Source organism: Onychostruthus taczanowskii, unplaced genomic scaffold (assembly GCF_017590055.1).
Source record: "Onychostruthus taczanowskii isolate IOZ18803 unplaced genomic scaffold, ASM1759005v1 scaffold4, whole genome shotgun sequence".
Taxonomy (NCBI): domain Eukaryota; kingdom Metazoa; phylum Chordata; class Aves; order Passeriformes; family Passeridae; genus Onychostruthus; species Onychostruthus taczanowskii.
The window spans coordinates 22145221-22289399 of NW_024501459.1; the positions used below are offsets into that span (position 1 = coordinate 22145221).

The 144179-nt window shown below is 41.2% G+C and overlaps 3 protein-coding genes across 4 annotated transcripts in view; all 3 read right to left on the reverse strand.

Moving 5' to 3' along the window:
• Nucleotides 1–3167, reverse strand: part of RRM2B (ribonucleotide reductase regulatory TP53 inducible subunit M2B) — a 20356-nt gene extending 17189 nt beyond the window's left edge. The window contains exon 1 of one of the 2 annotated variants that reach the window (XM_041413062.1): nt 3115–3167. In XM_041413062.1, coding sequence (XP_041268996.1) covers nt 3115–3117 — 3 coding nt within the window. In that variant the 5' untranslated portion in view covers nt 3118–3167. Of the gene's footprint in view, nt 1–2908; nt 3043–3114 lie in introns of those variants that run through there. The other variant, XM_041413061.1, reaches the window with a different exon arrangement.
• A 4879-nt stretch (nt 3168–8046) lies between these two features.
• UBR5 (ubiquitin protein ligase E3 component n-recognin 5) lies at nt 8047–95486 on the reverse strand. The gene is made up of 60 exons (XM_041412549.1): nt 94573–95486; nt 77600–77644; nt 77033–77114; nt 76782–76858; nt 75873–75992; nt 72480–72669; nt 70628–70787; nt 63936–64085; nt 61763–61956; nt 57327–57443; nt 57137–57247; nt 56266–56420; nt 53989–54106; nt 52994–53178; nt 52113–52222; nt 50395–50507; nt 43667–43810; nt 43458–43569; nt 43097–43251; nt 42053–42250; nt 40710–40920; nt 40031–40075; nt 36847–36973; nt 35777–35928; nt 35289–35384; nt 34752–34875; nt 34326–34423; nt 33384–33532; nt 32855–32946; nt 31789–31935; nt 31573–31691; nt 31354–31480; nt 31125–31254; nt 30740–30900; nt 29995–30234; nt 29718–29841; nt 29015–29126; nt 27126–27257; nt 26229–26486; nt 25616–25884; nt 23355–23566; nt 22769–22999; nt 20903–20976; nt 20170–20342; nt 19957–20070; nt 19188–19408; nt 18429–18549; nt 18212–18319; nt 17711–17954; nt 17018–17129; nt 16348–16492; nt 15919–16049; nt 14981–15041; nt 14474–14649; nt 14019–14103; nt 12995–13150; nt 12501–12614; nt 10960–11104; nt 10295–10380; nt 8047–9210 (listed from the first exon to the last, which is right to left on the reverse strand). Exons 1-60 carry the CDS (start codon nt 95484–95486, stop codon nt 8998–9000), a joined length of 9285 nt encoding a protein of 3094 aa, XP_041268483.1. The 3' UTR covers nt 8047–8997.
• A 47652-nt stretch (nt 95487–143138) lies between these two features.
• KLF10 (Kruppel like factor 10) overlaps nt 143139–144179 on the reverse strand; it is a 5245-nt gene continuing 4204 nt past the window's right edge. Inside the window, exon 4 of the mRNA XM_041412899.1 lies at nt 143139–144179. This exon is cut by the window's right edge and continues 431 nt beyond it. The gene's annotated coding sequence lies outside the window, so the exon portion shown is untranslated.

Consider the following 144179-nt stretch of genomic DNA (forward strand, 5'->3'; position numbering starts at 1 on the left):
CTACCCCTTTATTCTATTTTTAAATATTACTCAATTACATGATACAGATTTCCCAGCATCATCTTGCAGAGTCTGGTGACGGCCATGAGAATTGAAGACCTTGTTTACTTCCCAGGACATAGATAGTTACAATAACTCAGTGGAATTGGGAAAATTTGGGGTTGGCAGGTTCAGCACCTTGTCACAGCACACACCTGCTCAGGGGCTGGTATCCAGCCAACTCCATCTGGTTTTGCATCAGCTGACATCCTTGAAAATGGAAATACTGCAAAAGTCTTTCCTAATGGAAATACCTGCAGAAGTCCACAGCCACTGCTGGCTCAGGGACAGCCTGCTGTCCTCCAGGACCCCCAGATCCTTCTCCACAGAGCTGCTTTCCAGCAGGTCACCCCCATCCTGTACTGGTTCCCAGGGTTATTCCTCCTCAGACCTGCATTCGTCTTTGCTGAATTTCAGACTATTCCTCTCCCCATCTCTCCAGCCTGCCCAGGTCCTTCTGAAGGGCTGCACAGCTCTCTGGGGTATCGGCTGCTCCTCCCAGCTTTGTGCCATCAGTGAACTTGCTGAGGAGGCCTCTGCCCCTTCATCCGAATCACTGATGGATAAGTCAAAGAACAGTGGGCCCAGCATTGAACCCTGGGGGACACAACCAGTGACAGCCCTGAAACTAGACCCGTGCTCAATCCACCTCACCACCCTGAGCTTGCCTATGAGGGTACCATGGGAGACATTGGCAAAAGCCTGGCTAAAGCCCATGTAGACAAAATCCACCGCTCTCCCTTGTCTATTCAGCCAATTGTCCCCTCACAGAAGGTAATCAGATTGGTCAAGCACAAGTCCCCTTTGGTGAATCCATGGTGACTACTCCTGATGACTGTCTTGTCTTCCACGTGCTTAGAGATGGACTGCAGGACGAGCCATCCCATCATCTTTCCAGGGATTCAGGTGAGGCTGGCTGGCTTGCAATTTTAAAAACTGTACCAGTATTTTATTAAATAGATGGTTTTGGTTGTTTGGGTTTTTTTAATTTTAAAAAAGGAAAGGTCAGTCACAGAGGCTACACCATACTATACCTCCTGCTCAACCCACATCCCACCTCCCTTATCACCTTCAGAGTGCAGAGGAGTTTCACAGGCAAGCTCCTGTTGGCAGGCAGACAGTGGCTACAAGATAATCCCATCTTCTCTAACTCAGTTTCAAGTGTGTGGCACATTCTGATCACTGCTGAGGCTTCTGAGCAGTCACCACCTTGTGCTGAAGGAGCATAATGCATTCCCTGCCTTGCCTTCCTGGATCCAGGGGCACTGGCAGGAGGGTGAGGGGCAGGAGAAGACAGAAGTCACTATGTCAACTTCCTTCAATCTGCACCCCAGATCTTTTTCTTAATGCTATGATAGTGCATAAAACAATCAACACTCACCATAATGACAAAGGGCACCCAGTTTATAATGTGTACATGCTTCGTTCTGTTCAGACAATATGATCCAAACACACAAAAGAGCTGAAGCTGGTGGGCACAGGCCAACCCTTGCACCAGCAGGGTCAACCAGATGAGGCTTCAGTATCTCCAAGGATGTAGACTATACAACCTCTGTGAGAAATCTGTGCCAGCATCTGACCACTTTCAGAAAAAACAAGTGTTTTCTCACACATAAATGCAACCTCTTGTACTTCAGTGTGTGACCAATGCCCCTTGTCCCACCATGGGGCACCACTGAAAAGAGCCTGGCTCTGTCTCCTTTATTCCCTCCACTAGGTATTTTCACCCACTCACAAAATCCCCTGGAGTCTTCTCCAGGCTGAACAGTCTCAGCACTCACAGCCTTTCTTTGTATAACAGATGCTGAAGTCTCTTAATCATCAGCCCTTTGCTGGACACACTCCAGTACATCACATCCCAGTTATTCTGCAACTGTGAGAGACAAGCTCTTCTAGTGATGACAATAAACCAAATGGACAACAAAAACTGCTTAGGGGTACTGAAATGCCTTCCATTAATTTCAAATTCAGCAAACTAGGAAATAATTAACATATGTATACACATACAACCACCACCTCACAGCTACAGCTGCTGGGGTACATGTGCAAGCATCACAGTTACATCAGCTGTAGCCAGGCAAAAAGCTAAAGGTGCTGGCAGAGCCAGCACTGTGATGTGGAACACACTCAGTGGTATGGGACCACGAACCTTCACACACCCTAGTTAAGAGGCTGCATGTGCATCTCACGAGCTCCCAAAGCACCCAGGCCAGCCCTGGGCAGCGCAGGCCATGCCAGCAGTGAGACTGGGAAAACCGACACCATTCCTGTAGAGACTGAGGAGCACAACACCTGCTGGTTCCACGTGCTTGAGGGGATCACAGGACTACCACACACTTCACTACAGGTACAGCACGTCACTGTTCAGGGGGACACAGTAAGGGGTTTCTTACACTTGTATTTAACATGGCACACCTAGTTTTGGATTCTTGGGTTTCCCTGCCATGATGATCCTTTCTCCTCGAACACCTCAGCCTGGCTTAGCATGGTTATACTGGGGGTACTGCAGAACGTAGCTCAGACACCTCCCAGGGGCAGACCTTCCTGGTCCACAGGCCCTGGGAAGCCGGGCACATCCCCAAACCGCACACCTGCCTCCATGGCGGCTCGGGGCAGAAAGGACGAGCTCTTCCTTCCCGGCCCCGGCAGGCGCAGCACTGCCCGGACCCGGACCCGGCCAAGCAGCCCGCGGCCTCCGGTCGAAGGCCCGCATCTGCCGCAGGTGCTGCCCGCGCTGACCGGGCCCGCGGTGCCCGAGCGCTCCGGCCCCGCCGAGCCCGGCCGGGACAAGGGCGCGGGGGGACCGGCCCATGCCCTTTCCAGGGCTGTCCGAAGCAGCGGGTCCCTGCCCGGCCCGGCCCGGCCTTACCCGCTCCGGGCCCGCCGCCTCCTGCGGCGCCGCCGGGCCCCGGCACTCGCCCATGGCTGGCGGGACTGCTCCGTGAGGGGCGGCGGCGGAGGAAGGGGGAATGGCCATGGCCAAGGCCGCTCCTCCCCCGGGGAGGACTCAGCAATTGCATAACAAACGCAGTCGCAGGCTGGGAGGCGCTCGCAAGGGCCCGTCAGTGGCAGTACCATTGATAGTTTCTCTCCCTTCTTGCAAGCAGAGAGAGCTTCAAAAGATTCGGGTGTCCGCTTTCTAGAAAGGTACCTTTCGGTACTGCTTTAAGAATTCGTGTGCCCTTAAGAATTTTGGGTATTTTCTTTTAAAGGCACCTCCCCTCTCTCCATTCCCAAGCACGGGAAGGGGGAGTCAGGCCAGCTGGGCTCCTCTGGGCTGCAGCTGTGTCCTGCGGCTTCTTTGTGCCTTGGGAGAGACGCCCGGGCCTCACCAGGGCAGGGGAGAAGAAAAGTTCCGTGGTGAGATCTGTGACTAAGCAGAAGAACAGCTCTGGTTTTCTTACATTTCTGAGCACGTGTCTGAGCAGCAAGTGAATTACAAGCACAGCAGGAACACACAAAAAGTAAAGGAGAAAAGGTGGATTCACATTATCTGCTGTTACCTGAGTACTGTTATTTCTGAGACATCCTTGAAGTTTTATTTCCCAGAGATACCTACACAAGCTGTTTATCTTTACATCCAACAACAGCTGCACTCATATCAGTATATGGACTACCAGGGATTCCAGGTTTTTGTCCAGAGCAATCAGAGGAACACTGACTGATGCAGAGCAAACCCGATTGACCCATTTATAGACCAATTCTGTTGGTGTGTGCAATACAGAGTTTGCTGGTGGTTTAAGGGGGAGATGCATGAGTTTGTGGAACCCAAACCAACAAGCAGCAGAGTATTCATATTAAATGACATTGACTGGTCTACCAGTTGCCTTAGCCCCCAAATCTCATTGTCCTGGCTACTGTTTCAGAGTTTCCTAAATAAGGAAATGCCCTATCCTGACAGGGATTAAGAGCTACCATAAATTAATATAATTAGCAATAGAGAATTGTTCAAGTATTTGGAGATAACTTCCTAAACACCTGCCCTTATGTTTACTTACGTGGTGCCTAAAGATGCACAAAAAAAGAAAAATCCTGGAAAGGATTAACCAAACAGCATGTGGCTGTTCTTGCACCTCCACAAAAATCTGCCAACTTCTGTTAGCTTTGTTTTATAAAAATTAAATCAGGTACACAGCACTGAAATACAGTCAAGCACATACAAATGAAATACAGCATTATATATACAATTTTGCAAGATTTCAGATTACTCAGCTGTACCTACAATGTCCTGTTTAGAACAAGCTCCCTGGTGGTGGAAGCTGTATTCCTCCCTTAAGTTCCTCACTGCTGTGGCAAATGTAATCATCACTGTTTTAACTGTCCTACCTCTTTCTTCCCTCCTCCAAAAGGTGTTACTTTTTGGGGGAATACTCAGCTGCCTTTTACAATGGGTTATAAGTCTAATTTTATATATGAAAATGCCATTTCAGGTAAATGGAAGAATTTTCATTGATAAAGTGAAATCTGCTTTTCAACTTAGCACCGTTCCCCTCTCAGAAAACCAATTGGTGAATTATTTCAGTATGTCTAAAGCATTAAATTTCTTTAAGTCTCCTTGCAGTCTCCATGCAGAGGAACCTCACCATAGGTTGTGGCAACAATCTCTTTTCCAACATGACTGCAATATTCAAGCACACTCATTTGGTTAGCTGCCTCTACCACTGGACAAAGGGACACTGAAGAGTTTCACCAATATGGAAAAGCCCTGAAACACCTGGGAGCAACCAACTGCCTCTTGTTATGCTAAACAGTCTACTAATATAATAATAGTTTGTGGTGATAATAGACTAAAAATACCTTTATGTTAAGCCATTGACAAAGGGGGGAAATAATCTCTCACAGGATCGTGTTTTAAGCATGACATGAAGTTACCCTCTTAGACAACTCCACAAAAAATCCATAAATAATTTATAAAAAGTTAAAAGCCCTCCACGCTTCTCGGTCCAGCAAATCTGAAATAACTGCAAATGAAAGCCACAAAAGCAATTTCCATCTAGCAAAGGATCCATCAGAACTCCTGATAAATGCCAGAAGTCCTGCTGGGCAATGACTGCACTGTGATGGAGGCCACACTGCAGCTGCGAAGCCTGTTCATGTCCTCCCCACGGAGATCATGTGGAAACTTCCAGCACTGTGACTTCCAGGCAGTCACTGAAGCTTTCACACAACCCGTTCACCTACGCTTTTTAATGTGTGGACAAACCTTCCACCTCAGAATAAGATAATGCCACACGCGCTGAAATCCAGCTAATCTGGACATACAGAATTTTCTATTTGATTTTAGCAGACCTGTTACTAAATAGGCAAACCAAAGAGTTCAGAAAAAAGGTCAAATCCTATGAAGTTTGAAAGAGGAAGGGAATCAGAGCTACTAAACAAGGTATCCACAGTTTGCCTTACAGAGGAAGCCAGAAAAATCCAAGTGAAGCGAAGAGCACGGACAGAGAAGCAGCTCAGAATGGCATTTAGAGATGCACACAGCGACATGATCCACAGGCTGTGGGACCCTATAAAGAGGGAGTCAGGGCACAGCAGTTAGCATAGAAAGGAGCAGGTTAGCACAAGCTTAGTGAGCAATCTTTCATGTGGTGTTAAGGGTGACCAGGAGCTGTGCTGAATTCTGGCTCTCTCTGAGAAACAACCACACAGGAGGTGGTTGGTGGTGTCTGGGGAACTTCTCCCACCTGCACACCAACTACCATGAGGTGCAGCCCTGCTCACTACTCACTTCCCTTCACGTGCATGGAAATAAACTTCTGAAAAACAGCAGGTCTGTATGGCTTGCACAACTGCATACAAAGATAAACCTTGTTTAAGAGTTGAGGAAAATTTCCTTTCCTCTGCCTCCCTGAATGCTGCTGTGCAAGGGTATTGGCTTGGATTCACAAGATTGCCAGTTTACAGCTTTATCACTGCTTGTTATCTGGGGACCAAATTACTAACTTGCAGGAAAGAAAAACCACTTCCAAACCACACAGGTGGGAAAGACCACTTGATGGCAATTTTTCATTCCTGGAAAATTATCAAAGCTGGAGCAAATGATTTACCTTTTGCTGGATACAGCTAGCTAAGTAAAAGAAACCAAAGCCAAGAATTAGTCACAGAAATTAGCACTAAAGTACCAAGTTTTCCCTAGATTCAGATTAGGACCTACTCTAGTAGTTGGTTATAACATTTTATTAGTAGCTACCTTTATCTCCTCTTTCAGCAATGGTGAACAGCTAAGGATTTAGACTTAAAAAAGTTTAAACATTACAGAATTTAACTAGTTTCTCTACCACATTTTAAGTGAACTAACAGAAGGGCTTAAGTCAAAGGGAGAGGAGGTGTATGATTTTAATAAACATTTTTCTTATTAAAATCTTGATATAGTTTAAATATACCATACAGAGGAAAAAAAGCTATTTATAAAGCTACATACATATTTCAAATCATTGACGACAGCATATATCATTCTAAATTCCCTCTCTGCTTACCAGAATGCCTTGTGTGTGTATATATGGTGAGCTACTGTGCTATCTGCATAACTTTTGTCTAGCTATACATTACAGGACTTAAAAAATGCTTAATCTATATACAGAAATATATATACATATAACATATATTTATATGTTATACATACACATACACTTATATACATATACACACAATACATATATATATACACAGTACTTTACATGTATATATGGCCTTTCATCCAAGGGCCTTGGATAATTCTCAGTACATCAAGCCTCACAAAGCTTTGTGAGGAGGGAGCTTTATTTTACAGACTGGAGTTTTGATGCCTATTCTAAACAATTTCTTTTGTTGCTTTCTGCTAACTTTGCACATTTCAGTTAGAGGCAGTTTTGGTAGTGGAAATAATCACAGCAGTTTGATAGCCAGGCATAAGGTAGATGTTGCTTTGTACCTTTGTAACTTATCCTCCTTAGTATTAGAGAACAGCCATACCAGCATAAATTTTCTCTATACTAAAATGACTCTACCTAGATTTGTGAGGCTGTACTGTTTTTCTTTTTAGCATAGTAAAATCGTTTTGAACTGAAGATAGACTGGAGGTCACAACAGGAAATCTAGCTCCAATTCTCATACATTGAAACTACCCTTTTCTAGGATGATCGATTTAAAGGAAGTATTAGTACCTGCAGAAATAATTCTACATCTATTTATTTATCTGCAGTTTAACTACACAAGCCTGAAACAATCCACCTTATTTAGAAAAAAAAGGATTTTCAGCATCAATTTGGCAACTGGTGATCAGAATTTGTGGTATCAACTGTACTCCATACCTTTAGCAACTAAATAAGTGAAGAGGCTTTTTTGAAAATCAGATGTAGGTAACTTCTGGTCATCCTACAACTAGCTGACAGAAAGGAAAACCCAGAGGAGCTCTGGCAAAGGTGAGTTCTACTAGGATTTGGATGGAACATTACGTCAGCTCTTGCCAACAAAAGGGAGGAAAAAAAATCATTAACATGGACTAATGGGGTTGGAGAAGCAAGAAAGAAGAACATCACCACCACAACATTACTTATTCCTCAATATTTCAGTCTGCTAAGCTTTCGTAAATTTATTTTGACACTGAAAAAGTAGCTCCTTTCTTCATCAACCAATTTCTAACTCAAAAATCTCTCAAGCCTTAGGGAAAAGAAATCCTAGATTATGGTCAAAGACTGCCCTCCCCAAAAGTAACCAAGCACTTCAAAAGTGAACATACAGTAGAACTCACTACAATGAAGTTTGAGAATTTTATTCTAACCTAATTGCCTTGAGATTTTTCAGAACAAGCCACTTTTCCTTCAAACCAATTCTGTTAAAAGGAGGGGTTGCCTGGCCCATTTCTTTCAGGATTCTCTGCTAACTGTAAAATGTGGGCTAAATGTCTTCTGCATGTCAATTTTTCAGCTACAAAATTCAGATTTTTAATGACCAACTATGTTTAGTGTGTGCTGTTAGCTAAAGTATAAATGGCTTAATAAATAAAAACTATTGTTTCCTCAGTATGACTTGGTATTTTGTCTGTAATTTCTTTATTAAAAAACTGTAACAAGATACTTAAAAAAAGGCTAGATACAAAAGAAGTTAAGCAGCTCACGAACATTAAAGTTTTCCAAAAAATGTATCTTCAATAGTCATGATCTTATAAACATTTTACAGTTACCAGAAAGTGCCCAGGCTGAGTTTACATAGTTAGATAATGTAGTAGTACAAGTGTTGGTTAGAACTGGTAGTGGAACAATCTCCTGACTGTCTGTTCACTGTAACAAGGATACAAAAATGTTGATTGTGAACTATGAAATACTGTGCATTGGCCTCATCAAATATGTACAGGGAAAAAAACCCACTAAAGGTACAGATTACATGCAAAATATTAGTAATGGTATCTGATGTGCCAGATTTCAATGCAATAGAACAAAAATTGCAATGGAAGTGGTTTTCATAAGTGAACAATCCCACCTCTGGGATCTGAGCTGTCAGGAACTTTTTACAAGTTCAATATACATGATACACAACTGCAGCCAACCACAAATTAAACACCATAAAAAAAAGTTAAAAACACAGAACATACTTAATTTTTTATTTTGAAATTCCCTACTCCCTCTATACAAGAACCTTTGCTGAAACACTTTCCACAAAGGCAGCAGTGAATTTTCAGAACATTTTACATATTTTCCCTCAGCAAAAAGATAAATCACAGTGTAAATTATATTGTTCTGCTGTCATCTTTGGCTGGGGTTAGGCAAAGGAGTTATTGACTAGCAAACTGTTGCAATCACAAATTGCTAGTGCTCCTTAGGCCTTTATGTTACAAATTTAGTACAGGAATGTTTGCATTTAAATCTTTGAAGTACCACCAGGGGTATGACAGCATTAACTTTCATAAACTTTTATAGACAAATGGAAAAATCTACAAAACTTAGCTAGTAATATTACACAGCAATACACACTTTTTATACTCTACACAAAACCAAAATTCTTGGTCTTAATGGCGAGTAACAATTTTTGTTTCAAAATCTGCTTAGAGGAATAGAGTGGGACATAAAGGCGAGAAATGCAAGTGTTTGCTGTTGGAAGATGTTGGTCATCTGGTGGCCTTATTGTGATGGATGGCATAGGCTGGAACCCCTCCTCACTGGCAGGCAATGATGGACTTGAGGTCCAAAAGTAAACCTGAAAAAAGAAGACAGCGTTTAAAATTAAGATTCATACTGCCTACAAATGGTGTAGGGATAGGTTAAAAAAGAACTACACAGTCACAGCAGGATTAATCATACTATGTTCTCCTAAATATGCCAAACTAAACTCCACAGTCATTCTACTTTCTTCTGTAGTAGCTTCCTTCACCTCCCTTCATCAACTGCTCGTTCATAAAACTGATAAAAGCAGCACTCAAAATTATCCTGTATCAACAAATCCTCAGCAAACAGCATGTCCAAAAATCCATCTGGGAAGGTGGTGACTGCCATCAATACAAACTGAATCAGGAATGTCTCACAAACCAGACAGAGACTACAGGATTTAGTACTGGTACAGCCAAAAGGGAGCAACAGAGAGTACTTGGTTTATTATCTCAAGTGTGAAATACTGAGTCACCACCAAAGTGTAAGCATAGACGCCCCTTGAAAAATGCGCTCTAGGGTTTGCACTTTTCAGAGTACTCTTTGTTTCCTTTCAGTAGACTGTGAAGGAGAGATAGTACCTTAAAGAGTAAGAAGTTAAAAACAAACTGTTTTAAGAGGTGTACAATTAATAAAATTTACAGGCAAGTTTTTAAAAATTAAATCCCCTGAACAGTATCTTATTATTTCATGATTCTCATTCCTAAAGGGCTTTGAGAAGGACATGGTATCACTACTGACATCTTACAGAGAGGACACGCATATTACCCTCAGGATAAACAGAAGTCAGGTGAGTAGATGATGCATGAAAAGAACTTGACCTCAAAACCCTACCAGCCCACAACACAACTGAATAACCACAGTTACTCATCTTCAGAGCAACTGTGCTGGGTGAAACTGTGCTTCTGTAAGAGACCTCTGAAGAGGGAGAAGAACAGACCATGCTTACTTTCAATTACAAGAAGGTCTGGGATTCACACCTGTTGTTTCCAGAACCAAGTCTTACACAATCCTACTACCCTGCTTTGCTACCTTAACTCTTCACAGTGTCTCTGCAGGTAGACACAGTTAAGAACAGTATTGACACCACTTATTCCAATTCTTCTGCATGTTTCCAGTGGGAATGGACAACTTACCAGATCTTGTCTTTCTGTCATACTCATCTTCTCAACTATGGACCAAAACCAACGCTTGAATTGCAAAAGCTTATCAGCATTTTCTCCTGTGTGAAACAACAAGTACACAGTTCAGCTGCTACACTGGACAATAACACTAAGAGACCTGTTTTACGTGTGCTGCAAGTTGGATCTCGGCTACAATCGCATTCATAAAGTCCCGATACTGGAGACTAGTAATTTCAAAATTAACAGCTTTGAATGCAAGGCCAACATTGACATAACTCAGTACCACTCCCACTCTGCCCTCCTTACCAAAAAGCCCAACTGCAACTAAGCACAGTTTAAAAATTAGGTAGGAAGTATTAAACTTGCATCTATCACATTTATAGTTTTAGAGAATTTTCACAAGGAAGATATACTACCAGTCATACAATCCGTGCATTTAACGTCTAGTGACAGTGAAGTTGGACAACATGCTTTCTCCACCCTCACTTAACTGAAGGAAAGTATTTTCTAAGGAATGTAAAAAAATATCCCAAGTAATAACTTTATTACAGGTTTCACTGGCTTATTAACTAATGTCAGACTTAATAGTTCAAGTTTAATGCTAGTAACTACTCCACACAGAAAAAATAGTGTTAAGTTATAGGTGCAACCCTGTTTATGAATAAGTTATTTTGTACCTGATTCATCATTGAAAGAGGTAAAGCTGATTAGCATTTGCACATTTACTTCACCACAGCCATTTACCAGGAGTCTGAAATCTTCTGCTGTCAAATCTTCTAATGAATTCTTTGGAAGTACATCCAGGAGCCCCTTCCTCATTGCCTTAAGTGAAAACCACAAAATGCAGATTGTAACCCTGTAACTTTTAAGATTGACTTTAAACACATTACTCAAGAGTTTCATGTGAAATTCCCATTAACTCAAGATTCATTATTCTCTGAGCTGTTCTTTTAAAGCTTTATCATCTGAAATGCAAATGTTCTGAAACAAAGAACTGCACCAATTTTTAAACCCTACCTACTACAGCAAAAGAAAGCAGTACTGGTTTGAGCTAGTATCTCACCAGGAGCAGAAGAAAATGTTCATGTATTTTGCTAAGCTGCGCTGAATTTGATGAGAATTAAAAAAAAAATGCATCTTGCATATTCCTTATACTTTGCTTCCTCAGAACCATCTCAACTCTGCTTCAAAAATATTACACACACAGACACACACACACATATTCTATATAAGTAATATCTAGAAAAGACAGGAAATTCCATATTCAAAATGGAATACTATGAATTAATTTGCTTTAGAAAATTTCAAAATGAATACGAGTATAAGGATTTTCAACTTTTAAAATAAACAAAAGTTAAACTAGTAATATATGCAGACATGGAGATCAAGTATCTTAATTCCAGGAACATGTTCTTTCTGTGAGAATTTGGACCTCAGCTGCACAGAGGTAATCTGGCCTGCTACCCTACCTCAGATGTGAAGCAGGAAACCACAATGAGCACAAGCAACAAAGTTTAGATGTAGCATCATATGACAGACTGGCCTTCATTAACTGTCTACAAAAATATATTATTCTGTAAGTGTTATTTGACGAGGGCTTAAAAAAAGCACAAAACTTTTGATATGGTTTTCAAGTCAATTTTTACGTTTCTTGCCAGGCTAGTATAAGTGATTTTACAAATGATTTTTCCTTAGAACAAGGATGCAAACAAATCAAAGGTAATAAATTATTACGAACAAAGTAGCTGCCAAAAAGAAAGCCAAAATTCCAAGAGGATTTGTGCCATTTGAGCTCAAGAAATAAACATATATATTTAACCAATGAAACCCACAATAAAATAAATTATACTTCATTCTATAAAATAAATTACTCACTCAGTCTTCACAGTACTGCATAAACAGCTATACAATTACAAAAAGAAATCAAATACTTTTAATCAGGCTGTCAAGACTTTAAAGGAACCTGATTTAACAACACCACAATGAGGAGAATAATTAACTGATGGAAATAGTACAGATTTTTTTTTTACTCACTCAGTCTTCACAGTACTGCATAAACAGCTATACAATTACAAAAAGAAATCAAATACTTTTAATCAGGCTGTCAAGACTTTAAAGGAACCTGATTAACAACATCACAATGAGGAGAATACTTAACTGATGGAAATATTACAGATTTTTTTTTCTTCTTCTTAAAAAAACTCCTCTAAAGACTTACATGTAGAGGCTGCTCTGCTACTACCAACATTCGGTGTTCTGCATATTTCCGGACATACTCATATACATTCTGAGGAGTGACTGGTATATTTACACCATTGGAAATAAGTTCAACCTATGGCAAAGAAATAAGGAACATTTAAAAAGGGGGAAAAGTAAAGGGATATAAAGGAAATGAGATTATTACAACCACCACAGTATGCTGCAGAGAGATTTATTGCTCAATATACCTCCAAACCCAAGTAAAATTCACTACTTCAGGTTAGTTTTAAAGATTCCCTAGGATTGCCTACAGTTACCAGGGTCTATGGTAGGCTCTATATGGTTTTCAAAGAAAAAAACCCAGGCTTCACTATCTAAGAACACTGCACTGAATCCAAGAAGAGTACACTGTTTTATCTGCCATGTGAGAAGAGCCTGGATTATGTGCACACGACACCCTGCATAAACTGTGAAACTCCGAAACTACAGAGCCACAAGTTTAGCTGTGCTTACCTGCCCTCCACCCTCCTCCTTACACAGGTCTATTGCAAAGGCTAAATCCATTGCTGCAAACACTGCATCAGCATCTGTACTCTGGGATGCGAGGATAAGCTGCCGAAGGCTTTCATACATAACCGGATCGAAAAAAGCGAAGTCGTGCCAGTTCACCTATAAAAAAGGATAGAAGTTTGAAACATAACAGGTGTTTAAGAACGTATTCAAAATGATGTGATCTGTGCCAGATCTATGCACTAGCAACAAAGGATACAAACACACAGAAACAAACATAGTTGAACTCCTACTTTCAGTCTGCTTTAGAAGGTACACTGGAATACTGGCAGGAATACATATTCAACAAGGAAAACCTTAAGAGAATAATTAGAAGGCAATCACTTTTGGAAGACACCAGGGGGTATTTAAAGGCCATTTCTCCCATTAACTCTTTTTCATTAAAGATTATACTATGCTGGGTAACTGATTATAGGATCAAAACTGAATTTAAGGAAAGGCCAGCAACAGCAAGTCTTGGTTTAAGTTTGCTGGATCAGACAGAACTTACAATGCCACTGACTAATACCTCAAAACTGCCATACATTGTTAGCTTTTACTGGGCCAGGGTAGCAGTTTTGGTCTCAGACAAAATTTCAATTACAAATTAATTCCATGAGCTCTCTCAAATATCCAGAAAAATGCTTTTCTGTAAGCTTCTGCTTAGTATTATCTAACACTCTCCTTTCTGAGTCTCAGGAAGAAAAAAAGCAGACAGTATGTCGTTTCTGAAGAGAGTTGAAAGGTAACCTATTACAAATCATTACATCTTAGTCAAATACCCGACTTCTAGTATATCTACTCTGTTCAAAATCTAGGAAATGAAAATATTAAATTCTCAAATGGAAGTTCTCAAATTAAAGATCTCCATGCAGTTCTGAGTATCAACTCGGCTAGTTAATACATATATGGTATGGAGAAAAAGCCCAGTTCTAGAGATGAGGTTTTAAGTAATTAGAGGAAATTAAAATTTTTATGTTCAACTTACCTTTCTGCCAAGTAGAACTTTGATTACGTGTCTATTTAATGTGATGGGACATAGTTCATTCTGCAACAAGCACAATCCTAGGATTCTGAAAAAAATGTTTGGAATTGGTTTTGGTACAGCAGAAATTACACTAGAGCTCTTTCAGCAAACTCACATTTATGAGTTCCAATATTCCAAGAATTAAGCTGGAGCCAGATTTCCAAATGGATTGGTCACAAATGAAAATCAAGGGCTTACATAATTGAAAAAAAGAAGGATAAAAAATTAAAATCTAACAGGAAAAGAAACCTCAAGTTGACATTTGCAAATTCCCCCCCTATTTAGGCTCAGTGTGAGAAATAGACACCATATAAAAAAAAAAAGTTTTTTCCAGCTTGGATCATTGATACTCTCCCTGGTGTTGTGTATGATTGTCTTTTACATTTTTTCAGACTAAAAAGTTAATGGTAGAATACCTGCCAATGTTTCGGAAACAATTCAGCCTTGCTTCTGTGTTTTTACCAGGTCTTGGTGTATAAAATCCTCGTTTTCCAGGTTGGTAGAAAAGTGGTGCATTATCATCCCCATCATCTGTATCATCTAATTCCATATCTACTACACTGCGGCTGGATCCATGTCGCTTTCTATTTTCCTGGTTTGAAAGTCAAAACAGCAATTAACACACTTAATTCTAGTTACTGACACACATCAAGCTATTTGCCACAGGACCCAAAGATTCAGGTTCCATTGGTTAAGAATTCCTTTGATATTTCCTAATGATGACATTTTATACTTTTGACTAATTGTTAATCCTTTCAAAACAAAATTATTAAACAGAACTTTGTCTTGCATGATAAAGCTTCCAATTGCTTCCAGTTTTAAAATCAACTAAAACTTAATAAATAAATAAACTTAATTTAAATAAAATTATTTAATTTAAATAAAACTTCATCTTATATAGATTTTGTGCAACAGGTCATTACCTGTACTTTATCTGAAGAGTCTAGCAATCCAAGATCCAATATACTGTCAGCACCGTTCTCCCTTGAGAAGGGAATAAAAAGACAGATTTGATTTCACCATCACAGAATCAAAGAATAGTAGAATGGTTTGGGTTAGAAAGGGACCTTGAAGATCATCTAGTTCCAGCCCCCTTGCTGTGGGCAGGGATACTTTCCTCTAGAGCAAGTTGCTCAGAGCCCCAGCCTGGCCTTGAACCCCTCCAGGGATCTACAGCTTCTCTGGGTAACCCACTGCAGTGCTTTACTATCCTCACAGTAAAGAATTTATTCTTGTTATCTAATCGAAACCTTCTCTCTTTCAGTTTGAAGCCATTCCCCTTGAATTGTCACTACGTGCTCTTGTATAAAGTCCCTCTCCATCTTTTTGTTGTTTCTCTTCAGGGACTGGAAGGTCACAATTAGGTCACCCATAAGCTTTCTCTTTTCCATACTGAACAACCCCAGTTCTCTCAGCCTTTCTTCTTAAGACAGGTACTCCATTCTTCTGATCATCTTGGTGATCTCCTCAGCACTTGCTGCAACAGGTCCATGTCCTTCCTGTGCTGGGGACCCCTGAGCTGGATGCAGCAGTGCAGGTGGGGTCTCACAGAGGAGCAGAATCCTCTCCCTCAGCCTGCTGCCCACGCTGTTTTTGATGCCACCCAGAACACATCTGGCGCATTGCATGGCCAGCTCATGCCAAGTTTCTCATCCACCAGCACCCATCAAGTCCTTCTCACAGGGCTGCTCTCAATAAGGAACTGTCATATTCTGAAACCACTCAGAATAGATTAAACCAAAGCCAAAAAGTCACTTGTCCAAAGAAAAATATCTAGACTATCAAGAAATAAGCTGCATGTATTGGAGTTAGATGGTAAACAGTACAAGTGCTTTGGCCACAAAATCAGTTCTCACTTTACCTGCCATGTGCAATAATGAGTTCCATTGCTTCATCAACTCTTGCTCTAAGGGAATCTTCACTAGCTAGTAACAGAAGCAGCTGAGCAGGAGACAATTCCAACAACATTCCTGTGATTTTACTTGCAAATGCCTGGGGATAAAGGAGTGATAGGTCTTACTATTCTCTTCCAGTTCTGTCATTTTCAAATACAATCTTAAGAATGTTTTGGTATTTTAAATAGAGAATGCATTACAAGGTACCTCCAAAGCCAAAAAAAATTAGAGAAACAAACTCTTAACAAAATTAAAAATAAAAAAAAAAAAAAATCAGTCTTACAAGTTCGAATACTACCAATTATGTTTCAATTATTTCAATTATGGATAAGGAATTAATTTTTTACATTACAAGATGACAAGAACAATCATTAGGTATATTAGGGAAGTCTTACTGGTTGCATTGCTTGCACTCGAGGGTAGAGCCGTTCTCCAAGGGCTTGTCTGTGTGCTGGGAGAGGGTCAGGGTCATCACTAGGATTTCCTTCTGATGCTGGTCTAAAAGGTCGTGTGTCAATGGACAGTTGTCTTCTGAAATCCCTTAAGACAATCAGAGCAGTTTGTACTCATTTCAGAGGAAAAATTCAAAAATCCTCTGGGAACAATATTATTTGCACACAGATTGATATTAGCATTAGCTTTACTGCTGGAATAGTAGTGTTGCTCATAGCTGCTTGGAGAGAATGAATCAGAAAGAGAGAATCAAAATAAACCAGAGATTTTAGTATTACTTGTGTTTTGGATACAGCAATCAGACATGCCACCAATGGCATTGTTGTTTCTAAACTACCTCACAATTTTATTCTAATACACAAGTTTTTGTTATTGTTTTAGCAGAAGAAACTGATGGCCCGTGGGGGAGACATAACCTATTAATGATAAAATAAGAATAATAGTTCTTTGAAGAATTAAAACTAGAGACCGAATTTCAAGAAATTACCCTGCAAATCACTCCTGAAAGAAACTTCTTTAACTGGAGGAAGTAAAAGTATCTTTCCTGACAGTATCCAAGGCAATTACTCTATTTGACAAAATATCTTCATCAAGATAAAGATTATCACTTACCTATCCCTATCTCTCCGAGAACCAGTTCGCAAGCCACTACTTCTCCGCATTTCTCTCTCTCGCTCCCTTTCCCGATCTCTCTCTCCCCTATTTCGCAATCTCTGCATCAGACCTGAAGGGCAAAAAACCTCATAAACTTAAACATCTTTATATTTCTCTCTCCTACCTAAGTTTCGGTGTAAGAAAGACTAAGGTTTGGAAGAGTTTGACAGACATCAATGAGAAAGAACCATTTCACTTGAAGCAGTGATTGGTTCAGCCAAACTTAAGAAACAACCTGAAGCGTTTGTATCACCTTAAAAATGATAAAATACTTTAACAGTTTATAGATATTTCAAAAACACTAAAATGTGTTTGTGGCAAGTCACATGGAACAGCCGTAATGAAACACATAAACACTTAGTAGCTAAAATCTTGACAATTATTACCTTCTGGAGAGAAGGACACTCAAAAAATCTGAGCACATCTAAAGCAGACTCATATTACAAGAAAAACAAGAACTTCCTGTTTCTGAGAGCATGGGGGGGGAGAAAGCCATTTCCTTGCTCCAGAGAACTAATGCATAATTTTTATGGATTCTGGGCTGAGCTAACAAGAGATGTCTCTGGCACAAGGCCAAGTGTTTCTATGTAAATAAAGCACCCAAGGTTTTTATTAATATTTTCTGTAGATTAACTGCTGTGCATCACTTACTTGTATGGGTACCCTTGTTGGCATTCTGAATGCAATCTAGATTTGGCAGTTTCTCATTTGACAGAAAAGCCTGTGCAATAGCAGTATAAAAGCTTCGTGCTACACCGCTGCCTTCTCCAGGCTCATCCTTAAAAGTAACTTTCACTCTGTGTACAGCCATTGGAGTGGTAGCACACCTGCGACCAAAATGATTGTTCAGCTGCCTCATGGTCTGCTGAATTAGAAGGTCTCTGTCTCGATCAACCTAGCGGAAAAAAAAAAAAAATTCTTTCTTTACCAACTGTCATTTTAAGAGACTTTCAGCTTCACAACAGATTTCTGGACACTGCTGCACAGATTCAAAAAATAACATCAGACTGGGAAAAACTACAGAGTAATTGCAATATAACTCACAAAGTATGATTTAAGACGCCTGCTTGCAGACTCTGAAACACAAATTTTCCTATGAATTTACTGTAATAATTCAACTTTTAATGAAAAATTATATGAAGGTAAACTAACATTTTTTACCTCCAATGTTAAATCCCTTGATTGCTGGTTTCTAAGTTTTTCCATCTCCCTGCGGAATTTTGACTCCTTTACTTCAAAGCCACCTAATTCAGTCAAGATCTAAAAATTAAAAAAAAAAAAACCAAACACAAACGCCAAAATCAGAATAATTAGGGAGAGTCACAATTTAGCTGTAAGAAGAAATGTCCTTACACTGGGAAATACATACCGATCCAGGCTCTGCTCCAACATCTTCCATGAATACTCTACCAAACAACTCCAAAGAAAGGCGCCAACGTCCCAGCAACATGTCATGAGAAATAACCATACCCATGAAGCTACACTGAGGCCTGACAGAGAGAAGAAAAAATGACAGATACGTGGAATCAAGTTAAATTTCAGACACATTTTGTGTACTTCAGCTCTTCCTTACCCTCTGCATTCAACTAAGTTTTTTATTCCTGATAAACAACAACACAGTACACTAAGTCTGTGTGCAAAAGCACATGAATCTGCTTAGTTTCAGCAGAAACACAACTCTTGCTTCCAAAGGGTAATTACTCCAAAAGCATGTAGCTTTTGGTGCTATGTGGAATTCACTGTTACTGGTCTCTCATCAACCAAGACCTTAATTTCTTTAAAAATAGCTGTAATTTGAAGGAGGGCAGGTCAACCTGTAACTGTGTTAAGTGTGGGCAGCACCACCAGACACAGACGGCAAGCTGTCAATTCCAACTGCTCAGCCTGGCTACCCAGGACATCACAGTAGGTCTGCAGCAGGAAGTCAGGAAATAAAGGAATTTGTCTACATTTTGCACAGACCTCTCTGAAGACTTTTCAACTATTCAGTTTAGAAGCTACTAATCACAAACTACAAATCCAAACTAAATTAGGCTACCCATTTTAATTTCAAAAAGACTTTCCAGAGTCCCAAACAGCCATTTATCAGAGCAGTAATATTTCAAAATGTAATTTTTAACTCAGGTACCTGAAAGATGTGAGGGGTGGCCCTTCACTTTCTGTCAATCCTATCTCTGCCAACAAGCTGCTTTTCAGTTGTGCTGCAAGATCGTGAGCTGAAGGCCCTGGTTTTGAACTCTCAGATTCTTCTGTAGGCACATTTTGTTCTTCCCCTTCCTTCTTCTGCCGATTTTGCATGCTCATAACATTTTTTAAGTTGGCTGCATAAGACATTTTAGTTGGAAGAACCTAAAGGAAAAGTAAAATTTAGCTGCACTTTCAAAGCAGACTAGAAGGCTTTTTCAGCACATATATTCATGGGTGTGTATTTTAAATCACACAAAAATGAACACTGTAACTGACCTGTTAAAACACAGTGACGCCAATCATTTCAATAAATACAGGAAAAAAAATTTCCCCATGTATGTTTGCATTTCATATGCTTGCCAATTAATGTTCAGTCTGAAGGCAAGTCAAATCTACTGGAAGGACTATAGGAAGATTTAAATCTTTTTATCAAAAATAATTATATAATTAGGATTCTAAAATTAACTCAGAATTGTACTGCTGCATTTAAAAATATTACCTGAAAGCTGCTGTAAGTCAATAATCATCAAGTTTCTATATTAAGCATACTTTTCATACAGACTTCAAGTTTTCAGGGGCACTGGGCTTTTAAATTATCATTCCAAAAGCTACATCAAATTCTCTCTGAAAACATTAAGGTGTCTTCTTAAGGAATGAAGGTTCTAGTTTAAATTATCATATTGTTTAAAATAATAAAGCTTTACATTTACCTCAAGGCAGTTTCTATCCACTGTAACTTCCACTAAGCACTTGCCACTGTTGGCAGAAGATGAGTACAGACCCTGACTGGGTCGGCCGAACAGATCCTCTTTGCGAGCGTTTGGCTGAAAAGCAACAGAAGTGCTCTGGGTCAGTAATACACTTCGGTGAGGAATGAAAAAGCAAACTGCAGTTTTCTTCCAAAACACCATCTCTAATGTCACCTGTAATAGATGTGGCTGGTCTGCCAAGGGGATGGCCTCTGCCAGAGGAACCTCAAAAGGATTGGGTGGAATGCAGCCGAGGAATGTCATAGAGTCTGACCGTCTGAAAAATGGATGGTTTTGGCCAGTCTCTGCTGGGAGGGTGTCATCATCTTTGTCATTCAGTGTAGCACCTGAATATCAGAGATTTCAAATCAGTTTTCACAGTTATAAAAGGACATAACATGCGAAAAATTAATATCTTTCCCTATTAGCTACCTGACTAGAGGAGAATCTCTGCAAATTTAGTACTTCCACAGGATGCTTCTGCAAATGCTGTATCTTTATTAATTTGCTTAGTTACAGTTTTTGTTCTTTTTACTATACCTAGCTTTACTGAACAGGCACTCCTACACTGTATGTAGGAGTATATATTCTACTGTTTTCAGAACAGTTTCATCAGATCAAAAGATCAATTTAACTATGACTCAAATTTTTATGTAGAATGGTAGGTAAGGGCAGAAATGCTGCAGTTTATTGAAAAAGGAGATGAAAAGATGGCCCTGAAATTTGAGGCAATGAAACAGGCAATGGCAGAAGAAACTTGGTAAAGTAACAATGCTAAAAAAATCATACTAAACCCAACTTACATATACAAGAAGCAAAATTTATTCAAAATCTCAGCTAGCTAAAAGGAAAAAACACTAAGAAAGTCTGGCATTTTGGTATGCTATGTCAATTCTTGTATACTAACTTTGATTGGTATCATCATCATTTTCATGTTCAGAATCTTCGTTGTCAAGACCCAGTTCCAAAAGCTCACGAGTTCTTAATAAAAAACACCCAAAACAACAAGAAAACAAAAGAAAATAAAAAAGAGTCAATCATCTTGAAGAAATTATTAGGCAAAACATCTATATCTGTAGCATAATTAGGAAGTGTACTTCAGATTTATACATAACAAAAACAAAACTAAAAATGAAGCACCATAGAGAACTTCTCATTACATCCTCACTGCATCACTCACACAGTTACCCTTAGAGCCATCTGGCCACCTACCAACTTTGATCTTAAAAGTTACAGCTTTGGGCAGTGACACTTGGTTTTAAACACTATATCAATATAAAATCCTAGGAACTCTGCATTAGTGGAAGAAATATGCAAGTGAATACTATTTCGAAATTTAAAAATAATCTCACCTATGCCATTCCAGAAGGTAAGTCAGCAAGCTGCACATTAAAAACTTGATTTCACTATATTATACTACTGTTCTGTCAAGAAGTTGGATTAGTATTAATTTCTGGAATTTATGCACTGTGAAATATGTTCTGAAACTAAATGAAGACTGATAAAATTCATTTTACTCACACTACTAATATGTCTTCTAATGGAAGCAACTGTTTGAACCACTCACTTTTAATTGAAAAGGTCTAGGCCTTCACAGTTTTAAAAACATTTCATGCAAATTTCCCAATTCTTTAATGAAGTTATTTGACAGATTTCAGTATGTTTCAGAATTTTTCAAAAATTCTGAAAAAATTTCAGATTTTTTTTTTTTTTGAAAAGCAGCTTCTAAAAGTATGTTATTGCCTGGAAAAGGGTTAAAGCTGTGGCTATAACTACTGTACTACAGCATTCTTACTTGTGAGGAAACTACTGTTGGTAATACTCCCCTTGGTACACCTTTGAGATCATAACAAACCTTACATTACCAAGATAAACAGAACACATTATTGCAACTGAAGTAGCAGTCCAACATATATCTAAAATATTAATATCTCATATTTTACAGTTACTAAATTTGTAGAGAAAATGCAAAGTTAAGCTTGACCTGCGGTATTGAAAATTAGGAGCAAAAAGGGGCAAAGATCTGTATTTAACTGTTGACTAGGACTGCTTGGGTACATTACCTAAAAACCTAGTAAGAAATGAGAACAGAGGGTGTAGACTACCAACAGGTGGACATTTCTATTAGCATTAACTGGCATTTGAAATGAAAAAAATATAAAAAGAAATCTTAAGACATCTTAAAATTAATAAATGCACCTTGTAAAATGCCATAGTTGAAACAGCAGTTTTCCAACTCAAGGACATTTTCAGCCATTGATTTCCCTACTGTGCTTTAAATATCAGGTGAGTCTCAAATGCATATAACCAAAGAGAAAACAAAACCACAAAGCCCATCATATCAGACAATGACATTTTCTCCAATGTCATCTTTAACATGTTTGACAGATATCTAAGTAAGTCAAATGCATGTCTCATGTAATTAACTGAGAAATTGTCCTGAGTATGTCTTCTAGAGGCACTGCTACAGAGTTAAAAATCCAACTCAAGTTTCAACAGTAAGAAAACATTTTACAGCATAAAAAGAAGTGAAGAGGGTACTGCAACAGGCTTATCAAACACAGGTACATTATAGACCATTACAGAAATTATTTTTACAATTTGCATGTTACTACATACATTTATAATATGTATGTTACTACACACACCCACACACAGACATACAGATTAATGCACATATTTATGTAACCTGCTGAGGAAAATACCTATGACTGAAACAAAAGGGCTTATGCCACTTTTACGTAGGTTTTGTTTTAGGAGTCAACCTCAGTACCTTTTCCTTTCCAGCTGAGGAGTATCCAACGTTGTCTGCTGATTCATTGCCTTAATCCAATAAATAAGGGCTTGAAAAACATATGCTACATGCTTTAGTGAGCAGACATCTAGAACAGGAAGAACATCGGAGTGCTCATCGTTGTGAGAACGCATCAAGGACAGCGCGTAGTTCAGGAAATCACCGCGTGCTGACATCATTCCCTGACGGGCACTGAGCAAAGTAGCACGTCTAGTGAAGGACAAGGATAGAACACAGACACATCAGGCATCACGGGAGAACACGTTATTTATAACCCCTATATTTGCAATTTGGACGTAAAATCTCAATGAAAAATAGTGATAACAAGCTAAAAGCATAAAACAAGCAGGTCAGATGCAGTACATTGTAAACAGTTAATGCTCAAGATGAATCTAGCATGTCAGAATAAACCAAATAGCAGCAACAACACAGGAAAGACAACTTAAATCAAAACAGCAACTACATTCCAGTGCTGCAGAATTAGATTCCTAAGATGTCTGTGAATAAGATTTGACTACAAAACTGATAATTCATACTGCATGCAGTAATCAAACTATTTTCATACCTTCTTCCCTCAAGCGTTCTCAAGCTGGCTTCCTCACGGGCTGTCATCCTTTCCCTTCTAGCCGAGTTCTGAGAAGCATGGAGAGGATGATTTGGATGCCCAGGATCGCCAGCAGATGATAATGCCGAACCATAACGCAGCTGAGCTTCAGTGGAGTCCATGATACTGACCATCCAATTCCAAGTAGGAATAAGCTTTTCTTCCACATAATTCTACAGAAAATGAGATTTAATTGGTTTTGCAAACAATAGAACTAGATAATGAGAATGAAATCTTCCTGATTACCTACAAAGAGGCTGTAAAACCATGCTCAGGAATTATTGATGATCAGTTTCTGAAAGCTCTGTTGACAGTGCTGATTTACAGTGGTGGTATGCAGCTCTCATTGCTTAACACTTTGGTATCTATAAAGCATTCTCACCACCTCTCTCTCTTTCGGGCAGCTCTTCTACTCCTCTAACCATGACCACTCAGTATCTCCCAGGTGCACACAATTTAACAATCTGAGCTGAATTCCTGACTTTCTATTAGCTTTAACAGCCCTCATCTTGCTGTGGAATTCATCAGCCAGATCTTTCACCATTCTTCACCCCTTGCAAATTACTCACTGAAGACAACAAAGTTAAGACCTGCACAGAGAACTATGTCTGCATGCAAGTCTCACCTCCTGGTCTTATCTTTGCTTCATCTGTTCCCACTACTGGCTCTGCAGCCTGCTTTTCTTACCATCTGCTAACTCCATTGACCTGTTGGATTTTTTTGATCCAACATTAGTCTGCTTTCTTCATTCCTCTGCATTCTGGCCTTCAAGAATATCCCTCACACTTCTAATGCACTAAACTAACAAAAAGCTGTCTCAACCCCATTTGTGTGTCCAAACGAAACCTCCGCTGTTCAGGTTTCCTGTGCTAATATAAACCTCTTGCTGCCTCAGCTGGACAGATCTCCTGTTCACTTTTCCCATTAAGAATCTCTTGAACAGAAAATTATTTTAGCCTCCTCCATAATAAAACTACACTCTCTCATTTCTTTTCCTGTTTGTTTACCCCAGTGTTTGTCTCAGAATATCTTTCCAGCCTTCCTCTCACAAATCAGAAGTCCTTTCCTTCCATCACACTGTGAAAACAGAGCCATACAAATACCATGTGGCTCAATTACAAAGAAATATATTGTCAGCTGGTTTCCACATCCCTACTAACAGAAAAGAGCATCCCTTGATTTCCTGCCCCCACACAGCAGCTGTGTTGTTCACAGCTGACTTCTGCACTAAATTCAGTACATACAATTTCACCCTACACACTATGCCCAGGTACAAGTTGATACATACTTTCTAAACACTCTGGAGTTCCTCCAGTCTTGTCAGTCTCTGAAACAAATGTCTATATATGAAGGGGAAGACTGCTGTCTGACATGCATTTTCTCTATAGATGCATTTTACATAAATTTTCAAAAACAGACAGTCAAGAGCACTGTATAAAAAGTATGTGCAAAACATGGAAAGGATGACCATGTCCCTGAAGGAAGGGACAGTGAACAGGACATTCACCTGTACAAATATTTTATCCTTATTTAATTATTTGGCCCTTACTAACTTTCTTCTTATACAGACTCCACAGTTCATGTCAAATAGAATATGGCAACAGATGTCTAGCAGAATTCCCTAGTCAATTCTGACTTAACTATTAATTATGTACCAGTCAGACACTGTTTAAACAAAATCAACGTAAGATCCTTTTTTCGAAAGAATATATGTATATGAAATACTACCAATTTCATTAAATAAGTGACCACAGTTACTTTAGCCCACACTGTCTCTTAACATAAGAAGAGGCTGAGGATGCTGGGACTACTGGGAATACAGACTGAAGAAACAAACTCAGGAGAATCTTACCAGTGTGTACAAACACCTGACAAAAAGGCATGAAGTACACAAAGCCAGACTCTTCTTAGTGATACCCAGTGAATGGACAAGTGGGCAACAATTGAAATACTTGGTACATCTCTTTAAACTCAAGAAAAATCCTCTTTCACTGTGAAGTCTGTCAAACATGTAACAGAGCAGCTGTGGAATCTCCATCCTTGGAGATATTCAAAACCTAATCAGACAGTCCTGAGCAGCCTGGTCCTTTTGACCCTCAAAGAAATTTAGATTAGCCAATATGCCAGAGGTCACTTTCAATCTCAATAATTCTATAATTTTACCTTAAAAACCCAGTTGTATTGAAATTACGTTTTTTCTACAAAAATTTCCATGTTCTTACCTGCAAGTTAACTGCATCTTGGTAAGTCAGCTTCACTGCAGCTGGAATCTGGGAGTATACTAAGTGATTGTATTTGGGAATCAGACCCATCAGGTCAGATATCTGCCGTATCACAATACTGTATGCTCTTGCTAAGCTGCTTGCAGATGTTAAATAGCTGCTGGCATTGCTGGCTTCAAGTGCTGCAGCAGCTGCTGCTGCACTGGTACTGATGGTACCACTCCGACGAAGGTTTGAGGGATCAATATAAATCAAGCCCGCTGAACTTGCTAAATATAAAAGAAAAGATTACATTAATGAACTCATCGAGTCTTTGCTATGTCATTTGTGTATTGATTGATTTAATGAAGATTTGCAGAAATAAACTTGTAAATATTACTGAAATCACAACTGTAACTAACAAATAATTACTAACTACAGTAAGCATACTCAGATCTTAATTGCAACAGATATTTTCCTTTTTTTAAATTCAAAACTAGAACTGGAACAGTCAAGGTAGATCAGCAGTACTACAAAGAGGCAAGATTTCATCCTTCAGAGAATAAACAAAAGCAGAGGAAGGAACAAAGCCAGAGCTATCTGGCATTGATGCATGCAATTCACTCCGACTTGCCTGCGGGGGTTGACGTACTCGAGGGAGCTGTGCTGGTCGTCCTCTGGTTCTGGGTGTTGCGTACAGCCCACTGCATGGAACGGGGAGCCTGCGCAGCACCGTTGGCGTGGGAGCTGTTTGTGGTTCGCTCCAGGGGCTCGTCAAGCATGAAGGTCTCCTGCTCTATGTCATCACTCTGACTGCTGCTGCTATCAGAGTCACTGGAATCATTTGATTGAGAGTCATCTTCAGAAAAAAATGCTGGAACACTGCTAGCTCCTGTTGAGAAAAATAAGCAATAACTGACAGCTCCACACCTGTGCACATATACACATATCGTGTCAGCATAGGAGACAGACTTCTTCCATGAGAAACTACACTATACTAAAGAGGTTCAAATACCACTACTGAAAATGTTCAATAAATTATAACATACTGCTAATTCTCCACAGGTGTAACGGAAAAGCAGTCTGATTACTTACACTTCAAAATATAAATTAAGAAGCAATTTGATTTAAAAATACTTTACTGATTCTACCCCTAGGAAAAGAATTCTAAAAATTATGTTTCCAAATTGGACAGTAAGGCAGTTGCCCTCAAAAACCTGTACAATGAGTGCTCAGGTTTTGTGTATTGATTTAAACCATAAGCCATTGTTTTCAATTACTACACTTGAAAATAAGTGAGACTATTTCATTTCACTACACAAGAGCACATGGTAAATTTTAACACATGCAGCTGCTCCGTAAGAGCAAAAAATGTAGGTCATATCTTAATGCATTTCCTTGTTCAAAAAGTCTTCACAGTACCTTACTATTAGAGCAAAGGAAAACCAGGAAATCTAGGGAAGGAGGAGAGTACTTACTCCTAATATCTAAATTTAACTAGCCAGATTAGACCCATAAAGATGTGGTGTACCTGCTTCTGACCCAGCAGTAGCTGCAGTGACAACACTTCTGCGCCCGCTGGCATTGTCCTGGTTACTGTGGTTACTCTCACTGTCACTTTCTGTTTCAGCAGCAGCTAGCAAGTCCAACTCCATATCACTGCCTATAAAAACAATGGTACACAACATCTCATGTGTAGAAGACAAAATTATAATTACTGTGGTGACTCATATAAGACAGAAACAAACCCCAGACACTCTTACTATAGCAGAAGTTAATGGATGTTGGAACCCAGGACATCTTTCTGGATGCCCTGGATGGCTCAAAGCCCTGGCAGGGGCTCAGAGACCCTGATAGGAAGCCAAAGACACCTGGAAATTTGATCTCAACCCATGGAGCAAATTACCAACTTTGTATGAAGAATTACAGGTCACAAAAGTTTAAGCAGCATAGCAGTAGCAATCACAGGGTGAAGGGAAAAATTTTGGAGCACTGTACAGGGGGGTTTTGGACCTTGTACAGGGGGGTTCGGGATTCTGTACGTGGGGGTCAGGGGCTCCAAGATGGAGGGATTTGGGCGTGCCCTGTCCTTCTTCTTTCTCCTCCCTGGCATCCAGGTTCAGGATGATGTTGACATTCACAGATTGGTTTAGAGTAGAAAGTCACTGTCTAACACAGATGATAGGTATTGGAAAGTAACTGGAAACATAGTATGTGTAGTTTTTAGTATAAAAGATAGCACCAGCCCGAGAGGCGGGGGGAGGGCCCTTGGCTGTCCTGCTGAACAGACCTCGGTTGGGCAGAGAGAAAATGTTGTAGATAAGAATTAATAAAAAAGATTGAAGACCAAAACACCTGAGAGTCCAGGCTCGTCCTTCGAATTGCGGCCACCCAGAACAACTTTTCCCGTATCGGGGCAGAGACAAATAACAGCGAACCCCGATAAACGGATATGCAGGGGGGTCATAAAAGCAGTGCAGACACCCAACAATACCTGGAGCATGTTTTCTTATTTTCCAGCAATTAGCCACCTGCTCTCACTCTGCACTGTACATGTACATTCAACACACCATGAAAATAAAAGCTTTTAGGATTCAAAATAAGTCACTCCAGCCACAAGACTCCACAACTCTTCATACACATGTACTAGGACAATTTACTATATGCTGTTTCAACTAGTATTTAAGGAATACTTGAAAACTCAACTAGTATTTAAGGAATACTTGAAAACTTTAAAAAAAACTAATTAAATATACAGGTTCTATTCCAGTTTTAAGCTTTAAGAATGAAATGTTTAAGTATTCAGCAAATCAGTAAACAGATTTACTATCCTGTAAGTGGATTGACTGGAAACACAAAGCACAGTCAGAAAGAGAAGAAGATAACTTTTTTTAAAATCATAGTTTTGGGTCATCTAACCCCAAACTAAGTAACACAAGACAAGTCATATTAATTTCAACCATTTTCACACAGGATTGATTAATTATGTCTACAAAACATTGAATCATAATTTAGTACTTTGTGATTAGTTTGAGAATTAGCTTGCCAGGATTCAAACTGCTTTTGAGAACACATCTACCAACGTCGTGGTTTGCAACTGGCCCAACCATCAACAACATTTTACAGTAGCAAATACAAAAGGTAAAATACATTGTTAACCAAGAATATAATAACATCTGATACCTTTGGGAATTTAATATTTTCTCCTCAACCAGAAAAAGTTCATGTACTTGTCTACTACATGTTATTTCTAATTTTACACATCTCCTTCTGTAAGATGAGCAGTCTGGAACCCTTGGATTCTCTCTACTTATGCAAATCTCCCAAATCATTATCACTGGTGACTCCAAGTTGCTTTTCTTTTTGACACATAGTTACTGCACTCAAGCAGTAAATATGCAGGATGTACATTATACATACCATCCTCATCATGCTCATCGTGCTGTCCTTCTGCTTCAGCATTTTCTTCACCATGTTCTTCCTGTTCATCATGATGGTCTTCTTCACCCGCCACCCCTTCAACCACCTCAACCTGCAAAGAGATCACAGTATTATGCCAGACTATCTTCAATATCAGAGAATCTATGAGTTTTCCAAAGCAGAGTGCAAAGTCTGATTTAAAAAAACACATCTTAGAAAGATGACCTCAAAATGGAACTGATATGAACAAAAAATGAACTTACAGCCACAGTAGTTATACGTGGCTGTACAGTTTATAGTGTTGTGGGGAAAAAAATCACATATGCAAATAAAACACCTTTGGATGTTACATTTTAATGCTATAAGGATAAAACTGACTACAAAAACAACAATTAGCTTCTAAATACTGAAGAGGTATTATCTGCTATTATCTGCTGAAAAACCCTCTAGCTCTCTAACAGAAACTATGTAATAGCTGCCATGTGCTGAAAGACTTTAAAACTTTTTTAACAGGGAGAAATAAAATAGAAAACAACAATTACGAAGTTCTGTTAAAAATGCTTAGAGCACTCTAAGATTTCATGGAGTACTATTTAACATCTTTTTCAAAACAGATGCATGAATTTCAGATTCAGATGTCAAAGCATGGGCTAATTAGGAGTGCTATATTGAGAAGAAAAAAAAGTACAAAAAGAAAACTGACCTCTTCTACATCAGCTGAAACAATATCATCTTGTTCTTCATCCCTGCCACGAACTGGCTGTGACTGGCTGATTCGTCTTTGCTGAGGATTCCTTATTATGTAGGATGACTGAGATTGACTAGAACTTAAAAAGAAAAATATATAAAAATAAATCCTCAAAAAAAGTCGATTTGGACATCTGGATATCACTTAATGCAAAGCTAACAAAGACTCCAAAATAAAACCACCTTTAAGAAGTCTTTGAAAAGAACATATAGTAAGCTTTAACAAGCTTTACCTGCTAGACTGGTCAGATGATGGTCTGGGTGGCAGAGGCTCCACAGAAAACAGTTCTTCACTTCCCTGCATGGCATCTATACTAGTGCTAGCAAGGGTAAAGGGTGCTGTAGGACGTGCAATTCCCATCCTGACTGGAATAATTAGAGATTCTGCTACATTGCACAACTCTTCAACAGCATAGGGCAATAATGCCTGAAATACACGTTTACATTTTCCAATTGGCTGTGGAATAAAATTGCTGGGGGATAAAACACAGAAAGATAAATGTCAAAAACATTTTTTTCCCCCAAAAACTTCATGTCAATATTAATTGTCCTAATTTTTTCTTAGAAAATAGTTTTTAAGAGATACATGCATTTGCGTGTATAGAAAGAATATGCACCTATACAAGTCAGTGAAAAACATTTATCATTCAATAATTCAAGACTAAGGCTTGATATCTACATCTACTACTGACAATCAACCATACACTGTAATTTTAATATGTTTTAAAAAAACTATTTCCAAAAACCCTAACAATGTAAACAAAAAGTTTTGTGTGAACATGTAAGTTTAACAAGCATTGAATTAAGTTACATGACATACCAGCAGCTATTGTCCATCTTTCCAAGTCTGTCTACAGAATACAAAATAATTCAGATGTTTCTGCCTATTGTTGATTTTTATCAACTCATTATATAGGGAAAAAATAGTAAATAAAGGAAAAAAAAACACCACAATCAACACACATCTTCACCACTTACTTTTTCTTTTTGGAGGATGCCATCTCCACACTAAGAATGACAAAGACTCTTGCCACAGAACGCAGGAATCTCATTGTAACAGCAATAGCTTCTTCTCTGCGTCCTGGTGTATACTTGTTCTGCAATTCCTTCACCAGAGTACCCAGCAAAGTATCTAACAGCTGAAGAAAGAGGTCATTACCACTCATTAGCTGCGTGCAATTTTGAAGCATGAAACAAGAGAGATTAAGACTCAAAGGGAGGTCACAGTCATAACAGTACAAATTCACAAAACCAAGATTAACTTGAAGTTACTTTCAAATTAGTTTCCAAGCACATGGCCTGAGATACCGCATGATAACCTACTGTTCAGAAAACCTATGTAAAAATGGCTAAGAGTGCTTACCAAAATGTCTGCTGTACATTTGACAATAAGGCAGTGTGTGAAACAGTCCAAGCGAATAGTTCCACTTTGCTGATTCAGGTAAACTTGCTCTTCAGGCAGAAGATGACCTATTCTACTGCTTGCACTAAGACTTGGAAAAAACAAGAAGAGAAGAAATAAATTTATGTAAGTCTGCAGGTGTCAAGTATCAGATCAAACTTTACATCAGTAACTATGTGTGGATACACACGGGTCTTTATTTTCCTGGGAGCCAAACATGATCATGGACTTCAGTGCATTCCAGTCTTGTAAAACACGTTCCAGTGCTAGCTGGGCAAAACGAGGAGGTTCTAAATCATGATCAGGCATATCAGAATCTAGAAAGATAAAACAAAAAAAACCAAGAAAGCATAAAGAAGAGGTACCGAAATATGGAATTTGCCATTTATTTCACTGACACAGTTCTTACCTTCAGGATTTGCAGTTTTACGATTACGATCCTCCCTGATTCTAGGTGGTCTGTACTGGCAGTGTTCTACAGTTTGCCTAGCAACTGTCTGTACTAAAAACAACAGCAAATGTTCTCCCCTGTAATGAGAAAATTGTTAGTGGAAATACAATATACTACATATATCTAGAAAATAATTTTTAAAATTCTTCCCCAGTCAATGCAATATGAACTTGCCTGCTATTTGGCATGGTAACAAGATTTGTGGTGGTAAGCAGGCGGTAAAGGAGATCAAGGCGAGCAGACTTTTGTCCAGCAATTAGCGTTTTACACTTGCACTTTTCCCAGCAATCACAGTAGGCTGTTGGGGATGTTCGTTTGAGCCTACAAGAAATAGAAAAGGTGAACTGCAACACTGTTCAGTAACATACCAAATCTTTTCTACACAAGATGAAGGTCTTAGTGTACATGCTTATATTTCTTTCTGCAGTTTTTTGTTTCTGATAGTTGCAAAATGCCAAAACCTAGCTTAAAAAAGAGAAATACAGAATTTATATGTGGCAGCACTTGACATTTGTCATCCGTGTTTCCTACACTCATCTAAAGAGGGCAGCTTCGTTACAGAGCTTTTCACACTGTCTTACTAAAACTCATGCAAGGCCATTTATTCTTCCCTAAAACAGCCTCCATCCAAGAAAGTTAAGCTGAATATACTTATGACATGCAGTAAAATAACTGTTAAGGTGCAGAGAATATCTTTATAATTGTATTTGTTAGCTCATTATAGCTAGGATATTAATGCTGTAACTTTTACACCGTGTTACAGCAGCACAGAATACATGCAACTTCAAAGCTTTGGGCTAGGTTGATCTGAGATTTCTTGATTGATTGCTCACTTTTCCCTTTGTCACAGTTGATTTTTAAAAGACTAATATCCTACATTTCCTTCCAAAAATTCACAAGAATGATCTGTCATCAGGATTCATAAAACACTGAGGGGCACCCAAAAGGAAAACACAGCATTATTTAGATAAAATGTTCTCACAATATTATGCACTTTGAGAATTATTCTTTACTCTAAATACTAAAAAGTGGAAAGTACAAAACCACTTCAGGTTACTCCTTCAATTCTGACCTATTAAATAAATCTTATAGAGTAGACACAAAACTATTTCATTAATCTTCTGTTCTCTTCTGTAAGTTTGCAACACTTCAAACAACGAAAAAATTTATTAAGTATCAGTAAACAAAAGGAAACCATAAAATACTAATTTAATTTTAAGAAATGGAACACAATACTTACTTGCAGTCATGTCCTTTGTGACAGACCCTTGCACATTCTGTGCAACAACAAAGCGATTCCAACAGGCCACATGTTCGGCATTCAAATATATCCTAAAAAAAAAAGAGGGGAAAAAATATATTATGCATAGATTTTCCTTACAGTGCTTGCGATCTCACACTACTTCAGGTTACAGTGAAACTGCACTCGTTTAAATTGATGCCTAAACTTAGAAGTAGATCAGTTCTAGAAAGTGAAACTTAGTTGTTACGTTAGAATATTCAGTGATTTCAAAGAGCCATGTCCATCAAAATTTTTGTCCAAGTTGGCCAGAGGGGAAAAGCCACACCCAGTAACAACAATGTCGTGAGGAACACAGTCAGCTTTGAGACTACATAACAGTTTGGGGAGGCAGTACTTATATCAGACTTAAAAGTCACAGTAATTTAAACAATGTAATTAGTAATTTAAAAATCAGATTAGTAGACTAACACAACACATGGTTGAAACACATTCCTATTTGCTTCTAAAACAACAAAAAAATTCTTACTTGGTTAATATGTTCTGCACCAGTCCAGGTAAAACTGCATGTATCATTACAACACAAAACATACAAAGGAGAGTCATCTGGATTTGTACCAGAAGGACAAACCATTCCCATAAACACATCATCTTCTTTTTCACTGGAAGTTGCTTCAGCTAAAATAATAGAATAACAGTGTTAAAAACAACCCCCCCAAAAATACCCAGCAAAAGACTCCATTCTTGGCAGATGCTTGCCATTACAAAATCTCATACAGCATTAGAAGTTTGAATAAAACCTGTTACAGGTTTTTGAGAAAACTTTCTGCCTGTCACATTATTTCTTATAGAAGCCACTGCAAATTCCTGACTGAAAAACAAAACCATTATCTCTTCCCCAGTTTTAAATTCACTAATACTTTTATCAATTCAATGAATCACCATTTTGGAGGATTATGAACCATATTCTTAAAAGGAGTATTCCTGTCCCACACAAAGTCCTACAGAACTGTGGTATGACAAGCTCTAATGTGCTTAAGTTTTTCCCCAAATTCAATTTCATGTATTTCTCTCATAAAATTAAATACCAATATTACAAGAAAGTCACAAAATACTTGTTTGTATACAAGTCTTTTCAGGAATAGGATCTAGCTTGGCATATCACTGTATCATATCAGGTTTTTTCAATTTCAACAAAGAAGTTCCATGTGATACAACTGTGCTACCAAAAAACCAGTACCTTAATCCACTGGTTTATAAAACAGTGAAATGCCAAAAAGACTATAATGAACACAAAAAACAATAATATTCATAGAAATCTACTGCAATATACAAACTGCAAAAAAGAAAGATACTCCATAATAGCAACATTTCCGAAACATGCAGCAATCTACAGTGTTAGTAATGACTCTGCACACATGCCAAAGTTTAGAAGGAAGCCACACACTAACAATCACTAAAACTGTTGTACCTTTAGCAATTTTCTGTGCGGTTTCTAGAATTGTAATTGCAGCAGGATATGCCCGGCCACTAACTGCTGACATAAATGGTGTCATGCCTCTCGCATCCCTAGGCAAAAAAACCCCAACAGAAAAGTTAAAACTCTGAATTTTTTTCATTGTAACAGGAGACGTAGGATACAAATACATGAAAACTTAGCACCACTGAGCTTGTGCAAACAGAAAAACCACAGAGTGAATAAGCACTCTTGTTTATTTTACTTCTCTGAAACAGACATACATTTAAAGGATTGCAGGACACAACACAGTTGTATTCTAACATTTTCAATTTTAACTACCAGGCCTTTATGTAACCTTTTTTTAAAGGCTTCTATGTAATTGATTTAAGATAGGATTACATCACAAAAGATAGTGAGAACTCTCATGAAAATCCTTACTTAGCTGACAGCAGTTCTCGAAGATAAGGCTGTAGAACAACACTATCACACAGCAATTTCAGTATGAAATGAGCATTTGCCTTCCGATCCTTCGATTCCACTACAGAAGGTTCTGTAGAAGGACCTGCAGTAAGAAAAAAAATTGCAGAGAAACTGTTTTTCTTCAAAAAATTACTACCTGCTAAAATCAAGTAGTTCACTGTGGTGAATAACTGGTAACTTGACTATTCAGTGGTTTCAGCAATACTTCACCGAAGTACTGTAAATTTCAGTTCCAAATCATATTTGAAATACAGAGGGTAATCCCAATTTCATGCTTATTTCCATAGTTTTAATATTTGTCACTCTCCATGTATAGTTTTACATAAAACATAGTATGGTGCTTCATTTACTTTCTGCACACTGGAAAGATTCTGCTTCAATCCAATCTTCATCTGATAAGAGGTATTTTCATATGCAGAAAGTCTGTGCAAGCAAAGACAGCTTTTGAGATCATTTCCATTCTAAAGCATAATCAAATAAGCAGTATGTCCTCACCTGGTATTGTGGAGGTGCTGGGTCCTTGGCCGGTGCCAGTCGCTGCTGTGGTAAGAGATCCCACAGCGGGGGCCAGGATAAAATCAATGTCACCATCTTTCAGTAAACAGAACAGCAGGATGTATATCAATACATAAAAACATCCCTAACAACATGCTCTTGCTGCAATGTCTAACACACTGCAGGTTTTCTGTATTTAACTGGTAATCTTTCCACAAACGGCCACATTCCTAGGTCTGTAATGTAACTCAGCATTACAAAGCAGACTTCCCAGCAGTTTGACACCAGCATTAAAAAGACATACACTGGATTAAAAAACAGCTGTTAAGTCTTCAGTAAACTCTTAAAGTGATCTCAATGAACACTTGCTACCTCAATGGCATTGGACAGATTACAGTGTGAGACTAAAATAAGTTATTATTCACCTTAATAGCCATAGTTCATTACCTCTTCTTTTACAGTCTAATGTGATATATGAGCCGACTTACCTGGATCCATTGCAGGAGGATCTGGAACCCAGCTGGGAGGAGCTATTGGTGGAGAAACTGGGTCTTGGTGATCGCTTGATGAAGCACCAGCTTCATGTCTGCCCAATCCAGCAGCTCTCAAGGATCTTCTCATCATTTCCCTTAATCTCAAACTAAATACAAAACCAAGGCAGAAATACTATAATTTTCATTTATAATTAGAACACATTTAAAAAAAAAATCACACTGAAAAAGGAAACCAAACTCCTCTCATCACCATTTTATTTCAGCATAAATCAGAATGAGCCAAGAGATACGTTTCATTACATTTTGTTGCACCAGAATGTTTTAGCCCTGGAAGAGGAGTCACTCAGCAATGTTTCAAGTCTGATCTGAGCCCAGAAGACATCCCTAAGCACCACAGCACTGCCTCCTGCAGGCAGCAGCTGATGGGCATTCTTACTGCTATCTGACATTTCTTTTAGCCCAAGCTCACTGCCACGAGTGTTAAGCTTTTACAAGGATGTGCTCTTGTTGCTACTGCTTTTTAAAATCTAACTACAAAAAGAGGTTAATGAAAGGATAAAAAATGGGTCTTGATAGAATTTCTTTTTAATGACTGCTTAGAATAAAATGAATCAACTTCAATTCTTCCCCAGTGGTATTATGTTGGTCTCACTATTATCCATCTGCTTAAGTAACCAACTCCCTCAGAAATTCTCTTAAAACAAGCCTGGCCACCATCACAGTAGTTCTGTGATACTTAATACTTCTTGGGAAAGAACACCAGAGCTTGCCCTCAAATTCCCTTTCCCCACAAGGAGGAACATTTCCACTTCACAACTGACAGACAAAGCATGAACCCCAGAAAACAGGATTAGTTTAGAAATATCCCACCATTAGTTCTCACACAAAAAAAGGGTTCAAAAAAACTAGAGCTCTAGTTTGGTGCTTAAAGAAGTGAAATCCAATTTTAAGGTAGCAACAGAGACGAATTCTTAAACTACACCAAAGGAAAGAATTAATAACAAGATTGGTAGTTAATACAGAAATTAACATTCAGACAACAAGAAGAAAGCATGACAGTTTACCTCCTGCTGCTTGATGATCCTGCCCTATTTCCTGGACCATTACTCGACACAACAGAGATTGCATTTGCAATAGCTTCCACAGCTGAGAGCCTTTCAGCAAACGTGTTCCTTTCAGAGCGCTCTGCTTCTGAAAAATTAAGTAAAGTGTTAGTGCTAAAATTTTACTTGGGAAAATTATAAGAAAGGAGTATAAAATATGGAATGTTACTATATATATTTTTTTTAGGTTTAGAGAGACAGACTAGGTTCATATACAAACTTTTACTTTGGATGAGCTTAACAATGATTCTGAACAAGCTTTCAGGATCATCAACAGACAAGGTCCTATCATGTAACTGATTCCAAACACGTGCTGAGTTAAGGCTTCAAAAAAGCCTTGATAAAAATTATTTTAAAAGAAAACAAACAAAACACAAACAAAAAACAACTATAAAAAGTGCACAAAAACAAACAAACAAGCAAAACCACCAAAACAACCCACAGCAAAACACCAGACCAGGAGAACAAGAGAACAAACCACACTTCACAGTGAGCATCCATGAACAATGCAAATGTGTGGGCTTGCAATATACACACTCTAGGTATGAACCTGCTTAGGAGAACTATGTTTGCAGTATAAGAAGGCAGTACAACCAGTTTACATCAGAAAGAACTAGCATTTCTTCTAACATCTACAACCCTAAGCATCATAACACCTACAGGTTCTACTCATACTGAGGACTGAATTTTGTCTAGTGGGATACAGAATATTAAAGCGAGATACAGAACACAATTTTTTAAAAAAAAGGTTTTGGTACAAAGTAGACAGAAAAGGTGTATTTCTCAACAAAGAAAAGCATTTTCCTAAAGTGACTCTGATTGTTCTTTCAGGACATGGCCTCAAAGTTGCAAGGGCTAGTGCTCACTTTCGATTCAAAGGCTCTTCAAATGGAGAGTCACCATTCTCTGCACACTTATTTTCACCAGTGACAGTATTAAGGCCTCGACAGTTCCTTTTTTTTTAAACAGGAAAGTACTATTAATACCTTTCATGCAAAGAATGAAAAGAATAAGGTAATCTGACAGTGTGTGTCAGCTGTTACAATAAGGTTATTTAACATCACTACCCTAAGTAAAAGAGATCCTCAGTTTTGCTTTTTCACGAGCATATGTAGGCTTCTTAGACAAAGATCACCAACTACCCAAAGCAGACAACTATCAAACAGTTAGCAGTAAGAGAATACAACTCTTGTTCCCCTGGCTACAAGTTAATTCATAGCTGTAAGTGAATTTCCATGGTATTTGTGCTGTACTCCTTTCTCGGACCCACTAGCTCCCACAACTCACAACCCATCACTTCTGGACCTCTCACACAAGGGGCACAGCTCTTGAGAGTGATCCACTCTGCAGCAGAGGTTTCACTTCTTCTGGAGAAAGTGATCTGTAACTGAATTTTCACTGTTCCACTTACAAAGTTAGCTTTTTTTTTTTTTTTTTTGGAGAACCATCAATTGTAAATGCTTTGGCTCTAATGGGTGATTTGCTGTTCTATTGTCTAATGAAATCTGTCCCAGTTCTCCAGGCAAAACCCCTCAGTTTTTATGTGTTCAGTGACCTTAGCTGAAATTCAGCATCACAACTTTTTAATGATTTCACATGCTTTGGACATTTCTTTTAGACATGCTTTTCCCAAGATCCCTTCTACTGGCAAGACTGAGGAGATAACAATTCACAAAGGCAGAGCACTTTCCCCCAGATTTTCAGGTCTGGGGCCACTTTTCCTGCAATTCATTTATCATTTATCCAACACTGCAGGAGCTATAGCAAAACTAGGCAAAGGATGTGAGAAAGACGAGAAGAAAAAAGGAAAGCTTATCCCTGCCCTCAGTATTTCCTTTCTGGCACTTAAGAAGAAATCTGTATGAACAAGAGTGAAGAATCTCAAGCAGGTACTAGCTGGGAAGTGGCACTAAACTGTTGAGAAATTTTTAGGAAACATCATATCTGTATGTCTGGAATTGAAGCCTTTACTTCTAAATCAAACTTCTTTTACATTTTAAGAGATGACCATGTAACTCACAGACAGTAACATAAGTCACCACTGCCCTCCCGATTATAAACACAAAAAAAGCTTGTCCTAATATCCATCACTAGCAGTTACAGTGGAAGCTAAATGTGACCTGAATCTAAAGACATGAATCTCCTTCAAGAACAAGTTGTATGAGGGAAAAAGAGAGAGGCAGAGGAGTGTCACAAGCCTATCAGGTCCATGTTTTTCATTTTTCAGAAAGTTAGATTACACCCAAATGAAGTTACTGAAAAAAAATGTCAAGGTTGCAAAGACAAGCACTCAAATTAGGAAAAGTCACATTAAGTTTGCCTATGCATCCTTATTTCATTTTCCTTGCGTGCTTATAGTAACACAATCTTCAGTTACACAGTTGGGTTTTGTCTGTTTATTTTGGTTTGGGTTTTTTATCTCAGATTGCTTTGTCACCCCACCCAGCAACAATACCCCTGCCTCAATCAGTGCACAGGATGGACGACACACTAAAGATGAAGGGTTCTACAGAGAGCAGGCTGTCTATGCCTTGACGGCTGCAACATTAGGGAGGGGTGTAGTAAGGCAGCAACAGCTTGGGAAGGAGAGGTGGAAACATTGTGTTGTGCTTAATGCCACTGAACATCGCTTTGGAAAACCAAAACCTATTTCTGACACATCTATCAGCACACAGAACTTTGTGAAACAAGTTTTTACCGACGATCGTGATCCATTTTATTCATTTCTGGACACCTAAAAGGTGCCCAACTCACAGAAATAATTAACATTCACAGCACAACTAAAACTACGACTAATCCAGTTGTAGAATTCAGTGTTTTGAAGTAACACCTACTCAAAATCAGGCCCTAGGATTCTCCAACAGAATGCTCAAAATTAGTTCATAGCTTTGAATACAGAAAAACTTCAAGCTATAATAAAACTCCAAGCAAGAGATGAGAAAGCTGCACATTATCCCCATTTTATAAATAGGGATATGAGGAACAATTAAGGTCTATAAATGACTAAAATTCAATGACAGCACCATACAAAAATCCCACAAGGAAGTTCATTCGTTATTCAGTGCAGGGTTTGTATGGTGTGCAAGTGTAAGGAATGGGGCCACACACTGAATGATGAGGATAAAAAGAAATATTGAATAGCTACCCATTCGGTGAGCACCGTCCATCTTGTGCACTGAATGAGGTAGTCCTGTGGAAAAAATAGTATGATGGTGTAATTAAAGACCATTTCAAAATGCATACCCGTGTACAGCACATGGGTAAACTTAATTCTGCCATTCTTTAATTTTTGAGTGCTTGACTTAGCAACCTTGCCCTGTTAACATGCTTTTTACATAACAGCATTTAACAGACATTTTTAAATGGTGTCAGTAACTGGCATTAATAGGTCGTTCTTCCACATTTCTTAATACATATCAATGACAAGTAGCGTTCATAATTGAAGGTATTAAAATATTCTACAACACTTAAAAATTATTAAATGCCATTTCTCATAAATTTTACTAGTGATATAAAGGGGATACTAACGATCCAAAGGCAGAAGAATAGTTTTTCATCTAAAATTAACATGTGAATGTCAGAAGTTTCCATAATCAATTTAAACAGCTTAGTGCTCTTAAGTACTGAATTCTTTAAAAAGTTCTCATAAAACCTTAAGAGAGTAGTAAAAATGTTGGCTCAGCACCTTTGAAAGGTCAGGGCACATTTTAGGTGCTAAATTTTAATATACCTGTATACGAAGAATGCAACCTTTATTTAATATTTTCTTGAAAATGCATGAAAATATTATTTTGAAATTATTTTCATTATATTGTTGAGCTCACCCTCTTCCTCTTTTGTTTCCTTGTTGCTGGTTGGAAAGCATACAGACACACAAGCATGCAGAATATTACGGTTTCCATCACATCTATGGCCAAGGAACGTCTGCAGCATCTGTGGATTCTGATCCAAGACAACTGCTTGCTCAAGATTCATCAGATATTGTCTGCAAGCCTCGTAGTCACATCGAAGAATGTGCTGCATCAATGTTTGTTTCTGTACTCAAAAGAATAAAGTATTTTAGAAATGTGAAGCACAAAAGGTAGAGATATAAGCTCCATAAATGCTTCTAATTTTCTTCTAATTTTGAAATTAATAGGAAGGTCTTCAACACTGGCTGGAAGTTAGTGCAGGAGCTGTTCAGAATATTCATCATCTCAATTACAGCACTGTTAAAAACAGAGTTGTGTACATTCAGGCACAGACAAGCAAAAGGAACGGAGCAGCAGATGCCATCACGCTCACAAAAGCATTCCTTTGGCTTCACAGTTGGATTCTTAAGATAGATTACTTCCATTTCATAGCTCCATGTAACATGGGAAAAGTGATACAACTGAAAAAGCCTAAGGATGTACATGAATGAGTTCTAACCTAGTTCTTTTTAAACAAATTATTTATGTGCTGAGAAGTGAATGATTAGAAGCTGTTGAAGGTCTGGGAGGTTCACCCCATATACAACCAGTTTTTCCATAATGATGGAAAACTACTTCACTGTGAAATCAATCTCAGTCTAACAGGTACACAGTACCTCCGGGTGGCAGCAGAACACACAGCAGAGCTAACAAACTACTGACAAGATTTTACAAGTATGACATACAAACTCACAGCAGAACTACTCAGACAACATCACTGATGAGGACAGAACTCTACAGGTGATTCAAGTGAAAAAACCTTCACTTTCCTCTCCTACTTTCCTAGTATATGCTCCAAATAGGTAACTTTTTTAAAAATAGAAAAAAAATAAAGAAGTATTGCATTCTCAGGGATCCAACCAAAAGAAGTTGTTGGATCTCTGAGAAAAACTGCACCCATGAGACAAATGAAACTGCATGGTGTTAGCAGATATAAAAAGGTAACCATTTCAAAATCAATGCCTAAAAAAACTCTACTAATCAAAAGCCTGATACAGAAGTCACGCATCCCCACAAAAAAAGGGGTCCTTCACTTTACTTGGCAAATTCGTTGGTGTTTTTGTGTTTCTAAGAGAATCTTCAGTTGAAATTAGCTTCTTTCAAATAGTGAAAACAAATCAGTATCTAAACACGAAGCTGCTTTAAGCAGAACTTTATAATAGCAAGAGAAAAAAAAAAAAAACCCACATAATTCCGTAGCAGAGAAAATATTTTACCTCAACAGCCATAATGATAATAGCAGCTTTCTTTTTGATGGTCGAGTTAGCAGGAAGATTTGTTAAGGAATGAACACCCATTCCAAGACTACTAATAGGTGGAAGATCAAGCCAGTCAGGGTCTCGTATCCCACCCATACAATCTTTTGCCATTGGATAGATTGTACCATTTCCATCTCTAAGAATAATAGGTGATTCCTACATTTGGGAAAAAAAGTTTCATTATTTAGTCTCCATATTTTATAAATATTATCCTTCCCAAAAGGTCCAGTTCTTGACTAAAAACAATTCCAACAGTCTATCCAAGGTTCTCATTTATGTCACTGACTCCTATCATTAGAAGTGGTGCAACATAAGATAGGAAATTCCCTTTCGCAAATGCCTGAAATGTGTTTAACATAATAAATACTACTAGAAGAATCTTCCTTCTGATAAACATTTATTGATTAACATTACCAGTGAAACAAATAGTAACTATACTTTTAGCTTACTTAAATGCTTCAAGTAAAGTTAAATATATTGAAATGAAACATTCAAATTCAATTATTTTGCAAAAACTGTTTCTTTCAATTATCCTAAACAAAGTATACCACGTTTGTGGAAGAGTTGCACAAAACATCAATAATTTTTAGTGAATCTGTACTTTCAGTCAATTACAGAATAATTTTTTTTCTTTGCTAACATTTCCATTTATTCTCAAAAGTGGATTTATATCTGACCCAGCCCCAAAATATAGCTAGATCACATTCCAAAATGCAGCTAGATAACAAGTTGATACTAATCCAGAACCATTCTGTCATCTTTTTTCTTCCCTTTTGTACATTCAAGGTAGAGTTTAAATAAGATGTGCTTAGGTAAGCTGTTTGCTATTGCCCTTGTGCCATCAAAATATTAAAGGTAGCAGCAAGTTTTTCATAACCTGTTTGAAAAACTATTTCTTTGCCATATTTTGGGAAAGTCTTACAGAAAGCTGTACCATTTCATTCAAAGATGACAGAAGTGAAGTGCAGTGAGGTTAAATGACTGAGACACAAAACCACAAACCTGTCCAGCTGTAAAAATAGCAACACTTCTCTCATTCTGACCCAGGAATGCAATGCTGCTAGTAGGGAAATTATTTTCCTGTTCAGCCTTTCCTGTGGCAAGGTCAAATATGCAGTAGCGAACCCAGTTCCCAGTTTTCAGAACAGCATGCACTCCTTCAAAAACACATGAAGAAAAAAGTCAATGTTTTATGGATGGCATCCAGTAAAAAGAACTCCTAACTAAAGCACTTTCAAGAAAGTACTAATATCAATGGAACCACTTGTTTATGTTGCTTTGAAAGCAGGCATTTTTCACTTGGATGAGAGACAGGTAATAAAGGAACCAACAGATTTGGACTCACGGGGTAAGTCCTACTCACCTTTTGAATCTACATTTACTGCTAGGATCTCTGTTTTTTCAGGAATACACAGCTTTTTGGGTGTTCTTTGAAAACAGTCAGGAACTTTTGGAGTTCCACCAGTTTTTACGACCTGAAAACAGATGTAAAATTTTAAGCTGCAATTAAGCACACACAGCACTGACACTTCTAAATACTGGTTGTTTCCTCCATGTTTGACAAACACATACCTGCAGTTCATCTATTCTGAGCAGCCTACAGTCTTGGAGGAGAGAAGAAGGATCAGGATCGGAGTTAGAACTGCTCTGACAGTTTGCATTATTGGAGGTGCCTGGAAATTTCACAGCAACGTATGCACCATCCACTTTTAGCACCTACAGGAAGAACACATTAGAGTTTTACCAAAAAGCTGAACAGAATCTGATTTGCTTCAAAATAAACCACACCTTTTTCAGAGAGAGGAAAAAATTTACAATATCCAGTGATAAAATTGTATAGGTCTTGGTCATTAGTCTTGTCATTTTGCTAAAATTACTGAAATTTGAAAAACTTGGATTTCCTAATGACTTCATAAGCATCCTGACTCATATCAGAGCTCCCTCCATTTCAGCATCCTACATCCAAGAGAAGCCAACATCAACTGACTAGAGAAGCTCCTACTGGTACTCCCCAGGCCTCTTTCCAACTTCCACCTCCTGGAAACAGCAGGACAACTTGATGCTTAACAGCCTGGATAGACCTTTCTCTAATTAATTTGTGCAATTGCTTCTGGAAGAAACACTATTCTTGTGGCAATGAATTCGAAACAATAGCCAACAATTCAACAACAAAGTCTACACTGAGTCTCCTTCTTCAACTGCCCATTACATTTTATACTACAAGATAAAGGACAAAACCTTTTTTTGGCCCCTTCTGAAAATTTTTAGTGCTCTTTCCTCAACAGGACTGTACACAGTGGCAAAAAGACCCGTTAGTTTACTGGTCTAGCACCTCTTCTGCACACTCAATGATCAAGTTCTCCACTCAGTCCCTTAGGACTGAAGGATACAGACCAGTGTATCCAGATGTTCTTCGTGTGTGTGTCTGTCCTTCTCTGGCCTCCCAAGGAAACAGAAGCTGTTCAACTCTATACTGACACAGGCATTTCTAAGACTGCAAGCCTCTCTAAAGAGTTGCTGCCATGCATATCTAATCAAAACTGTCAAAACAGGCTTCCTTGATTCAGGAACTTCTTGTGCTATCACCAAACAGCGAGGCCCTTTGAATTTCCAGCTGAGACCATAGTTTTCTCAAAACAAAAACAAAGCTAAGGCAGAAGGGGGTGGGGAAAGAACAGACAAAGTTTTAATTATGAGCAGAAATAAGAACTTTGCATGCTCTCAGTCTTGATCAAAACTAGATATAAGCATCCATCAGTCTTTAATAAGCCCTAATTTCTCAACAGTTTCTACACAGAAAGTGCTTGACAAACAAAAGTCCAGATGTATCCAACTTATCTAAATGGTCTCCAACAATAAAAAACGTCTCAAATTTTCAAGATACTGTATGTAAGAAAAATCCATGTTTCCTCCCAAATTCTCTAGCTAAGTGCAGCCTATCAAGTGCATTAGAGAAAATGATATATTGACAACCTTAAAGCATTAGCAGATTTTTTTTGTAATGAAGATTACTGTGGACAGAGCTACAGCAATTGCTCCCTATGCTGAAACTTCACTCTAGAAGCAGAATTACAAGTTCTAGTAGTAGAGCATCACTGATAGCTGTAACAATACTACCCAAAAATTTCAAACTTCAGACCTAGTCAAAAGATTCACAAACATTAACCATCATCTGGACTATACAAAGACAGATTTCTATTGAGATTGGCAAGACAACTCTCTAGAAGAAAACTGTGGTTTAGTAAAAGAAGTTTATTCCACGTACATTTAGATGTTGCTAAGATCATCAGACTAATTTATAAGGTTGTAATCGAATGCCAGTGGTTCAATCAGAGTTTTTAGTCTGACATATAGAATATTTCTCCTTTTTTTAAATGACTAAATGTTGCTACAAGAACTTTATAAATTTGGGCTGCTGTCTGATGGAAGAACACATTAAGAAAAGGTACAATTCCCCAATCTTTAACATATCCTGTCTCCACAATTAAAAGGTTTTTACTGCATGCTTTCTGGCTGCTCTTAGTGTTACCAACTACAGAATTTCTCACTTATATCACTTTTGATGTGTTCAGAGAAATGGTGACAGTTTTGAAGTGCTGGAACTCTTACGGCATCCACATGACAAATATTTTTTCTTTCCCCTTCTCCAGGAAAATCACGTATCTTTAAAAACTGGAAAATATGCTTATTAAGATTTTGCTAAGAAGACAATCACCTCTTTAAACTTAAAATCAGTTATTTAGTTAAAATTACTACTACAGCTGTTGGTTGTTATACAGAATAAAAATAAAACCATCCCCTGACGTAGTGAGCAATGACCTTGAGTGAAGCATTTGACAGCAACTGGACATAGAGAGCTCCAAAGCAAAGATGTGGCATAATGAGCCAGCACCAAACAGGATAGATATGTAACATAAACACTCCTCTTTAATTGAACTTATCTAAGTCTGAGATAATTTAAAAACTCATTACAAAAATAAAATGCAAAACCCTAAAGAACTGAGATGCTTTAGCTTACACAAGTAATGTACTGCAGACACTGCTAACACAGAAGTTTCACCAGTTAGAACCAAGCATTTCACATCACTACATACGCAATATGTGCCTTGCTAGGACTTAATTAAGAGAAGGAATTGAATGAAAAAAGCAAGCAACAAAACGGAAAACTAAAGAATTTTTTTCTGAAAAGCAGAATACCTTTTTAGTGCATTTTCAGCTACAAGATAACAACACCTGGTCTTTTTAACAGAATAGAAAAAATTATTTGAGAAACTAAAAGATGAACACAGTTGTTAACTTTATCTTTACTATCAACCCACTTCCACAGTCCCTAACACCAGAATGCCACTGGAAATCATTGAATCTTTCCTTCTCCAAAATCACCACATTCTTCCTCAAAACACAGCAGCAGAAGACCAGGGAAAATAAAATTTTAACTTCCTATTCAATCTTTTTTTTTGAAATGGAAGAAATTTTAACACCACAGAAAGGACTTCTATCTCTGTGCCAAAGGTAGAAAGAAATATTTCTTCACCTTCAAAGAAATACTGACACAATTTTAAGAAATACTCTATTTTGAAAGACTACAAATAGATTCATAATAGGGAGTGGGTAACTCTTCTAGGGCAAGATCCAGTCTGAGCTCTTTCAATTTATTCTTCTCATTTGGAAGGCTTCAATCTCAGACAGGAATCAAAGGAAAAAAAACTAAATCAAGTGACTGACTGAAATAATGCAATAAAAAGTAAGAACAAACTACTCAATCCAAATCTATGTTTTACAAAATTCCTAGGAGCTGATAGGCTTTCTGGGTATAGGAACTGCAAAATTGGTAATACACAGGATTCTCACCTGGATGAGGATAACTTTGATGACCAGAAGCAGTTTGGGGAGGCCTTGGACACTGCCAATGGAAAGCCTCAGACCAAAACGAACCGCAGCTGCCAAAGAAGAAAAAAGCAGCTCCAACCCAGGTTCCCCATCCCTCTGTTCTAGCAGTGGTTTCAGACACCATTTAAGCCATTTCAGAAGAAAAGATCCAGAAGCTAATGTGGTGAAGTAGAATATCCCAAGTGCATGGGATCAACAGAAAAAAGCTTTTATCCCTCTGATACCAGTGAGCAGTAACAAAGGCTTATTTCAGCCCATATCTTTCCTCAACAACACTAAACACTCCATCAGACTTCTCACCAGTGCAGACAAGAGATGGGACAAGTGCCAGGCTATTTCATTCCATCAGTCTTTCATCAGGTAGATAATCCTGGAATGATTATCTCTTCCATCTAGTGATGAACTTGGAGGAATAAAGGCTTAATTTCATTCCAAGCCATGAAGGATTTAAATTGAAATGAGATTGGAAAGTAATAAATTCCAAGGAGCAAGCAGATGACTAACTACAAGAGAGTATCTAGCAGACATGCATTCTTAATCTCTTTCAACACCACCTCAGTGTAAAGACTTTGCACTCTCTGCTTTGGCACCATTTTGGCACCACATGAGATCCACACTTACAAAGCAGTGTGTAAAATGCAGATTGTGCAATCTACTGGTATCAGAATGATCACAAACACTCATCTTGGATCTCAGCACTCAGGGGAGAGCTGTTAAATTATCAACGAAGTGCCCAGAGAGACAGGGGCACTTTAGAAGCCAATACCTTCTACCTGCCCACTGTTCTACAGAACACAGCAGGGGTCACGGAAGGATTTTAAACAAACATTTTTTAGAGACATCATGAAGCTGCTGCATACATCCAAAAGCATGGGGACGTAAAACTTCTAGAAACAAAACCATTTCAGGAACACAGGCTGCACATCAGTAAATCTGAATTTCCTATCCCTTTCTTTCCTATCTCTAAATTCCACCTCCTGAAGACTAAGTGAAAATTTTTCTTTTTGTGTAAAACAAAGAATTATATAAAAAATTTTAAGACAGCAAGCATTTTGACAAAAGCTCATGGCTACCACACATTATTCATTTTATTTTGAAGAATATAAATGTTTAAACTTTCAGATGCTCTTGCAGGTAAAAGGACAAAAATAATTGCTTTATTCTACTTACTTCTTCAAATCTGAATCATTACATAAAGCAAGATTTTTGGCCTCAGAAATCAATTAGTTTAGTGTAATTGACTTCACACCGTGCTCAAAAAATATGCACTAAATTACCAGTGTGCATTTCTAAAAGATGTCCAAATATTCACATGCTCCATGACCACATATTTTACTGGATGAGACTTTGAGAGAAGCTAAATGTTGCTCCACTGACACCACGATTTGTAACATCAAGTTCTTAAAACTCAAAGTGGTTTCAAAGGCTTTCCAATTTTCTGAAACACCAAGGCTAACATGCTCCCAGGTTACATTGGAATAGTATATTCTCCTCCAAGATGCTCATGCCACTGAAGCCACCCATAACAATACATCAAAGGTGTGACTTTTCAGATTGTCAGTCAGTAAACAGAAGACCATGGAAGACCAGATTAATGTATATCTGGGTGGACTGCAAAAGGATAGAATTTCTTAACTCAAGAACAAATCCATCTAATCACATTTTTGCAGTCTGAACCTCCATATACACGCATCCAAAAATTACTTATGGATACAATAGTCACATTATTCAGAGTTCAATCCTCTTTGTGTAGAATTCAGCTCACAACAAGCTCAATTACAAACGTTACTGCTCCATAATGAACAATGTTACTCTGGAGTCTGTAGGAGACAACTGCCAAGGGTAACTCTTCTGCAGACTGAGGAACCTCTGGTTTTCCTTCACACAATCACACAACTGATCCAAATTACAAACAGAACATGTAACAAGGCTTAAACGTGCTTACTGCCTTGTAATAAACTGCATTTCTAACTTCAACCTGGACACCACTAGGAAAAAAATAGTTATGATTTTGTGTGCTGGATTCTGCCTGAGCTCTAAAGACAAAGTATTACAAAACTGCAGAAGGAAAAACATGAGTGGCAGTATACAACACTGGAAAAGGACAGTGTGCTTCATAAAGGAAAACAAGCATTTTTGCCATAAACAACTGATCTAGAATAGACTTAGCACCAGTAACTCTGTTCAGAAGACATGCCATATACTGATTTTAGCACTCCAGTGAAAATGTAAACATAAAAATTCAAGCTCTTTTATATTGATTATAGTAGTTCTTGATGCAATGCACAGGCATCTTTGCAACTGTATACAGAAATAGTGAATCAGTCTCTTTACTGAAAATCTTAGGATCTAAAACAAGGACAGATAAGGACAACAGGGACTTTCCCAGAGATGGTATCAGAAGAAAACAATGCTTTCAGCAACTTCAACTAGATCTCAAAATCTTATTTTGAGAAATGGAAGTGTTACAATGAGCTAAGTTGCTCCATATTCCCTTCTGCAGAAATGACCTAAACTTGATAATGAAAATTCATTGTGAGCCTGCTCCTTTCAAAGATACTGCTGAAGGCAAATCAAAGTAAATCCATTAGGGATGCAAGTAAAATAACTCTTACTAACTTCAGCTGCCTTCTGTTGGACAGTTATTGATCCTCTTCTGATAACATTATTTTAAATCTTCTATTTAATCAGGTAGAAAGCAAACCAATCTTTTCCTTTTGAGGAAAACCTTATCAGTTTTCTCATTGCTTGTATTTTTGAAAAGCATATCAGAGAACTGTCTAGAGGACCTAATCACTCCTAACATCACACAACAGTGCCAAAAGAGAAAAGGGAGTATTTTCCTCTATATGGCTCTTGAGTCAAAGTAAAGGTTTATTAGAGAAAAAATGAAAATATTACAAGAATTAAACAACGGGATTTTCTGGAGTAATAAATCAAATAACTTTTTAATCACATTAATGAAGCGTTTAATTTCTAACAAAAATATTTATGTTCTTTGCTTGCCAGACATGAGATTCACCCAAATATTCTACCTATGTGTATGTAAAAGTCAGTCATAACAGGTGGAACTCTTCACAATTTCACTGGACATGTGGGAGTTATTGCTCAAGACAACAAAATAGTATTTTGGATAAAACCACATCTGTTTTTTGTAATACTGTGGTTCAACTTAAAATACCAGAATTTTTAAAGATTTATCACGTTTTACTCACAATACACCCACTCTATTATTAGCATTATGTTATGGACAAATATAAACACAGCTAAAGTTGTACTCATCAGAAACATTCTCAAGCATCCCTGAAAGTATGATATTTTTTTAAACAGTTAGCTTATCTAAAAAAAAACCCCTTTTTTCTCCCCTCCCCAAAAACAGTGGGACAGTGTATTTTAGATTTTAGACAAACCTTGCCAACAGGAACATTCTTAACATCTTCCACAAACACAACTTCCCTCAGAGACCACTGTTCTTCATTCACTTTCTCCTCCTCTTTCGGGGCAGGAGTAGATCGTCGTCGCTCTGAGACAAAAAAGTTAGCACCAAAAAGAAAGACTTGACATACTTAATCAAAGCATCAAAATGCAATGTTTAGTAAACACTAAACCCTTCTCCCCAAAGATTATCAGCAGTCCAATGCAGAAATTAACAAGAGGTTAACAAGAATACAACTTTAACAGTCAGAGCTACCTAACAAGTATATCATGTAACCTTCATGTTTTTCTATGGATTTGGAAACTAATAAAGTCTATATGATAAGCAAAGCCATTTTAAAGATATTTAAGAAAAGTAATTAGAATATTTTTTTAAAAATTTTAAATAATACAGTAAGTAGAATACAAAAAATTAAAATACAAGGACCAACCCCTGTTTTGGCAGGGCTCACATACTTGTGCTGCAAGTGAAATGGCTGACACTGTGAGAACACTCAGTCACCCCTGCTACAGTGCTTTGTACCAACCTTACAAAAAGTCTGCTTGCCTACCACATATGGACTACTTGGTAAACCTCTAGAAGAATAGCAAATGAGGCAGAAAATAGCTATTTGGGCTAATAGCAATTGCAGTACAGTTAGATTTGCTGCAGACTTTATCTGAACAGCAATTGTAGTACACTCAGAATCAAATCTAAATACATAACATGGCTAAATTAACATTGACAAGAACCTTTACTCTTCCAAGCTGAGTATATAATGTAATTAACACTATCAACATATTTAAAGTAAGAAGCAGAGAACTTCTAAGCTAATTGCACAGTTAAGTCCAAACACCAGTTCAAAAGCCCAAGCAAAGTTGTAGTCAGTGGAAAATTACAGTTGAATTAATTGCAAAAGTAATCAATAGTAAAAGACTACTAGTAAAATTAGTAAGTAGTGCAGATCTGAGCAGACGAGATTCTCAGTCCCTGCACAAGGCCATTTGAGTCATTAGGTCAGTGCTGCTTAAAACTGCAGCTTGTGAGCAATTAGAAGAATAAGCTGCAGAGAGAAGATTTCTTCAAATGATGGCATTGTAATTACATTTTATAAATGTATGTGTTTAAATTGAGAGAAAAAAATGCTTAAGTAGTCCAGTTACACAATTTGGGTGTAGCCTTTCAGGTTTTTAAGCACAACTTTCACTATGAAACATTCCTGACTGCTTTCGTATGTTAGTAAAGAATGTCTCATTTTAGACATTTTCTGTAATAGATACAAACTACTGCTTTCTACACTGACTTTCAATTACAAGGCAAGCTGTTCAACAGCAGCTTAATCTTTAAAGAGGTTTTCCAAAACACGTTCAACTTCCTGGCTGCAAAGAAACTCATTATCACATTGCAACTAAAAATAAATTTCTCTTTATAATTTCCTCTTGATCACCTCCTGAAAGATACTTTTGATTCTGAGAACTGTTACACTTGCACAGATACACCTTACATCGAGGAGTCACTGCTTATACATTTATTTAACTCTGACAATTCACAGATTATTCAAAGTCTATTACAAAAGCCTTTACCTATGCTGCAGTATAGACTGAAAGACCAAAGGATTCTGCAATTAGTACAGAATCACCATAGAATTGCCTTTTATGGAAACTTCTTATCTACATAATTATTTACGTTTACTCTGAGCTGCACATTACTTACTATATGGCATTGATGCACTGCTTGCTATTGAAGATGCATCACTACAAGTGGAAGCTGGGGATGGTGGAGGACCCATCTCAGTTTTCACTGGTTCCTGTTTGCTTTCAGGTCTAGAATAAAAGTTAGTAATCAGAATGAAGACAGAAAAAAGTGAAGTCTTTTCTGTGACAATGGACAAAGCATCTGTGTATCCCAGCATTGTTTCTTTAACAACAGCTTAAAGGAGTAACTCCACACTTGCAAACAACCATCCTAACTGATTATAAATCTTGAAGCTGGGGATGGTACAATGCTGCTTAATCAGGGATTAGCTTTTTAACATTAACTGAGCACAGATACACTATTACAGAAAATAAACATGATGAGCTTTGTTTCCTTCATTTGAGGAAACAAAGAATTATTAGCTTTATATAGTAACCTGAAACTCTGGAGCTGCTAAACATTTTCAAGCTTTACTTGAAATTGTTACATCTGTTTTAAGAAACATTTAAATGGCAACTGTCAACCCAAAAGATTTTTCTTTCAAACTATGGAGGGGCTCAAAGAGATCTGTTTAATCTCATGAAGAGCCAGGAAACAGCTGGTTCCATTTTCTGCTATTAAAATATAAAATCTTGGAAACCTTATGAAACACTGTAGACAAGCCTTCATTTAATACTCCTCCTGCATTTCATATGTATATAGTGCTTTGACAGAAGTGAGACACCTTTCCTGCAGTGAGCATTTCTGCACATCTAGCTAAGCTTACAAGAAACCTAGTACCTCATAAAGATCACAAAATTTTCAAAATTACAAAAATCTGACATTCCTTTTCCATTATTAGTTCAGGAGAGTATCACATGAACAATCTGTGAGTACGTGCACGTGGTCTCCACACTTACTTTGCCTCAGTAGTTTTGCTGGCCTTCTCCATGTTTTTCAAGCTCTCAGGGGACCGAAGCTGAAATCGACAGCTGTCATTCATGTTCCAAACAGATTCCATTAGCACACCAACTTTAGGAATGCCAGCACTGATTGAAAAAGCAACTGCTCCAGCATGATAGAGGGGGTTATTTCTTAAACACACCTAGAAACAGAAAGATTTGTTTCTATGAGAAAAATTAATTCTACTGAGGGAAACCCTAAGTATGTTATTTTCTTGATGGCATATGCAGTAGTCAAAATAGAAAACTTATGCAATCAGGTGAAGAGGAAAGTCAGCATTACGTATGGAAAAAGAAGCTGTTGTGAAATTCATAGCTGAAACCAATAGCTTTAGCATTGAAACTGTTTAACATGTAATATTTAGATGCTCAACTACAAAAGGAACTACGAATCCAGTAACAGAGACTCACCACAGTGACAATTAGAATGGCTCTGCAATCAAAAGAAATGTGCTCCCTAGGAAAGGGCTGCTTTGTCTCATATTAGTTCTAGTACTTATAAAAAAATCCTCTGTATCATTTTTTAGCCTTTTTGGTAAAGACTTCAAACCAAAGGTCTATCACACTGCATAAATAAATTAAACCCAGATATTAACAATGCAGGCATTTAAATGCCTCATCATTTACAAAGCTATTTGTTCTACAGGGAATTGTATTTCTATACTTACTTCCTCTCAAAATACAGAATCAGTAGGTAAGTTAAAATAGAAGTACTTTGCATAAGAACAGCTTGTTCTTCTGTGCAGCAAGAGTCATACTTGTAGAACAGCAACAATACTAACAGGACACTGCCATATACAGCCATATCATTCAAACGTACTATTTCCCATTATTGCTATCACTTTTGGGCATAACTTTTTGTGCTAATTAATTTTGTTGTGTTTTTTTTAAGAGCACATTTTAAGCTCATCATATAGCATGGTAAAAATGCCACTGCTGACAGCTGTACTTGCCTGGGTTCCAACAGTTATGTTTGGCATAGAGGAGATACCGGCACTAGACTTCGGCTTTTTATTTTTTGCTCTGGCCTTTTCTAGCATTTTCTTCCTTTGGCTGAAAGGAACTACACCCCTGTGGAAAAATGCATGTTATTTTTAAAAGGCTGTGAAAGAAAAGCTTTGTTCTGAGCTTTGAACAGTTTATTCCTTCTGCTTAATGTAATAATGAACAAACATTCAAGTGTGTGTGCCACCTTCCCCAAAATTTCAAAGCACTGCAGAAATGTCATCTTTTTCCATATGTACCCAAACTTTCCAAATTCATGTCGACTACCCCAATTTATAAAGAGGAGGAAGAGGCAGAACACACGACTTAGTTCATTGCCAAATGGCTTTCCTTCCAGTCTGTCACAAGTGGAATACTTCAGTCACAGCTTTCAAGATGCAGCTTGCCTCTCTGAACTTATGGATATCTTTCCCACAAATAGTGATAATTTCCAGAATTTGCGTCCTCTGGGGAACATGATTTTTGTTTCCAAATTTTTAAAGCCTCGCTTTCTCTCTGGGTACATGGCTGAAGGAGTCTGGGGCTCTTACAACAACTTCCACTGCGAGAGGGGGAAAAAAAACAACTTCTTTTGTAATTGGATCCACTTGGTTTAGTTGAAAATCATGCCTGCATACACAGCTGAGCATGCTTATTATTTTGATACTCAATGTTTCAGTCAGTAGCTTATACAGTTAGAAGCTTTGATTCAAGAAGCTCTTTTATGTTAAGTAAAACATAAAAAGCATCAGTCCTGTGAAAAAATGGAAATTGGAATCCTGTCTCATGTACTACAGATCACTGTAAGTCGATATCAATAGTAACAGAAGCTTCTGTCTGTATCAATCTGGTAACATAAAATCACAACAGCTGACATTTAACCAGAAAAAGACACATTACATCATTAATTGCTTCCAAAGACTACATGTAAACACTAGTATTTCTGTATGTGTTATGCACAGATTATTCCAGTAAATACGGAAGGTTCTAATAGCCAAGTATCTCCAATGCTACAGCTCAGCAGTATCTATACAAAGCATAATTAAAGTGTGCCGTGTCAGCCATGACATAACGAAAGAGCCAAGAACCAGAAGTTTACAAGTCTAGCTACAAGTCTACTTAAATACTTTCCAGAGTTAACAGAATTTAATGAGAAAGCTGTTTCATACAATTAATTTTCAATGCTCTCATTTCCAGCTCATCATCGAGTATTGAGCTCATCCATGCCTCTAAGCCACTTGAACTTTAGGCATGATATATAATGCAATGACTCCTGACACACTGAAAAATAATGCATGCTGACAATGCATTAGTATTACTCAATTAATTCCCTTAAATTAGAAACTCATTTCAGAGCCCTTTGGAAGTATTATTTTTGAGGATTTGTTTTTTGCTGTTTTGTTTGGGGTTTTTAAATACTTTCCAGAGTTAACAGAATTTAATGAGAAAGCTGTTTCATACAATTAATTTTCAATGCTCTCATTTCCAGCTCATCATCGAGTATTGAGCTCATCCATGCCTCTAAGCCACTTGAACTTTAGGCATGATATATAATGCAATGACTCCTGACACACTGAAAAATAATGCATGCTGACAATGCATTAGTATTACTCAATTAATTCCCTTAAATTAGAAACTCATTTCAGAGCCCTTTGGAAGTATTATTTTTGAGGGTTTGTTTTTTGCTTTGTTTTGTTTGGGGTTTTTTTGGTATAAGCTTCTTAATCATGAAGCTATCAGTTAAAATATTTTAACTAATATTTCATATTTTATCTCTGAAAGGGTTATATTTTAACAACAAACTCCAGAGGGAGCATTTGATGTTATTTCCCCCCTTCTTTAAGATTTAGACCACAAACTAATAGACCAAATCTTCTAACAGAGCCAGACAGAGGAACATCGACCTCGTATGTGGGAAAGTTTGTTCCATATTTATAATCTGAAAGACCCAAAAGGCATAGAGAAGATTATTCTCATCCTGTGTAGTAGATACATCTGAATGCTAAAGCACTTACATCTCCTAAAATAACGATCTTATTCTGTTTAAGATGTTATAATTGGATCCAAACGCTTTAAGCATTAAAAAAGAGAATAAATATGTTTTATAAAGGGAGCCTAAGATCAAGTGCAGATTTACCAAACTCAGAACAGTGGTGGCTCAGCAGTTTTGCAATGCTTCTCAGAGCCAGAGACTGAAGACACCCAGAGCATCCACACTGTTGTACACAAACACAGTATTTACTCACCACCAATACAAGTTGTTCTCTAGTTGAGCACACGTGTAAAGAGCACAACAATGTAAAGAAACAATCCGTTCTCCCTGAAGCTCTGAGTATGTCTGTGCAGTGTGTTCTAATTTAGAGGCTACGGAGCTTAAAGTTTCATCTACCCATGTAGCAACCTAACAGAGAAGGAAAGAAAGGAACAGAGAAGGTAGAGGGGGGAAAAAAAAAAAGAAAAAGAGAAGTTGCACATCAGTTGCATCTTCAATGTAATATTTACTGGTTTTGGAATGGGGGGGGGAGAAATGTATCACAAAACAAAGAAACAATTATAACCTTCAGAAATTTATCCCCTACCACCTTTCTTTCCCCAAAAGAGAGCTTTCCAGAATTGTTTTCCCCCTCTATTTCTAGTCCTCAACCTTAACAAAAAAGGTTGAAAAAAAACAAAGAAGAAACCTGTCAAAGTATATGGATGTGTTAGTGTCTTTACCAAATCAATTTCAAGTTCACTCTAACTGGGCTGAAAAGCATATTTAGCTAACTTACTTTACATCACTGAAAGCTTCAATGTCCTTAGTTTTTCTACTAAATCTCTACAGAACATTAACAAGCTTCTCTATTCCCAAACCAGAGTCAGTTTCTACTGTAAAAGCAAAAACTCAAGTACTTCATATAATCAGGCAACCTTTTCACTGTTTCAACTCTAAATCTGATAGATTATCTTTTTTAAAAACTTTTTGCATTTCATGGGGAAGAAAGGAAAGGAATGAGCAAATGAATTGAGTACTTTCTGGTGTACATGAAGCTGAATAAACAACTTCTCCACGCTATACTGCAAGCACTTGAAAAAACCCAGCTTTGTCAAATTCAGCAACCAGCAAACATTTCATACCTTGTTATTTTCCGTGGCAACAGTTGCTCTAATACTATTTGCAGAAAGGAGCACAATCTTTTCATTGGTTAACCCCAAGAACATGGCTCGTGGATGATGTAGTGAAGGATTCTTTAGGAATAAAAAAGTATTTTAGATATTCAAAGCACATAAATAATTCCGATGGGGAATATTTAAAGCTATACAGTACCTGTGCATTTCTGTAAGGCTCTGATTCACTCCATTTCCACTGATAGAGTTCTCCTTTACTGCTAACAGCCACAAGCTCAGAATATAGAGCTCCAATAGAAATAAACTTTGTTCCATCCTACAAACACAGAAATACGAGGTCTAAGACAATTATATTACAAATACATCTATAAAAACATATAAATGCAAAAAAATGAACTTGGAATTTATTTCTTTTCAGAGCATCCATGATTGATGAACCTGAAAATAAAGGTTTATCCAAATTGCCTTAAGATCATCATGCCCCCTCACACAAAACATCATTGTTTCTGATGAAGTGTGGGAATAAAGAAAGATATTATTTCCAAGACTTTTAGCAATAGCATATACATGGCAATTAACCTGGACAGTTTATTAAGAGCTTACAATGTGCTTTAAGAATACAACATGGCTCATAAAATTAGAGATGAGAAGATCTTTTGACTTGTGACGTTGAAAAACAAAATTCTGCACGAAATTCCAGCTGTTTGAAATTAACAAAAAAGCAACATAATTCCACTATTCCATTACTAAGTATAGTCAGAAAGGTATCTTCCAAGCTACCCAAGAAATCAATTATCAAATTCACTGTTTTATCAGTTAAACGACTCTTATCTTTCACTTCTGAAAGTAAGTAACTGCAAACAACATCCAGTTTTTAAAACATCAGTATGCATCATTATAACCTGACATGCTGGGAAAGTTTCTAATTATTGGTTATTCCTCTTGCCCTTTTCTTTTTGAACATTTTATCAAAATTCATCTGGTATCTTTCTGCTACTTACACGGCATCAGGTCGTTCATTTGCTTCATCCTATACCTACAGGGACCTCAGAGGTCTGACTTCCTTCCTCTTAGACTGGGTTTTGTATCAATGCAACTATACAATGTTACAACCTCACTTTTGCAAACTCCTGTTCCTCCTTGCATTGAAACAGATCTCAAACTACAGAGAATTTGAGTGATTTCACAAAACATTAAATTCTGTTTACTGAGAAACATTTGTAATGTTTCACTCCTCCTCAGCAAGTGCAGCTATAGTACAAACATGTTCTTTCTGAAGTTCCTTACTACTAATAACTCAAATTTTTCCTCCACTTACAGCTTCACAAAAAGTGGGGGAAAAAAAAAACCAACTTGAACTAGTATAAAATCAAATGCTGTCTTCTACAGGTACAGATCTGACAGATCTGGTCTTCTCTGCAGTGGTTATCTCCCCAGACCAGTATCTTTAACTGACTCTCATTACAATACACCACGTTTAAGCACTTCAGCCATCTCAGGGGAAACGAACTCAGTGAGCCAATAAAAAAGTCCCACTATCTAGTACATTTACCTGTCCTCTAAATTAGGAGACTTTTCACCACAGAAGTTTGAAAGTGGAAACACTTTTAGTTTCCTAAGTTTGGATTTACACTATTTTTTTTACTGTTTTCATGCCCAGAAGTGCACGTTCCAAAAGGTGTGAATGTGTCCTTGAGTGACACAGGATTCACTCAATACAGCCCTTACCAAATGCTCACCAGTATTTTGGGAAAAAGAAAAGTCGCCGGAGAAAAGAACAGAAGCAATCACAAGCAATTATCTTTTATAACCTGATAAGAGTCTCTAGAATTCGTTAGATCATTAGAGAACTATTTTGTTCTGGAGGGCATCTACCAACATAGCAGAGAAGCAACACAACTGCTAACCCACATCATGATTATTAATACATGCCATGGCATAAACATGGCACATTCTGAGAAAGAACTGTCATCAGAACCTACTGTAGCCTAATGAGATGCATCTCTACTTCATCAGCATAGATGAATCTTCAGAAGTTAGCTGGCCTAATTCCTCAGAGTTAAGTAGGAAAAGCAATTAATTTTTGCTCCAAGACACTCATTTTGACTTCTCATCTTGCTAATGTATCTTTTAAAAACAAACAGCTTTGTACCAGAAGCTGAATATTAGAGACCTGCCAATCAAATTTTTTCTCTCCCTTCTATCAAAATATTAGCAGTTGTGACCTAAGTGCTTCAGGATCAATGCTGCATTCACCTCCAGAGAGCCATTCAACCAACTGCCCAAAGATGCAAAACAACACAACAGCTCTGTTTCTGTAACCTGAGACTCATGTTCAACAGCAAAATCTGATTGCAGACCAGAGAAGTTAACACACAGGAAGATGATGCAGACTACGGACAAAATCTTAATATCTCAAGCAGAACACACCTACTTGAAAAAACTAAAGGCTTGGTTTGCACCTACATTACAGTCAGGCAGGGAAAGATCAGCCACACTTGCCATTCCCACACTCCAATACACGTAGCTCTGATACACGTGGCACAAGATTGATACAGTGCAAGTGCAGACTGACAGCATTACAGTGCAACAAGATTTGAGTTATCAGAAGAATGTACTCATTGATCTGGATTCCTGAGCAGCTGATGATGTTTATTTGGTGGAGAAAACACAGCACCTGAGCAACATGTCTACACAGTGTCAGTCTCAGATTGCTGGTGAAACTGATGCACTTGGGAGCACTATCAGCTTTCTAAAAGTTTCACCTATGCCTGCCAGGTTGGTACTTCACCTCCCACAAAAAAAAGTTAACCACCCTCTTCACAGCCTTCTACAGAGTTCTGTCCCAAACACCAAAGGTAAAAATAATGAAAAACGATGGAAAAATATTTGCAAACATGACTGGTTCTTTTGTAGTGGTTTCTTGTGTGCTTTCACTTGCCCCCTACCTTACTGTCTTTCCAGTAACCTTTCAAGACCCCCTTCCTATTTTCCAAAATGGAAGAGACACATGAACTGACCTCTCTGCTAAACCATCTCCCCCAGGATTTTCCCCTTGAAGAATTTCTGTTGGAAAATACCACCAAAAAAAAAAATTCATGCTGGATTTACAGCAGGAAAAGACATAGAACCATTTCTTATAAATGTTCAGCTGAAGGAAATGACAGAAAGTTCAACTACTTTTGAATAAAAATGGAAGGCCTTTCCAGTAAGACACCTTCATTTAACTGGAAGCCCAGGAGCTGGAGTTTATATGAGTGCATATGCAAACAGGTACGTGGGAAGCAGTTCAGTGTATATAAACTGCACAGGCATACAGCTAGGTATCACAGCAAAACAAACAAAAAACACCACACTAGTAATAACGGCCATAGTAACGTTACCAAAACAAAGATGATGAGTCAGTATTCCAAATGTAAACTACACTTATTCATTGATGTTAAATTCCTGGAATGTCTCTCTACCAAGCTAGATTTCCTCATTCTAAGCTAGGGGAACAAAAGCTGCTAACTTTCATTTACAGAGAAGTTCAATGTTACTAGACGAAGAAAACCAAAACCAAGCAAAACCAACAACAAACCCAAAACAAACAAAGGGAAAACACTTGAGACATAAAATATCTGTTAGAGAGCAACTACTAGACAAACATTCTTTTTAGGTCTCTTAATTTCTCAGTCTGAATGCCCAGAAGAAGACACCCGGATCTAAAGTCATGCTGCTGTTAGCAGAAATAAGCCTCTATATTCACCTCTGTTTTCAAGCTTTCTATCTAGATTTAGTCTGAAATGAACAGAGACACAGAAAAAGAAAGTGTGACAGATCAAAAAAGCAACCTCACAGATCCCGTGGACAGACACAAATGGGAATACTACAGCAAGTCAGTAAAATTGGTCTACTAAACATAGATGATCACTTCCATTCTTAGGAAGCTTTTTGGTTTTTTGGTTGGTTTGGGTTTTATTTTATTTAGGTTTTTAAAAACTCATCTCCCCAAACATCTAGCTAGTTCACAAAGACAATGACCACAGATATTCAATTACCAACATATAGCTGGTGTTTCTACTACTTTTATCTCCTGTAGTTATTACTTCTTGCCTTGAAAATAGAATTAGGGTTATAAAGAAAAACAGCTAATCAACACAAAGGATTCTGAAGGAGCAACCAAGTTACTGATCAACTCAAAACACAACTGCAAATAAATGCAAATTTTTGCTATTGTAGTTCAAAAGCACAATCCACTCAAACTGAAAGTATCTCTAGAAATAATAATGCTTATCAAAAAATGTTTCCTTGATGCAGCATAATTTAAATTGTTTCATGAGTCTCCTACTGCCAATTAAATGCTTTGAGCACCCAAATAAATAAAGAAAAAGAAAACCCCAAGCTTTATGATCTACAGCATTATCTTGAAAATACACAGAGAAAATAAAAACAATAGTAACAGAAGTGTAGCTATAAGGGTGTCAATAATTATGTGCAATTTAACTAAGTGCATAATAAGGAATATGCTTTATTACATTGTCTCACAAAACTAAGACATCATAGTCAAAAAGGCAACTCACAGTATTTCTTCAGAAAAATAAATAAACAGATCAATTGCACAGCATGCAAATAATAGATTAAAAAATTTCATACCTTATCTGGCCACCACTGCAAGTCTTCTCCTAAAGAAACAGGGCTTTGAACAGGTGTATTCTTCTTGTCCAGGTTTGGTTCTCCTTCCTTACTTGTTGAGCCTCTTTCATTATCAAATGAGGCTCCATCAAGCCACCTTCGCTCACGCAAACGTAAAACGGACTCACGTTCACGCAACAGCTCAGAGTCTCTCTCTAAGGGAAGAAGGAGAACTGGTATGCAATTGGGTCACACCAGTGGGATAAAAGTAAGCCACTCTCTAGTAAAGACCCTTCAGGATGCAACTAACAGCAGTTTAATCTACTCACACAGATTAAAAATATAGTCCTGACATGCAACATTCAACATATTAACTCTTTCAAGAATATGTACTTCAGAATCGCTAAACATAAAATCAGCTAGAAATAAAGGGTTACAGTTTTGTTCACTATGAAAAAACGCTAGAGAAATTTCACTTACATCATAAGAGGCCAAATACATTTAACATTTCTATTTCAAGTTTTCTAGTACAATATGCAATTTTGTAGTTTTATCAATGTAGTTATAACAACAGAAGAATCTTAAGTCTATACAGTCTGTCAGATAGCTTTATGCAAACCAAAAAAGAGTATTTATTAGAGAGTTTCATAGCAACTTTCCCAGAAAAAAACAGTAATTTGAAAAGGTTAAAGAAAGAAAGCATTAAAAAAAGCTCTCATACATGTTTGATAATCCAGCTCCTTTCATTTAAAGCAATATTCTATAGGACTGGATTTAATAAATTAAAGTGTATCTGCTTGGAGTAGATTAAATGAAAACTTTTCAAGAGTCAGAGAAGTTTTTAAAAGGATCCTGACAGAAAAATGTTCCTTACCAAAATGCTTCCCTTCCAACTGGCCTATAAACTGTCTAAAGCCAGTACTCTGCAGTTTGCTCATGCAGAAAAAATTTTTAAATGAGATAATCAAACTAACTTTCCACAAGTCAACTACACATGGAGAACAAGCATTAAGAAATTCGTGATAACATCTTATATAGAACAACCTCTTATACAGAATAACTTCAGAAAAGGAAAAAAAGGAGGAATTTAGAAGGAGTTCTGTCAGATGCTGAATATTCACACATGCACATAAATGCATTTAACCTATGAAGTACCTCACGCTCACAAAAATTAACTGGAACTATAGATACGAGATGACTGCATTATTATCTCATAGTTTCAATGGATTACACCAAGTCTTGGGTCTTTTGCTGTATTAGACAAATGGGAAAGTTTTTACATAAGCCAAACACGACAGCCTGTCTTACAGATGTATTTCATGTAAGTACTGCACTTATTTTCTAGCAAACATCACACTGACCCCTGACTAATAATTTTGTAACAGGAACTTACATGTTCAGCAATTAATATATTAAAACATGTTCACGAAAGGCAACAAAACTGTGCTAAATAAACAGTCACACCAGAGGTTGGATTAACAGTTTGGAAATACTGTAGCTATTTGTGGCAACAGCTTCAAAAGGATAAGAAATTGCTGCATGGTCTGTTATAAATTTTTCAAGTGTATAATGCTTAAAAGAAAAAATGCCCTAACACTACTCAAGGAGCTTTTTTTATCACCTGCCAATAGTTCTCCTTATCCAATTATAAAAATGCTTCAAAAAAGTAAAATTTAGATTTCTTCTCCCTCCTTGTTATCTAAAGTTCCTCATTCCGTAAAGGTAACTTCTGTCATGGAACAACTAAGGAAATGTGAAGAAGAGTGTACACAGAGCAACCCAAAAGAAAGAAAGAAGAAGAAGAAAGAAAGTATTAAGAATGCTGCATGTCATCAATTATTATGAATTTTTGAGCCAAATTATATATTTGTATCACAATTTATATATTAGTAGGTACAAACACTACAGTTTAAAATAAACTTAACATGCAATAATTTTATAACACCTTGCAACACCAATGATCAACAATTATATTTTTAGTATATGACTATCGACGCTCTTGCAGAACTTACCTGCTAACAGTCAGAATTCATTAATAATTTTGATGAGCAGCAGTCTACTTGTCTACTCTGTATTTGACAACATATCACACTCTACTTTCACATTAAATCAGCATCTAAACCACCAGTGTGTACTATCTCTAGCTTTTCCCACAGCAAACTACTTATTACAAAGAAAAAAGGTGCAAAATTACCTCTGGATGAGCCTAGCCTGGAAAGTGATGAGCGCCGAAAGGATGGATAACCAAAGTAACTAATATCTTCTGAAAACATAGCATCAGCATCAATAATGACACTTGGGTGAGCAGAATGTATGTCAGCATCCAGAAGAGACATAAGATCCTCTATAAGAGGAGACAAGGATCTTAAGTGAATAATCAGCTACTTAAAACATCAGCTAGAGAGACCATCAACTAAACAAATATCGAAACAAAAAAAAATCCTATCTATTAATTGAATTTCTGCTCTTCAGATTCACCAGTGCAAACTCATGTGCCTCCTATGCAACCACATTTACAATCAAGCTTGGCAAACTAGTGAACAAAAGCAGCTTCCCTGCAAGAACTGCTCTGTCACTTACCTAACTACATTTCCCAAAAAAGGCCTTCCCAAAACATATTGTTCTGTATCCCAGAAATTCAAACTTGTGACTGTCACTTGAAATAACAAAGCACTAAAGATAGAGACATATACACACATGTGCACACACACTCATGCATGTGATGCAGAACTCCCAAGATGACCTAGAATGGAGGACAGAGCCGACGGAGAAAGGCGGCCTTCGCACAGCCACGTCTTTGATGCCAAAGACTGCACCATTTTCCATGCAATGTTTCTTTCAGAGAATGATGTACTCATTTAATTCACAAGCTAGTGACTTGCAGCTCTCAATACAAAGCTTTAAATGGTAGCTACACAAACAACAACAGTTATCTGGAAAAAGCACAGTGTTTTAATACCATGCAGATTAAAAAAAGACCCAACCAAACCTAAAGGCTGAACTTAAATACTGTGACTGCCCTAGCTTCTGTGTTAGAAAACTTGAGTTTCCCTGGAGTAATGACCATCATTAAAATGCAAAACAATCTCCTTCCAGTAACTAAATTACAGCTTCTATCCACACACAAAAGAGGCTACTGGAAATTCATGTGACTTATTGAAGGCCAGCAATATGGACTGTCAAGACAACTGAACCTGACCACCATCTTACCACAGGTCAGTCCTACTTCCCTCCTTTATCCCTGTGGTGGGCCCCTCCTTGGTACAAGGGGGGATTTCTAAATCTACAACTAGTGCATTCACCTGGCTTGAAACAGAAGCTCATTGGGTTTAGAAGTAAGGTGGTGATGGATCTTCAGAATGACTTAATGGAGTAATCACAACCCCAGATGTGGAGCTTCACCACATGCTGCAAAGCTGACCAGACCCCACTGCTTGCTGCTGAAGGAAATAGTTCTGCCCTTCCCAAACCTTCAAGCAAATCCGATATTAAAAAAAAAAAAAAAAAAAATTAGGCTCCCCAGATTAGGTTTCACTAGCCCATACAGGCCCAAAAATCTCACCCCCATGCAAGGGAATGGCAGGATAGTGCCTTCTGGCAGCAGGACAACCTCATCAGCTTAACCCACCCCTGAAGCTCATGTGAGGCTATACACAGACTCCCTTCAGGAAACCTGGAAGGAGCACAATTCCTGCACATCCAGTTCTCACCCTCTATCTCATAGGCAGAAAACAAAACAGTGGCTAGAAAACAAGCATTTTTGACAGCAGAATCTGATTATTATGAGTCTTTTTCTCAGTGTCTGGAATGAAACAGAGGGAGGAACCTGAAGTAGAGGGTATCAAAAAACTGAAAAGGAGACAGAAATCTGCGCTTAGAGCTGGTACTAATTCACTTAAGACTTTCACATGCCTGCAGATCAGAATATTCATCCTTGTATTTCTAAACTCATCTACAGGAAATGTAACACATACCACCGACTGTCCACAGAAAAACAGCACTGCAAACCAGTGAGCACAGTGGTTCAAGGCAAGACCTACAAAAATGTTTTTTGCATTCATTAAGTAATCCATTCAAGTGTAGGCTGTGCTTCTAAAAGCACACCATTTGGGACTCTATAGTTCACACAGTACACTTTAGGAAGTCATCCATGACAGACTGCTTGGAAATCTTAGAAAGAAAACTGACATTTGGCAAACAGGCTTTAGCTAAAACAATTCAGATCACTCAGAGTGTCCTTACCCTGCCTGCTACTGGCTTTTCACAATTATAAAGCTGCAGTACACCTCACCTTCAGTGCCAACTTGTAAGTAACAGTTTTCAGAGCTGGGAACACAGATGAGATTCTGTTGTATTTCCCAATATTGACATACTGCTCCCTCCTCCCACAACCATCTTTTCCCAGGTAAGCTCCAACCCCTCCATACTCTAGCAACTAGTTCTGATATCTTCTGGTCAGTGTCCAGGAAAAAAAAACATGCAAAGAACTTTGATCTCTTTCTAGGAACCAAACTGCCCAGTACAGAAAAGAACTTTCCACCCTCATTCAAAATGGACAACACTGGATTTTTTTAAGGTAAGCTACGTGAGAAATCCTCTTGACAGAAAACACACACTAACTTGTAACACACACACACACCTTCCACCAGGTCAGGCATCTTGAGTTTAGCTGTGTTTCCAAAAAAAAAAAAAAAAAAAAAAAAAAAAAAAAAAAAAAAAAAAAAAGGTAAAAATTCAAGTGTCAGACGTAAGAACCAAAACTATGTGGCTTTGGGCTAAATACGCATTAAGATGAGTAACGAAATGAAGCCTTTTCTTACCCTCTTATTTCAGCTTCAAATCAGATTTTAATTTTCTTCCAGTATTTCTGAAAGAGATCCCCCTTCTTCCATTTTCTATATCAGCAAAGAAAGGTGCTAAAACCAGTAGGGATAGGAGCCAAATCCACTCCCCTTCAAACATCACTGGAATTTTTTTAGCGCTGTGAAAACACAGATACTGCAAGGCTACATCCAGTTTAAGAATCCAGTTTTAAAAAAATGAAACAAAACAAAACCAAAAAAAAACATTCTCTATGTCTTTATTTTTCTGCTCTTCAGACAAATCCCATGGGATTATATCACTCATCTCTTATGCTGTGTTAGACCAGAATCAGACTGCTCCCTTCACATCTAGGTGTGATATTTCTGATGAGCCTATTTTTGTAAGAAAACATCTATGATTATCTACTAAATGCCAAAGAAAATCGGAAGGAAAAAGATATCTAGTTCAGAGGAAAAAAAAAAATACCCAAATCCCACCCCCTAAAAAAAAAAAAAAAAAAAAAAAAAACACCAAAACAAAAAAACCACCTAGTTTTCAGTATGCACATAAGCAGCAATTCGAATAGCATTATCACCTGATTCATTAACTGAAGGTGTTGCTTACATCAATTCTGATCTCAAGCAGAGTTCACTTTAAACCTTTTCCCTTAAGGGGGCAATCGTAAGTTCTCTCCCCTCTTCTCAGCTGCACTCTTTTATGAAATATTCAAGTATTCAACATGTTCAGTACCTCCTCCTCTTTCAAGTTTGGATTAAATTGGCAAAACTGTGACAGTGAAGGGAGAGAAACATTTGTTTTGGTTTCCTAGGAAACTAGACTAAAACAGAACTCCAGAATTCATTCTTGATAATTATTCAAAATATTACCCAACCTGAAGTTCACAAAAACAGAGAAAAAAACCCAACCCAACAACAAAGAAAACCAAACCACAACAACAAAACCACAAAAAAACCCCAACCCCATTATCTAATTGTTTTCCCCAAAGGCAAACCACTGAGCTGATCCTACACTATGCTGCAGCTCCCATTCCACTCCCTGGAAGCCAGCACAGCAAGCCCTGCTGCAATACCAGCCCATCTCTCTCCTCTGCAGAGCAGCCTGGATGTTGTCAAACCCACGTTTCACAAGTCCCACTAGCAAGAACCCACTGTACCATGCAGAAGTTACTGAGCAAATATGCACTCCTCTGAAATGCACAAACAACAAAACTTTTTAACATCTACAGCATCTCTATTCCAACTATTAACAGAACATAAAGCCCACAAAAACCCTCTAATACAGCCTGGTATGTGTCTCACAGAGGCTGTCAAGACTTTCCTATGTTAAATGAGCTGTTCTGTGTATTTTTACCTTGATTATTCTCCTTACGTATTTGTTATGAAACAAATGTACCCAGAGTCCTCTCTCCTTACTATCACAAAAGAAACAGGACTAGATTAGAAAAGCCAAAAATCAAAGTACACTGGGATCCAAAAATAAATATTTAAGAGACACTCGTTGATAGCAATCTGTATAGAAAAGTAACATTCTGCTCTTCACTTACAACATTCTGAGAATTCAGGAAGGATTGAAACATGTTTTTTGCTATCTCAGAAAGTCAGATGCATAACATTTACAATACTAATAATATCATCACAACTATGATCTATTAAGAAATTATGATCCATTAAACAATAATATATTAATTTCACAGTACCTGGAAAGTATCTCAGCTTATTAATGACTTTTTAAAATTATATGTAAAACGCTTTTAAAAATTTCTCTATCTTGGAAAGCTTAGAGAAGTAACCCCTAAATTTAAGGGTCACAAAGCATGAGACATGCAAAAGGCAGAAAGACAAAATTAACATATGCTTTTAATTGAAATGCAAGAGCCTCAGAAGTCCATAGGCAAATTCTGTCTTCTCGTTTGCTTTTTTTGTGCTTGAAATGAAAATCAAAAAACTTTAAAGCATAATTTGGCATAACTTTAAAAATTTCTTTATGTTAAAATTTATCTTAAAATTTTCTTTATCTTTCAAAACAATAAAAAGCCTAACAATTGAATGCATATAGCATTTATCAGTTATCCACGATTTTCTCAGATGATGCTATAGTTCCAAAGGGGCATCCAGACATGAGATGACAAGTAAAAGCAGAAAGACTGCAAAGTTTCTAGAGCAAAAATACTTTTAAAAAGAGCTATAGACAACTTTCTCTGACCATTTGGTTTTCCTGAAAACTAACTTGCATGGTCACGTGACACAAGCAAAGCTGCTAATTTTTACTATTCAATGTTTCAACAGTAGAGTTATGACAGCACTGCCTAGTGTTCAGCTAGATTTCTGATCAGTTTCAGATACCACACTAATTAATTTCTGTGCAACAAACTGATTTTCACCCATAAAACTTAGGACAGAAAAGGCATGCACATTCTACAAATCAGAAAATACATCTTTGAAGAGTGGTGTTACGACAGATCAAGTGTCATTTCAGTCATCATTTCCATATCTTTTCCCATAAAAAACTGGGAAAAAAGCCCAATTTCTCTGTGGGGTAAAGCAGGGGAAAAACCTAATTTTAAGACATTGCAGTCCCTTACAGGAAATTTACTCTGAACAGGGAAGAAGATTTAAAGATTAAGCCAAGGAAATTTTTTTTTTTCTGGACATCCAGTGAGGACAGTGAAACTCTGCATTCTACTTTAACCTATCTCAAATAGATGAGACTCACAGACTGTAGTGGAGGCACCTTCAAATAAATGTTACCAGTCACAGGTTGTCAGACAGTCCCTATTAACTGATCCTTAGGATCACAAGGGGTACTCAGAGAACAGCTGATGCTGTTGAAGGCTGGTTAGTATGGTTAAAAGCAATAATTTACAGTAAAAGTTCCTAACTATGATTTATCTTCTTAAGGTCAGTTCTGGAGGAATGCATTTGGGTATCCTTAAGACTAAGCAGTGCTTTGAACACTTGGAAACTTCAGAGAATCAACTTCCTCCAGTGCATCTGTCTAATCCTATTAAGCTGATCACTAAAAAATAAGACTGAGATTTAAGATTTTTTTCACCCCTTTCACCAAGAGTCTTGATTCTACAGCAAAATAAAGATGCTTGACAGATGCAACTAAAACTAAAAGAAGCAAAATGAAATGCAAAGTTTTTGTTGCAGAAATTAAAAAACCCGTGCTCTAATCACATGACAAGATAATGATGGACGAAGCCCATGAACCTTCCTGGTGAACCAGATGAGCAGAAAGAAAAAAACAAAATACAACCATTTATTAGAAAAAATATCAAAACATCATTTTGACACACAGAAGAAAAGCTACTGTGTAGTCAGAGTTCAGACATGTTCTTTTCGTGCAGTGCAACTAACACAACACTGGATTTGGCTATGTTTTCCAATCTGTTCACTCAGCAAGAAAAGATTGCCTAAATTATTTAGCCAATGCAAAAGAAGATTCGAAGTATTTTATAAAAAGCAATTTTATGGGACAGGCAGTATTTCAAAAACATCTGCATAGGATTTTGCTATTATAGCCAGAACAGCATTTATAAGGGCAACTTGAGATGAAGACTAAATTCTTGATCTAACTGTAACCACTGTAATGTGTTTTGCCCTCTATTAAGGCTTTTTGATTTTAAAAAAGCACGTAATTTTTGCTCTAAAAACTTATATGAATATTAAGAATATATGTTAGTAGTAAAAAACATGCAAGTCACTAGAAAGTTTTAGAATTAGCTTTTCTGAGCAAGCCACACAGCAGTCTCAGCATCTCACTGAGCAGCAAAATAGACAAAAGTAATGCTAGTGTTACAAAGCCTGAGATTCTGAAAAAAATCCCATAACTTTCATACCCCGCCCCCCACATATCAACAGTTATTCTTCAGTGACTATTCCAAATCCCTCAAGACATCCCAGTCCATCTTTTGTTTTATACATCTTTAGACTTTGTTCCTATAAGCAACAATTGTCTTTGCTGTGTACCTTGCACAGCACAGAGTTCACTGTCAGTACTTAAAGACAGAAAAATAAGAACATGTTGGCCATTTTTTATCAAAAGCTGCACGATACAAACCTCCAGGAAGATATGATTCACTTGCTGTGTCATCCCCATCATCTCCATCTTCATCATCACGACTCAACAAATTATTTACAGCAAGGTTTACATCAAGATTTGTTCGTTGGAGTTCTCGAATAATAATACTTCTGGACTTCCCTTGTAAAACAACTTGTGCCTATAAGAGCAGAGTGAATTGGTTACTGGTCATTCTCAGATCACCAACCACTATTCATAAGAAAATGCTAAATTCTAAAAAGTCTAATAAGAATCAAAAGTCAATAACAGCACATACAGACACAGGCTTCTATCAATTTTTCACAGTATCGTGTACTTGATATCCAGCCTCCTCTCAGTTCCAGTTAGGCCACTGAACTTCAACTTTGGCACTAAATTTCCCAACAGAATCTTAGAATCTACTTCTTGGAATGTTTAATGCTGCAGTTAAATGCTGCAGTAAGTAAAATCTGAATTGAGAGTTTCTGTATGTTTCTGTAATTGTGTTTAAACTTAGTATGTCAATCAACAGAGTTTGCAACCAATTGCTGTGCCAAAACTACACCTCAATCCCTTTTACACTGGTTTCTCTTTCCACTGCCCTTCAAACAAAGCCACTTTAATGACTCCATTTTCCTCACCGTTCTATTTCTAAAGGCTTATCATCAGCCGTTTCTGCAACACTGAAGTTTTTATTAATAAAGTGCAAATGCAGACAAAACCTCCCAAACATCAGATGCAATGAATTTACAAAAAAAGAGAGAAACTCTGATTTACTCCACTGAGCCTAGGACTCAGAGCACTTTGTTTTTCCAGACTAGCCTCTACCAAATGTCAGAGATTATGAGAGTTTTGAAAGATCAGAAATAAAAGAACTTGAGAAACAAGTACTGAGTATTTTCACAACAGAATAAAAATAAGACACCAAGTAAAGTGGTCTGTTGGCAAGCAAAACAAAAAAAAAAGGGACATTCTAATAGCACAAAAAGGTAAATTTTTTTGGCATGAACTTCTATGCCAGAAGTTTACAGATTTTTGAGATCTCCTAGAGTCTACAGACCATTTGCTAAGATCTTTCCTACTGCTCTGCTTTCAAGTTACCTCAAAAATGCTTTAGGCACCTTCTATTTTAAAAGTAAACTAAGTATGCTATTTAAAAAATAAAATTAAAAAAGAAGGAAAAATACCACAGCAAGGGAAGTAAAGCAGATTATCTTTCACCTAGCAACTAACTTCTGTATTATAAATGTCAACCAGCAACTAATCACATATTTTGAATGCATTCTTTTCTTCAAATAAAGAGGAAAATGTTTTAACAGACTTAACTGCCTCTTCAGAATTTAGTGCATTAAAAAGCAAAAGCATAGCAATATATACCCAACATTCATCAAAGTCACATTTATAAAAAATTAAGCAGAGGTGGCCATGAAGAAAAATTACCAGTATTTTAAAGAGAATAAATAAATTTTATGTCTTTCATTTACATCTGGAATGGACCATTCCTTCTATCAAACACGAAAAAAAAGTGTCAGTCTGCCCTTCTAAGTCACATTCCTTCAAGAAACTTAACATTTTATATTATTCTCAAATATCTGATTCTCTCACTAAATCTCCCCTCTGCAACCAAACATGGCCTTCCACATCTACATTAAACATATACCTTGTCTTGGGTGATGTTTGGAAATGAAAACCCAAAAGTCTATCTCTTCCACTATGTACTTAAGAATAAAACAAGTCAGCTAAGGAAAGTCAATTTCTTCCATTGCATGCCATTACTCCTCGGAGAACGGGCACTACTACAACACGTTCTGGTACACATGCTCTGAGAAGCTCTCCCAAGTTTTTGGCAGCAAGCAGTTTCTAGCTCACATACCTGTGAAATTAGTTCCTCTGGAATGACTGACGCTGGAATCACTGGTTGTGGCTGACTCCCCAGCAGTCCAGATCCTCTGTCACGTCCTGTGCGTATAACTCTGGTCTGCCTTCGAGAGTCTCGAGCTCCAGCAGATGATCTACCAGAAGATCCTCCTCCACTTCCACCAACCCCTGAACTCCAGCGACTTCTACAAGATTTAGAGTATTTGGTTTTTTAATACAGCAGCATACTTTGGGGACTACTTCAAACCTCTTTAGCTTTATTGTTAATAACTTATAAACAGCCTCTGAAAAATACTGCAGCTTGACTTCACAGACAAACACTACAAAAGTAACTCTCAAAACTAGAAAGAATAAGAACATTAGGAAACTGATAAAGTTCTGAAATATGCAGAAGAAATAAAAAAAACAGGACTCCAACTGGAACTTGCATTCGCCCCTACTCATATACCTGGGTGAATGTATACATACATGAACACATAAAAGGATCAATTCCCAGATTTTCTAAAAGCAGTAGCAGCAGCATAACATTTAACACTTATCTGTTAATTTCCTGCTATAAAAGCACACATGCACCAACTTCACTGTCAGTGACTCTGACAGAACATCACTATGCTTAGGTGGATCTTCTAAAGATTCTGCTACTTGATTTACATTAAGAAATTGGTTAAGATTACCCTAGAAAAATCAAGTCATCTTCTCTACAGCAAAAGAAATCTTACACTAGATAGTTCTCTGATCCTCAGGCATAGTTTCAAGAGATACTCTACTTTGTCTACTTGATTTACATTAAGAAATTGGTTAAGATTACCCTAGAAAAATCAAGTAATCTTCTCTATAGCAAAAGAAATCTTACACTAGGTAGTTCTCTGATCCTCAGGCATAGTTTTCAAGAGATACTCTACTTTGCATGTATTCCTATTGCAGAAATCAACAACTGTACACATTGCAAAAGCGTGCCTTAACTGACTGAATGGTTTCTTCACTTCTACAAATCAGCATCAAAATAAGGCAACAAAAAGACAGTGATTTGTAGAAACAGACATCTCACCATCATTACAACTATCCACTAATAATTATCACAGAACATTTGACACAGAACTGTGTCAAATGAATCTGCTCTGAATTTAAGACAAGATAATCTGCTGCCATGAAAGACAAGAGACTAGTTTGTTCTTCAAGGTTAACTGAGCTTTATCTTGCAATACACCTTAAAGGTTATTGGATATGGTATTACTGCTACTTAATCATCTCTATCAGCAGAACCTTCCTGCTATCAACCACTTGAAGTCTCAAACTCCTTTCAAGGAAAACATTTAAAATCATACATGAAAATAAAGATATGTTCTCTGAAACAGTACCTAATAAATTTACATTAAAAGTCTATCATATGTAGCTATTAAAAGCTAATTAAGTAAGAATACTTGTCTTGCATTGTATGCCTTCAGTTGATTACTAGCACCCTTTTTCAATTGGGTTTTCTTTTTCCTCCTGACAAGACCCTGCAATCACAGAGTAACTTGAGTGTCTGCTTAAGACAAGGCTCTGTCAGACACATCTACATTTTCAAAATTCTAGCCAGCAACCACAGACAATGACAAGACAAGACCAAAAGCAGTTCAATTATGTCTTTAGGAAAAGTCTTGTCTCATGAGTTAGAAAGAGAATTCTAAAAAATAAAAAGATACTACTGAAAACAGAAAAAAAGAAAGAAAAAATACCAAAGAATATGACATTTTAAATGAAATGAGCCACTTAAACTCTTCTAAAGGCGGGAAGGTGGCTGAGGGGAAAAAGAACAGGGCTGAGGGGAAGCCAAATTCTACCTACAGAGCAACTTTCAATTCAACACTCTGCAGGGAGGTGTGGGGTTAAAGAAAAAGTTCTGTATTAGATATTAATACTTACTACAGATCCATTTTCTACTTTAAGTTATAAACTATCAGTGGCATCATTTAGACATCTAACAGTTAGAACCATTTCTATTTGTGTAATAATTCAAATATTCCCTTTGTGTCCTACCCTAGTCCTGTTAAGGCAAATAAGGACACAGCCATTGCTGTTAAAGCCATCTAAACCTAAAATAAATATTAATATAGAACAGAAATCTTTTGTCTTATTTCTGTTCACCTACTAGTTTACCACATCTCTCCACTATGCAGCAGCATGCTGGCAATTTTCCAAATCCCATTACCTACTCTAATGGCTCCACATTTTGAATGGGTTTAGATTCAATTTATTAAGGTAATTACTCCCTCCATTTAAGACTAGTTACAGTGCCTACTGCTATTCTACTAGTTCAGTGACGTTCAACTACCTAGTTCTGAGACATTCAAGAGAAGACATTAGGAACACTTCAGGGTTAGTCTCTAAGATTCAAACAATTTTAACACATTATTATGCTTAGCTAAGAATAAGGAGGGGGGAAAAAAAGTGCTACATGTCCCACAATAAGTTCTTAAACATGACAATACTAGCTTGTCTTTGGCGTTTAACACATGGATTTTTAGGCTCAAATGCGTAATGACTTCAGAAAAAAATTGGGAAGGTTATGGGGATGGTTATTCTTCATGCACCTAAGGCCCAAATGAAATTAGTTTATTTGGTAATAAAAAAACCAACAAATTTTCTGGAAATTCATGGAAAATATGTAGCTCCCTTCTCCTAACAAATCATTCACATGCAGAAACCACAGTTCTCATTACTGTAGCCAGTAACATTAGGAAGCAGCATAGTTAGACATGTCTTACAAAAACATATAACAAGGAGCTCACTGTCATTACAGAATGTAAATTACCTTTCTATAAAAAGGGACACCATCAATTTTAAAGATAATGACAAGAAATCTGGATCTATACAGTACTTGCATACAGTACAATTTTAAAGGTTCTGAGAAACAACCTTTTCCAAATGTTCCTTTTTTATTCCTATGTATAGGACCCTGGCTATCAATACACCACTTATGACTTGGGGCAAGGAAGTGGAAGGCACAAAACAATGGAGCACATAATGAAGGTTCTTCCTGCATAAATATACTCATTTCACTGTATGCTCCTAGCCTATCATGGTTTAAATTGATAGTGTCCCTCTAAAAGACTGTTTTTCAAAAGTCAAGGAACTAAAAAAAAATTCAGAAGAAGACAACATAGCCTAAACCAAGTTACCTTCACACATATATGAAGAACTCTCTGTATCCTATGTGCTGAAGGGTCACTTAAATGTCTGTTATTTTAACCAAGTCAATCAAGTTGTTTTTTTGTTATACCCTACCTACACAACTGCTGTGATTATACGTTCCCTTAGACATACTGCATACAATTTATATATGTGTATACACATATACTCAAATATGGAACAAACAGATTGCAGCCTCAATCCTATCAAAACTTACCCAAGGGTGTTGCCTGCCAGTCTGCCCAGAGTTTCAGAACCAGACAGAAACCATGGGGAGTCACTAGTCCTGCCTGGCCTGGATGTCCTTCCTGCCCCTGAGCCACTGCTCAACTTTGAACTGAAAGTAAAAGATGGTAAATCAGTCACAAAACAATCCCAAATGGGTTAAGAACAAAACCTGGAATCCCAGGTTGAAATTCTCAGGGACTTAGTCTGGTAACATACCAGCTTAAGCAACACCCTTGGGGAATATTCCAAACTAATCTAACTGTATATCAAGAAGTACACTGGAAAAAGAAATTGGAAAGCATGCCTAACAGACCTTACGTACAACAGCAATCCATAACAGCACAGATGCAAATACATATTATGCTAATTAGTGATTGGAGTTAGCCACTGTGCTAAGTTTTCCATTAGTGTATATGTACCAATTGTAATCAGCAGGTGTTCTAGCTATAAACCTGAGCCTGAGTATGCTACTTCAATATTAAGTGGTTTAAATTCAAATGTGAACCATTAATTAGTCCTATTAAGGGGGACTTACCTGGACCAAGGACCACAGACCTAGAAAGTGAGCCTTGCCAGATGGAACCACTTTCAGAGTGGATTCTACATGAAGCTTAACAGTTTAATACAGCTTCTTTCTTAAGGATTATTTTTGGAGTAGTTTGTTTCTTCAAGTTAAAGAGAGCCTGTCTCACTTCTTTCAGAATCACATATACTATTTCTTCCTACACCAGTTTGTCAAGCTAGGCTGTTTGGCTGCATCACCATAACCATTGTGTCTCTACTTAAAGTATCCATTTCAAAATCTAGCTTGAAAACAAACAAATAAAAACACAACCAGACAAGCAGCCGAGCTGCTTATCAAGTTCAAAAAATATCTTAGAAGAAAAGCATTCCTTACCCATCACTATTCTCAGGTTTACCCAATTCCAATCTGTCTGGTTGAACTGAAAAACCAATCCTGCAGACTCTACCATCCTGTATTTAGAACAAGAAAAGCAAGTGTTCAAAACTGAAATGTAAGTCAAGTTTACAAAAAAAAAATAAAACACAAGTCTTCAGTTATTGAAGAGTACTAATCAATTTAATGTTAGAATAACTAAATTTAACTGTATGGTTCCAAATTTGTTATCTGAGATTTCAGGAAGTTACCTCCAGAAGAAATGCAGCATGATTTGGTCCCACCACACACTGTTTAATAGTGGCCTGTTCCAATACATTCAAAGGCGGGTGGCTGAAAATAAAAAGTGAGAATTTATAGTATTTTAGAACTTTTGATGTCTGGGAGAAAAAAAAAAACAGTCAAGCTGTACATGAAAGGAAAAATGTGCAGTGGTGGTTACCAATACGAAAAACTTCCAAAAATTACTAAACATGCATTCATTGAAGGATACAGCACATAAAATCCGGGGAAAAGATCTTAAAAGGTGACAGTTTTCACTTAATCTGATCAGCAATAAACAACAGGGTTTATACCTCATATTAAGAAGTCATTCTGTAATGAAGATTTTAATAATATAATTTATTATAACTGAGAACCCCTCATTTTCTTCCTGTGTTATCTTAACTGTGTTATCTGAAGCATGTCTGGACTTCAGTATCAGTAGCACTGAGGATTTCTAAGGGTCCATCATCAACTGTACAATCTTCTGCTTCTTGTTGCTGTTAGAAAAATTCTACTTTCCTAAATTATTTACAGCAGCATATGATATGCCTTACCTGTTTAAATTATATTTGTTCAGCTTCTCTGAAACTTCCCTTAACCTGAAACAGAAAGAAATAAAGCTGTTATTTGATTACACAGTCCACAGTCCATAACATCCACTCACATAGCATATTTATGATGTTATGGGAACAACTTACCACCACATTTATTGAAGTTTAATATAAATGCTACTTGGTGCTGGGAGTCTGTTTTACTTTGGAGTTTAACCCTTGCCACAACCAACGTTTGCTTGCATTTCTGTGTGTTTTGCAAGTCACTATCAAAAAACACTACTCTTGCCTTGTTACAACCATTTACAATTTCATGCATGAAATAAACATACAAAGCAATGACCATGAACTGTAGATATACTTGCATTTCCTTGTGTAAGCTTGAATACAGTATCCCAGAGGAGAAAGGATTATAATCTTCAAGGAAATCCAAGTATGTGGCATGTGATCGCCAAAAATATGACAGTAAATTCCCCAAAACAGAAAACACAAGGAAATAGATGGACAAAAGCCAACAGCAAAAGGGACAAAACCAATTTCTGACAAACAGAAGAAGCAATCCAGAGAAACATCACTTTTTATAGGGTCATGTAGAACATTATTTACCTTTAGTAAAGGTAATGTTTCCAAAAGCTCAAAATAACAGAGCAGAAGAAAAGGCCAATCCATATACCACTCCTGCTTATCCTGAGGATACTGCCTCCAAAAGTGGAAAGCAACAGAGTGATTTCTAAGGTAACTTCCAATCCACTGAGGAAAGTTCCTCTACGGGCAGCAAAGACACTGGAGTACTATCAGGTGAGCATGTCAATTAAAGCTTGGGTTCCTTTCTTCCCAAAGGAGACAAGCAATCTGAAAAAGCCCCCCAAAGAGCTTCCAATTATAGTCAGAGTACATGAATTTTATCAAGATATAAAACCAAGACTAATTGTGTGAAGATTGTGTAAGATCTTCTTAACTAAGATAAAAAATCTCAGCTTTGGTACCATGCTCATCCTAGCATAAATCAGGAACACGTTTCTAAACTTAAAGACATGGATTCAAGCACTGTTTTCCTCTGCTTGAATCCATGTCTTTAAATCCTTCATTTTTACTTGCTTCATTTCAGTTTCTACACACAGAATATGGACATCAGACTTCAGCTACTTGCAAACCCTGAGCACGAGAAAGAAAACAGACTAGAGGTTCAAACAGTGAAATCTTAACATTATCAATAGTGTTTAACTCTAAAGTACTTGTCCTAAGGGAAAAAATAATGAAAAAATCTCTAAATCTGTTTGAGAAACAAGGTATTTTATACTGACAAAAGTAACTTCCAAGACCAAGAAGAAAGGAGAAGTGAAAAGAAGACAGAAGGATGGAATTGAATGTGTTTAGAATTGCCTTTTGCTATCCCAGCCAAGCTGCCAATTTGTAAGTAGGCGATTTCACACTCCCAATTTCCAGCCACAACTACTTCACACGGGCCAAGAGTACATACGCAGATAAGGTTTCTGTGAAGACAACCCACAAAAGCAAGAGAAAACACAAACTTCCCATGCAATCTGTGCAAAAGGTACCCCACAAGAGTGAACTACTGTGGGAGACTATGGAATGAACCCCAAACTGAACAGCGTACACTCCACACCTCATCATATGGTTTTATACAGCAAGCAGGGATTGCTGCATAATATCTGACAAGCACATCCCTGAACTTCCATGTCTTGAGTTTATCACGTAACAATTTCCCACAGGAATCCTGAACAGTTTCCCATTAACATTTCTCTCCTGGCAAGCATGAATAATAATTACAGAATAGGAAAACCTACTTTTAAATTCATTGCACTGCCTTTAAGAAAAGCTGATGGCCAAGAAAGTAGCACTTCATTGGAGATGGTTACTAGACTAGTCTATGAGCAACATTTAAAGCTTCCTTATCTGAGCCTTGGTCACAAGACCAGACCACTACCAAAGAAATTGACATTAAAATTTGAAAAAAATCATCATACTCCTTTTATATCTGTAAAAAATGAAGTAATAGTAAAGGAATGTGCTCAGAAAGCTAAAACTTGCAGAGGCAATGAATCCATGAGTAACATCAATCTCAAGAGAGTAGGTCTATCTGCAAGAAGCACAGGCCAAAAGAGATCTAATACTGCTGAAAAGAAGCTGCTGTCAATCTTTGACAGGAGGGAACAGAGAAAGCTGTAAGCAACAATGCTGAAAGTACTAAACTCCTCTATAGAAAGAAAAATTAAAGTAAAAACTATCTCACGCCTCAGTCATCTCATATGCAACTGCTGTAACAGCAAAATTAACAAGTACTGCTCATAAGCTCCTGTAAATCCATGAGGACTTGAATCTGATGCAGAACACCAGTGGAGCTGCTCCCTGCTGGGCGGCTGGTTCCACCCTCACTCCTCCCCTTTCTTGCGCTGGCACCAGCATTCACATGAACACCAATCGTGGAACCAAACCAGCAGGAGAACAAGAACAAAGCAGAAAGATGTGTTTGTATATTTTGTATGGAGAGTCTCTCTGTGAAAATAAAAACTTGAAATAATTTCCTGCAGCAATCTAAGCCTTTCTACCTGCACAGTTGCAGGGTATTGTACCACTGACCCTGTGAAGGGAAAAGCTTATTTAAGATCAGGTTAATTTTAATTATACAGAGCAGTAATTTCAACTCATGGTGCTCTGGAGGAAAAGGTAAAGGTAGAGATGATTTAGTCAATTCTCACATCAAGGTCAACATTTTCAATAAGACTTTTCTGAGGTAAATTAAATCTCCAGTATAAATGCCTTGACAGACTACACTTCAAAAAGGTCTCATTAAAGGCAATTAAACTACTTCAAAGGACAAAATTAGAAGCAATAAGTATTTTCATCACAAACATTTTTGAAGAAATACACTAGCTTAGCAACACTCTTAGACAAAAAGTTTAGTGATGATAGCTCCTATCAAGACATACAGTCTTTAGATATTATCCAAAAACAGTTGTGAGGAAAATAAATTCAGTTTGTCCAAGCCAAGGGGGGATTTCTTTAATTTCAAGTTTTGAAGCTCCAATTTCTAGCCTCTAGAAACCGATCAGAATAGAAGAGATCTGTGCTCACACTAAGCAACTAAAAACGCTCTAGGTCAGGACTACCACAGCTCAGATTTCTGACACAACACTTTTACTCATCACAAGACATTACTTTTCTCAAAGTAGATTTCTATTTCCAGACAAGTTTATCTCAGGAACCATCCTTCCACCATATCTTGCTTTATAAAAGCAAATTAGGCTCAAAAATGCAAAAGAGTTACAGAGAAACTCAATTTCAAAATACCGAAGGTAAGAGTTGCAGAGGAAGAAAAGGTACTTTTTAAAAAAACCAACCAAATAAACAAAACATAAACCAACCAAACAAAAAACCACACAGGCATACAAAAAAAAAAAAAAAACCACACCCCAAAACCCTAAAACCCCCAAAACCAGCTTGGTATGATGAACATCTTCAAGTACGGAAATAAGAAATAAAGCTACTTCAGGCCTGCTGGACTTTTTCTAAGTGATCAATTCTCTTCAAAACAACTTAATGTGTCAATGAAGTCTATATGCCAACAAACATGAGCCTTCCACACCAGAGCAGACAGAAGTATCCAAGTACCACTACAATGCTTTTCCAAGGGAAGGCTAATAGTAATACTAATAAAAAAACCAAGCAGATAGCCAAGGGGACACACTCATACGACACAATCCATTTAAGCACTGGAGAACAGTATTACACACCTATCAACACTTAAAAGGTAAATACAGCCTTCATCCCAGACCCTCAGCTGAGATCCTGATGTGCTCTGAGCACAGCGAGCCAGACCCAAGGAAGCACCGCTGGGGCCAGGTTACAGGGCCTGGCCCAGCAGAGCTGCACAGCCTCCAGATCAAAGACCTCTCACCTGCCTGTCTTGGATCACATGGAAATGAGATCCTGCCTGTCACAAAAACAGTCTCAAAAATGCAGAAAATGGACACCAGGAAAGCTTAAGCAAATACATTCGTTCCCTAATCCCAGGATAACTCTGACACTAGATACTGTCATTGATGCAAAGTCACACCCAGCTATCTTCCGTGCCACAGTACAGCATACAAAAGGATCCTGACCCTGACTGCCATCTCAAACATTAGAGAGCAGCTTCCAAGGAGGCAGCCTTCCACAGCTACACCTTTCTACTATTGGAATAAATGAAGATTTAGAGTGTGCTTTAAGTCATTCTGGGTAGAAAGGGGGAAGAATCAAAAAAATCAAATGCTAAAGTATGACAAAAAAATAGGCAATAAGATTATCTGTAGAAAATAAAGTAATGCACGTAAGAAAAAAAAGAAATCCCAAGCACAAATACAAAATGACAGGCTCCAAGGTAACCCATACTGCTCATCAGGGTAGTAGGATAATGTGTCTAGACTGTAATACACAGATCACTGAAATGAACTAGATGACAAAGAAACCCACTGCTCTACTCACTTAGTACTCAGAGGAACAGTGTCCTCTCCATATTTCAAGAATTATAAATTATTTGGTTATTATATACTAAACCAACACCTACTGCTCAGGAAATCCCCAACCTGCAAATTCTTAGAAGTTGAAAAAGCATCACTGTATGTTTGCCCTATTCTAACACTGTTCTCCTGCTAATCTAGCACTGGTCTCTGTTAGCAGAAAATAGGAGGAAAATAAGATGGACTTCTTGTCTGACTTGAACAGCTGTTCTTGTATTTCATAGTATCAGCCAACACAGGTTTACAGAACATGGATCCCAAACTTTATTTCCTATTTTGCAGGATTGACAGTTTGGTTGATAAAGGTAGTTCTGATCACTTCATAGTTCTCTCAGGAACAATGGTAACACATTGTGCTGAACCCGTAATCTGCAGCAGAATGTTAATATGGCAAAGACCAAACAAATTAATGTCCTGAAAACAGCTGTCACAGAAAAGTCTTCAGGTAATACAATGATTGTAGAATGAAAATTCTCTAACAGTAGACCATTACTATTTAATAACAACACTGATATAGACAGTGACCTAAGTTGGGTATAAGCCCACAAAAATCTTAAAGCATGACAAGAAAAATTAGCAAAAATAGAACACGTGTTTTAGTTCCAGTTTTAAGAAAAGAAGGCAGATTTCTTATCACTGTAGAGAAGAACAAGGGAAGAGCAGTGTATATTGCCTAGCAAGGCTTACAGTGCTGTGTTCCACAAAATCCTCACAGAGAAGCTGTTGATGTTCAGGCTGGATGAGCAGACAGGTGAACCAAAAACTATCTGAACATCTAGGTCCAGAGGGTGGTGATTAGTGTCACAAGGTCTGGCTGGAGGCCAGTGACAAGCTGTGTGCCCCACGGTCAGTACTGGGTCCAGTCCTGCTCAACACCTTCATTAACAATCCAGATGATGGGGCAGTGGGTACCCTCAGCAAGTTTGCTGCTAACACCCAGCTGCAAGGACTGGTGGATATGCAGGACATCGCTGCCATCCAGAGCACAACAACCTCCTGACAACCAAGGCGAGGCAAGGCACAAATCCCTGCACCTCGGCAGGAACAACCACATGCCAGAGACTGTCCAGCTGGAGAACAGCAAGGCAGAAAAGGACTTTGAAGTCCTGGTGGCCACCAGGTTGAACAGGAGCCAACATGCCTTGCAGCAAAGAAGGAAAACAGCATTCTGGCTGCAATAGAGCAACTATTGCCAGCATGCTGAGGCAGATAATCCTTCTCTTTATTCAGCACTCATGAGGCCACATCTGGATTTCTGGGCTCCCCACTACAAGAGAGACGTGAGCATACTGGACAGAGTCTAACAAAGGGACACAAAAATTATTAAGGGACTAGAGCATCTCTCACAAGAGGAAAGGCTGAGAGAGTTGGGACTTCAGCATAGGGAAGAGAAAGCTCTGTAGGGGATCTTATCAACATATATGAACACCTAAAGCAAGGGTAGTAAAGACAACAGAGCCAGCTCTTTCCAGTGGTACCCAGTGACAGGACCAGAGGCAGCAGACACACACCAAAACACAGGAGGTTCTGTCTGAACAGCAGGAAACACTTTCATTGCTGTGAGGGTGATCAGTTACTCAGGGTGCTCAGGGAAGTTGTAGAGTCTCAACCTTGAGAGTTATTGAAAAGCCATCTAAACACAGTCCTGGGCAACCAGCTGTAGATGGCCTCGCCTGGGAATGGGACCAGATGATATCCAGAGGTCCCTTCAACCTCAGCCATTCTGCAATTGATATTGAGAACTTAATGCTTCCAAGATGTGATCTCCTTATATTTGACTTGAAGGCCCAGCAGGAAAAGAAGGGGATTTGCCATTGAAAAGCTAGGAGCTCATGTTTTGCTGTACAGAATCCCTCTATGGTCAGTGACACAGGAAAAAAGTTACACCAGTGAATCAGGAAAGTGTCAGAGAGTTACACATTCAGTAAAAAAATTCATGGGTACTTAAATATCCAGCTGGAAGTACTCTGCTTCTTTAGCAGAAACAGCAAGACCGGGGGCAGACACCTATAGAATTTGTGAAAGGCCTCTAACTAGCAATGAATTCTTAAACTGGGCAACTGGTTCCTCTAGTTCAGAATCTACTTACACCCTTTCTTCAGATTTAAGTGACACTGAAAACACCCCCCTCTGAATAAAAAACCATAACCCCACACCACAGTGCAGAGGATGGTCATAGCCTAGCTCAAGGGGAATACAAAGCCAATCATGCTTTTTGAATAAGCAAACACCCATAAGCTATGAAACAGCTATGAAACAGTCCCCTTTTCTGAAAAGAAAAAGCAAAAGAAGTTGTAGTTCACAATCTGAATACAAACAAGAAGAAATCACAAATGGTATGATCCTGACAGGACTGCCACAGAGGAGTTAACATCATGCCTACAAGTTATTTAGCACATTACCTTGAGGATTTGGTAGTGAAGTAGATCTATAGCTACAAGTTGCCTAAACACCTAGTGTTGTTTCTGGGGGTAAAAAAAGAAAATACACTACAGGAGAATGAGTCAGACTCAATCTGACGTCCTTCTATGGCAGTAGATTCCCAAAAGCATAGTTTGCGAATCCAGACAGAAATCTACTCTCTGGTACAGAATGCATCAAATCATCATTTTGTGGTCCCACATTCTGTTCAACTGCACAGTCCTTCCAGCTGTTTTGTTTAACATTTACCAGAAGGCCATGTCTTTAGCCAGAACACCACAGCTAAACAACTGGATCAACCAACTCAGTAGGGTGAGTTCTGAATCTTAAAACAATTAAGGCTGTAAGCTACTCAACTATCCATCATTTTAGGAAGTATATCCTCTTGTGATAATAAAACATGAATAATGGGAATTTAGAACCACATGGTTATAAATTCAAGGATACTTGAAAAATGCACACATGATAATAGCATGAGCAGTGTTATTACACTGAACAACAAAAATTGCTAGCTATCAAAACACAGCTAGGAAGCTGTATACTTGTTTAACTAGAATGAGTGAAAATTAAAAGATACCATTAAGGCAAAGAAAACTAAAAATCCCATTTTTACAGTCAGAACATTGCCATAGTGATTCCATTAAAAATGCTATCAAAATAAAAATCCAGTCACTGAAAATCACAGAACCTTTTTGTATCCCATTGTGGTAAGATTGTTAATGTTCCTTCAGGAGTTCATTACCAGCCACCAGGGAGGCTGTGAATTCACCAGCATACCAGCTTAAAGCCTGGAGAGCCAGATTCTGGACCCAGCTGAGGCTACTGCAGGAACCCAAATCATCTCTTCACCATTTTCCTTTGCTCTAAGCTTTTGGGAGCTGTGATCACTTTGTGCATAGTTGGAAAATGGCCTTTGATTACAGCATTCAAATGCTACAAAAATACTTTTTAAAGTAAGAACTGTCACATTGTTAAATTGTCTTGACTAGAGAAAAGCAACTGTATGTTTTGTACAAGTGATTTTATTAAAAACAAAGCACAAACAAGAACTGAATTCTAATTGCTTTGCTATAAAGTCCAACAACCTTATTCTCATTCTGAATTAGTTTTAGCAACAGGGAAAGATCACTTAGCATGTCCAGTCCTTTACTTGCCAATTCCTCCAATTCCAAGCTTTGAAGTATTCAACAAAAACTCTGACATCACAATGTTATCTGCATGTCACTTTTGCAAACTTGCTAAAAACTGCCTTTTAAATACCAGACCTCCTCCTCACACTGCTCTGTCTTCCACTAAAAACACATCTTCATAACCTTTCTCTCAGACACTGCATCTTTGATTTAGATAGGAATGGACCGAGGCCTGGAATAAAGAGCAGAGAGCAAGCACCACACCAGAAAAACAAGCAGCCAAATCGCTTTGTCTGATGCACAGTGCAGGCAAAATAAGAAACTCCAGCTTCTGATGTGCACAGCTCATCCCAATACTTTTTTGCACTGCTAAAACAAAACAATTCTATTTTCCATCTGCCTGCACCCCGGCCATGAAACTCCAGGGGCTTCCCTCAGTGTAACCAGCGTCCTGGTTCCCCTGGAAGAGCTCAGGAAGCAGCACACTGAGTACCTCCTAGGGCCATATTTTTTCTGGTAACAATCTTGCCAGATACAGATTGTGCACCACAAGAGAAAAAAACCAAACTTTGGCCATTCCAGCAAAAGAGCCCGTTAGTCCCCAGCCTTCCCATGAGGAACAGGGCACTCCTTGGCAGGTTACCTCCTGCCTACCCAATCTGCCCCACAACGACAAGATGTTATGATCCATCTCATTTGAAAGTTTAACTAAGTACCTTTAAATTACTGCTCTAGAGACAGACACATTTTGCCAAAGTCAGTGAATTGTGTATACAATGACTTAAAAAAATGGAAAATGAGAGAAGAAAAACTGCTGTTAATAACATACTGTGGTCAAAGCCGAAGAAAAGAGTTCCAACAACCTAAGAAAGATCTTTATTAAAGATCAGACAACAATAACTCACACTAAAAAAATATGAAATGGATTAAAAGCCATAAATTCTCTTCAGAAGAGCATATCTTGATATTTACTAGAGAGAAAAAATACAGCTCTGACCATTTTTAGGCTGGATAGAGAATAGCAAGAATTTAATACAATAAATGAAAGAATAAATACAGAGACACACTTAAGAAAATTAATTTTGCAAAATGAACAAGAAATTAAAATGGTACCACCCTTACTGAAGGAAGTGACAAACTCCAATGGCTTCAAGCAAAAGCAGAGTAAGGTGTACATTCAACTTTATTCCCACAGGCAAATACTTATTCTCCAGCTAAGTTTTTGGAAAAATGCTGTAACACAAACATCTGTTTATACAGACTCAATGTCAGATTCACGCTCACACGTACAGAGTGAAATTACAATTTTCAGTAAAATCCAGAGATCCCAATCAAGATTCATTTCACTGTATCAGAACTCCCTACCTATACAGAGAGATAATCCATGCCAAAGGTGAAAAAGGTGAGAGGTTGAGGAAACATAATGGATAAGAGACAATGAAGCACAATGAAAGATGGTACGCCAATATTTAAAATGCTGGTTTATGACAGGTTTGAATTAAAGTAATCAACTATTACAGCACATATAGAAAAAAGATAAAATTAGCATCCAGCTTAACTAGAGATGATGGCAAACATGCTGCAGAAAGTAACAACAGCAAGACCCAGGTACAGAGCAGTTTCTTTCTGGGCTATCTTCTAATGAATAGGCAAATTACAGCTGCATGGCTATTATCACCCTCAGCTATTCGAGATATTCTGAACTGACTCATCTGACAAACAAAAAACACACTCTCTCAAATGTGGATTTTTTTGGGGGCTTTTTTTGGCTGAACACAATTTCAGCAACCTTGGTACCTTTATCTGCTGCATTACACTACTGCTGCCACAAATTAAACTGGCAGACCTCATGGTTGGCAATAAAACAAGAATGATAACAAGAAATCCCAACACAGCTAATGTCCAAAATAGCACTCATCATGGAAATGTTTTCAACGTTTTTATTCTGCACTCTTTCATAAACACCATAATGTAAAAACTACTTCAGAAAGACAGACCAAAATATCTTTGGGTATCTTTTCTGATAAAACCAGTAACCAGTTTAATGATCAAAAGCTGTCCAAAACAACATTACAGAAAATACATGTTTCATCTCCACTGTAGATAAAAGCAATTTGAGAAATCACCTCAACTGGCTTGGGATTACAAAAACCAGCCAGTTAGACAAACTAAGATGCTACACCGAAAATCATTTTTAGAACTGCAACAAAATAATCAAGTTGGGATTTTAAATATTCACTGTATCAACATGGATTGCTGCTGTAAAACACACTCCACTTTAAAGTGCAGCAGCTAGGATTTGCTGAAAGACTGGGTGAAGCATATTTAGCATGAGAAATTCCCCTGACAAGTGCTGGGTGTAGCAGTGAGACTTGTGAGATGAAGACAAAATTTTCAAAGACAGCAAATTTAATGGTTACATCTCCATCTAAAACTGGCAGTTTTAGATGCAAATGCCTAAATGCAGACAACCAGTGTTCCCACATTAAACCTTTCTGTTTAGGTTTACAGTATGTTTCAACCGTTTAGAGCTGTCACACTTCACACCTTTGTATCAGTGAGTATGTGTTCTCTCCTATATAAAACAAAAAGATTCTTTAAATTGAAGCAAAATACTAATTTCCCTAGAGGGGAAGGGTAAGAGAAAAGAAAGCAATGTTGGTGACCTGCATTTTTTAAGCACAGAAAGACTTTCAGAAATAGAGCACACAGTTTATTGTCAAAATAGTTCTATGCCAGAAAGAGCAAATAAGATCTGAAGTTTGGATAATTATTCCTGTAATGGAATACCTAATGCTGTGTCATCCTCACTTAAACTGTCAAGCTTAAGGGTCTGGAAAAAATACACATGTGCACTGTGAAAATTAGATTTGTGCATTTATTTCAACATCTTTTTTCTCCAAATTGTTCCTCCCAATTTAAAATCCTCTAACTACTGCAACCAGGCCTTGTCTTCAGGTTTTCTCTGGGGCACACACAGATGCCAACTATTGCAGTCTCCTATGGGGAGTTGTTGCCAAGAGCCAAATCCTTAGTGGACTTCAATGAACTCAAGGTTAAAAAAAAGTCTGTACAACTGAAAAGCACAAGTAGTTTTTCTGTATATGTTTTTTTTTTCCTGCATAAATGGCTGTTGATGTGGAGAAAGACAAAACAGCAGCTTTGACACTAAGCATCTTGCAAAAGTAACTGCAAATTAGATTGCTGCTAGTGTAATCACTAAAACAAAATACCTTGAACCCCCTTCTCTTCTTCATATAAGATTCAAATACACAATACCACCTATTTAAGTCACAAATTATTAACTGTGCCAGGAATGTGAAAAGGCAGCTACAATACCTTGCAGTTTGCCAAGCTTAGGTACATCCTTGGTTGTTTTTCCTCAAGTGTCAAGTCATTTTTCATGTAAGTATAATTGTGTACTAAACAGATATCTACTTTAGATAGTTGAAGAACGAAAGTGTTACACCCTTCACATTTATTTTTTTGATTGAATCACAAATGTGACAAACATCCTACATGGCAATCAGAATATTTCATAAATACATACTATACCAAAAATTACCTCAAATGCATGTCATTGTTTATAGTTTTTAACTTTTACAAATATTTAGCACATAAATGTTGTTGACTTACTGTTCTTAGAATTGAAAATGTTGTTCTCTGACAGCTTTGACTTGCAGTGCCAGCCTTAAAATACAGCTACTAATATCTTAGTCAATTAGTCTTACTTTATTATTGGTCTAACAAATATGCTCAAACCTTACATACGATTTGAGAAGGAAAAAGAAAGCAACATTTGTGCCCCAATTACTATTTTTCCAAATTCCTTGTGACAGGTCACAACTACTCTCAGCCCAGATCACATTCACAGCGCAGTTTCACATTACAGTAGCCAAAATAAACTTGCTGCTTTCAAAATGGAAGGAACTCAACCCTGCTTCCTCTTTCCCGTTCTTCACTACCAACTCTCCCTCCTGCAGCACTTTGCAAAATATTCTGACGCGCACTCAACAAGGAGATAAACCAGCTCAACTTCTTAATGCACTGAATTATATTTACTTCACTTTACCAGGGCTATCTTTATATCATTTTAGCAACTGAAGTCAGTTTCCTATGGGATCAGAAACTTACAGTTAGTGCAACGTAAGAGGCGGGGAAAACAAACCTCCGCCTCCAGAACAGAGCAATTACTGTGACTTACAACATCTCAGGAAAGTTTCAGCAAGAACATTCACAGACAATTACATATGTACTCTCTAAAAAGCAGCATCTGGGGTGTAGCACGCAATTGCAATTAGAAGAGGACCCTGGCAAAGTCCAAAAAGGCCTAGACTGCTGGCCTATGTAAAAGTAACCTTCCACATTCAACCAGACATGAAATAACACTGTACATTCTGATGCTTAACCTCCCAAATTATTGTTCTTAAATAACAATACTAAGTAAGATCAAATCCTAATGCACTGCTGCACGTATGAATTTTGTAACAGTCTATGTTACCATAGTGGTGGTGCAAATCTTTCGAGGCAGCCAAACCATTTTATATTTTAAAAAGTGTTTCCATCTAAGAAAGAGTCTGATGATAATAATAATGTCATGACAGTCATACTGTTCCCTTCTTCTCTTCTGAAAGAGCACAATCTAAATTTAGATACGCTTTCAAGAAATTAATCCTAAAACCAAGTTCAACACTTTGCCTGTTACTAAAGTTTATCAAGCAGCTGTAACTCAGGGAATTCAAACAATACATCAGTTAAGGCTTCCCAGTAATTAAACCACCTATTCCTGTTTGAGGTGGGCTACGTGCACTTTTGCTAAGTAGATTATGAAGAGTTTAAAGCATACCAAAGCAAATCTCTTAAGATAAAAGAAGTACTGTATTATCTGCACAAAACTTGCAGATTCTCTATTTAAGAACACATCTGTCAATCCCTTCTTTTCCCCAACTTGGGGCAGCAATGCAGATCCCAGGTAAGTAACAGCAGAGAAGTTTGTGCTCAGGCTGCCTTCCTCTACACAAGAGGACAGTTACTCTCCCAGCACGCCTGGGGACGTAGCAGAGGGGGTTCAGGTCGTGCAATATCGCTTTAACATGAACACTTGCATTTTCAGGAGCTCTCCCTCCCTCCCTGTGCGTGGCTGCTGCACACGTGTGGGGCCAAGACACCAGCTCCACATCCCTGCTGGCTCCCTGCACAGCCACACCACACCCTACGCCAGCTCCTTCCAGCAACATCTGCTTGAGATTTTTAACAGATTTGCTCATCAGTAAATGCGAGGGGGGTGGCGCTTGCCAGAGCAGCAGCCACATATTCACAGATCACTTGCACGGTACTTTAAATTGATGTGCAGATTAAAAAGGTATGTTCTTGCTAGCTATTTTTTCCACATAAATTCAGAGCGTGCAAACAATGCAGGCAATGCAAAGTACACAACTTAAATTTTCAGTTCAGGCACGGCCTAAAGTAAGTAACATTCAAATAACAGAGACAGGCACTGAATGTATTATTAAGGGAAAACAAAGCCATGTAAAGAACGAGATCATCCTTTCTTCCCCCAAAGCTGACTCTACATACAGACTCGCTGAAGCTTCAAATTAACTTTTCTCAGGTGTGTTACTGGTTTCAAAGATGTCATTGCCAGAAAACTTACTACATGACACTTCTAAACCCTCATATTCAGAATACCCTCTATTTAACCAAATTCATTAGATCTCATCTTCAGGAGGAGAGAAAAGACCGCATTAACATTGTGTCAATAACCACTTCAAAAATTACATCTTACTCTACACTAGGACTTAAATGGTTTCGCTGACAAGAATTTTCTTAGTACAAGGTAAAAACAAAGTCAAAGCTTTGACATAAATCTCGTCTGTGAAGGTTAGTTCATGTATGGAAGGCCATTTCTGTAAGGCGAAAGACTCCCCTTCTCCTTCCCAGAGCAGCAAGTTAAACTGCTCCTGTGAGGTTTCATAACAGCCAAGAAAAGGCTATTTGTCATGGTTACACCCACTTCCTAGCCCAATATAAAATTAAGAAATATACTAAGAATTTACTAAGATTAACTTATCTATGAAACTGTGTCAAACTTCCTTCACAAAGCACAAAGTCTCCAACCCTGAAAGAGGTGGATAATTGACAAAATATACCTAACACCCACTGCAGCAGAAGCTGGACACCTCTTTTTCAAATACTAAAGCCATTAATTATTTACATCCCAAATATCCTACCGAGTTGTTTCTCAAACTGCAGGCCATACTGAATTTTTCTCCCATAAAACTCCTCATATTCAGTTTGCAGACAACAAATGGCTTGGGGAAAAAATTCCAAGTCACCGGTCTTCCTTAATAAACATACTAGAAAAACCTTAATTACCTCAGTTCATCCTAAACAAAAGCTTAACCTAGTATCCATTTCAAAAGATGAATCCTAATACAACTACAAAATTAAGTATGACCTTGTCCTCTGTGAACTCTTGTCAGGGTCACCAGCTCCCAGACATCTGAGTGAAGAAGTCAACACTGTTTCAGCTAATTCGAGAGAGGACTAATAATTACCATCAAGGTGCAATACTAACCTACATTTTCAAAAACACTAGCTAAGAAGTATTTTCAGATGATGAGTAGATGTGCTCAGGAGTCCTCCAATTATTTGTGGTTCTACAGCTACTTTCTCCTCTTTTCTTTGAGGTGTTTTGCCATTCTCACAGCTGCTGCATGAATAAGCGTGATAACAAATTACACAGAAAACCTAGTAAGAACTGTAGAACAAAATGACAGAAAATGCACCAAACCAAACTGGAAAAAACTACTTCCTCACATTTTTTTGACTACTCAAGAGCAGAGCAATACTTCAGGAGAAGGATGGTTCCCAAAAACCACTGCCTTTATATATCTACACAGGTTATTAAGCATAACGTATCAAACACTTGATTACAAAATTCAACAGTGTCCTGTATCCTGAACACACAGGGACTGCAGCAATAAATGCCTTGGGTTTTAAGTGATTACTCCTCAGAAGCAGAACACAAATCCATTACTGAAAGCATTCAATAGAGAAATACGATCGCAAAATCTGATTTTCAGAAACAACTATCATTCAGAATAGAGACAGAAAAAAAACCCTGACTGACCACTGGCTGCAGCACGGACTCAAAAAAGCCTATAAAATGAGAGAGAAAAGAAACATCACAGAGACACGAGATGTTCCAAGATCCTAACTTCCATGAGTATGTGTATGAGAATTTATTAAGCTATCTAGATCTTGATCAACATTGACAGAATAGTAATAAGCAGCACTGCTACTGATAAAACTGAACTGGCATTTCCAGCACATATGTGTGTGCCTCAACCCTATTTATGAATCATTCTGATTTCACTGCATTACAAGTTCTGATACACAGCTACTGCACTTTTAGTAAAATTACATTTATGAAGTCGAAATTTCTGACTTGCAGCTCAGATCAAGGAGTCACTTGATTTTTCAGAATAGTCACTACCTAACAGCACTGCTACAGCTTTCTCCATATATTAATTACCACCCATTTTGAAGCTTCCTGTATCAAAAAGTAGGTGTAAAAGCTGCTGCTGTGGTAAGAAGAAAAAAAAAATTTAAAAAAGAGAAAACATTATGAAGACTGAAAGGGACTTCTATTTTATATAAATATATCAACAGAAGATATAACATTAAAGAAAAAACATATGAGCTCTCTCACTTGGAGCAAAGAGTGATAATTACATGCTAAATGTTTTCTAAGGCCCTATCAACATAAAAAGAAAAAAAAAAGAAAACCCACTGGGGTCCTTTCAAGTTCAAAGGCCTAGATCTTACTCCAAACCAAAACAGTGCAAGCAATAAGTCCTAGTACAGCATCATCTCCCAGTTTGTCACTCTAAAGGAAGACGGTCTATGCCAAATTTGAATGCAGTACCTATGGAGAAAAGCAAATCAACTCTGTAGGAATGGCTAGGCCTCCAAGGAAGCAGGATTCCATAAAATGCATTATCAGGCTATGGGGAAAGAATACAGTTCACACTAACACACTTCAGGTTTTAGATCTGTTTTATCTATTTTTTTTCCCCTGTGTAAGCATATAGACTATGTAGTTAGGCAGAAATTCCGTCTTCAAAACTACCCATTTTCCACACTGTACACGCTCAAATCTCACCTGCTCTAAGAGGCATCTCAGCAAAGCCCAGTCTAGGAAAAGTGACATAACTACAAACAACTGTGAAGTGACCTGGACCCTGACCTACTGGTGGTATCAAAACCAGGAGAATATAACCAAGAGCTCATGCTTTTTAAGACTTAAAAATACTTAAATATTGTTCAGAATCATTAAATAACATTTATCTTTCGTGTAAAAACACTTTAGGTTTCTATCCAGTGATGGTTAAAGATCACGATTTATTCACACATAAATTTGTGAGAAATTAAAGATGAAGTTTTTAAGAATTCCTGTATAAAAGAGCAGACGCAAAATTTGCAAGCTATTACACATACCATTAGCAATTGCTATAGAAGAAATATTTAACAACCACACAGATCTGTCAAATAAACGTCAAGCAGTGAAGAAAATTTGGTTCGTGGATTCATTTTCTCTCAAAGCACTCCAGTTTCTCCCCAGCCTGCAATTTCTCTCCCCCAGTCCCACAGAAAGTTAGCTGCGCGGTTTCCAGGCTGGCAGCTGTCGTGCCCATCTCAGCCAAGCCGCACACCATCGGTGATTTGGAGACCGGGCCTCCTTTTGTATGGAGCACCGGCTGCGCGAGCGGGGAAGGCAGCGCACACCGGCGCTGCGTGTGACAGCGCTGCCGCCTTTATCCCCGCTCCCGTCATTCTCTCACACACCGCGATCCCCCAGGCGCATTGTCTGCCTCGCTCCATCCCTGATTAACATGGACACCTTCTCGTTCCTCCGCCAGGGATCCCCGGGAACCCGCTTCCTCGGCCAGGGAACCCCGGCAACCCCTTTCCTCGGCCGGACGCCGGGATTTCCCTGGCCGGCCGGAGCCCCCGCCGGGCCCGCGGCGAAAGTCGCGGCCCCGCAGCGCCGCGCGGGGCGAAGCCGGGGGCCGGGCACACAATGGGGGCGGCGGGGGAGGGGGCTCTCGGCCTCCGTCCCTCCCCCGGGGTGGTTCGGGGCCGCCCGGCGGAGTCTAGGGCTCTCGGCGGCCGCGGCGCTGCGGGCGCGGGGCGGGGCGGAACGGCCGCAACGGCGCCGCTCGGAGCTGGGCCCGCGCCGCGCTCACGCACGCACCGCCATCTTGGCTTCCAGCGGGCCCTTCTCCCTCCCCCCTCCCCCGCCCTCCGTGCGCCGCGACAGGGAAGGGGCGGGGCTCGGCCGGCGCGCGCGGCGGCGCGCGTGCAAGCCTCGTGCTGACTGGCGCGCGCGGCTCCCTCCCCTGCCACTAAGCGCGCCACCGATTGGCCCGGTGCGTCGCCCTCGCGGCGGGCCGCGATGACGTCATTGCGCAAGAGGGACGTAAAGCACCACGTGCCTGCCCCCGCTCTCTCTCCCCCCGCCCCGGAGCGGCTCCCGGCGGGCGGCGCGCGCGGCTCCCCTGAGGCGCGGGGCGGGAGCGGCGCCGCTTCCTCCGGGCCGGGGCGGCCGCGCCGAGGAGCGGGGGCGGGCGGGGCCCGGGGGGGCACAGGGGGTCCCCCCGATGCCCGCAGGTGTTTCAAGCCCGGTGCCCGTCGGCACCCGCGGCCGCTGCTGGCTCTGTGCTTTCCAGTTGCGTTTCGTGTTGCATTTCTAGTCAGTCTTCCCTGCAGCAGCCGTGGTTTTTCACCATTTTTCAGGGAGGTTCCCAGAGTCATTAGGGTTGGAAGGAACCTCTGGAGATCATGCAGTGCAGCCCCTCAGCCAAGGCAGGGCCATCCGGAGCAGGTGACACAGGAACGTGTCCAGGTGGGTTTGGAATGTCTCCAGAGAGGGGTTCACATCCCGGGCACCCGTTCCGGTTCTCTGCCGGTCTCTGCCTAAAGCAGCTCTGCCTCACGTTGAGGTGGAACTCGTATTTCACTTGTGTTTCTGGCCTTTAGTCCTCGTCCTATGGCTAGGCACCAGCAAAAGGAGTCTGGCACCATCCTCTCGACACATTCCTTTGAGATATTTATGGCTTTGGTGCGGTCCCTTTTCAGTCTTCCCTAGGCTAGCTTGGTGGTACATCAGAATAAAAGGCACCACGCTGTGAAAGTCCCGGTGCCTCTGGCCTTGCATGCCTTCCCTCTGGACAGGGTTCGGCTGAGCTGTTCCACACCTTGCCAATGCGGCTGTTTTAACAAATTAACATGTCAATGTACTGCATGTTGAGTAGCAAAGTCAATAAAACAGCCATTTGTTTCTATAGAAACTAAACACCTTAGCAAGGATCGTACCAAGCTTTGATTTTGGTGTTGTTTTTTTTTTCTGGAATTTACTGCTTTTGCAGCCTGCTCTTGCTTGTTTTCAGGAAATCAGAAATTTGGAAAACTGGCTCGGAATTTTTTAGCATGTGAGGAATGATGGTAATCACATGATAGGGGTGCCAAAAAAAAATTCTAGAACCTAGTTCAGAGAGTTAGAATTGATTTCTGAGTCTGTATAATCATAAACACTAAAAATCTCTGTTTGTTCCCCCACTTTCTGACCTTAAGGAACTTTGTAACTTCCCATCTTCCACTCCCCTTTCTTCCTAGGCTCTTTTCTTATTTCAGCTGAAAAGAGCTAATCCAAGCATAGGCTGATGCAGCTGCTTGCTGCCCAGAGATTTGGGGGGTTTGTGAAGGTTTGTTTCCCAACTATCCCAAATGTGAGGAAATGTCATAGAATAAATACTCAATTGATGCATTCCGGATTTCTTAGATGACGTTTCTTCATATGTTCTGTTCTCAAGTGGCAATGATACTCAAATGCCTTCAAGAATACAAATAAGTAATTTGGTTTATCCTGGGAGGGAAATGCTAACAGTTTTCTGGAAATCTACAAGGCATGGAATAGCACTCGTTCTGTGTGGTAGTGAGACAGTGCAGTAGCTGTGCTTTTAAAAACTTGTAGGTCCAAGTTTACCTTTTTGCATTTTTTTCCTGTTAGGACAGAGCATAGAGTTTATTTATTTTTTAGTTCTGTGTTTGACTGTACCTAAGTTTGTTAGGTTTTTTCCTGCCTTTTTTTTTTCCCCAAAATCAGTCTTTATGCTTTCCCTGAAAATATTTGTGGTGTTTATCACAGTGATTCTCGTGAGCTGTGCTGACCTCAGTTATTTTATCAGAATCACTTGTATGTTTTGATAAGCACCTGAAAACCCTTGCTTCTCAATTCGACTATTTTTTTCCTAGACAAAAAAAAATATTTCCCTTTGGCAGCCATTTCTTTTTTCCATTGAGCAGTAGGAGGATGGGTCACGTGGATTCCCGCAGAGCCCTTCTGAATGCTGTCAAGAATTTTTGGTAGGTTTTGGGAAGGTCTAGATAATTATATTTGGGTTTCTATTCAAGATTTAGCTCTCCAAAGCGTTTGCATTTCCAAACACAGTGACTTGTTCTTTGGAATTCTTCAAGGGGATGGGTATAAGGAAGAGATTTCCATTGCTCTCTCCCTTCAACCATTAACACACAGCCTTTAAAAGTTAATGGCTCGTGGAATCCTGCTAGATACAGGAAGGGAGCTGGGAAAGCCCCAAGGGGTGCACATCTGTTAGGCCTCAGCATTCTGCTGCTGGCCGTTTCCAAGCAATCCTTTTCTGACGCTTTATTTATATTGTGTCTCAACCTCAGTTTTAGCCATTGCTTGTGGCTTTGCCAATGCAAACACTCAGCATGACCAAAATTTAAAAAAAAAAAAATTAAAACGGATTCCACTGGAACTTGTATTCAGAGCCAGAATAAACTTGAGCAGTGCAAATGTCAGCTCTTGTTCACACGAAGACTTTACACCGCTGTCTAAAACGGCAGCCAAGCATAGGTGAGAGGACACACAGCCAAGGGCTCAACTGATGATGTTATTCTGACAGGAGTTTGGAATATGGAGGATGTTCCAGCTCAAGGATGTGAGGCTGCATCTTACTGGCTGACTTTTGCATTACTGGGAAGTGGCAAGCATTGAATGCCTGCTTTGGCCACTTGTTTTTGGAAGATAATTACAGGAGTTGTAGCTTGATGGCCCTTTGATTATCTGAATTTGACTTCAAATATAATTGCTTTCTGATTGCAGAACTACTCATTCTTACAACTTGTATTTTTTAAAACTTCAAAATAGATGATTTGTCCGAAGTTCTCTCGATTGCCCCAGTCTTGGATGTGAGCGTCCAGTACTGAAATGTTGTTTTAAATTCATGTTTGCCAAGTCATGAAAAAATCCTTAAGAACCAAACCAGATTTTTTTTCTTTACAAAATGTATCTTTAAGACAACACTGTATGTCTTGGCCTAAGAAATTTGGCTGCCTACATTGCACAGCTCCTCCATGTGTAGACAGTGCTATTTTCAGGTCTGCAGGTAAAGCAGCGCTTCCTTATGAAGGTGCAGCTATAAATACACCAACACCCAACCAGCAGAACAAGTTTCTTGCTGATCTATTTTCTGTGCAAGAGTTTTGTCAACTTGGAAATACCATACAGAACTCCTGTGGGATCACTGCTGTCATGTCTGAAATTCAGTTTTGATGAGAGTCAGTGTTTCTTGAAGTTTTCAGACTGGTAGAAGCACATAGTTTGGCAAGGATCTCTGGAGGTCATCTTATCCAGTCTCCTGCTCCACAAATGTTCAGTTCCAGGGGATCAGGAACTTTCACATCAGAAAAAGCTTCTGAATAATATGCACTGGGACAGATTTATTCCCCACTGCTTGCTACGCAGCAGCTGCAGGCCTGGCGGATTACACAGAAGTCTGTTCGTTCTCAGGGGAGGGGACCTGCTGAAGATGGGAGGGTTGGGGCACGAGGACTGCAACGGACTTTGCTCTGTAAACAGTGGGAGCAGATGCCAGCAGGTGTACTAGAGGCTGATGGCTGCACCTGATGGGATGTGCAGAAGTCAGGGAAGAGGCCCTGAGTAGAAGAAAAGGCTTCGGGCAGTGAAGGAGAGCTCCAGAGTGCACTTTCCGGGCTGTTAAATCCAGATATCAACAGAGATGGCATCAGGCTGGCACTGTAAGATTGTATTTTGCTCTGGAAGAAATGAGGCCAGCATTCCTAGAAGTGTCAGGCAAGAATGCTATGCAGAAAACTGCAGTTTCTAGATTGTTCCCAAGGCTGAAAAGAAGTTCCTATAATGAGCAGTAGAGTACATGGCAAGGTTTCCATCACCTTGTGTCACAGACTGAATCAAGGTAGCTCTTTCATAGCAAAGCTGATGAAAACTCATTTTCCATGGAACTTCTCTTACACTGGGATTTTCAATGTCTAATAGTGCACACAACATTTCTCTCTGTCCTGGGATTCTTCAGCAACTAAAAAAAGTTGAACTCAGCTTTGATCTTTATCTTTCCCCTAGCTGGAGGACTAGCTCTCCTGTTGCCTCTCCAATGCTTGGGTCAATTAAGCTAGCAGAGACCTCTGAGACCAGAAATTTGTGTCAAATTTTGGCTGAGACTCAGATATTCAGAAGTGAGTATGTGAGCTTTGACACACGGCCTGGACTGAAATACATTGTTTAAAATCAAGCAATTCTGGAGGTGCCTGATCTCCCTTCTCTTCCCTTGTCTGATCTGCTTTGCATTTCCTTTCCTCAGCTCTGCAGTGAAGGACTCCAGGGACAGAAATTAGGATTCTGCAAGAAATTTAGCCTCCAGGAAAGCTGGAGAGGGACTTTCTACAACCAAGGGCACATAGTAATGGCTTTACACTGGAAGAGGGCAGATTTAGATGAGAGATAAGGTAGAAATTATTCAGTGTGAAGGTGGTGATGCACTGGAGCAGGCTGCCTGGAGAAGCTGTGGATGTCTCATCCCTGGAAGCGTTCAAGGTTGGATGGGGCTTTGAGCAACCTGGTCTGGTGGAAGGTATCTCTGCTCATGGCAGGGAAGTTGGAACTGGATGTTCTTTAATGTCCCTTCCAACCCAAATAAGGAACATTGCTTCTCACCATGTTTGCAACCCCTTACTTGCATCTTTCTCTTCCAGCTCCTGCAGAGCTGGGCATCCCGGTGAGGATGTGTGCAGGAGCTGAGGGAGGAGAGGCTGTGGGCAGCCCCTTGTGTGACTGTCCCCGTAAGGTGGCATGGGCACAGCTGGCATGCACAGTGTACATGGTGGGTGTATCTCTGAGACTTCGTGTCACCTGGGCAGGTGTTCCTGCGCAGGCAGCTGTAAAACAGAGTTGTGTTCTTTTGTATCAGAGCAGCTTCCTTTAAGTTCCTGGTAAGGAAATAAAGAATCTGTTTGAACTTCGGCAACTTCAAGGTGGGCGTTTGTTCCTAGAGTGTTGTCTGTGTTCCCTAGGCAATTGCCTTCTCCTTATCTGTCTGCAGGCTGTCAAGGGAGTCCAGGTAATTAACTAGGACAAGAAAAGGGCTTTTTATTTTCCTATTAGTTTTATTTTATTGGGTTAGCTACTCTTGTCTTAACCATGTTTACCTTCAAAGAATGCAGTTTTGCAAAAAAAAAAAAATCACCATTATAAAATGTGTGAATGAAATGCATTCACAGCAATAGTTCTGTGTGGCCTTGATTCAGGTGCTGCCTTCTGAAATTACTGCAGAGTAAATTTGTTTCTAGCAGGGAAAGGAATGGAGACCTTCCAGGTCAAAAGCAAGTGAATTATTCCATGGACTCTAGTGGGGCCAGGATTTACCTTTCAGCATACGTACTTTCAGGCTGCTTTTTACCTGCTGTTCCTCTGTCATTAAATAGCCATTTTTCATGGATGGCTATTTATAATATAGGAAGAAATAGCAGATAGTTCTTGGGTTTTAATTCCCTTTGAAAAAAATAAAATGTAAACATTTCCAGAGAAGTTCAGTGCAGCACAAAGCAGCGGGTGCCAGTCCCCAGCCATCCCCCTACTGAGGGTGGTTTTGTTGGCCAGCTTTAGCTGTTCCTCATGGACTGAACATCCACAGCTTTCCCAGAGATAACAAGGCACTTTGGGAGCAGAGTTTCCCCTTTGGTTTTACCCCAAGGGAGGCCACGTTGTGTGCTCTCAGGCTGCTCCACAACATCAAACAGAAGAGGTGAGAGGAAGATGAGTTGTGAGCCCAAACTGCTGTTTTGAACAGTAGCACAGGCACACAGACAGAAAGCTGAAAATGCTTGTGAAACATCTCCGAAGCAGCCTCCGTTTACAGCTGGCACTTGAAGCAAACCAGAGGCTGTGTCATTTGAGAAGTGGCTTAAAAACAGCGGCTGTTCAGGAGAAATTTGGTCTGGCAAAAATGAGTGTACACAGAGGCTACAAATCCACCATCCCTTCTGAAATATTTCTTCCATATTTCAGCAGTTGGAGGTTCCCGTCAAGAGGTGCAGGCAAAGTGTCAAGCACAGCCCGTTCCCTTTAAACGATGGGTTTTGCTTCCAGGGATGACTGCACCTTCTGCTAAAAATCTTATGAGCTGTTTCTTCTTTGTTTCTCTCTTTCAATCACTAAGAACATTCACATAGAACAGGATGGTTGTTTTTTACTGTTCTTCCATGTCCCTATAGCATCATCCCTAGATGAGAACACAGTTGCAGTGGGTCTTGCAGCCAGTCACAGAAGTGATTAAATGTCAAAAAAAGTAGATGTTGAATTCATGTGAAGAGAGGCAGCTCCAACATTTGGTAGTCCCACAAAACAGGATTTTTATGGTGATGGTCCTTCAGTACTGAAAGGCAGAAAGAAAACTGCAATGGAGACAGTGGTCAATAGGAAATGCAGCACACAAAGACTGTGCTGGGAACTGCTTTGGCAGTTAACATTTAGCTTTATTGAAACCAATGGAGGAAAGAAAATATGAATAAATAGTGTGGAAGGTTTTTCTTCCATTGCAGTTAAGAGGAAAGGGACTGTCCTAGATTGCCAAGCAGATTGTATTCTCTTTGCCATCTGTATGGCAGTTGTCTTCTGTTAAGTGGGCAGTTTTCCTTATCTCTTCCATAACCACTCCTCCCTCCCGGGAGACATCTGCTGATAACAGGCTATGGAATGTCACTGCATGACTGACGAGAACTGCAGCATCCCATTGTGAGATGCTGCACCCAGAGGGAGGAGCCAAGCATTCCTACCAGGATATAATCGTGAGATTCTGGAACACCAGCACAGCTTCTCCACTGGATTTCCCAGAGGAACAGCTGCCTATTCTACTGGATCTTCAGAGGAAAATGACACCCTTTCTACAGGGTCCCTGCTCCAACAGAACCATCCCTGACCCTCCAGGAGGACTGCAGCCACAATTCCAATTGGACTGCTGCCAACACCCTGACCAACAGGGTGTCAGGTTGTATTCTGACTCTGTCAGTGTTGTTTTGGTTTACTGCATTGTTTATTTTCTGTTTTTATTTTCTTCCCTAATAAAGAACTGTTATTCCTGCTCCCATGTTTGCCTGAGAGCCCCCCTTAATTTCAAATTTATAACAATTCAGATGGAGGGTGTTTACATTTTTCCATTTCAGGGGAGGCTCCTGCCTTCCTTAGCAGACACCTGTCTTTCCAAACCAAGACAGGGACACAGTTAACTGATGGCTGAACGTTTTATTGTGAATAACAGCAATTGCAACAATGTTGCTTATGGCTGCCTATGTGTTGGCCATATTTCTATAGACAGGCAGGTAGCTGACACGAAACTGCAGGCCGATTTGCACATTCAGAATTACTTGCTACTAACTGAACATACAGGTAGTTTCACTTGCCTTCAGTTCACTGGGAACTGAGACTTTAATTATTGGGCCTTAAATGTTTAATACTGTATATATACTTTGTCTATTTTTTAACAAAAGTGTCAAGCAAAAGGTTTAGGTATTGCAGAATGGGAAAGGAGAAGAAATATGGCCCTAAGTCATCTCTGAAACATTTTCATGAAAATTGTGATGCCACTAGAATCTGAAGGAGGGCAGAAAAACTGAACTAAGTAAGGCAGGTATAAAACTTGTTAGCATTTGGCAGATCTGTTCGCTCATGAGTACATTCTTACACTTGGCCTTTCCCCCCGTACATTTTGTTCAACCTACCTAGACCCAGCTAAATTTGCCTGAAGTTTTCCTTGTCACCATGCCTTCCAGCTGGCAGGGGAACCCTTTGGCTGCTCCTCTGGGCAGAATGCCTGCTGGGCACACTGCTGATGTCCATTGGGAAATGTCTTCTTGTGTCACCTAGCTTTTGGGACAACAGAGGCAAGAGCACAAATACACTGGTTTGGGATGTCCCATTTAGAAATGCTGTTTATTTTTAGTGCACAAGTTACAGGCTTTTGCCTGAGGAATGTACAGAAGTTAATAGTATGTAAGGCACTAGGGCAGGAGTTCAAATAGGCTTCAGTCATAATGACAGGCAACTTATCCATTTGGCTTTCTATTTCCTAGGATTTATTCTGCTGTTCTGATAAGCTATGATTTAAAACACACTGAAGTGCCAGCACAGGTTAACAGCCCCTTTTCCTACACTGAAACACATCACTTAGAGTAGAAGGCACAGTGCTTTGTATCTGCCTCCCAGCATGAGGGAGAGAATAACTGAGAGGTATGGGGCTCTGCCCACAAAGACCACCTCACAGGCTGTCAGCTGAATTAGAGTGGGAATCAGATCCAGAAAACAGATACCTGAATTTAGGTGTCTAATCTCCCACACTAGGCAGTGGAGACTTAGTTATGGCAGTCGATGGAGCTGGGAGTGTGCTTCATCTGCGGAAATGTAGGTATCCATCCTCTGTTAAGCCGAATCCCTCCTGGCAGTGGGAGGTGGGACAGGAGCTCATCGTGTGTCGACACCTCTGAGTACACAGCTACAGCCTGGAAGCCCATCCCTGGTAAGGATGTGCTGATGACAGGAATTCAGTCTCCAGCTGCTGCATTGTTTCTGCAGGTTAATGAGAGGGGTGGGCTGGACCCCCCCCGGCAAAGGATGGAGCTGCGGAGCCCTCTGGAGAGCCAGAGAGTCTGAGCGTGTGTAGGCAAGCTTCATCCCCTCTGTGACCACATTAAACCTTATTTAGAAGTCAAAATGGCACTCAAGGCTGTGCAACAAAGAAACAACATCTCTCCGTTAAAATTATTTTTACAACCTCTATTGTTGAGTTCAGACAAATAGACTTAACCAAGCCTTCTTAGCATATGAAACATTAGTATTTGCCACTTATGTCTGAACCTATGTTTGAGATTTTATTTTCCAGACAAAAGAGTAATTTAAAATTATGCAAATGAGCTGCCAAAGCAAGGCATTATGCAGATTTGTGAGGCAGGCAGCAGAATGTTAACCCTTTGTGCTGCAGCTTGCTGTGGAGGGAGTGCTGCTGCAGCAGCTCTGCGTGAATTCCTTCCAGCCCTTGTGCTCTTTAATTACAACATTCCTGTGGCAGGGCCTGAGGTGTGAGGCTCCCCCCCTGCGCACCCCCACTGCCAAGTGGATTTAGGTGGATGGAAGAGCTGTGTTTGCTGCACTGTTCATCTCACAGTCCTGCCCAGCACAAGCTGTACACAAATCTGGTCTGGGCATCTCAGAAATGACAAGTGTTGTAACTGTCATCCGTGGTTTCATACGGGTTGTTTCCAGAATATTTGAAGTGACTGTCATGGGAGAAATATTAAATTGCTTTTCAAATGCCAGCACTGCAGTAACACTTTAAAAACAATTGACACTGTCAGCTATAAGTCCTCTAGCTTGCTGGCCTGGCTTGTATATACAAGATACACTAGCAGCCCTGACTTTCTGTAGAGGAAAGCTATTAAACAAACTCCATGTTGTGCTAATTTGTGGGTTCAATAGCTCATTATCCTACCCAGCTACAAAGGTGGTGGTAATAACTCTCAGTCAGAAATAGATGGATTTTGATAGAAATCCAAGGTCTGATCTGCTCCGCAAGTTTGCCCTGGTCTCTGCCAGGGCAAGCTGTTGTTGATGCCAACAGCTGACACAGCCACATTGGTGCAAGCACTAGTGCTGAGCAACAAATCCAATATTTTACAGCAGTAAAGTCTGGCAAATGGCAAGAGCAGGCAAATCCCCAACATGTATGAGGATGTAAGTGCAGCTGATCCCTAGTGGAGGTGCCTGATGATGGGTTAAAATAGTGGCAGCCAAGCCCAGGGAAAGAGGGAGGGAGTTCACATTAGGCAGTTTTGGAAGGCCTGGGTTTGTGCTTCAGTCATGCTCATGTGGATGCCACGCCCTGTGAATATTGGATTTGTTCAGCATCTGGCAGGGGTGGATCCTGGTGAGGGCAGGAAGGAGTCTGGCTTCAGTATGGGAGGACTTGAATCCACATTTCCTCCTGCACTCCAGTTTGCAGAATCATACAATAGAATCATACAATCATAGTTATTCATGGCTCTCTATGAGAGAGCTTACAGAGCAGTGCAGGTTTCAAGGAAAACACCAAGAATATGTATTTCTGTAGCGAATTACTTCAGGAACAAACAATGTCTCAGTGCTGCTCCAGGACACAGAAGTAATATGGGTTTCTCTCTTGCACCCTCTTACACCCAAATCATTTAAAGTTTTCTCCACTCACCAAATTACTCCCTCACTTTCTTTAAAAGGTGTCATTTCAAGCTGTCTGTCAGAAGCTGCCTGTCTCAACCAGCAATACTGAATAAACACTTCAATATGTTCAAACCTGGATGCTATTGGTGAATTTACAGGCTTAAAACCTATGGCCATTTTCAAACTGGATACACATGCATGCACACAAAGGTTATCTCAGTTTAGATGCTTTGGTTTTTTCTTGTTCTTAAGAGCATTTTTGGCTCAAAAATGTGATATCTCTCACATATTTGGAAAGAGTTATCCAAAGCACATGACCAACATCTGTTGGTTTTGATATGCCAGAGGAGCTATGTAAGAGATGCAGAGATCAGAGAATACATTGCTGCTGTGTATATTTGTTTTTAAATTTGGATTTTCTTTTCTGAATTTGGAGTTTTTCTACTGCTCAGCAATTTAAGCAATGGGCTGATCTGGTTAGTAAAAAAAAAAAAAAAAAAAAAAAAAAAGCAAGAAATCCACTTACATTGCTTCAGGTTTTGTTAGTTTTGGAGGAAAAGAATATAAGGATAGAAAGCTGAAAAGGATATAAATCAGACACTGCTGCTGTACTGCCAATGCCTGGCCAGCTTAAAAGAACTAAACTAGTTTAAATAGGCAGAAACACTGTTTTATGATGGCAAACAACATAACTGGAGCACCAAGACCATGGAAGGAAGTTGCTACAAAACCTCTGCTGTCCTCTGGAACAGCACCTATAAGACAGTTGTCACCACGTGCCAGCCTGGGCATTTCCTAAAACCAGGGGTGTAAAATTGTAGAAATCAATACCTTGATTTCTACAAATACAGCACCAAAAAATGCCTTACAGCTCATTTTAAGTCAGTGCAGCTTCAGGGGACTGTAAGCTGTTCCCAGAACCACCTCTGAAGACTCAACACTGAGGTCTTGTCCACAGTAACACTGAAGCCCTGACTTCTGTGTCTAGACAAGGTCTGCCCAGACTGCACTCACCTTAATTAGGTTCTTAGCAAAGATCTTTGCTTCTGTGAGCTCTAACCTTGCCCATGCTGAGATTTCAATAAGGTAAACTGTAAGCTAGACTAGCCCTCTGCAGGCACAGCCACGGAGTCTCTTTACTTTTGCACTGACCTGCACGGTGGCTTTGCCAGCAGAGATCTCCTGCAGGCATGCTGCCAGCTTAGGTGGATTCTCTGCTTGGGGATGCTTCAGAAAGTTGAGGGGCATCAATCAAAAATGTTACAACTGCAGGTCCACAGTGTCAGCATGCACGTGTCAAAATCCCAATTTCGGTACCAAGCAGTTGTAATTGTGATGAAATCTTAAGGATGGTATCTTAATCCTTTTAACACTTGATTTGTTTTGTATGGCTACTTCATAGTTTAACCAGTTAAGCCCATTTCTATGAGGAAACTGGTAGGTAAAAGATTGAGGAATCAACAGGGACCAGGTTTTTCTTTCATCATGAAGTCATCTGTCAGTGCAGCTCATGACTGGAATTAAGACAGGCAATGTCTATCAGGGGTTGCTAAGGGTTGCTTGTCTACACACTTCCTTGGTAGCATTTTGCAAAAATGAGTAATGTGAGGTAAAGTGATGGAGGAATGGCTGCTGTGAGCACAATGACCAGAGCTGTGAAATTCCTAGTCTGTGAAACTCCCTTTGTGTGGGAACTCCCCCGAAGGTGCATCACCAGCAAGCTCCTATTTGCCACCACCCATCCTTGTTATATACTTCATTCTGCACTCCTTGCCCACCTGGTGAAACGACCCATCATGCTACAAGCCATTAGCTCTCAAAAAGTGGACAAGGGGATTTCCTGCTCCTTCAAAGACAAGCAATAAATTAGGAGAAATAAGAAATACATGTTAAACCTGAGGACACTCCTTTAAAGAAAGATTCCTTTTATAACAACAGTGTTCATTCCACAACAAAGAAGGCACTCCAGAGAAGATGTGATGCTGATATGCAATACTGATACATGAAGTATGGGCTCTTACAGGATTTTCCATTCTGGTCTATCTAGTCTGTTGACACATAAAAAAGATCCAGATCTTCAGTTTAACTTTAAAAAACAAACCTCTTAGGAAATCCTTTTTTACACGGCATATAATTAATGTATGGAATCAACACAGGATATTCCTGACAGGTTTAGACTAGCTCTGCACTTGATGGTCTAACAGCCTTTTGAGCTGTGTCTCTGTGAGATGCTGTGGGAGGTAAGGCTCAAAACAGTGTGTAAGGCCAGGAACTCAGCTGTTAGTTTAAAGAAAAGCCTTTAGTTTCTGGAACAACAAAACTGCAAGAGCCATAGTAACATCTGGAGCTTTCTTTGTTCAAAGAAGGTTTTTTTCTGCATTTCAGAAAGGATTATATGCATGCACAGAAAGCAGTTCCAGTGGTGTTACTGGAGCAAGGTCACATCCAAAGACTCAGATTCCACACTTGATGACTCAGAAGATAGCACCCACATCACATGCTTTTACAGCAGTGACATCCACATCTGAGCGAGTTCTCTGCACCTTCCTTAGGGCAGGTAAGGATAAATGAGGACTCAACAGACTCAGCTGGATAGCTGCTGATGGGAATTGCCATATCCTAGCAGCACCCCTCTCCTTTGTCAGCTGCAGAGAAAATTTAAGAGGGAGGTGGATGTGTTCACTAGAGATTTGAAGAGGTTTGAAGAGGGTGAAACCCATCTAGGTGACTGCAGCTGGGGAGCGTTCTGCTTTCCCTGCTCTGAAGGCAGAGCCACCCCAGATGGTGTGCTGGGGGATACAGGTTCCACTTGGTGCTGGGTGACTGAAACAGGCCTCCCGTGTCCATCCTGCCCCTTTGGTAGGCACAGCTGCCCCGAAGCAAGGATGTGCTCCTCCCGTGAATCATCTCCTCAGCCATGCAAGTTAATGTGTCACTACATCTCTTGGTCTCTGTGCTCACTGCAGCCACGGGCCTAAGATTGGTGCAGAGCAGGCAGGACCTGGGCAGGTCTTGCTCAGATGCAGGACAGCTGAGTAGTGAGGAGAAACAGGAAAGGCAAGTTCAGAGGCTGGTGTGACACAGAGGAAGAAGGTGACGTAGTAACACAAGCGAGCAGACAGAGCCCCGTGCAGCCTAGTGCTGTCCCCTGGAGCCCTCCCATCAGGATGTACTATGGCAGCACCATCTCCAGCTGGAAATGAGAAGGGGTCTTCCCCAAAGTATCCAGCACAGGCAGAACTGTTAGAGACAGGATTCTGGAGCAAACCTAAGCCTCACTCATCCTTGTGCACAGGTAATTGCCTCTTCCAAAGCAGCAGCCCTCACAGACTGGGAGGTGCAAAACATCTGGGCCATCTCAGAGACCAGTGCTTCTGAAATCCGGTGTGATTGTTACGTTCATCAAAGCACAGGCTTAACTTTAAACTCCTCAGTCATACAAGTAGTTACTGCTGACCCTGTCTCACACCCTAACAGTGCTGCCAAAGGAGGAGGGAAAGAATTGAAATTTTATACCATGGCATATGGAGTGATTCAGAATTCTTCTAAAATGGAGATAGTGAGAATGTTTTTGTCAGGTCTTTGATCCCTTTCAAAAATAGAAACCCCTGGATGTGGTTAGAGAGGGCTCATGCTGTGAGCTGGAGTTTTTGTAATCACTGCTGACTGGAACTGCCTGTCAATCTGATTGGTGCATTTTTCCAGTCTGTTTTATAATACAATCAAATTGCTGTTCCCACATTGTAAGAGACACTTCACAAGTTTCTTGGGAGGGGACATCAAGCTCCAAGGCTAATTCATTTTTCCTCTCAAAAAAGAATTTTTCCATTTTTTCTTCTTAAACTATTTAATTTTATAATTACTCATAGAGGCTGAAAATTGACTCAACAAGTCTTGGGTAATGTCCAGGTGTTCTCCAGATTGGAAATCAGCAATTGAAAAGAGAAAAAATATAGAAGAAAAGAAAAATTAGTTTCAAAATTGAGGAACTTCTTATTTCATAGTACTTAAATAGTTAAACAACTTTTGTAGAGTGGCAGGTCAGGATGGATTTCCAGGTAGATGTTCACATCTCTGTAAGTGGCCCTAATCCGCTGCAGGAACAAGATAACAGAAGCCCTTTGGTTTTAGCCCCCAGCCTTATTTACCTCTGCTCTGAGAATACTGTAGATAAAACTTTTGAGACCCTGGGATAGATTTACAGAAGAAAGTAAGGCTGGTACACCTCCTGCTTCACCATGCTTAGTGCCATGAGGTAGGACCTGTAAAAATAGGATTGGGGTTTTCTTGTCATCACAAGAGCCCATGCCTTGCTCCATCTGTGTGCAGAAAAGCTGTCACAGAAATGGTGGTACCTGGCTGCCAAATGAAGACACTGCTAGTAGCCTGGAGTGCACAGCTGATGTTAATGAGTGGTATAAATTTAATTGGTAACTCATTTCTTATTAAAACTGACTTTTTTTTCCTTCCTAGCATAACAGACAAGAATGGAAATGTTTCACATAATCACTGATTTCACTGAAACTTTGACAGCATTATCAAGTATTTTTAATACATTTTGATTTTATACGAATCCCATAAAACATCCAAACACCAGGATGTAAACAAAAGACTTCAAGAAGCTTCGTTTTGATATTTCTCTTTTGTTCCAAATTTGGAATGAAAGGAAGCGTGAAATAACCTTTCCCAAGAAAATGTGACACCTCACACAGCTCTAACCATTCTTGCCTAAGTCTCAAGGATCTCTGCTGATGGACAAGTCTCCTCCTGCACTCAGTGACGCTGCAAACATCCAGCACACCTGCCACAAAGGGAATTCTCATTCACATCCTACTGGATGCTCAGGATCACCTTCCAGGGCAGCAGCACCAATTACCAATACCATCTTTTGGGAGAGTACTTTCTGGAAGGGTAGAGGTCTTCTGTTACTGTTCAAATAACCTGGACACATCTCTGACAAGTGGGTAGGCCTTACCTTCATCTTTTAGAAGAGAAAATAAAAGGCGCATGCAAACTGTTTTATTTTGAAGAGAACATGGATGTTGAAGAAATGAGAGAGTTCTTGTTAAAAGAGAGCTCTCTCATATTGCACTAGTGCCTTAGGTTGCAACAGATGTAACTGAAAGTATGTATTCTATTACCGTCTGTTAAAACCAGGTAGGGCAGTGCTCTTTGTCTTTCCCACCATCCTCCCTCCAGGGGAATATCTTCTGTTAATGGGCCATTGAGTCCCACTGCATGACTGACAAAATTACATCATCCCATTGTGAGATGCTCTGCCCAGTGGGAAGAGCCAAGCATTCCTACCTCGATATAATCTGAGATTTAGAACACCACAGTCAGCCTTTTTCCACTGGATTCCCAGAGGAAGACTGGACCCTTCCTTCCCAGAGGAAGAAGGACCACCACTGGACCTTCAGAGGAGAACTGTACCCTGATTCTGCAGGATCAGTGCTTCAACAGAACCACATTTGTCACTCAGGAGGACTGCAACCACCATTTAATCAGACTGCTACCAATAGGGTATCAGGTTATACTCTGGCTCTGTCAGTGGGGTTTTTTTGTTTGGTTGGATGTGGTTTTTGTACTACTGCATTTTTAATTTTCCTAGTAAAGAACTGTTATTCCCTATTCCCACATCTTTGCCTGAGAGCACCTTAATTTCAAAATTATAATAATTTGGAGGGAGAGGGTTTACATTTTCCATTGCAAGGGAGACTCCTGTCTTCCTTAGCAGACACCTGTCTTTTCAAACTGAGACAACTAGCACATTGATTTCTACTCCTGCAGCAAAATTGTGTTTCATTTGTAGAGGACTCTCCTGGACCGCAGCAGATATCAGACTATTGACTAACAACATAGAATGCAGATTTTGTAGCAAATAACTTTTTGTTTGCACTTAGGTAGACAAGATACCTACAATGGAAGAACAAGAGCCAGTAGATTCATTACACACTGAACTACACAGGCACCAGTGGCTCTTGGCCCTTGTTCACAGAGGGGGGTTTGTACCTGGGGTGTTGTACATGGCTGGCTAATACCATGTACCTTGTTCATATGTCTGAGGACTAGAAAGCACAAATAATGACCATTTTCACCTACTCCACAATTTACATCTCTTCCGGGTGCTCAGTTATAGCTGAGCTATTTGTACTAAATGGGAACAGTAGGAATACAGTAATGTTGGCTGAAAACAAAAGCTGAAGCAAGGGGATTTTCAGAGCAGCTTTAGGGCCTGAAAACTGCTGCAGTCTTCCTCATTTTGTTACAGAAAGGTGGTAAGGAGTCCTAGAAATTACTCTGGTTGTGACAGAGAGAAAAAAACATTTGATTTATCAGCAGGCTGCTACCTTTAAGCATTGGAGCAGCTTTCAGATACTATCTTTGGGAAGAGGGACTGGCTTGATGGAGTGAGGAGCTCTCCCAGAGTATCACTCCTCATAACGTGCAGGATGGCAAGCTGCTGCTGCAAGGCCAGGTGGTCTGCACTGCCCCACCAGTGCAGGAGCAATGGCAGGGGTGGCCCAGCAAGGCCAGGCCCTCATGTGAATTAGCACCACTGACATTCCACTGATGGGCTTCTGCTCTCCATGGCATGGTGCTGCAGGATGTTTTAGTCAAGATCCCGTGTGCACATGGGACAGAGCATCTTTAGCAATGATGCTGGGCAGCATGATGCCCTGAAGTATGCTAGGGAAAGACCTGACACTGCTTTAATTACATTTAAACATGCTCACCTAGAGTGAATAATCCCATGAGCAGGTCAGGAATTGATTAACCAAGTTGCTGCAAAAGGGAAGGGTATCCCCTTCCTTTTCTTCCACCTGGCCTGTTTAGAGCAGACCTTGTTAGGAAGAAGGACATTTATTCACTTAGGTGTAATAAAATATGGTCCTGCCTCTCAGATCCCCACCACTGTGTGCCAGTGGGAGAGCACGAGTGGGAGAGAGCCCAGGATAATGCAGAAACATTATTTAGAAGGAAGACATGTTAGGACAGGACTAGGAAAACAAGGAAAAGACAACTCTTTTTAAAAAAGTTGACTAAGAAAAAAAGTTGCTCAGACACACATCAGTGTGTCTGAGCAGCAGCTTCAGGAGTGAGTGCAAAATATTTGATGAATCACATAAATTTGAATTGAAGGAATTCAACTGTTCCATTATGAGTTTCAAGTGGAGAAAGAATTCCATGAGGAAAGATATAAAAAGCAATTATTGATATAACAAGTATTTTTTTCCCCTGAAGGTTAAAGGGTGTTAAATATATCAAAGAGGATGAGAGGATATCAAAGGATGTCTTGTTTACATAAACAGTGTGTTGGCAATCCAGAAATACCATCCCCAGGAGTTAATTCCACAGGTTCACTCTGGAAGTCAGTGCCACTCCAAGGAGCAGGAGGCTGAGCTGGGTCTGCTCCAAGCCTTTCAGCAATACTTGGCTGGAAGCAGGGGCACAGTTACATGGCTAATTACTTCCATTCCATATGGAAATGAGAAGAGGAGAAAATGATCATTATTATCCATTTGAGCACATGATTACCTGAGTGCAGTGTGTGGCGACAGTGCTCTCTTTGCAATTGCACTCTCAGTTAAACAACACCTGGATTTCTTCTGAGGGTTGGTCCAGACTCAACTTCAAGTGATATCCTTATACCCCACTTAAGAAAGTGATTGGGGTGTTTAGAGATTCTGCCTGATACCTGTAAATCAGTGCTTCAGACAATGGCAAAACCTAGTAGGTCTGAAAATATGTTGACCAGACTCTGAATCGATCTGTACTTGCTGAACTTGATGTGCTCTTGCTCAAAAGAGACCAAGAGAAACCTTGAAGGAATGGTTAATTCAGGAATTTTGTTTGAAAGGACAAAGAAGATAACAGTGCTTCCAGCCCTGGGAGTTAGATTTTGGGGTTTTGGAGGTTTATGGTTGGGTATTTTATTTGGTCAGGTTTTGGGAGGTGTTTTTTGGGGACTTTTTTTTTAGGGGCTTTTTTTTTGAGTTTCAGGTCATATGGAGTATCTTTAAGTCCATCTCTGTTTACTCCCCAGGCAATTCACTGGACTTTGTGAACTCAGTGGACTCAGAGTGGAGAGGTCCCTGGCTCTGTGCTGTGAACAAGGGGAGACAGTTACACCTGCCAGCAAGCAATGAAGGACATCTGCCAGCTTCCATTGCTCCATTCTGCTTTTACATTTGAGGAGCTTCTCAGCTTCATTGGTATCAGGAAGACCTTGACAGCCAGGAATGCTTAAGGAGCCAAAGAATCTATATCGTGTTTGACTTGTCTGTGTTGAGATGTTGTCTTTGAGGTCACTGTGGGAGTGGGTTCAAGACAACCTGTGAGACTGACAAGGGCTGGATCAGACATGGATGCTGTAGCACATGCACTGCTTCATCCTCCTCCTCATGCCAGGTCAGAGCTGACTGTGCAGACTCCCCGGGACCGCAGCAGATATGAAACAGGAGGATTTCCTATTCCATTGATTAGTAAAGATCATTTCAAAGCAGCACTGGTAAGTTAGGCTCATTAGTCGACCCACTTCCGTAACATTCCCAAACATGGGGCTTGGTCTTCGTAGAAGTCAAAATTCACCTTGGCTTCACTGGGCAGGGACCTGCTTAAGCTGAAACCACAGTGGTGTTACCCTGCTGATTCTCCATGTGCCCAGTAACATGCAGCACCCACACACCAGCATGCCACCAGCAACTCCACATTGCATTTACAGCACCAGCTGACTTGCTGTGAAAGAGAAACACTAAGAAATCCTCTCTACCAGAAGGAGTACTGGAACTACACCACCAGCAGCTGCAGTAACACACTGTGTGCCAGAAGTCAATCCTTCCCCTAGGGAAATGGAGATGAGTTGGTTCTTGAAATGACAGACAGCACACCCTCAAGGTGGAGTTGATCTGTACTCAATTCTTATTCATCCTTCTACCTTCTAGGAAGTGTTTGGTGCTCCTTTCAAGTGGGGCCAGCTAGGCAGACCCGCAGAAATGTGAGTGCCACTTCCCTGTACCTGAGAATCACCAGCTCCACAGTGGTGACGTTGTGCAAGTCACATGCACGAGGTTGCTTATTCCTCCAGTGTGGGCCCATAATTACCCATCCGTGCCCAGAAGGGCAGGCAAGCTCTCCCACAGCTCACAGGAAACAATTACAGAGCAGCTCACCTTCTTGCAGTACAACACTCTTCCTGATACGTCCCAGAGGCAGCAGCAGCACATTACTCATAGTGGGTGACGTTTCCCAGCCTGATTCTCATGCCCTGGCTCAGCCATCCATCCCACTCCCATCTGAGGACAGCTCAGGCCAGCATGGGAGTTGATGCAGGGGAGTTGGGGAGGAAGTGGAGGACACGGCTGTGGCTGTGGGAAGCAACTGATCAAGAAATGCTTGTTTAACACATGGCAGATCAGCCTGCCTCAGGAGTGAGCTGTTTCTGTAAATCAAATAACTTCTCATGAGTCAGGAGCCCAACCCTTTATTACAGAGTCACATATTTTCAGAAATCGCTGTAGTTCAGGGATTTTTATTGTTAACAGTTTTTGGCTTTCATGTGCCAGCCTGAGGTGGGATCTGACTCCTTAGAACTGTTGAGAGCATGGGTTTCTGTGTTCTGCCAGCACCCAAAGGGAGTTAAAGCCTGTAAAGGGATCCCAGGCAACCCATCTTCATTTGCCAAGAGAGACAGATCAGTCCTTCTTCTCTGAATGCTTTTGAGGGCCCCTTTCCTAAAAATGACATCCACAGACTGTAAGCTCCCTGGAGGCACTACTGGAACTGACCACATACATCTGAGAATGCTGAAATTAAATTTGTAATACTCAGCTCTGTAATCTGCTAACAGTGCTAAGTGGTAGAAAGAGGCAGCAAGAACCTTCCAAAGCTCTTTCCAAGTACATACGATCAAGAGATTAACTTGTCAGACACAGCCCACTTCTGCTCAGCCCGCAGGAAGCCCCACTGAGGATAACTGCCATGCAGATCTTTATAGAAATTTCATAAAATATAAGATGAAAAATAATTATTGAGTTGTCTAGTCTAGCTACCCATCCATCTCTTATACGTGCAAAGTGAACAATTTGCAGCAGAAGACCAAAAGTTTAAAGTGTGTGGGAGTAACGAAAAACAGCAATAGAAGCATGAAAAAAAGCTCTTTACCAACATTGCTTAGCTGCTGCAGTAATGGAAAACAAGGCTACAAATTACTTTCAGAGCTCTTTATTTCCATTGTTTTAAAAGCTACAGCCCTTTTTTCAGAGCATTACAAAAACATCCTGCCTGCAGATAGGCTTTTATGTTTTTTAAACACTGCTTGCAAACATAAGTGCAGGTATGTGGCTGTTTTGACAGAGCCCTTGGGGATGAGGAGCTCCACACAGGGGTGTTTCGGGAAGTCTCTGTAAACCAGTGTTGCCCCCCTGGATTAATTAATTCCACAGTGGGCACTCGCTGACTGTTTCATCCAACTGCAGGATTTCCTGGGAGGTTTTGGAACACAGTAAGACAAGGCAAAGCACACACTGCTCCCAAGGCATGGCAATGCAAGCCAACAGCACTGCTGGGTACTGCCCTTCTGCCTGTGATGATGGCTGGGAAAGGGGGCAGTGGAGGAGAGCAGAGCTTGACAAGCACCTGCTTGGTTGATTTGTGTCCACACACGCCTGCTTATCCTACATAGGGTATGTGGTGATGCCCCCCCAAGGTTATTTTGCCTGCAGGTCCCTCTGCTCAGTGTTCTGCTTGCAGACCATGCTGATGCTCTCCTGCTCTGGGGACAATCTCCCTGGATGAGCACGCCTATGGAGAAAAGTTCACATCCCTTGGCATAAAGATGCATCCCAAAGGAGTCAGCAACCTACGGGCACCACTGCCTGTAGACCCTCCTCAATCCCCTGTTGGGCACATGGCAAATCCTCAACCCCCCAGTTTCACCTACCAGGAAGGTTTAGCTTCAAATTCTTTTTTGAGCTGTTGCTTTCCCTGCAGAAGTTTTGTTTTGATACACACCCTTGTGTTCAGCATCTCTGCTTTGTAAGGGCTTTTGCAGTCCCTATTCGTGTAGCAGAGGGAAGACTGAGTTTGAGCGATCTGCTCCAGACCTCATCTCTTCAGACTGGGCTTGGCAAACAAAACCCCCTCTGGGAAATAAAGGGTTCAGGCTCACCAGGCAAGACAGACCTCCTGAAGGACTCTTTCATGTAGAGCTGAAAAGAATGGAGTTTGTCAGAGTTCTAAAGACAAAGTAGTGCCATCAGAGGGGTGTGCAGGCTCCACACAGGAGGGACACTTCACATGTTGTCAGCCTTTGAATTCAGCTTTTAAATAAAAGATTGGCCTTCAGACCAAAAAAAGTGATGCCTTTTATGAGTAATAAAGCACAAAGCAATTTATTCCTTTCAATATAAAATAATATAAAATATAAAATATAAAATAATATGGCTCTTTTGATTCATTGATAAGCCAAATTAATATTTCACCTTGGGAAAATAACACATCATCTGGCTTGCCACTGGGCAGATGCCTGAGACAAGGGTGTTGGTGCTGCTCAGGCTGGGATTAGCTTTTGTGTCACAGGCCAGTCTCAGGGAATATTTTCATGTCTTGGGCTCCAGCACTTGTCAGAGGTGATGGGATGGAAGCTGATGGTCAGTATCATTGTTGGGAATTTTGGGCAGCCACACCGAAGCAACATTGTGTACGAAACTGCATGCAAGTGGTGCTTCCCATGGCCCACGGCTCTGCAGCCTGGCCTTTGCGCACATGTCCCTGCATGTCCAGCCCGGCCATGTCCCTGCCATGTCCAGCCCAGCCATGTCCCTGCCATGCCCAGCCCCGCCATGTCCCTGCCATGCCCAGCCCGGCCCGTCCTGCCGCCCTGGGCCCCCCGGGCCGGGCTGGGCCTCGCAGGCCTGCGGCAGGGCGCGGGCCCGGCCGTTGTTCCCATGGTGACGGTGGAACGGTGGCGTCCCGGGGCCGCGCTGTCTGAGGCGGTGCTGGGAGGCTGCAGGAACAACGGCAGCCCTGCCCCGCACTCACCGGCAGATGAAGCTCTCCGGGCCCTCCAGACCGCTCTTGCCCTGACACATTTACATCCTGACAATGTCGACCCACTGTTACTTCCAGGAGGAGAACATGCAGAACCTGCGGCACATCAACAGGCAGATGAGGCTGCTGGACCTGCGCCTGCAGCTGCTCCGGGAGAGGCTGTGCGCGGCCCGCTTCAACAGGTGCGCCTTTTCCTGCTGCTGCCTGGCCCAGCCCTGCTTCCGGAGAAGGTGCCTCGCTGCAAGGAACGAGAGGTAAGAGAGAGCTGCCTGCTTTCTACAGACATTGGCAACCTTTAGGCTAGGATAAAGGGAGGTTTGACATTTCTGTCGGGAGCAAAGGTTGATACAGGTAAGTAGGGTGGGGGGAAAATAGCCATTTTGGAAAAAAAAAATTGAAAGGGATAGAGGAAAGTAAAGATTGTTCTCTTGTTTTAATTCCAGAACGAAAAGACTTGGCATGATGTTGAATTCATGCAGAGGTCAAAATTTGGCTTTGATCGATGTGAAGGGTTTTGACCCCAAAGACATCACGGTGACGGTGAAGGATGGGAAGGTGACCGTGTCAGCGGAGCGCAAGGTGGAGTGCAACACCGGCTGTACAAAGACAAGCAACTACAAAAAGTTCGTGAAGGAATTCAGCCTGCCACCAGGCGTGTGTGACAAGGAGGTGACCTACTCAGTGGAATCCAAGTGCCTCGCGCCACCCAAGTGTTGCCCTTATCTCTGCAACTGAGCTGCAGCAGGAAGCCAGACCAGCCACAGCCATGCCTCTGCCTCAAGCCTTCTCCCCATGGCATTTAGATCTGTGTCAGAGCTTCTCTTACATCTTCCATTAAAGAAAACAGCATTCTGAGCAGGTTGTGTGAGCCTCATTTTGAAGGGTGTTGGTGGGCAAAAAGGGGAGTGCCATCAGGAAAACACAAAGATATTTTTGGGCATACATGACTGTGGTCACTTGCTGGGTACTGAAGGCAGGGCTGGAGGTGGTGGATTCAGGGCGTACAATCTCATGGTTTTTAAAGGCTGAGAGGCACCACTTATCATCAGTCACATTACTCTAAGGACACTTCTCTCAATCCAACCTCTTCCATTTGATCTCTAGGGTATTTCTAGGAGGAAAATCTTGAAGAGAAACACGTTGAGGGGAGGAGCCTTCTCCCCAAAAAATCAAGCTGTACCTTTTGTTCCCTTGGCTTGGTTCTTGCACAGAGTGCCTGGCTGGGAAAATCTGTGGATGAAGGACAGAGAGCTTTTCCTTAGAAGAGTTGGGATTAGGGTAGAACTCTTACCAGCTGAGGAGGGAATGACAGCATTTTCTGCTGAATCAATGGCTCCAAGGATTAGAACTCTTACCAGCTGAGGAGGGAATGACAGCATTTCCTGCTGAATCAATGGCTCCAAAATAATAAGAAAACATTTTTCATGTTGGGAGAGGGGGAGAATTATCAGTAAAATTGCTTGAAGGCAATTTTAATTTTGCTGCCCTAGCCTCAGCACTTGGGTATGCAGTCCTGTGGGAAGTAGCATTACCTCCCACTGCAGAAAGGTGTGTAACAGAACATACCTGGTTTCTGCATTTACCAGCCACCTGGGCCAGCATCTCCCCAGTGAGCACCACCTGGTTCAGGCTTCATGAGCCCCTGGGGCTGGAGGGAGGAAGGTTGCCACCTCCTCATGTGATGCACTCCCCTGCAGCAGACTTTCCTAACAGGGAGCTCAATGTTTTAGGTTGTGCTGGCACAGAATCTGATGTTCCCTAACCTGCCGGGGGAGAGGGTGAGCACCTGTGGGCTGCTGCTGTGCAGGTGTGCTGCACAGCTGAAACTCTTCAGAGTGGAGTGCTGTCCCTGCCATTAGCCTGGTGAGAAATGCAGTTGGTTGCTTTCAGCTGTGAGGACCCTGACTCCTAAAGGACCCTCACACCAACTGGATCAATGTGTCTCAGAGCATCCAAGAGGCCCCCAGTGCCATAAGCACCCACTCACTGCTGCAGCAGGGAATATTCCCCTGGAAACACTGACACCTGAAGAAAACAAAGCCAGTCCTTTATGCACAGTCTGCAAACAGACGGCATCACTTTCACAGTTGACTTTCACCTCATGAAGGTGGTGAATCACAGCGGATGGGTTACAGAGCGGTGAGTCCATGGCTGGGAGCACCATGGCTGGGGGAGGCCCTTGGCTCCATCACCACCCGCTCCTGTCCTCTGCGTGGGAGCTCCTCCAGCCAAACATGTTACATGCAGATCAGCTGAGGATCAGTTTAGCTTGGCTATAAACAGCTTGGTAATTTAACTGTGGTGCAAGAAATTAACTGCTTCTGGGATACTTTCAGCATCCAGCTACCACTTAAAATAACACCTGTTAAGAAATATTAAACTTTATGGGCTTAGTGTATAGCTGGGTCAATATAGAACCATACAACCATGACCAGGAACATCTTCCAGGCTGCTCAAGCACCCATCCAACCTGGCCTCTGGGCAACCTGTTACAGTGTCTCACCACCCTCATCATTAAAAATAAAAAAAGTTCCTTATGTCACATTTAAATCTAATATTTTTCCATTTAAAACTGCTTCTCCAGTCACTACAGGCCTTGGTATCAAGTGTCTCTCCACCATTCTTATAGACATTCCTAACATACTGAGAGGGTGCCCATGCACAGGTAGTCTGATTCTGCTGGTGTTGGCCAAGGATGTTTAGACCTAAGCCACCCCTCACTTGGGAGGCCACAAGGGAGCCTCCAGTGAGAGCACACAGCAGGGATAGGGACTGGAGATGGACTGGGAAAGACCATCTTCCTACAAAGCAACCCACCAAGTAATAAAACCAAGACCCCTCTGTGATAGGGTTTTTGCACTTCGTAATGATTTCTACAGAAGCTGTCTAAGCATGCAGAAGGGAAACATATTTCAACACCTCCCCTCTACCCGTGACTTGCAGAATACATGGAGTCCCACGGCAATCACAGGGCTGGCTATGACTGCTCTTATCCTTATTGCTCATCCTTCAACACATGCTCTTCACACGCTGTTCCTAAATTAGGCTCCTTGTGCTCCTAGAACCAAATTACACTCTTGAGCACTTCTTGACAGATATAAGGAATTTTCTGAGGAAAATTCTGAATTCGTATTACATCCTGTGAGTTGCTAGTCTAGGCTGGTAGGAGTATCTTGGAGACCTTTTCTCTAATACAAGCAAATCACTGAAATAGTCACTTAGTTTTGTTAATACCTACATGCTGTTAACAGTTTGGAACTTAGCCCAAAATCTATAATAACCATATACTGAGAGTTTTCAAGGAGAAAATACCTTTGGAAAGCCACCATTAACCCAGCAAGCTGTAACATCATCATCTGCCATTAAAAAAAAAAAAAAAATTCATTTACCACTAGGTGGCAGATACTATTTTTTAAAATTTACCACCGTGCAACTCTTTTATTCAGAGCAAGCACACTGACGGTGGTGTCACAAAGCAATAAAGTTGGCACACACTGGAGCTGGCATTTTTTTCTGTTACACTAATAGCAAGTGAAGAGGAGGACAAGAGACAGGGCTGTTTTGTGATCCTGGGTGTGCGAGAGTTCTCAGGACAGACCACCATCACATTAGGTTACTACACTGGATTGTATTGACCTTTGATCCTGCAGCTCTCCCCCATGGAGATAAGGATCCTGTTTAAGGTCACTTTCATTTGCTTCAGCAGCCTCTCTGCCACAGTTATCAGCCCAACAGGAGCTTCCAGTGGTTCATGTATTCTTCAGCATGTTGCCACAACAAATTATTTTTGGGGCCAATCTTGACCATCCTCATGCAGCAGATACTCTCTCTGAATTCCCCAGCATGAGGAAGGTATCAGAGAGGATGAACTTGCTCTGTAGTTCTAAATGTTAGTACATTCTTGAACTCTAGTCTTATGGGGGGGCATTTATAAATAGCCAAGGAATTTGTAATGAGAGGTCATCTGAGGATGCTAAATCCAGACCTTTCCTCAGTCATCAGCTTCTAGGGGTTTTCCTACAGCCAGGCAGTGCTCTGCTGTGCTCTACACAGGCTTAGGCTGTGTTGAACTGTTATTTCTCTCCCTGCTATTGAAAACCTGGGGAGAGCAGTGCCTTCATGAGAAGGTGAAAAGATCCCATCTTTCCTCTCCCCAGGTGCCTCAGTGCCCTGCTGCTCCCGAGGGCACAGCACTGCTTGGGCAGGGGGCTGCTGCTCCCAGTGGGCAGTGCCTCCTTGGCAGGGCTCTTTCTGCCAAGCACTAAATTAAATGCCTGTCACAGGGCCCAGCTCCACTCTTCACACCTCCTGTCCTCATCCTCAGAGCAGCAGCATGGCGAGGCTTTTGGCATCACCCCAGGCAGGTGGGGCTGGTGCAGCTGCCCTCCACTACACCTTCACATGAGGTGAGAAGATTCATCCATCCATCCATCCATCGTGTTTGTGCTTAAAGTTAAATTTAACCATTGCCCTTGCTAAGTTTTTTGGCATCTTAATCTCTTAGGTAAACTTTCCAAGCCTGTTTTGCATCATCTCTCTTGGAGAAAGACCTAAGAATTTATAAGAGAGAGCAGGACCCATGTCTTCAACTCTGCCTCTGTACCAAAGACTCCATAGATTTGTTGTCATTCTGGACTCTGCACTTGCCACCTCATGAATAACTCTGCACTGAATTTAGGTGAGGAGTAAGCTGATCCTTCCAGCACATTTGGCATGACTGTTGTGAAGCTGCCACCTCCACAAGCATGGGACACCAGCCCTTGCTTCTCCTCTTTAACCCTGCAGGTCCTTTCCCTGGTCTCTGGAATGAAAAGGAAGTTTTCCATCTCTGTCTGCCTTCTAATTCCCTCTGCCATCCCATTTGTGCCCCTCCAATTGCTGTAGGTCAGGCCTTTTTTTTTACAAGTGATGTATGAGGATTTGCTTCTTCTCTTGAAATCCCACTCTACGTGAAAAAAGCTTTGCTGTCCTGGAGGTTATCCTTTCAATTGCCCTGCTATGTGGTGTGAAATCCTGCCATGCAGTTGTCTTTCTCAATTGCAACATCAATTATAAATAATAGCAGGTCTCTCCGCCCTGTGATTGCTTGTGCTGGTCCCTGTCTTGGGGTGTTACATAGTCTTTAAAGGCCTGCAAGTGACAATAATGCTATAATTTAAAAATCTGAAAACTAAAAATCATCAGCACCCACACCTCACTAGAACAGATTTTAACTTGCTAGGAAAGTAAAATACAGCTTCCTCTTTTTCATTTGTTTGGGTTTGGGGCTTTTTTGCCATAGTTTTTTGCATCTCCACACGTGGGTGCAGAAAAGCCTGCAAAAGGGAGAGCTGCCAGGGCTCTGTCTCACAATCACACGAGTGCATGTGGCACTTTACAACATGTCAAAAGAGAAAACAAAATCCTCTCTCTGCTGGGGTGTGGGCCCCAAAGCCCTGGAGAGTCCTGAGTCTCGACAGAGAGGAGCAGGGCCCACAACAGCCACAGCACCCGACGCCGTCCCCTCCCACGCCCTGCCCCGGGGCTGCCATCTGGACGGCCACCAGCCACCACTGCCTGTGCTTGTGGGACACAGGGCTGTGCTCGTGCAAGCACAGAACCAGGAACATCACCCAGAGCATCTGGCTATGGCCCAGTGAGGACGTCCAGGAGAGTGTGAGCAGAAGCCCCATCAGTGGGAAGGCAGAGGGACCTGGGAGCGCTTGTCAGCGTGGTCACGGCCCAGGGACAGCAGCCTGACACCAGCCACAGGCAAGGCACTGGAGCCCAGCTTTGGGCAGCCACTGGCACAGACTCCTCCAGAGCCCAGCAGGGAGGGAAGGCTCTGTCCTCTGCCAGAGCAGAAGAGGGATGGGGAAGAGGAGAGGCTGGGGCCACGCAAGGTGCACTGAAGACACTCAAACCTGAGCACAGCCCACCGGAACAACTCCAAGGTGCTTCAGAGCCATTGCCTCCTGCTCAGGCCAGCTGCAACAGCAATGCTAAGCTGTGACTACCATTGCTTTGTGTCTTGGCTTTTCCCTCTCTTCTGGAAACCTGCTAGAAATGTTTAAATATGAGCAGAATCTGCAGGATGCAGAAGAGATGACTGTGGTAGGAGACATGAAGTTGAGAACAAATTTGGCATAAGGACCTCATGCAGATAAATAATTAAAATCAGTGAGCATCTTTTGGTAGAGAGGCAGCAGAAGAAAAGGAAACCAGCACTGTAGCAGGCAGTAATAGCTGAATGTAGCCGCTAAAAGTCATGCAGCCTTGCTGAGGTTTTATTGACTGCAAATTCATTAAAGCTCCAGGACACTGAAAAGAGATTAATAAATTAAAATTCCAGCACTTGGAGCCTACTCATGCCATGTCTTGAGCACTTTTTATTCCCACTAAATCCTCTGGACAACAACAGCACACAGCAGAACTTTACCATTACTGTGAACACCTACACTGTTAGCACCCTTGGAGAAACACTGAGGTATTTACATGACCAGGACACAGAACTAAGAGGAAAATTCAATCATCTTGGAGAAAGGGTCAAAATCCCACCTTGTCTGACCATGTGGTACCCACCCATTCTTGGCTGCTTGGTGTGCCTGGAGAGCCAGGCACTCAGCTTGAAATTCTGGGCTGGCACCCAGAGAGATTTATGTATGGTAGTGCACCAGTGTAATGTAATCCTCACCTCAATATTTAAAAATAGCCCAAGGGACTGACCTACATAAACTCCAAGCCATCCAGTCTGGACTGGGTGCCCAGTTAGCAGGACATTTCTAATGTGGTGCAGCTGACTCCATGACAATATGGTAGGTTTCTTCTAGGAGGGGTATGCAAAGTGTGCACAGAGAATGATGCTTCATATTGGATTAAAGCACCAAAACAACTTGGAGGATGGAAGCACTCACTGTTTACTTTCCTACTACTAGAAGAGCTACTAGAGGAGTAGGAGCAATGTTTGTACTGTAGTACTATTCAGCCGTTTATATGTGCTTGCTTCATCTGGAAAACAAAGGAAAAGCAAGTCCTGACATGGCAGAGGATTACTGCAGGCAGGGAGGGAGCAGCAGTAAATAGGTCAGTAAACACCGGCCAGACAGTGGCCCTGGGGGCTGGGCATCCTGCTGGCTCCCAGCAGTGCCTTGCACAGGCTGCCTGGGGTCCCTGGAGGCTGGGGTCCTGCTGCCTGCAGCTTGAGCCCTGTCCTTGGGAGCTCCTGGAAACTGGCTCTTGTCCTCCTGGCTCCTAGGCAGGCACAGTGCAGGGATGCAAGTTCTGCACCCTCGGTGCTGAGCTCCTTCAACACCAGCCCACCCAAGGACATTAGTGAGAAGAACAAGTTTCCCGCTCCTGGGTCCCCACTTTGTGTGTTTTTGCAGGGTTGAATACCACACCAGGGTTGAATTCTTCTCCCAGCATGCCTGCAGCCTGCTGTGGAAATGGAATCAACAACCTCAATCCCACCACATGCACCCAGAGCCCTTGCAGAGAGGATCTAGTGAGGGCAAATGTGCCAGCTGTGTTTGGGGGGAAATTTTCTAAAGCACAAACAAACCTGTTATAGATGGATAATGAGATGACTGGCTCTCGCAATTAAGGGGTAACTATTGTGTGAATATTAAGAAAAGCCTTAGTGATGTATAGTTATGTCATTGTAGTTTAGATGTCCTATGTTCTCCCCATAGTTCCCTTTCCCCCCCCTGTATTGTGACCATCAGACAGCCTGGGTTGTCTAGGCCAGGTAGAAAGAAGGCGTGCACGTGTCCCTTACCTGGGACAGTTGGGAATGGAAAAGCTTGTTGCTTAGGGGATGCGGCATGGCAACACCTGATCTCCAATCAAGTTACAAGAAAGCAGTCTCCACCGATAAATGGCAAAGAAGAGCTGACTGACAGACTTTGGGAGGGGCCAAGGCTGGCTGATGCAACCCCCCATGGGTATAAAAGACTGAGCATCCATCATGAAGAGGAACCAGCCATGTGGTATGCATGCGAGCAGTTCCCAGTGCTGCAGCTTTTTTCTTATGTAGTCCTTTGCTGTATTTTTGTTAAGGGTTAATAAATCTTTTTAAATTTTCAAAGTGAGCAGTTGTTTCTCACAAACCCTTAAAGAGGTGTTCAATCACCCTGACAGAAATGGAGAGGACTGAGCCAGAAGCCAATGCAGGACTTGATGTCAGCATGTGCACTTGGGAGCCACAGCACATGGGGCACCCTGCATGGGGTGCAGCTAGATGTTTTGCACACTTGGTTCATTTTGCATAAACCCTTGAGTTGTACGAGAGAAAACACATATGCACGGCTCACCAGGGCTGCCCACCCACTGCTGAGCCACCAGCCCTGAGGCCTCAGGGCCATGTGCTGCCAGGGAGCAGGAAAGCCAGTGCAGCAGAGCTTGGCTCCAGCCAGGACATAGTAAGATTTAGATGCAAGGTAAAATCTGTTCTAAAAGAGGCCATTTAAAAATGAACCATGGAGGACCGTGCAGCTGGGGAGAGAAGGGATGCCTTGCCTCTTGGTGTCAGTAGCAGCAGGCAGCTCTGCAGGCAGCACAACCAAAACTTCCCCTCTAATAGCCTATGTGACAGGAATTTATCAGTCATAGACTGTCCTCTGGGTGCTGGTGACCCTAAAGCAAAAGCTATAAGCAAAAACTTGCTTGCAGACAGATCACTGAGCCCTCTTCTCTGTGCCATGTCCACAGCTGCTGGAGACAGGAGTCACCCAGGAAGAGAAGCAGTGGTGCCTATGGATCTGGTGGACCTGGTGGTGCTGGGCCTCTCTGGTTTTCTGCCCATATCTCTGGGAATGTTTTACTGACAGAACAAGGATAAGGTTAGTCAATGGTGTCAGAAAAAAAAATCCAAGTAACATTTCCCATAGACAAGATAAGCACAGTCTTGAGGACATTGGAGGCATTGTGTTGGGAGATGCTGCACCCTTAGACTGCCTGGGAACCATGTCCAGTACCTAAATGTTTTGGCAGAAAGCTTCTATGTCTGAGACTCGGCACAGTATGGTACAGAGAGTGCTTGAGTCTGTACCTCATCTGAGTGAAAAAAACATAGATGAAATATTAAAAGAGCAAAGAGTATAGGTTCCAAACAACACCAGAAGGAATCAGAGTGAGGGACAAATTTAAAGTAAGAGCATTAAAGTGCATGTTGGGAGGAAAGCTGACTTTGGAGCAATGCAGACAGGAAAAGAGTAGGCATGGCTACACAAATAGCTTGCTCCAAAAGCAGGGAGAGGCACAGGCTTTGGAATATGGCTGACGTGCCAAAAGCTTTGGTGCATTTCCCCCTGCTGATGGTGTGTCATGGCAATACTGGATTCCCCTCAACAAAAACTGGGGTAGAGCCCAAGCTTTTGCTCAACTCAGGGGTAGTCAGCTGAGATGTAATGGTCTGAAGCAAAATGTGCTGAGCAGATGGCCTGATGTGCCTGCTGGTCTGAAAGGCTCATTAGCTTCTACAGAGCATCCTGGGGAAGTCTCACCACAGGGTGTAGGAAGGAGCTCCTGTACCCCCCCTGCCAATGACAGCAGTAGCTCAAATCCCAGCACATTTTGTATTTTGTAAGGGAAATTTTGTCTTTCAAACCAGAAATAGATGAAATTACCAGTTAAACACTCCCATTCTTGCACAACAGGTATCTTTATACAAGAAAGCTTAATTGGTTCTTTGTTTGTAAATCGCCTCAATACATCTTGTAGTGCTCCAAGAAAGCCTCTGGTTTCTCCAGGACTTGAATTTTGGTCCTTAACCTCTTTTCTTCTAGCAATATTAGGTCAGTCCTGGCCCATCCATGTTTTGGAAATGTAAATCTGAGGCTTGGGATCTGTGCAGGAGTGTCTCCTGACAGCACCCAGAGACCTGACTTCATCTGTGCCATCGAGGGGGCTGGCTTGGAAGCAAAACATTCCGCAGCATTCCCTTCTCACCCACTTTGTTTCACCTCAGGGAGACCCAGACCTTCCACTTAAATTCAGGTGCCTTTCTAGGACTCAGATTATTCTTTCTGACCTATTAACAGCTTTCTACCCATCAGCCTCTTTGAATTCCAATTAGAGATGAAGTTCAGTTAGCTTCCAATGATTCATGTGGGAAGGCCCAAGAGATCTGGCAGAAACAGCAGCTCATCAGTTATGTTTGTTATGCTGGAGCAGAGTATGACAAATCACAAGTAGGGAGATGAGCTGACCTCTTATAATCTAACATTTTTAGAATATTCCTTTTATTTTTACAGAAGGAAAGGTAACTGAATGTGTTTGAAGAGCCCGAGGCTCTGTCCCTTGCTTAGCATTAGCATCAATCTCTCTGACATTATTTGTGCTAGTTTTCTCCTGAGTATAGAGGTTTAACTGGATTTCAAACATTATCAAGAAGACTTAAGATGTAAAGGCCAGATATTTTCATGTTCACTTGCTGAAAAGGTTTTTTTGCCATTTCCCTGACTGTGATTATAGATACACTTCTTGCTCCTTGAAAACAGTCTTAAATTCACAACTGCTTACAAAGCCATATAAAAGCAATTTATTGCACATCGCTGAACACCCTCAAGAGGCCCGAGGCAGCATTAACATTTTAAAGAAAGTGCTGGTAAATCCTTTTGCACATACCCCACCTGCTCTTTTGTTCCTACCCGATGTCTAGGAAGGCACATAAATGCTTGCCAAGAGGTGCCCAGCTCCACACAGAGGGCTGAGACAGAGGGCACAGGATTACAAATCCATCCATGCTGACCACATAAGGCTGGGTTCTTCTGACCAGATAAGCCTTGACTCCTGTCACCTCCAGGTGGGATAGAGACACCAGGCTGGGGCATGTGGCATTCAGAGGACCCAAGAGGACAAGACACTCACGCTGCCAAAGAGACTCTCCAGCAGGTTTTCAGACGCATTTGAGCTGAAATAAAAGTGACCATCACCAGCGTCATTGACTGCAAAGAAATAAAATTAAAATTTCCAAATAAAGAAAAATAAAGAACAAAAGCAAGCCACACAGGCTCGTGTTTTCCACCAGCCACAGTAATTCACTGTGTTTTCTACCAGTAAATGCCACAGTAATTCATATTCAAAACACCAAGATAGTTGGGCTTTAAAATCAACAAAGCAGTAGCAAAAGAGTTTCATATGAGCTAATATAGATAGTGCAGATTGAAAGTCACTTGGCATCAGAGAGAAGTAAGGGAATTGCTCAATTTTTGGCCACAGTTCTAAGGGGTTGTAAAAGTTACATAAGCAAATGGATTTGTTACTTTATCAACTGACATTCCTTTTCATAAAACTTTTTATTTTCCCCTCTTTTTTGCTTGTTTATTTTAGGACATTCACTCCTGGTACAGAAGGGCAGCAGTTGCTGTTCATGGACTACTCTTGGCACAGAGAAGCTGCAGTTTGGATCTTGGATGCAGGTATATTTACAGAAAAGAAGCATTCAAAAACATCTGCAGCACAAAATTATTTTCTGTTTAGTTACAGGCCTAAAAAGAAAAAAAAAGTCTTTTCCCTGGGCCACTGCTGCACCTGGCTCCAATTCCTGCTCTGCAGAGAGCCAGACTGCAGCAGGCTGAAGGCAGCTGCCCACGCCGCAGCGACGTGCTCGCTCAGCACACTGAGGGCATCCACGTGTCAGGGAGACCCAGGAACATCCACGTGGTGTCAGGGAACACCAGGTTCACCACAGCCTCATCACCAACTCCAGTGTTTGCTCAGAAGCACCACAGTTTGTCATGCTCTGCTCCCAGCTCAGCTCTCCCAGGATTTGAAGATGTCTTGGACAGGGCTGAAATTCTTGGAGAGGTTGTTTCAGCCTCTGCTGACCACTGAGCCCAGCCAGCTAAAGTAATTTTCTCTCCAAAACTCCATTGCAGGTGCTGGCAGGGCTCTTTCTGCAGCAACATCCCAATATCACACCCAGAGGAGGCTGCAGATTTGGTCCTAGGCAACCTCCTGCCCCCAAAGGACCACTTCTCAGGGAACCCACCAGGCAACAGCAAACAGTGGGCAAGCCTAGATCAGTTCTCCATGGCAGGAAAGGCAGAGCTGGGCAAGAAAAGCCCACAGCAGGGAATGGGTAAAGCTTTCCTGACTGCAGCCTTGGGTGAGCGTCTCTCCTGTGTTTGCCATTTAGGAGCATCTATACCAGATGCGCAGGAGGGTGTTGTGGCTGAGGAGTTGGGTTCTCTCCCACCATCCAAAGCTGACCTTTCCAGGGATGCAGTGACCAATGTCAGGAGAGAACAAGCTTGTCCTCCTCACTGCTGCTCCAGAAGTTCTGGCATTTACCTGGGCAATGCAATCCACGGGCTGGAGTCCAAGCAGGCACAGACAAATGTCCAGGCAGACACAGAGGAATGTCCCAGGCTCTTTCCCTGGGCAGGATGTGACTGTTCCCCATGCTGCTCACCACTGACCTAGCCCAGCCAGCTCAGATCCTGACAAGTGCCTGACACTCGGGCCAGAATGTCCCCACACCAGTTCCTGCTGAAAAATCTCTGGGGAAGAGAGACCTTTAAGTCCCTCTGATCCCAACCCTATTGCCATGGGCCACCCTAGATCAGGTTGCTCAGGGCCCTGTCCCACACGGCCTTGAACACTTCCAGTGGTGGAGCATGCACAGTGTCTCTGGGCAACCTGTGCTACTGCCTCAGCATCTTCAGGCTCAGCACCAGGAGCTGCAAACAGCAAGTTAGGTGACCTGGGCTGTACACTGGGAGAGGGGAGCCCTTGCTGTGGGGTTGCTCTGGAGGTACCCACATCCCCACAGGTGGCATCACTTGCTGAACAACCTCCTGCTGTGCTGGCTTAAATTTCTTCCAGCAGTGCAGTGGCAGAGAGAGCAGTGTCATTGTGCGAAGCTCTATGTTTCTATCTTTCACTACTGCAGACTTTTACTAGAGAACTAACTTCCTAAAATCAGGTTTCCATGTAGTCACCAGTGCTCTTCATACCTCTGGAGTCAACCATAGCTTAGAAACTTCCTTTGTTACAAACTTTCCTAAAGGCCCTTATTGTATTTATGATCCTCTAAATGACCTTGGAAACACCAGGAGAATGATAAGAATCAGGTTGGAGGCTTTTTGTCAGCTTTGACTAATGAAAAACCCATTTAATGAAACATAGTGACCTTCTTTCCAAACTGCTGTGTCCATGTCCCAGACACCAAGGTCTGGGGATGGGGGACTTCATAGTTTATGGCTTCATTTCCAAATCAGTATATTCAGATTTAGGAAAGGGGGGTGGCATTTTTGCTACTTTGGTTTGGTTGGTTGGTTTGTTTTTTAAAACAAAAATAAATTCTGAGAGCAGCTACAGGGACTGAAAAATAAACCTCCCATATTTCTCAGTAAAGCAGTATTTTTTTGGCTTGTTACTGAGTTACCTGAAGTGCTGCCATCAGCACAGGAACAACTTAGAATTTAATCAGATCAGTCCAATCTGCTGAGAACTGCAATTTGCCTTTCCAATGCCAAAATAAAAATTAATAGAAGCAGGTTTTCTCTGTTTTTCTCCTGAATTGCAAAACGGGCCGTCACATGGCAGCAGAAGGGGAAGGGTGGCCGCCTTCATCCCGGCTCAGTCTGCGGGAGGAGCTCTGAGCCCCGGGGAGGCCCCTTCTGTGCAGGACGTGCCAAGCGCTGTTCTGTCCCACCACGGTGGCTCGTGGGGACTGACACGCAGGCAGAGGCAGCTCCAGCAAGGATGGGAAGCAAAGCCTTGGCAGCACACAATGTCATCCATGCTTTGCATGGATGTTGTGTGTTACAAAACCCCTCTCAACCCCTTTTTGCCTAATTTTAGGACTACTTGGAGGAAGGGGAAATAAATTACCTCAGGACAGGAAAAAAAAAATAAAATAGAAGACCTTGCCAAGATGAAACTCCCAGCTGCAGGTTCTGCAGGTCCTGCCTCAAAGGAGGTTGCAGGTGATGTTACAGGAGCCACAGGCAACAGCTCTCCCAGCTCAGCAACAGCAGAAAAGGAGCTTCCTCTGCTTTTGCTGGTCTCCGCTTCCTTCTTGACAGGCACATTCAGCCCTTCTTCCCCATCGTTCCCTGTGCCAGGGACATCAGTGTTCCTGTCAAAGGGTCTTAGATCTCTGCTGGAAGAGTTCATGACCTTGATTTCAAAACTCTGAAAGGGGAAAAAGGAGAACAGCTACAATAAAAACAGCCCGCAAACGATTGCTCCCTACGCGTCATTCCCGAGCTGCCACCCTGCAGCGTTGCACTGGCCTTGGCCTGTGCTGGACATGGGCACGGCAGCTGCACCTCAGGGCTGCCGAACTGGGGATCCTGCAGCCCTGCCCTGGCCTGGCCCTTGGGGCTGCCTAGCTGGGGATCCTGCAGCCCTGGCCTGGCCCTCCAGGTTGCCAAGCTGGGGATCCAGCAGCCCTGGCCTGGCCTGGCCCTCCAGGTTGCCAAGCTGGGGATCCTGCAGCCCTGCCCTGGCCTGGCCCTCAGGTTGCAGAGCAGGGTATCCTGCAGCCCTAGCCTGGCCCTCGGGGCTGCAGACCTGGGGATCCTGAAGTCCTCCCCTGGCCTGGCCCTTTCGTTCTCTCCCCCCCGGGCTCTGACTCAACGAGAGGAATGCGTGAGGAATGCCAACACACTGCACTTAAGAATAGGAAGAAAACAGCAAAAGGAAAACATTACTTGGGCTTATTTTTTTGTGGGAAGCTCAAAAAAAAATGCCCTAATTAGAAAGGGAAGCTGAGCTACAACTAAATTTGTAATTTTTACAGTTTTTATGCTTTGCACAGTCCTAGGGTAACATATTTTTGAACCCCGTGAGCCATAACTCCAAAGTAGCAGAGTGCCAGGAGACACACAGTCCTAGGGTAACATATTTTTGAACCCCGTGAGCCATAACTCCAAAGTAGCAGCGTGCCCTGCCCTACCCACACCCTGTGCTCCCTCAGGGACCCATTGCAATTCCCACCCCAGGCTCTCACTCTTCGGGGCAGCAAAGCCCCTGTGCCACAAGCAGAGCCCTGGCACTCCCAGCAGCTCCCTGTGGCCTCCTGTGGCAGCAGCTGTCTGGCTACAGAGAGGAACAGAAAACTTTCCCGGGCATGGTTCTGAGAAGATCACAGGAAAGAATGAGAAACAATTCTTAACTTACTGCACCTGGTATTGTGAACATGTGGAATGTGTTATGGAGCTTTGTTTACCAAAGGGTGGTTTCTTAATTAACCAATGGTGACGGTGTTTTGATTGGAGGACCAATTAGGTCAACCTGTAACAAACTAAGGTATAAAAGCTTGGGCTTCTTAATAAAAATATTCAGCCTTCTATAAAAGCATGGAGTCTATGTAGCTTATTAGTCGGTCCTAGCCTGTTACACTGACAACCTCCTCCTCCTGTAGCTCCATTTGCTGCACCACGGTGGCCGGAACAGCTGTGGAGCTGGGGCTGCTGTGTCCAGCCACCACCCCCAGCAGCCACTGCTCACCCCAGAGGCTCTGCCCAGTGGAACACATTGTCAAAATGGTCCTTCTGCAACAGCCTTCCCCTGACTGCTGCCTCCCCCGTTTTGCTCAAGCCTTGGCAGTCCCTGTGACATGCTCCCCTTGCTCAGGCAGGTTTATGAGGCCTTAGAAGACACATGATGTGTCCTACACTGTCACGTAGGAAAGCTGTATCTTTCAGGAACCTCTCAGCAAGCAGCTGCGCAAGTGCTGGTTCAGAATAAAATGTCAGGAATAAACAATTTTGGACATTGTTAGGAAAAAAAAGTGGGTACACAAACACACACTTCTGTATGCTTCTCTCTGAAACACAAGGTAGTTCAGTCCTAGCTGTGGTATGCTGGGAGTACAAAAAAGGAGAGCTTAAAGGAACTCCACCATGGATTTAATTTTCTTCTTGTGGCCTCAGGATCAGGAGGGTTTTCCTAGATGTCCTTAGAAATTGGATGCAAAGGAAATAGCATGGCATAGTGGAATTTCCAAGCCTGGCCAGCCAGGAGGAAAAACAAGGCCAGAGAGCTGGGCCGCAGCTGGGTAAGCCCAGCTGGCTCCATGGTGGCACGTCCTGGGCTGCCTTGGAAATGCTTTGTCAGACTAACACATCAACAGGTCGGGCAGCATGTGCCCGGGTCTGGAACACTCTGCCATGTGCTTTGGGGGCAGTGGTGCCTGATGTCTGTGAGACTCAGAAGGGTGCCAGAGCAAAGGGGACTTTCAGGAAGAGGTTTGTGCACCAACTACTGTCCTAGCAAAAGCCAAAGACTCTTCATCTTGCAGAGTTTCAGGTCACATCCAGTAAATTGGTGTGGTTAATTTTGTTGTATCCAGCATAGCCCTAGGGCTTCCCCCATCCTACAGAACCCCATTTCATATCTCATCTTCAATTAAACAGAAAGCAGTTGACACTGCAGAGCTGCATTTCTTTCTGCAAGAGTAAGGTTTGTGCTGAGTGTCATATGGAGCTTGTTGCCATGGGAAATATCAGTGTCTGTCAAAACTTTAAAATCCAACCCAGCGTATCAAAGCATCCCACTTCCACTTGTGCACCCACAAAGCTGGGGACAAATTACAATGATGGCAAATCAGCTGTAGAGAGGATAGGAAATTAAATTTGCTCAAGACACGTTAAAGAGAGAAAAAAGTAGGCAGCAGCAAGGAAAACAGCAAGGAGAACATCAGTGTGTAAACGAAAAGTACCAGGGGAAAAACAGGCCAAAAGGCAGAAGGGTTAATTAACAGCAACAATTTATTTTACTTTGGTGACACTTAGAGGGAGTCTTGTGATGTCAAAGCCAGCCCTGAAATGACACTGCAATCAGTACTCAGGGTTGCAAAGTGCTCCTGTAACACGGGCATTAATTACACTCACACTGGCAAGGCCTCAGCTGTGGTTCCTGGTGGGGGGGTGGCCCCAAACCTCCCGCTCTTCCTGCCTGGTTTTCTTCTCCTCCTCCCCAAACCCCACATCTGAGGTACCAATACCATCTGTACTAATGCAGAGGCTCACAATGGGGAGGGCAAAGTGCACCTCCCTTTCCCCAGGCAATCAACACCCAGCAGAGGAAAAAAGAAGGGAAATGAAAACCACCCTTTGCCCTTGAGCCCAAGCGATGCTTGGCCCTCCTGACTCCTCTCCAACACAGCACAGGCAATCACCCCTGCCAAGCACAGCCAGGGCAGGTGCCAGTAAAACAGGAATCAAAGTTTTCACAGAGTAACTACCAAAGGCTCAGAGCTCCAGACAGGAAGGTGAGTCCAGGAGAAAGACACCCAGAACCAGATACAGCCATCCAAATATTGACACTCAGAGGTGTCTCCAGCCTGCAGACACCTCAGGCTGTCCCACCTGGCACTGAACTGAAGCAGCAGATATTGTAACATCTAAAACCTGCTTTGAAGCTGCCAAACCCTGTAAGCCCTGCTGAGCCCCTGTGGAATAAGGCAGTGCCTTCCCAAGAGCTCCAAGCCAACACAGACTGCATGCTGCAACAATGCAAGCAAAAGAAATGGTTTATTTACAGCCTATTTGAGCCAACCAACATTAGCAACATGCAAAAATAAAGCAGATAATTTCCTCACTGTGGAAGTAAAAAACAAAAGTTTGCCTTAGTGTTGAAATGGTCTTCAACATAGGCTGAATTTTTTCAGGAGGCAGAGTCTGTGTTTTTTGGACATGATGCAATGAACCCAAGACAGCACTGTCATACTGCTGAGGAATTCTCCTTCCCAGCAGCAGCACTGAAAAATTAAATCTGTTAATCCTTTGTTGCAAAGCTTTTATTGATGGTGGTGGTAAAAGCCACTGAAATAGCCTCACAGGAACACTTTTCTTTTTTTTTTTTTTTTTTTTTTTTTTTTTTTTTTTTGCTACTTACTAACACCAAAAATACTGTAAGTACATCAAATTGGGTTCCTCTTTTTGTTCCTTAGAGGCTGTGGTTAACAAAGGCAGCCAACTTTCTTAACTACGGCAAGCAAAACTAACTCTCCCCAGTAAGGCATCACCTTGATTTCCCTTTGGAAACATGCTGATCTGGGTGGTTTCTTTAAAGATACACCAGGTGAGGAGCTGCCACACAGCTCACACTGCTCACTCACTGGACTGCTGCTGCCCATTCAAAGCCTGAAGTGGTGTGCAAATAGTACTGACCATATTTTCACCTTGAGTACACTCAATCAAGAGACACTGTCAACTAAACTCTTAAGATCGTCCCATCCTCCTTCTTCCCCAGATCCAGTGCTTTATGAAACTAGAGCCTAAATAAACTCCTAAAGATATTAATCTCATTAGGTGTGCAGGTGTCCCACAAACTGGGGCGTGCTGAACATCAGCACCAAGCCATGTCTTAAATCAGAACTGTGAACATTAGATCAAGCCACCAGCACATAATCCGTGTCTAAAGCGATAAAGGAAGCTCATGACCTTCTAGTCCCCCTGTCCTGTTTAAGCACCTGTTTGACCGCGCCATGACACAGTTTTGTGACAGGCTTTTGGATTTTGACACAGTGCCAGAAGTAGGGATGATGTGAGCGTAGGGCAGCGATGTGAGGACAAAGCTGTGTGAGCCACCGTGCTGAGGACCCCTCTGCACCCAAAGCACGAGGTATTCATGCAGTCCCACCCCTTCCCACAGGTACTGGTCTTGTTCTGCAAGTGGGACTTTTCAAGCTGTCAGGTGCTCTTTGCCTCTCGACAATGGATCCTTCCCTCCGACCCTGCCCAGCTGTATTCCAGAGCAGCTACAACAATCCAGAATTTAAGTGTCAAAACGCAGAGGAATGTGTATATTATACACAAATATCTGCTGTATCAGGAGACCATGCCACGTTTGCCCTTGGCGGCAGCTCGGGCGCTGCTTGCCGGAGGTGAAGCTCTCGTTGCTTTCCGCCGCTCAGCCTCCTGTCAGGCAGCGGTATCTCCCGTCTGGGGATGCCCTGGGCCGGCTTGCACACGCACTAATGCCTTTGCCAGCCATGCCAACACTGCAGAATTACTGCCAAAGAGCTCTTTTGTTCGGTTTTTTCTTCCCGCGGCACCTCCGCATCCCTCCCTGTGGTACGGTGGTGTGAGCTGGGGAGCCGAGCTGCAGGGGCTGAACTACGGAGAGCTTTCCGGCTCGGGGCCCGGTGCCTCCCGGCGGCGGCGGAGGAGGAGGAGCAGGAGGAGGAGCAGGAGGAGGAATCCCCTCCAGCCTCCTCCGCCACAGCTCCAGCGGAGCGCGACGCCTGCGCGGCCGCGGCGGTGACTCACACGGGGGTACCGGGAAGGGACACACGGGGGAGTACCGAGCGGGGACACACGGGGGAGTACCGAGCAGGGACACACGGGGGTACCGGGCGGGGGACACACGGGGGTACCGGGCGGGGACACACGGGGGTACCGGGAAGGGACACACGGGGGTACCGGGCTGCGCTCGCCGGGAGCCGCCTCGGCACACGCAGCCCACGCTGGTGCCGTGGCGCTGGGGAGCGGGCTGCCCGGTCTCCGTCCCCTCCGATGGATGCGGGCAGCCTGGCTGCCGGCCGTGCCCCTCGGAGAAGACTCGGAGAGCCTCGCTCCCTGCCGCGCCAATGAATCCTCTCCGAAAATCCGTGCACGCCCTGCCGGCGCTTGCCCGCCCTCCCTCCCGGGAGCTTTGCCGTCTGGCGCCTGGGAGGGGACACACGGGGGTACCGGGCGGGGACACACGGGGGTACCGGGCGGGGGACACACGGGGGTACCGGGCGGGGGACACACGGGGGTACCGGGCGGGGGACACACGGGGGTACCGGGCGGGGACACACGGGGGTACCGGGAAGGGACACACGGGGGTACCGGGCTGCGCTCGCCGGGAGCCGCCTCGGCACACGCAGCCCACGCTGGTGCCGTGGCGCTGGGGAGCGGGCTGCCCGGTCTCCGTCCCCTCCGATGGATGCGGGCAGCCTGGCTGCCGGCCGTGCCCCTCGGAGAAGACTCGGAGCCTCGCTCCCTGCCGCGCCAATGAATCCTCTCCGAAAATCCGTGCACGCCCTGCCGGCGCTTGCCCGCCCTCCCTCCCGGGAGGTTTGCCGTCTGGCGCCTGGGAATATGCTATCCCGCAAGAGAAGTTGGAGTCACCATCCAGATCTAACTGCATCTAGAATATATTTCCTTTCTTTCTTTTACATTTTATAAATAGTCCAGCCTTCCTACAGCTTTTTTCCTGGCCTGGTGACTCATCATCGACTCATCATACTTGTTGCTTCACTTAAATAGGGCTTTGAAAAGTCCCTTGCTTAAATGGAAGAAAAGAAAAAAAAAAAAAGATCCCCCAGCTGCAGATTAACAACTGACCACTTCATACTGAAAGACCTGAAGTAATTCCTGCTGTCCCATGGCTGTGAGGTTCATGCTAAAATGAATCAGTGCCAGGCAGAGCAATGCTATGTAGGCCAGCCAGTCTGTAAGTGCTCCTCCTTTCTGCCCGCCCTGCTTCCTTCTGGGTACTTCCAGACAGTAACAATTTCTTTTCCTTAGCTCAATGACTGGCATTTTTGACACGTGTACTGCATTGAGAATTTCACAGGGATGCCACAGTTTTCCCTTTAATTTCAAAAAAATTGCATGACTCTCTTGCCAGCACGGTTTTCCTAGCAAAAGCACATGGAGATTTCACACCACCGTCCTGAGCAGCCAACAGCTTTGCTGGCAGCCTGGGAAGCTCCTGGGACGCCTCAGCTGCAGCCAGTTGAGGAGGTGAGGACCCAAAGTCACTAACATCTCCCAGGCTTCAGGAGAAGAAGAGCCCCCAGTTTTGGACTGCTGCCAAGCTGGACTGGGTGTTTGGTGGATTCCAGTGCTGGAAGGGAAGGTGAGCCCATGAGTCAGGGCCAGTGAGAGATGCAGCCAGCAGCATCAATGAGAGGTTGAAGCTGCTCCAGTGCCCCAGCAAAGGCTGCCATGGCACAGGGCTGCTTCTGGTTTCCTATTCCCCAAGCCCTGCTCTGGGCTGCCGAAGCTGGTGAAGAACCAGGAACAGAGTGGTGCTAGAAGGTGGGGTGGCAGGGTGACTGTCACCTGCAGGTGGAAGAAATGTGGTACCAGTGGGAAACCTAATTCCCTGTAGTGGGAGTTCCTGGTAAGGTGCCCCACGGCCTAAGGGCGGGGGGGGGGCCCTCTTCCTAGGACTGCATGCAGCCACTTGCAGGTAGGAACAGGCGCTCTCATCTCCAGGAAGGCAGGAATCCTGACATCTCAGAGCACCTGCGTGGCACTGTGAGGGCAGGTCATGGTGGGGATAAGAAAAGGAAGTAAAACCACTTATGCTCAACCAAGAGTATTAGAGGCAGCCTAAACCTGCGTAACAACCAGATGCCAGCAGCAGCACAACACACTCAGCTGCAAACAAGGGAATCCCTTTGGTTTTCCTAGCCCTCTCTTCTGCATTTGCAGCCCCTACTGCCTCAGTCAGGATTACTTGAGGAATACTGATTGCAGCTGATCAAGTGTTTTGTCTTCATTGAGCTGATTGCACAGCTTGTTTGAAGATGGCTGCTCTGTCCTCTTGTTATGCTGTTCCTCCTAAATGCCTTTTTATTTAGCAGCTGCTCCTCTGCTGTGCAGGGACTGGCAGTGTTACATCACAGCTGATGGTTGGTCAGGGGACTTGCTTTGTTGTTTGCTGGATGGGAGTTTCATTAACATTTTGATAATCCTGCATTTTAGGCCATTAAAGTACTCTCTGTATCTTGTTTTTCTTTCATTCCAGTCAAGTTGCATGCGATACTCTCCCTTTTGATTTAGGGGAGGTGAGGATTGCTCTTTCCAAGTGACTGCCAGGCAATTAAACATTAAAGGCTCTGTTTCCCAAGCAGAAGGGTTTTAACTGCCTGAGGTTGTTGCTCACAGTAAGTACCCCATGTCAGTTTCCTGGCTATCCCTGAGAAGATCCCAGCCTTCACCATTAAACAAAGACAATTGTATGGAATTCAGCCCAGATGGCAATAAAGAGAAGTTTGCTAAAGGTTTTGGGGTTTTTGGGTTTCTGGGTTTCTTTGGTTTTGTTTGTTTGTGGGGTTTTTTTTTTTTTTTTTGTTTTGGGTTTTTTTTTCTGTTTTGTTTTTTTGTTTTTGTTTTTAAAGGTAGACTTGACAAATGTCAGATCCTTTTGCATGTGCTGGAAGCAGTCAGGAGATGAGGTGGGCACAGAGGAGACTCTGTATGTCCTAGCTGTTCAAAGCCACATAAGTTTTGCTGAGGCTCTGGGGAATATTAGCTGAGGCAGGGTGTGCTTGTGCCTCTCCACAGCTGTTAGTGCATGGGCAGTCCCCATCACAGCTGTGTACAATTTTTCAGGAAGTTGTTGCCATGCAAGTACCTTGACACCTATCAAAACCTTCTGAGTAGTTGAAATGAAGCCATGGTAACAGCAGAATTTGTTTTCCTCAGACAACTATAACTTTCAGAGTAGACTACACAATCAAGTATGAAGTTTCATCAAAACTGTGTTATCCTAAAAAAACCTTCTTAATTATTTAATGCATTTTATATGATGATTACCTGATTTATATCACAGCACAGGAAGTGAGTTACAAAGTTTATCTCCTGTCCTCTCATTAATATAACAAGATAGCTAAAGATGTGTTTTGCTCTTGTTCTCTTACTGCCAAAGTATCACATTTTCTTTTGGGCACAACAGAAAGCATTCCAGATCCCCATATTCCTACACATGGAAGCTCTGTGTAATATGTTAAATTATAATGTAAGACCCAAACCTAGTTGTTCTAGCTTAATATTACTCTCTCTGACCACATGTTCCAGGAGAAGCAAAGTTTCCTGCAGAAAATATGCAATACAGAACTAAAAGCTTGAGCCCATAATGCACATATTCATTCATCATTTTTCTTGACCTGATTTTGTGCTCCAGCTTTTCTAACAGATTGTTTCCTTGGTTATCCAAGTTTGTTTCCAAAGCAGACAAATGAATCATCCATTTACAGTAAAAGTGGGGAACTGCCAAGGGAATACCTGATGTCGCTGCATGTGGCATGCAAGTCTCAGGCCAGCTGAAGATAAACTCTTTCCTCTCAGCATTTTGGGCACAAGCCTCATCTGCACTGTGGCACCCACCCTGGCACAGAGGCTGAAGACAGCCTGTGCCAGGATGACAGGACTGGTTGGTTAAAGGTGTCTTGAAATAGCGCTGCTGAATGGTAAAGCTCAGGAGGAAAAGCCTCAGGAAGCCACACTCACCAGGAAGGATGGGTAGACAGGCTGCCCTGGTTCCTGTCTCAGCTGCATCTGGGGGTCCAGACAAGCTGACCCAGCTCAGGACCCTTCTATTTTTAAAGTACATATTAGTTCACTCATAGAGCATCTAAGTCTCCCACAAATATTCTTGCTGTAATGGAAATCATTCTTTTCCAAACCACAAGGAAAAATGCTTGCTTTTTCCAGCCTTCTCTCCATCCTCTCTGGAGACTAAAATCCCTGAACACTCGCAGAGTGCTCTGGACATGTGCAGGGTGCCCTGGCACCGCAGTTCCCTACTTCTGATCTGTTGGGTGGGATAAGCAGACCTCAGGCCCCCTAACCTATCCTGCTGATGCCAGTCCTGTGGCCAGAATGAGCTGCCTGTGCTACCCCCAGGGCAGGCAGGCACCCTCAGCCTCCCTCTCCTGCTCTCCCCCAGTGCCAAGGCAGGGACACCGAGCGTGGGGCTGTATTGCTTTGCTTTGGACACAGGGGCCAGCTCCCTCCTTTCCCAGGACAACTTGTTGTGACACCCCCACTGCTCTTCCCTACTGCAAGCCAAGACACAGAATGCATCTCACTCCAGCTCCTGTAATCCATGTCAGCACTGCAGCATCAACTTTTCTGTGTGTGCATCACTTCAGAGTGCAGTGCTAAGCAGCAAGCTGGAGGGTACTTCGATACTTCCAAAATCTTCTACCAAGAATGTATGCTATCTCTTGGATCCCTTTGGATTAGCTCTCCAGAGCCAGGTGTCTGCACAGCAGATGACAGCCGTGGCCACCCTGGCAAGCCCTGCCACAGCCAGCGCCAGCCAGTGTTGGCATCCAAGTACTAATTGTGGGCGTTGCTGGGAGCGTCTTGGTTTGCATTTCTGTTTGGCTTCATCACTGAACCCAAACAGGAGGAAAAAAATACGAGATGTGCCTTTGTTTTACATACAGGAATAAGAAAGTTCTAATTATTTACAGCAATCTGTAGAAAATTCATAAAAATCAATCTTCCTACTATGCAGCCAAATTTGATTGCACAATAAAGTTAGCATTGAAAAGGTGTTTAATAATGCCCTTTCAACTACATTTTTCAGGTCAGCCTTGGATTAAACCCCAAAACAGCTGATGTAATTTCCAGCTGGCCTTCACGGTTAAGCTTTAAAAATGGCTTGAGGTAAATTCACAGCTATGACTCTGTCTTCAGCCGAAACCAGCCAGAAGTGCACTTCTTGCTGCTAAGTTCTGTATTTAGAGGAAGAATCTGCATTTTATTTAGCTCACAGCATGCCAGAAACAAGCTTCCCTCAGCAGCCTCCCAGCAGTGCAGCCAGTGGGTGGTCCCAGGGTACAGCCCCTGCATACCTCCACAGAGCGTGTTGCTACCCAAAAAGCACCAGCAGCTGCTTTTACTTCTGAAAACACAGGCAGCCGAGATCGCGGCATGGAAACCCACCTTCTTCCTCTCTCATTGCATGGCAGCATGACAGCACTTGCCTAGAAAGTCAGATTTTATGTTCGTCTCCATGCTTAGAGAGGGACTTCAAAGCCCACTGCATGCACTGCTGAGGAGAGGGACAGGGCCATTGCACAGGCAGAATGCCAGTGCGGAGGTGGCACCTTCTTTATGCTCTTCTGCAGGGCTGCAGCAGAAGATGGCATTCAAGGAGCAGCGTGCCAGGCAGAGCTGGTGAGGGGACCTCGTTCCTAGTCCAGTAGCTACTTGCAGATGTGGAAAGGTCTCAGACCCAGAGGTGTTAAAATATTTTATCTCATTGCCATGAAATGAGAAATACCATGAAGCAAGATGGTGGAATGGGACTCATATCTCACTTTTCTGGGGAAGGAGCCTCTCTTTCGCATTGGGCTAAGATGGCATATCCCACCTGGAACAAGAAGGGCAATGACTCAGATGCTCCCTACGCAGGGCCTGTGTCACACAGGATAAGGGAAGGAGTGCCTCTGCCCCAAACCCACAGCAGGGAAGGGCATTGAGTCAGCATCCGTGCGATTGTGAAATTTGGGGATCCTGGCATGCAGGGATCTGAGCGGAAGGCACGAGAGCCCACACGGGCAGTGCCAATGGCACGCAGGGGCAGCAGACACAGAAGCCAGACTGCCCCGCCTCTGCCCTGAGATGGAGAACCCCAATTCCCTGCTCTCCTCCTGGCAGGGGACCCCTTCAGCAGGGCAGACACACCTCCAGGCTGGAGCCCATCTCAGTGCCAGCACCACACGCCCACTGGCCCTGGGGAGGGCCACAGATCCCACACTGTGGGGCAGCAGCCACCACCCCTGCCCCACGGCCAGGCCATCAGGAACACGAGCAGGTCCCTTCCTGGGGAAGGCAGTGCAATCACCAACATAAAGGAAATGCTTTTCACCAGAGTCATAATGGCCCACATAGGCATGATTAGCTTTGGGTGCTGAAGAAAAGCGGGGGGATGAAAAGCTGGGACAAAAAACCCAAAATCAAACCAAAACAGAGATGCAGAGTAGTAAGCACAGACTTGAAATTCCATTCCTGTGGGCTTTACAGTGCTTGAAAAATATTAGAAAATTAAGAGATGGTGTTCCATTGGTCAGGACAATTTTATTTTGAGGTTATGTTCCTTGCAAAGGGGTATGTTCCACTATGAATTAAAAAAAAAAAACAAAAAAGAAGAGGTAAATATTAAAGAAAACTGGTTTATTGTAAACAAAGTATAAAGTACAACATAAGAAATGTGCAAATCTTTAAAGTAGTCACAAAAAGCAGATCTAATACACTATTTTCAAACCATTCACTTTCTGATATGTGTCCTCAACATAATATGATAAAATACAAATAGTGAAAATTGATGCATTGTCACAAAAGCTGGTTTAAATTCTAGGCCGGTGTCTTTGCTGCCTTGTTTTCCACTTTGGATCACAATTTTCTAATTTAATACAATATATAATATATCCCTTTCAATTTTAGCATCAACTGCCTTTCAAAGAGTAACACAATCAAGAAGCCTAAGATTCTTGGTTTTCTTCTTTAATCAACCAGAGTAGTTTACAGCTACCAAGTTTGTCTCAAGGTGCCCCGTTATCCGCTCAGAAGGTGGAAAGGAAACCATAAGCAACACAAAAGCAGAAGCATCATGTGATGCCCAGGTACAACCAGCTGTAACAATCACAAAGCTTGAAAAGCAGCTGGGAAAACATTACAAAGCTAGTAACGATTCGGAAATGTTCCTGCCCTTTGGCTGCCCATGCATTGCCCCTGCGTGCCCATCCCAAGCCTCTCTGGACACAGCAGTGTAAAGGTGGGTGTGTTAAGCACCCCATGCAGAAGGAGACGTCTAAAATCTCCAGGAGTCTGGCACCAAATCATCAGTTATGATGGGGCTGGAGAACGGTTAAGAGAAAAAGACTCCTACCAAGCACAGGTGGCAGAAGCAGCAAACAGATTTAGATTATCTCAAGCAGGTGGGTTCTGGGCTTTCAAGCCTGCGCCTGTACATTGCCGCTGTCCTTGTCTGCGCCTACTGAAGATGGACAACCGACAGCTAAAACTGGAGCTGGTCTCAGGCATGAGCAGCAAACCCTCAGAAACACTTGCACGGGACTGGATCTAGAGCACACACAAGCGATTTGCAAAATTCAAAACTGGCACAATGTGGTTGCTCTGCTCTAGAGCCTTCCCCTTCTCTCCTCACCAGTGCAAAAGACACCCGCTACTCCAGTCAGC

Excerpts from the sequence above, each read along its gene's own strand:
- UBR5 (XM_041412549.1), bottom strand. The coding sequence starts at position 95,486 with ATGACTCTGGGAACCTCCCTGAAAAATGGTGAAAAACCACGGCTGCTG. Across the intron at positions 16,493-17,017 it reads TCTCGGAGAGATAGGGATAG|GGATTTCAGAAGACAACTGT; the intron begins GTAAGTGATAAT and ends GATTGTCTTAAG. Across the intron at positions 12,615-12,994 it reads AGGAGGAGGGTGGAGGGCAG|GTTGAACTTATTTCCAATGG; the intron begins GTAAGCACAGCT and ends TCTTTGCCATAG.